The sequence below is a fragment of the Nomascus leucogenys genome, chromosome 8 (genome assembly GCF_006542625.1).
Source record: "Nomascus leucogenys isolate Asia chromosome 8, Asia_NLE_v1, whole genome shotgun sequence".
NCBI lineage: Eukaryota > Metazoa > Chordata > Mammalia > Primates > Hylobatidae > Nomascus > Nomascus leucogenys.
This window is the reverse complement of record NC_044388.1, coordinates 38381444-38523699: the sequence shown is the minus strand read 5'-3', so window position 1 is coordinate 38523699 and position 142256 is coordinate 38381444. Positions and strand designations below refer to the sequence as shown.

Genomic DNA, 142256 nt, shown 5'->3' with positions numbered 1-142256 from the left:
TAGACAGGGGCCCCATGCTAAAGAATCTGGAGTTTCTCTACAGTCAGCAGGGAGCCATCAAACTACTTTAAGCAGCTGGAACAAAAGCAAGTTTGCTTTTTTTAAATTTTTCTTTTTTTTTTTTTAAATTGAGAGAGTCTCATTCTGTCACCCAGGCTGGAGTGCAGTAGTTCAATCTGGCTCACTACAACCTCTGCCTCCCCAGTTCAAACCATTCTCCTGCCTCAGCCTCTTGAGTTGCTGGAATTACAGGAACCCTCACACCTGACCTCAGGTGGTCTGCCCTCCTCAGCCTCCCAAAGCGCTAAATTACAGGAGTGAACCACCGCGCCCAGGACAAATTTGCACTTAAAAGGTGACTACTAGGTCGGGTGCAGTGGCTCATGCCTGTAATCCCAGCATTTTGGGAGGCTGAGGCCAGCAGATTGCCTAAGGTCAGGAGTTCAAGACCAGCCTAACCAACATGGTGAAACTCTGTCTCTACTACAAATACAAAAAATATTAGCCAGGTGTGGTGGTGGGCACCTGTAGTCCCAGGTACTTGGGAGGCTGAGGCAGGAGAATCGCTTGAATGCACGAGGTTGCAGTGAGCCGAGATCACGCCACTGCTCTCCATCCTGGGTGACAGGTAAAAAACAAAACAAAACAACACAAAAAAAGACTAACTCTGGCTGGGTACAATGGCTCATACCTATAATCCCAGCACTTTGGGAGACTGAGGCAGAAGGATCACTTGAGGCCAGGAATTCAAGACCAACCTGGGCAGTATAGCAAGACTCCTGTCTTTACAAAAAATAATTTTTTTTTTTTTAGATGGAGTCTGGCTCTGTTGCCCAGGCTGGAGTGCAGTGACACGATCTTGGCACACTGTAACCTCCACCTCCCAAGTTCAAGCAATGCTCCTGCCTCAGCCTCCTGAGTAGCTGTACAAAAAATAATTTTAAAAAATTAGCTTGGCCAGGTGGTGCACACCTGTAGTCCCAGCTACTCGGGAGGCCAAGGCAGGATGATCACTTGAGCCCAGGAGCTTGAGGCTGCAGTGAGCTATGATTGTACCACTGCACTCCAGGCTGGGCAACAGAGCAAGACCCTGCCTCAAAAAATTTAGTTAAAAATAAAAGGTCACTACTCAGTAATGTAGAAAATATATTTACAGTAAATTCGTTTATTTATTTATTTTTGAGATAGGGTCTCACTCTGTCACCCAGGCTGGTGTGCAGTGGTACCATCATGACTCACTGCCACCTCGACTTCCAGGTTCAGCAATCCTCTCACCTCAGCCACCTGAGTAGCTGGAACCACAGGCGTGCGCCAACACGCCCGGCTAACTTTTGTATCTTTGGTAGACACAGGGTTTCACCATGTTTCCCAGGCTGGTCTCAAACTCCTGAGCTCATGTGATCCACCCACCTTGCCCTCCCAAAGTGCTGGATTACAAACACAAACCACCACACCTGGCCTAGAGTAAATTCAAAATACTGAGTAGGAAGCTGGGTGTGATGGCTTACACCTGTAATCCCAGCACTTTAGGAGGCCAAAGAGGGAGGTCTGCTTGGGCCCAGGAGTTCAAGACCAGCCTGGGCAGTATAGTGAGATCCCATCTCTACAAAAAATAAAAAATTTTAAAAATTTATAAACAAAGTGGAGGGCCTGGCATGGTGGCTCACGTCTGTAATCCCAGCACTGTGGGAGACCTAGGTGGGTGGATCACCTGAGGTCAGGAGTTTGAGACCAGCCTGGCAAACATGGCAAAACCTCATCTCTACTAAAAATACAAAATTTAGCTAGGGATGGCGTGCCTGTAATCACAGCTACTCAGGACGCTGAGGCAGGAGAATCGCTTGAAACCGGGAGGCGGAGGTTGCAGTGAGCTGAGATCGTTCCACTGCACTCCAGCCTTGGTGACAGAGCAAGACTCCATCTTAATAAACATAATAAAAATAAGGAAATCAGGAGGGACCACCCAAGGAGTGACAGTGATGGTGAAGGAGAGGGGTGGTTTGAAAGACTAGAAGGTAAGGAATTGAGACATTAGTAATTTGGTTCAATGCACTGGATCAGGTGGGGGTGAGGAAGGAACCAAGGGAGCCTGACTTTAGGTTTTAGAATAAGGCAACTGAAGGAAAGGGAGAAACATTCCTAATGAGATAGGGGAGCAAAATGAAATCAGTTTGGGTTTGGAGCAGATTGAGTTGGAGTCTGTCAGGCCTCCGAGCCCAAGCTAAGCCATCATATCCCCTGTGACCTGCACGTATACATCCAGATGGCCTACAGTAACTTAAGAATCACAAAAGAAGTGAAATTTAAATGGCCTGTTCCTGCCTTAACTGATGACATTCCACCACAAAAGAAATGAAAATGGCCGGTCCTTGCCTTAACTGATGACATTACCTTGCGAAATTCCTTCTCCTGGCTCATCCTAGCTCAGAAAGCTCTCCCACTGAGCACCTTGTGACCCCCACCCCTGCCCGCCAGAGAACAACCCCCTTTGACTGTAATTTTCCTTTACCTACCCAAATCCTATAAAACGGCCCCACCCCTATCTCCCTTCCCTGACTCTCTTTTTGGACTCAGCCCTCCTGCACCCGGGTGAAATAAACAGCCCTGTTGCTCACACAAAGCCTGTTTGGTGGTCTCTTCACATGGACGCAAGTGAGAGTCCTTGTAGGATAAATGCTAACATGGAAGCCCCTCTGGTTTAGTCTCACTAGGCAGATTCATTTGAGTTAACAGAAAACTAAATTATAGACTTCACGTGAAAAATTATAAGATTGTGCTGTGTTTTGTTTTGCTTTCTTTTCGTATTATTTTTTATTTTGCTTTGTTTTATTTTTATTTTTATTGTCTCCTACTTCAGTTGCTTTATTGAATCTTCTTTTGTAGACAAATAAGAATTTTATAATTGTTTGGATTTAAATGGTTATTTTCAAATTGCTTAAGGGTATTAGAAAATAACTTCTTTCCTTGCAGTTTTTAAAATGTCCCTTTCTAATTGGTTACATGATAATACATTCACACAACAAAATAATATGCAACTGTTTAAAACAGTTTGTATTAAAAAATATTTAGTAAATGGAGCAATAGTCATGAAATACTCCTTAGCAGAAAAAAAGGCAAATTACAAAATAGTTATATACACTATGATTCTAATTTTCATAAAAATATCTGTGCATCTGTGTATGCACAGGGACAAATGGAAATAAAACAGCAAAATATAATTATGTCTATCTCTAAGTGTTGGGATTTGGGGTGATTTTTAAAAATTGTCTTATTGTGTTTTTATGCATTTGCTAAATTCGAAACAATGAATATTTAATATACTAGAGTTTAAAAATTAACATGGTTTCCAAATGTTTTGTCTTATAAATTTATTCTATACTTCCAGTGTCAAACCTTAAAACTGAAAATAAATTCACCAAGTCAGCAGAAGTTATCTTTGCCTTGTGGGAATAAGAGTAATACATATTCTTTATTTCTTTTGTTCATTGTTTCCATAATAGAAAGGTTAATAATTAGAAACGCTTTTAGAAGGAAACGTTTTCAGATCTCATGGAAGATGCAAAAATAAAAAAGGAAATAGGAGGAAATATGTATTTCCTTCCTCTGTCCCATAAAAGTTCACTTTCAGGAAAGGGCCTGATGTTAGTCATTTGCACCTCTATGTGAATTTGACACCTCTTCCCCAGAGGTATTTACCTTCCTGTTACGCTCTCTAATTAGGAGGAAATCTGAGTTCTATAAAGTTCAGATGTCCTGTGGTTTAGCCCACCTACTTCCTCACCAGACTTTCAGAAATAACAGTTTAGTCCTCAAAGGAGATTCCTTCTTCATGATCCATCCATCCATCCTTCTCCTAGCAGGGACTAATAGCTCCGACTGTACGGTTTCCTCTTTTGGTGATCACATTTCCCTCATATTTGGGATCTCTAGTGTTGTGTGTGAGATTTCCTGGCTAGTAAACTGTTTGCTATACAGAGCCACTTAATAAGAAAAACCAGAGCAGCCTCCAGTGGCTGAGATGTGAATTCCTCCTCTCTTTTTCTTTCCCCCAGCCCTTTTTTTCTTCCTGTTTTCTTTCTTTTTTTTTTTTTTTTTTTTTTTTTGAGACAGAGTCTCGCTCTGTTACCCAGGCCGGCGTGCAATGGCGCAATCTCGGCTCACCGCAATCTCTGCCTCCCAGGTTCAAGCAATTCTCCTGCCTCAGCCTCCTGAGTGGCTGGGATTATAGGCATGCGTCACCACGTGCAGCTAATTTTTTTTTTTTAATTAAAAAGTACACTTTAATGTCGAAAATGCAAACTTGGGGAGGGCAGAAAGATCACACACAAGGCTGTCACTTCACACTTGGAGGGTTGCACAGCGGCAGGGCAGAGGCGCTCCTCACTTCCCAGAAGGGGTGGTGGCCGACGCCCAGCTAATTTTTGTATTTTTAGTAAAGATGGGGTTTCACCATGTTGGCCTGGCTGGTCTCGTACTCCTGACCTCAGGTGATCTGCCTGCCTCGGCCTCCCAAAGTGCTGGGATTATGGGCCTTTCTTATTTTTTTGAAGCATAGACAGAGTTTAGCTCTTGTTGCCCACGCTCTGGAGTTCAATGGCACAGTCTCGGCTCACTGCAATCTCTGCCTCCCAGGTTCAAGCGATTTTCCTGCCTTAGCCTCCCAAATAGCTGGGATTATAGGCGCCTGCCACCACACCCAGCTAATTTTCATATTTTTTGGTAGAGACAGGGTTTCACCATGTTGGCCAGGCTGGTCTAGAACTCCTGACCCCAGGTGATCCGCCCGCCTTGGCCTCCCAAAGTGCTGGGATTACAGGCATGAGCCACCGCTCCCGGCCTTCCCTACTTTCTTTCTTCCTGTTCATTTACCCCTCCAACAGGTCCCAGGTTTTCTAAGTCAACCCAATTTCAAAGATCCTGTCCCATTATCTTCTTCCATACACTCATGCCTTTGTCAGATAATCAGTTCAGATTCTTAGTTCAAAAAATGTGGTCACCATAGATGACCTCTTCAAATTATTCCTAATACTTGCCTCACTTCCTTTATGTCAACTTAAATGAAAGGAGACTCAAGACATGATACACACCACACACAAAAAATAAAGGAGTGCATGAACAAATAAAGTTTTCATGAGGACAAGGTTAGTATATGCTTACACACAGTGGGGTAATCAAAATAGTCATTTGTTGAGTGCTTATTATGAACCAGGTACTGTGGTAATGCCAGAGGTGTTTGAACCAAAGCAACTCCATCTTGAATAGGAGCTGGGTAAAAATAAGGCTAAGACCTACTGGGCTGTGTTCCCAGGATGTTAAGGCATTCTTAGTCACAGGATGAGATAGGAGGTCAGCACAAAATACAGGTCACAAAGACCTTGCTGATAAAACAGTTTGTAGTAAAGAAGCTGGCAAAAACCCACCAAAACCAAGATGATGACAAGAGTGACCTCTGGTAGTCCTCACTGCTCATATGCTAATTATAGTACATTAGCATGCTAAAAGACACTCCCACCAGCACCATGACAGTTTACAGATGCCATGGCAACGTCAGGAAGTTAGATGTTTAGACCATATAGACTTTATATGGTCTAAAAGAGGGAGAAACCCTCAGTTCCGGGTATTGCCCACGCCTTTCCCGGAAAACTCATGAATTATCCACCCCCTGTTTAGCATATAATCAAGAAATAACTGTAAGTATTCTTAGCCCACCAGTCCAAGCTGCTGCTCTGCCTATGGAGTAGCCATTCTTTCGTTCCTTTACTTTCTTAATAAACTTGCTTTCATTTACTCTACGGACTTGCCCCGAATTCTTTCTTGTGCGAGATCCAAGAACCCTCTCTTGGGGTCTGGATCCGGACCCCTTTCTGGTAACAATGAAAGATTTACATATTTTATTTAATTTAATCATCACAAGAAGTCATATCACAGTCTAAATGAACAAATTGAGATTTAGAGACACGCAGGCAGAGAGCCAGGATTTACACTCAGGTATCTGACTCCAAAGCACATGCTCTTAATAAATATGCTTTACTGCCGTTGAGGGGTAATTTTGGAGGAGCCTGGGACAGGCTTACTGAACCCCACCACTCACCTTCAAAATATGTCCTTAAATTAGCTAAACCACTTCAATTTGGTTTGTTTGTTTTTTGAGACAGGGTCTCGCTCTGTCATACAGCTGGAGCGCAGTGGTGCAATCTCGGCTCACTGCAACCTCCCCCTCCAAAGTTCAAGTGATTCTCCTACTTCAGCCTCCCAAGTAGCTGGGATTATAGGTGTATGCCACCACGCCTGGCTAATTTTTGTATTTGTAGTACAGACAGGGTTTCACCATTTTGGCAAGGCTGGTCTTGAACTCCTGACTTCAGGTGATCCGTCCACCTAGGCTTCCCAAAGTGCTGGGACTACAGGCATGTGCCACCACACCCAGCCATAACCCCTCAATTTGCATAGCACTTTAGGATGTGTTTGCATGCCTGCATGTGCGTGTGTGTGATCCGTAGTCTCATAACAGCCCCGAGACATCAACAGGGCCTGGTGGAATATTAATTCTCCATTTATAGGAGAGGAATTAAGGCCCAGTGAGATTAAGTGATTTGTCACAGGCAGTGAAAAAGGCCTGGAACCAATGCTCAAACACTGTGTTACTTTCTCGACTTATGCTTTCCTGTGCTCTGAAATTCCCTTTCCAGCAACAAAACCTTTCATTCCATTATTAAAAAGAAGTTCCAGATGCCAGCTGAACTTTAAGGAAATGATTCATTGTGGATAGCTGAGACTTCTAGATAGCTAAGGACGTGCTTCTCCACCATCCATTTCCACTCCTTCCTTTATCCCTTTTTCTCACCTCTGTCTGCTTCTGTTGCTGTGAAACCATTTGGAATCATCTATTTATATGGATGCCTTCTACGGTGAGCCACGGTGCCCACCTTTATCCACATGGCTATTCTAGCTACTGGAGCTGGGTGTGGTGGCTCACACCTTTAAACCCAACACTTTGGGAGGCCAAGGCACAAAGATCGCTTAAGCTCAGGAGTTCTGGGCCAGCCTAGGAAACAGAGCGAGACCCTGACTCTCAAAAAAAAAAAAAAAAAAAAAAATTAGCTGGACATCGTAGATGATGGTGCATGCCTGTAGTCTCAGCTACTCGGGAGGCTGGGGCAGGAGGACTGCTTGAGCCCAGGAATTTGAGGCTGCAGGGAGCTACTGCACCACTGCACTCCAACCTGGGTGACAGAGGTAGACCCCATCTCTAAAAAAAAATTTAAATAAATAAAATTAAACATATAAATAAAAAAGAAAAGAAAATATTCTAGCCACTGGGACAAGTTCCCTAGCAGAACACACTCCATAAGCAGTAGCAACTCAGACTGGGGACAGGGAGGTGGAAAGTGGGGAACAGTGGGTCTATGTTTCTCATGGGTACATGGGAGGCATTGCAGTTTCATTATCTCCTTCAACAGTTTATCCAGCACAACATATTACACAGTTTCTTGCCTTCTTAGAAATAAAAGAGCTGAATTTACCCTTTGGGTGACAACAGAAAAATATCATAATAAACAAATAACAGCTAATATTTATTTTGTGCTTACCATATGCCAGACACTGTTCTAATTGCTTTACATATATAAATTCATTAATCAGCATTAACTCATTCATTCCATTATTTTGCAAAGCTGTAAAACAGCAATGCTCCAGGAGGTACTGAAGGATTTCTAATTATTTCTACCTTTTTTTAGTTCTTAGATCTCTCCCTTTTCCTGCAACTTCCATTTCTAATAGACTGCTAAATACCACCTCTCCAGATTTCTGATTTGCTTCCTTTAATCTCCTACAGTTTTTTTTTTTTTTTTTTTTCTTGAGACAGGGTCTTGCTTTGTCGGCTAGGTTGAAGTGCAGTGGCACAATCATGGCTCACTGCAACCTAACCAATCCTCCAACCTCAGCTTACCGAAGAGCTGAAACTACAGGCACACACCACGACTGCTATTTTTTTTTTTTTTTTTTTTGTAGAGGCAGGGTCTCCCTAAATTGCCTGGGCTGGTATCAAATTCCTGGCCTCAAGGTATCCTCCAGCCTCCACCTTCCAATGTGCTGGGATTACAGGCATGAGCCATTGCACCTAGCCCTAATCTCCTATAGACTCAGAAGGATAAACCAATAGCGTTGGAATTATATCCAGAAAAACGTAACTATGTTCATGTGTGTGTGTGTGCACGCGTGTGTGTGTTTTGAGATGCAGTCTCACTCTGTTGCCCAGGCTGGAGTGCGGTGGCACGATCTCAGCTCACTGCAACTTCTGCCTCTCAGGTTCAAGTGATTTTCCTCCCTCAGCCTCCTGAGTAGTGGGATTACAGGCTCCGCCACCATGCCCAGCTAATTTTTGTATTTTTAGTAGAGATGGGGTTTCACCATGTTGGCCAGGCTGGTCTCAAACTCCTGGCCTCAAGTGATCCACCCACCTCAGCCTCCCAAAGTGCTGGGATTACAGGCGTGAGCCACCGTGCCCAGCCAGAAAAAGGTAACTATGTTCTGATAAGAACATATAAATAAAATATATTAGTAATAATACATGTGTGGTACCCAAATAGAAATATACAATATATACAATATACTCAATGTATCTATTTCATTTATTTTGGGCACCAGAGTCCTTTTTTTTTTTTTTTTAAGATAGGGTCTCCCTCTGTCACCTGGCTGGAGTACAGTGGCACAATCACAGCTCACTGCAGCCTCGACCTCCCAGGCTCAAGCAATCCTGTCACCTCAGCCTCCTGAGTAGCTAGGACCACAGGCATGCACCACAATGCCCAGCTAATTTTTATTTTTGTAGAGATGGGGGTCTCACTTTGTTGCCCAGGCTGGCCTCAAACTTCTGAGCTCAAGTGATCCTCCTGCCTCTGCCTCCCAAAGTGCTAGGATTACAGGCATGAGTCACCACACCCAACCTAGAGTCTTTATTTATTTATTCATTTATTTATTTTTTGAGACAGTTTCACTGTTGTCACCCAGGCTGGAGTGTGATGGCACGATCTCGGATCACTGCAACCTCCCCCTCCTGGGTTCAAGCAATTCTCCTGCCTCAGCCTCCCCAATAAATGGGATTACAGGCACCCGCCACCACGCCCAGCTAATTTTTTGTATTTTTAGTTGAGATGGTATTTCACTATGATGGCCAGGCTGGTCTCAAACTCCTGGTCTCAGGTGATCACCCACCTCAGCCTCCCAAAGTGCTGGGATTACAGGCGTGAGCCACCGAACCCAGCAGAGTCTTTATTTTTAATGTTTTATGATGAAATAATTTCAAATTTGCAGAAAAATTGCAAAAATAGTACAAGGAACTTCCATATATGTTTCACCAACCTTTCACTATCTCTAGCTAGAAGTATCCCAATGAGTTCATGAGATACAATTTCTCAAGATCCCTGGTAAAGAATGTGGCCATTATAAAGATTTTTAATCTGCTGTACATTTAATCCCAAACTTTTCCTCTCCCATGAATAATTAAAATTTAGCTAATTTAACTTTCGTGACCCATTTTAAATGTGGAATCACACATATGGAAAAGCCCTAATGATATCACTGAGACCATCAACCAGATGTATGATAGAAGTGAAACTACTACAGATTGAGGAAAATCAATCATGGCTTGAAGCTATACCATTTATCTATTAATTAAAAATATAGGCCAGGCATGGTGACTCACTCCTGTAATCCCAGCACTTTGGGAGGCCAAGGCAGGCGGATCACTTGAGGTCAGGAGTTCAAGACCAGCCTGGCCAACATGGTGAAACTCCATCTCTACTAAAAATACAAAATCAGCTGGGTGTGGTGGTGCACGCCTGTAATCCCAGCCACTCCAGAGGCTAAGCAGGAGAATTGCTTTAACCGGGGTGGTGGAGGTTACAGTGAGCTGAGACCATGCCATGACATTGCACTCCAGCCTGGGTGACAAGAGCAAAACTCTGTCTCAAATATATATATATGTATATGTATATATATATATATATATACATATACATATATATACACATATATATACATATATATATATAGAGAGAGAGAGAGAGAGAGAGCTAGGAACATTTTGTAACAGACACAACACTGCTTGAAGTCTTTTTTTTTGTCTACTGTTACACTTTAATAAGGAAGTATATCTGACCTCATCAAAGATAAAGGCCACTATCATAAACTTTTTTTTTTTTTTTGAGACGGAGTCTCTCTCTGTCACTAGGCTGGAGTGCAGTGTCTCAATCTCGACTCACTGCACCCTCTGCCTCCCGGGTTCAAGCAATTCTCCTGCCTTGGCCTCCCGAGTAGCTGGGACTACAGGTGTGCACCACCATGGCCAGTTAATTTTTTTATTTTTAGTAGAGACAGGGTTTCACCATGTTGGCCAGGATGGTCTCGATCTCCTGACCTTGTGATCCGCCCACCTCAGCCTCCCAAAGTGCTGGGATTACAGGCGTGAGCCACTGCCTGTAGCTTACGCATTGTACTTTGCATGTAGTAGACTTTTAGTAGCTGAGTAGCTGGGACTACAGGCAGGCACCACCATCTACCATGCCCAGCTAATTGTTTTTCTTTTTTTGAGAGCCAGGGTCTCGCTCTATTTCCCAGGCTAGCCCAGAATTCCTGGGCTTAAAAAATTTTTAAACTTTTTTAAAATTCTTAATTCAATCTCTAAATTTCCCTCAAATATTTTCTTCTGTAGCCAAATTACAAATTATTTAAGCTCTTTTTCAGTGATCAGGAATTTTCCTAATCATTGCAATTTGCATTATGAATAAAGAAGACTGGAGTGGGTAAGCCATAAAACATCACTAAAAGTCTACTACATGCAAAATACAATGCCTAAGCTAATGCCATATTACATAACAGGCTCTAATAAATGGGGATTTGAGACCCAAGCTCAAGGCCAGCCCCTGTGGCTCCAGGACACAAGCCTGCTCCTGCAGACCCAGCCTCCAGACCCACCTCAGCACAGCCCTGTGGCCTCAGACTCCAGGCTGACCCTTGCAGACCCAGCCTCCTGGCCAGCCCCAGCAAACCCAGGCACCAGGCCAGCACCTGCAAACGTAGGCTCTACACTAGACCCTGCAGACCCAGGCTTTAGGCTGGCCTCCATGGACCCAAGACCTAGGTGTGCCCCCACAGGCTCAGACTCCAGAAACATTCTTATGGACTTGGACACCAAGCCTATCCCAGTGCCAGGTCAGCCGTTACAGACTAAGGCTCAAGGCCCACTTTGGTGCCAAGTCAGCTTCTGTGGACTCAGGCTTCAGGTCAGCACCCATGGATCCAGGATCCAGGCCTGTCCCTGCAGATCTAGGCTTCAGGCCCAACCTCGGAGAATCAGTTGACACAGCAGACCCAGGCTCCAGGCCCAACCCCACAGACCCAAGCATGATGCCCAGGCCCTGTGGACCCAGATACCAGGCCAGTCTGCCTTAGGCCTCCAGCAGTAAGCCTGCCATGATGGCCCACCAAGAAACACCAGACAGGCTGACTGGCAAAGGGCTTTACCTAACAAAGTCAGCCTGTAAAGATCAAAATGAGTGGGTGGGCGCGGTGGCTCACACCTGTAATTCCAGCACTTTGGGAGGCCAAGGCAGGTGGATCACTTGAGGCCAGAAGTTTGAGGCCAGCCTGGCCAAATGGCAAAACTCAATCTCTACTAGAAATACAAAAATTAGTCAGGCATGGTGGCATATGCCTGTAATTCCAGCCACCTGGGAGACTGAGGCATGAGAATTGCTTGAACCCGGGAGGTGGAGGTTGCCGTGAGCCAAGATCACACCACTATACTCTAGCATGGGCAACAGAGCGAGAATCTGTCTCAAAAAAATGAAAAGATCAGAATAGGTGCATGTTTCTTCAAATGTGCAGACACCAACACATGGCCATAGAAACTCAAATAATCAGGGAAACGTGACACCACCAAAGTTTCAAACTAAAGCACCAGTAATGAGAAATGGAAATCCACAAATGACCTGACAAATAATTCAGTTTTGACACAACTCAGTTTACAGAAAACACAAGAGTAGAGAAAAAATGTAAATGACACTATGATGGAACAAACAAGACAAGTATATGGGACATCCTTTAAGACAACTGTCCACTTATATCTAATAAGTCAATGTAATGGAAGAGGAACATGGTAGAGAGGTTATATTCTAAATTCAAAAGGGCCGGGCACAGTGGCTCATGCCTGTAATCCCTGCACTTTGGGAGATCAAGGCAGGCAGATCACCTGAGGGCAGAAGTTTGAGACCAGCCTGGCCGACATGGTGAAACCTCATCTCTACTAAAAATACAAAAAATTAGCTGGTCGTGGTGGCACATGCCTGTAATTCCAGCTACTTAGGAGGCTGAGACAGGAGAATCACTTGAACCAGAAGGCAGAGGTTGCAGTGAGCTGAGATCATGCCACTGCACTCCAGCCTAGGCGACAGAGCGAGACTCTGTCTCAAAAAAAAAAAAAAAAAAAAAAGAAAGGACTGCATATTAAAAAGATTAAGGAATTATTATCAATTTCCTTAGGGGTCATAATGGCATAGTGGTTATATATGAGAATGTTTTTTTTAGGAGATACTTAATAGGATATTTGGGATGAAAATATTTTGGGCTGGGCGCTATGACATGTGCCTGTAGTCCCAGCTACTCAGGAGACTGAGGCAAGAGGAGTGCTTAAAACCAGGAGTTTGAGTTTGCAGTGAACTATATGGTTGCACCACTGCACTCCATCCTGGGGGACAGAGTGAGATCCTGTCTCAAAAAAAAAAAAAAACAGTTCGAATTAGTGATCATGACATTTAAAAAAGAATTAATGTGGCCAGGCGTGGTGGCTCATTTTATAATCCTGTGTGCTCAGAAAGTTGAGGCAGGAGGATCACTTGAGCCCAGGAGTTTAAGGCCAGCCTGGGCATCTCACAAGACCCCATCTTTAAAAAAAAAAAAAAAGAAAAGAAAAGAAAAGAAAGAAAGCATTTTTGCATCTGCAAGTTAGTTTCAAAAATAAATGTGTATTTGTGTGCATGTGTCTCTTATAACAGAAGAAAATTAGAAATAAATCACACATATTTACATAAATACATGTAAATCACATAAATATATGTGATTTATATACATATAAATATATGTGTATATATACAGTCACCAACTTACAATGGTTCAACGTAGGATTTTTCAATTTTACAATGGTGTGAAAGCAATACACATTCAGTAGAAACTGTATTTTGAGTACCTATACAACCATTCTGTTTTTCACTTTCTTTTTTGTTTTTGTTTTTGAGATGGAGTCTCACTCTGGTGCCCAGGCTGGAGTGCAGTGGAGGTGGGCGGATCACCTACGGTCAGGAGTTTGAGACCATCCTGGCCAACATGGCGAAACCCCGTCTCTACTAAAAATACAAAAATTAGCTTACATGGTGGTGCCTGCCTGTAATCCCAACTACTCGGGAGGCTGAGGCAAGAGAATTGCTTGAACTTGGAAGGCAAAGGTTGCAGTGAGCTGAGATCACACCACTGTACTCCACCTCAAAAAAAAGAAAGGAAGGAAGGAAGGAAGGAAGGAAGGAAGGAAGGAAGGAAGGAAGGAAATTCAAATTCCAAAATAGCTTCCTAAAGTGATTTCTTGGCCAGCCAAGAGAAAAAAATGAAAACTTAAAATGATCTTTCTCCTTAAATCACAACTCCAGCTTTGCGCAGTGGCAGTATCGTAGCCAATGAGTTCTATCCGATGCGCGATTATTGCTAATTGAAAACTTTTCCCAATACCCTGCCGTGACGACTTGCAATATAGTCGGCATTGGCAATTTTTGACAGTCTCTACGGTTTTTTTTTTATGTAATTTAAAAAAAAAAAATCACAACTCCAAACTGAAGAGTCTTTATACTACTCTTCCTTATCCTGCATCTTATGTTATTTAAACCTCCCTCTGCCCCTATCTTCTTCTCTTATCTGTTCCCCTCTTTTTCCTAGCTAGCCAGCAACCCTCAAAACTCAATTGCCTCTTAAAATTAAACTTTTCTTTGAACACAAAAAAGTTCTTAAGGTTGATTTTAAGCTCTTATCTTGCTTTTAGTTGAGAGTCATTGTCAAAATCTTTAGAAAGTCTAGACAGGATAGAGAGAAATTGCAAAGAGGAAAGAAAAATATTTGATATGGTCTTTCCAACCAGGGGAATTCTAATCTGTCTTTCTAGTGATAGAGGTATTCATTTTACTGGGACTATTATTAAAGAGCTTTACAGAGCCCTGACACATTCAGATATTTCACTGTCCATATCACTCCCAATATTCAGGAAAGATAGAAAGAAATAAAGAAATTCTAAAACTCAAATTACCAAAATTCTTCAAGACTCTCAAACTTCCATGGTCTAAGGTATTGCCGTTGGCTTTAATGATAATGAGATCAACTGTTTCTGGGGCTTAGCAACTCTACCCATGAGTTAGTAACAGGCTGGCTCGGGAGTCTAGAAAGTTTATCTCTAAATGTACACATCACCCTGTTCCAAGAAGACATGGTCAACTGTTTTAAGGGGCTAGTACAATACACCCATTTTTATCATCAATAGGTAGGAGAAGCTGTTCTTCAACATTTTCCTAAACAACTCTTGCATGACTTAAAATCTGGAGACCTGGGCTGGGAGACCTGGGCTGGGCATGGTGGCTCATGCCCGTAATCCCAGCACTTTGCTGAGGCAGGAGGATCACCTGAGGTCAGGAGTTTGAGACCAGCCTGGCCAACATGGAGAAACCCCATCTTTACTAAAAATTCAAAATTAGCCAGGCATGGTGGCAGGTGTCTGTAATCCCAGCTACTCGGGAGACTGGGGCAGAAGAATTGCTTGAACCCAGGAGGGAAGTGGAGGTTGCAGTGAGCCGAGATCGTGCCACTGCATTCCAGCCTGAGTGACAGAGCTAGACTCCATCTCAAAAAAAAAAAAAAAAAAAAAAAAATCTGGAGACCTGGTTTTTTGGAACAGACTTCAGAGAAAAACAGCCCTTGAACCATGGTGGAAATGACCCTATCAGGTGCTGTTAACAACTAGCACAGCAGCAAAACTCTAAGGTGTTGATCCTCCAGTTCGTGCCTGAGGCACCCCCAAGATGACTACATCCTAAATCCAGAAATCTGTGAATTTGTTACTTTTTGTGAAAAAGGGGACTATGAAGTTATAATTAAGCTTAATTATATTAAGGTTAATTACCTTGAGATAGAAAGATGATTTTGGATTTTCCAGGTGGAACCAATGTATTTACAAGCATCCTTATAAGAAGGAAACAGGAGTTTCACAAATAAAGAAAAAGCAATGCAATGAGAGAAGCAGAAAAAGAGAAGGATTTGAAAATACCAATGGCTGGCTTTAAAATGAAGGAATGGATCATGAGCCAAGGAATACAGGTGGCCTCCAGAAGCCAGAAAAGGCAAGCAAGCCGATTGCCTCCTAAGAACTCCAGAAGGAAGGCATTCCATGGACTGATTTTAGATTTCTGACCTCCAGAAATGTAATAAAATAAACGTGTGTTATTTTAAGCCATAAGCCCATGAGAATTTGTTACAGCAGCAACAGAGAACTAAGAAGGCTGTCTCTCAACTGAAGAAACATAAACTATCCCTGAGTTATTGGAAGATTGTCGTTATCAGAGACCTTAACCTGAGCATTTTTAGGAACCTACAGAAACATACAGTCTTTGGGAAGAGATAATGTTTACCCAACAAGACGACTGTGGGGGATATAGACATTCCCACCTGAGGTCCATGCACTAAGACCACAGATTGCAACTCTTTAATCTACGTTCTTTTGTTTTTTGTTTTCCTACCTCTCTTCTTTTCTCTGTTGCTGATTTGAGGCTATTTTCACCTATTTATTCATTAGACCCCTATTCTTTTTTTTTTTTTTTTTGAGATGGAGTCTCGCTCTGTGGCCCAGGATGGAGTGCAGTGGTGTAATCTTGGCTCACTGCAACCTCTGCCTCCCAGGTTCAACTGATTCTCCCACCTCAGCCTCCCGAGTAGCTGGGATTACAGGCACCCGCCATCGTGCCTGGCTAATTTTTGTAGAGACAGAGTTTCACCATGTTAGCCAAGCTGGCCTTGAACTGCTGACCTCAGGTGATCCACCCACCTCGGCCTCCCAAGGTACTGGGATTACCAGCATGAGCCACCATGCCCAGCCAGACTCCTATTCTTAATATTGTTTTGTTTTGTTTTGAGACAGACTCGCTCTGTCACGCACACTGGAGTGCAGTGATGTGATCTTGGCTCACCACAAACTCCGTCTCCCAGGTTCAAGCCAGGATACTGAGAAACACCCTACAATTCATAGGAGAGCCCCTTCACTCAGCATCAACTCCAAGTGAAGTTCTGCCATAGAGTTCTGACACTAATTACCCAGAGTTAATGAAGACATCACAGATTAGATTCAAAGTCCTCCACAAGACTGCTCTCACTTCAGACACAAGCTGTCAGTCTCTGGGGTCCCCAGGCCTCCTACACTTCTGATTGTCTATAAATGTAGGGGCTTTCCTGACCTCCTCAAATTCAGGAATTCACTAGAATGAGTCATAGAACTCAGGAAAGTGGTATACTTACAATTACTATTATTGTAAAGAATACACATAGGGCAAGACCCAGGAAGGAGTGACGACCTACCATGCCGTCCCCCCATAGCATAGAGTGCATTTCCCTCCTAGTGCATCCGTGTGTCCACCAATCAGGAAGCTTCTCTGAGCTTCAGTGTCCAGAGTTTTTACTGGGGTTTCATTATGTAGGCATGATAGATTAAATCATTGGTGAAATGATCAAGCTCAGTCTCCAACCCCTCTCTCCTTTCCAGAGATTGTGTAACTGAAAGTCCCAATGCTGTGCCTATGTGTTTGGTCTTTCCAGTGACCAGATTGCATCCTGAAGCTTTCTTGGGTCCCACCCTGAGTTGCTCTATTATCATAACAAAGATACACTTATCATTCTGAAATTTCAAGAATATCTCCTCTCAGAACCAGGGATAAAGGCCAGTCAAAGTTTTTATTATGGAACATCCACAACAAGAAATGACCAGGCCTAAAATGTCAATAATGCCAAGTTTGAGAAACTCTGCTTTAAAACTATCTAATGACCCTGATACTACAGATTTCTTTGTCTGGTGCCAAACTATTCTTGGTGAGCAGTGTCAGAATGTTACAACCATTAGATAATCTTGTAGGGTTATTTTGGCCAAAAATAGATTATTAAGTGGCCTCCAATGACTATATTGAATTTGTGGCACAAAGACCTAGTAACCATTTTCTTTAAGCTGGACAGAAACATATTACCTTGATCAACCAATGCCTGCTTTCAGGAGAGACGCTAATGTCACCTAGGATCCATTTTGGCTTGATTTCTTCTCTAGAAAAAGACAGATCATTAGATTATTTAATTCAAGTAGAAGAGAGACTAAGCATTGACTTTAATTAATTTATTTATTTATGTATTTTGAGATGGAGTCTTGCTCTGTTGCCCAGGAAGGGGTGCAGTGGCGCAATCTCAGTTCACTCCAACCTCCGCCTCCCAGGTTCAAGCAATTCTCCTGCCTCAGCCTCTTGAGTAGCTGGGATTATAGGCATGCGCCACCATGTCTGGCTAATTTTTGTATTTTTAGTAGAGACGAGGTTTCAAAATAGCCTCAAATAAGGACAGACGTGTTGGTCAGTCTGTCCTCAAACTCCTGACCTCGTGATCTGCCTGCCTTGGCCTCCCAAAGTGCTGGGATTACAGGCATGAGCCACTGCGCCCGTCCACATTGACTTTATTTTTTAACCTAAATCATACCCACCTAAGGAGAATTCTGGATTGTTTTCCTTCTTCTCCAAACCTCTTCACTTCATGCATCACAATAGTCCTGAAAAGTAAGATGAATCCTAGAGTGTGACAGGGAAGTTAGACAATGCCATCAAGGCTATGGGAGTACTCACCTGAGAAGTTCATGAAATTGGTGGTCAGGCATGGTGGCTCACACCTGTAAACCCAGCACTTTGGGAGACCAAGGTTGGTAGATCATCTGAGATCAGGAGTTCAAGACCAGCCTGGCCAACATGGTGAAACCCCAACTCTACTAAAAATACAAAAATTAGCTGGGCATGGTGGCTCATGCCTGTAATCCCAGCTACTCAAAAGGCAAAGGCAGAATAATCGCTTGAACCTGGAAGGTGGAGGTTGCAGTGAGCCGATCCTGGGTGACGCAGTGAGCCAATCCTGGGTGACACAGTGAGACTCTGCCTCAAGAAAAAAAAAAAGAGAGAAATTGAACAGGCAGGGGTACAAAATGAAGATGACTCAGATTTAATATTGACCTCTCATAAGAAATAGTTATTCTTTTAGGGGAAGAATGTTGTACTTACTGCCCTACAGACCTCTGGAATCTTTCCTGTAATAGTCAATATTTTCAGAAAAATTAGGTAATTTGGCTAATAACACCAAATTTGATTTTGTGGAATCCTCAGACTAGGGATGTGATCTGTGGTCTTGATTTACTTTGGGCACACTTGGCTCCTGGTTGAGAAGTAGAAGACAAACTCTGAACATGATCCTTTGTTTAGTACATTCGTCTGTGTTGCTGTGTTCATATGGTGATCTCCAGAGTCTTAAATGCTGAGATGCAATAGCTGTCCCAACTAATAATTCAACAAATAATCATCCAAAAAAACAGCAGGAAAACCTTATGCTAATGGAGGTTGAAACATGTACCTTTGGAATCTTGGAGATTGAACCAGCCATTCCCAGAAACTTGATACATAATTGTGATGCCTCAAATCAGCAAGGACCTGGATTGATCACATCCCAAATACTAATGGTCTATCCTTCAGCTCAGAATGAAAGATGGTAAAAAGGAGAAAAATAAAAAACAAAACTATCTACCCCTACATAGTTTGCTGTCTGCTTTAACAGGACTTTACCATTCCATTGTCTTCATTTGCATAACTTTGCTACCCCAAGACACTTGTCCAAGGAGGTGAAAGTTGCAAATAACTTTCTCGTTCACTGTAAAAACTTATCAAAAGATCCAGCAGTTCCAAAAAGCATCAGTATACAGTTTATATACTAAGAATCTTTGAGCTCCTCTTCTCAAAATTCTTACCTTGCTGTTTCTACAAATTCTAAACTATTGTATGATGAAAATTACTCAATTCTAATGAAGTCCATGCATTGAAAGACCCATCTTAAACCAAACTTCAAAATATCAACAAATCAGATCTTGCAATTCCTTCTGAGAGCTGCTGTCTGCAAAGTTAGCATTCTCACTTACTGTGATAAACAATAAACTCAGCTTTGTGATATTAAAAGGTTATCCTGATGATACTTGGGAAGCCAGCATTCTACAAGGGCAATGAGAAAATTCTACAGCCAACATAAAGGGAAGGCAGATTACAACAAAGAAATGGTAAGAACCCCAGAAGAAAAGACTTCTCATTGGCAAAAATTAATGCTGGGAGACAACGGGGTAACATCTTTGATGTGCTGAAAAACAAAATTGGGAGCCTAAATTTCTAAACTCCAGCAAAATGTCATTCACAAGTCAGAAAAAATTTAAAATTTATAGATATTCAAGCACTTAAGAATTTACTAACAATAGTCCTTTACAAAAAGAACTACTAAATAAGAAAATAAACCTACAAGGAATGAACAGTATAAAGATATATATATAAATGCCAAAGAATTGTTTAAAAATGCTGGTAAATCTAAATAAATACTGAGTGGGAAAAAAGTTAGAATAGCCATCATTTTTTGAATGTTTTCAAAAACCAGCTGGCTCTCCCAGTTGAAGATAGCATATTAAAAGCAAGCATTTAATTCTGTTTCTTCCTGAAACCTCATAAAAATGACAGTAGATTTTATATAGACAGATATAAGTATCTATATATACATATATTTATCCATACATATTTATACATATATAAATGTATGTGCATATATATATATTCCACAAGAATGAAAATAACAGAAAATCTTTTAATAGCAACAAAATGTTGGAGGCTGAAAAGCAAAAAGAAAGTCAGTTGGGGAATATTGACAATCAATGTGATTTACACCACAGAAATATCCAAAAGGCTCAGGAACTGGCGACACTGTTACCTCTGGAAGCACATATAAGAATGTGTAGCCCAGACTTATCTGCAAATCTGTTTAAATTAAACCCCCAGATCTCTAATCACTGCCCAGTCAGGCAACTGTTCCTGCCCTACACCAGTATAAGATTGTAGGTTCATTCTCTGAAAAAGTAAAACAAAGGATCTCTTGATTAGGGGGATACTAGGCATATTTGAGCATAATGTTATTCTAAAGCAGGATACTGCAAAAGATAAATAAATAAAAACTTAAAAATAAAAGCCAGAGAAGGCCCAGGAAACAGGACGTTCAGAGGCAAAAAGAATTCCCAGCATGAGAGTAAAAGATTCTAATCTCCAGGGTGACCAAGCTTTATACTAGTGTAGACGGCAACCAGTCCAGATGAGGGTAATTCAGAAGGCTCCAGAAAGGACTTAATGAAAAAAATGATATTAAGAAAACAACTATATTTACCAAGAAAACATATAAGCAATTGGGAAAGAATATGGGGGCTGAATTACTGAGACATTCATTGAAAATTAAGCAAACAAACAAAAAATAATTATTTACTGATGGGAAGACAGAAGATTATGCAGGAGAAGAAATCATGGCATATGACATGATTCAACTGTGAATAACAATTGTATAGTTTTTAATATTCTAAACACTGAATATTTGTATAACAAAATTATGATATAGTTATATAAGAAAAAACAGATGGCTAAGCATGGTGGCTTATGCCTGTAATCCCAGTGCTTTGGGAGGCCGGGACAGGAGGATAGCTTGAGGCCACCAGCCCAGGCAACAAAGTAAGACCATGCCTCTATAAAATCTAAAAAAAAAAAAGAAAGAAAGATATATATAGCTGGTCACCTGTAGTACTAGCTACTTGTGGGGGCTGAGGCAAGAGGATTGCTTGAGCCTAGGAGGTCAAGGCTGCAGTGAGCCAAGATTGTGCCACTGCACTCCAGCCTGGATGACAAAGCAAGACCTTGTCTCCAAAAAGAGAAAGAGAGAGAGAGAATGGAGGAAGGAAGGAAGGAAGGAAGGAAGGAAGGAAGGAAGGAAGAAGGAAAGGGAAGGAAGGGAAGGAAGACAGGAGGGAGAAGGGAGGGAGGGAGGAAGAAGGAAGGAAGGAAAGAAGGGAAGGAAGGAAGGAAGGAAGGAAGGAGGGAGGAAGGAGGGAGGGAGGGAGGGAGGGAGGGAGGGAGGAAGGAAGGAAGGAAGGGAAGAAGGAAGGAAAGAAGGAAGGGAGAAAGAGAAAGAAAGAAAGAAAAAGAAAGAAAGAAAGAAAAAAGAAAGAAAAAAAAAAAAAAAAAAAAAAAAAAGGAAAGAGAAAGAAGAAAGAAAGAAAGAAAGAAAGAAAGAAAGAAAGAAAGAAAGAAAGAAAGAAAGAAAGAAAGAGGTGCAGAGAACAATATCCCAAAGTATGGTGCTTTGGCATGCTGAGCAGTTTTGAATTAAAGGAAATTAGAAGGCCTCAGAAGCTGCCTCAGAACAAAGGACTTCCTAACCCTCTCTTATTGCCCCCCAACCCACCCTCCAGCACAGGGAGAGTCTCTCAGAAATTTTCTTATCAGAATAAGATGATATTTTCCAAAAAAAATGCAATTGTCTTAAGACCCCCTCCCTAAGAATCTCATCAAATAACCAGGAAAGATTAACCAGAAGAGAAGAGACAAGAGAAGAAACGAGAATAAAAGTCATCACCACTCTCAGACAGACGTCTCATCTATTCTTCTGAGGGCAGCCCTGAGAGATTACCTATGAGACTTTACCTGCATAATATGACAACCTTTGATCACAGTGCAGTTCCACCCCTCACCTTTCCATAACTTACCAGTCCTGTTCAGTTTACTCACCTAATCATTTTAAAACTATTGTCTGCTTTTTGGGCCCATTCATTTCCCCCGAAAATTATTTCCAACTCTTCACAATTGCTCACATTTCCCCCACCTCCCTCTCCCCTATGAAGAGGGTATGTAAGCTTCAACCATCTGGGGCTGGGTGAGATGGCTCATGCCTGTAATCCCAGCACTTTGGGAGGCCGAGGCAGGCAGATCACCTGAGGTCAGAAGTTTGAGACGAGCCTGGCCAACACGATGAAACCCCATCTCTACTAAAAATGCAAAAATTAGCCAGATGTGGTGGCACCTGCCTGTAGTCCCAGCTACTTGGGAGGCTAAGGCAGGAGAATCGCTTGAACCTGGGAGGCGGAGGTGGCAGTGAGCTGGGATCACACCACTACACTACAGCCTGGGCGACAGAGTGAGACTCTATCTCAAAAAATAAAAAAATAAATAATAAAAATAAAGACTTACATAGAAGGGAGATAAAGATAGAAATTTGCATCCCAAAACAGGAATTATATATTCTTTTCAAGCATATATGGAACATTTACTAAAATTGGCCACATAAGAAGCCACTAAAAAAGTCTCAACCAATTTCATGAAACTGACATTTTAAAATTAATTCATGGCCGGGCACAATGGCTCACATCTGTAATCCCAGCACTTTGGGAGGCCAAGGCAGGTGGATCACAAGGTCAGGAGATCGAGACCATCCTGGCTAACACGGTGAAACCCCTTCTCTACTAAAAATACAAAAAATTAGCCGGGCGTGGTGGCAGGTGCCTGTAGTCCCAACTACTCGGGAGACTGAGGCAGGAGAATGGCATGAACCCGGGAGGCGGAGCTTGCAGTGAGCCAAGATCGTGCCACCGCACTCCAGCCTGGGTGACAGAGCAAGACTCCATCTCAAAAAAAAAAAAGAAAAAAAAATTAATTCGTACTGATTGCAGAGAATTTGGGAAATATAGACAATTTAAAGGACAAGATTAGAAATGGTCTGAGCTAGGGCGTGGTGGCTCACACCTGTAATTCCAGCACTTTGGAAGGCCAAGATGGGCAGATCCCTTGAGCTCAGAAGTTCGAGGCCAGCCTGGGCAACATGGCGAGATCCCCATCTCTACAAAAAAATATAAAACTTAGCTGGGCATGGTGGCACGTGCCTGTAATCCCAGCTACTTGCGGGGCTGAGGCAGGAAGATTGCTTGAGCCTGGGAGGTTGAGGCTGCAGTGAGCCAAGATTATGCCACTGCATTCCAACCTGAGTGACAAAGTAAGACCCTGTCTCAAAAAAAAAAAAAATATCTGAAATCTAGCCAGGCATGGTGGCTCCCACCTATAATCCCAGCAATTTGGGAGGCCAAGGTAGGAAGGTCACTTGAAGCCAGGAGTTCAAGACCAGCCTGGGCAACATAGACCCCCATCTATACAAAAAATCATAATAATAATAACTGGGTGTGGTGGTGCCTCCCTGTAATCCCAGCTATTTGAGAGGCTGAGGCAAGAGGATCCTTTGAGCCCAGGAGATTGAGGCTTCAGTGAGCCATGATTGCACCACTGCACTCCAGCCTGGGTGACAGAGCAAGTCCCTATCTGAAAACAAACAAAATTATCTGAAATCCTATTCGGGCTACAGTTTATCTCTTTTCAGTCTTTCTCAAGATGTGTATTTAGGAATTTTTTTCTATCTCCTTGTTGTTGCTCTTGTTGCAATACTGAGATTTACTCTATATTCTTTTTGTATCCTGTTTTGCAAATAGTAATTCTACTTTATTACCACTAGAGGAGCACTAGCCTCCCTTACAAAGTTATGCTAATGGAAAGAATTTCTGCTCTTGCAACAGTGTGTGGTCCTTAGAAGAAAGCTCATATTTCATATTAACAGTGTTAAGATGGTTTCACCCCCAGGTAAGTCGGCAGGAAAATGGAGCGGAATGCATTGGTGGAAAGGTGAAGGACAGAAGTGGAGTTGAAGCAAAACCAGATTCTCACTCTACACAAAAGACCAGCGTGCCTGTCTCCCCAGTTCAAAGCCAGCAAGAGCCCCACTAATACCACCACCCGCTTGGCGCCTGCAAGAACTGACCCAAAGCACACGCAAGGATGTGGAGGAAAGCAGGAGTTAAACGGGCAACAAAAAAAAGCTGAAGAAGGTTTGGGATGGGGAAGATGCAGATTTAGAAAAATACCATTATGAAAATGGGCACCCTTGAAGAACATTCTGTGCCCCTTGTCCCCTCACCTTATTTATTCCATCGCCAAATGCAGTCACCGCTGTCGGTCCTCTGCTATCTGAAGCGTTAGGTGAAAGTGCTGTTTCACCCAGCAGCAGACTTCAGGGTGGGCCAGCCCAGGAGGGATGGGCACGGCGGTATCTGGTGTGTGGTTGGGAGGAAGCGCTATCCTCTACTTAGGAGGAAGGATTACATAGCAGCAGGGAGCTTCTCCAGAGATTGAAGAGGCTGCTGGTCCCAACCTCTGTACGCATCGCACCTCGCAGATCCTGCCACGGGGAGCCACATCCCCGAAGGGACAAAGCCAGGAGAGTCGCTTGAGAATGATTCATGCCATTTCTGTTAAATGCCTGGCACACAGCAGGACGTGATACATTTTAACAACTACTCTTCTATTTTCTTTAAGTCTACTACAGTGGTTTGAGGCACAGGCTTTGGTTTACAGTAGTTCTAGGTTGAAATCCGTGCTCAAATTCCACTGATTAGCTCTCTGGCCTCAGAGTGGATTTACCACTAGCACTCTAAACCTGTTTCCTCAACTGTAAAATTGAATTAATTAAATCTATTTATGGGATTGAATTCACTAATGTATATAAAGCCCAGCCCACAATTAAATGGTAGCAGTTAGAATTGACCTTTAACATATGCCATATTTTGATGGTCATTCTTCGTTTTTTTTTTTTCCCACATTCTATTTTTGAACAACTCCCTGTCTGTATATTTATTTAATCATTTCTTTCAAAACTATTTTGAAATCTATTTTTATCTTTTTTTTTTTTTGAGTCACCCAGGCTGGAGTACAGTGGCACAATCATGACTCACAGCAGCCTCAAACTCCTGGGCTCCAGCGATCTTCCCATCTCACCCTCCTGAGTAGCCAGGACTACAGGTGCGTGCCACCATGGCCAGCTAATTCTTTATTTTTTGTAGAGTCATGGTCTCACTATGTTCCCTAGGCTGGTCTCCAACTCCTGGCTTCATGAAATCCTCCCACCTCGGTCCGCCAAAGTGTTGGGATTACAGGCACACAAGCTGCAGTGCCTGGCCCTATCTTTATCTTTCCATAGCCTTATTTTTCCATCTCTAATCTGTTCATCCCAGCATAGTGTATCCATTCGTACTTCTAGTACGGGCAATATGAATTTAAATAAGTGTATAAATAAATGAAACAAATATAGCTCATAGGTCCTTTCATGGAAGTGTATATGAGAGCACAAAGAAGGAAACGGACAAATAAGAGTGGATCCAGGCTGGGCACAGTGGCTAACGCCTATAATCCCAGCACTTTGGGAGGCCGAGGCAGGCAGATCACTTGAGTTCAGGAGTTTAAGACCAGCTTGGCCAAGATGGTGAAACCCTGTCTCTACTCAAAATACAAAATTTAGCCAGGCATGGTGGCACACTCTTGTATCCCAGCTACTTGGGAGGCTGATGCAGGAGAATTGCTTGAACCCGAGAGGTGGAGGTTGCAGTGAGCTGAGACTGAGCCACTGCACTCCAGCCTGGGTGACAGAGCAAGACTTCGTCTCAAAAAAAAAAAAAAAAAAAAAAAAAAAATAGTGGATCCAGGCCTGGCACGGTGGCTCACACCTATAATCCCAGCACTTTGGGAGGCTGAGGCAAGTAGATCATGAGGTCAGGAGCCCGAGACCAACCTGGCCAACTTGGTGAAACCCCGTCTCTACTAAAAATACAAAAAATTAGCTGGGTGTGGTGGTGCATGCCTATAATTCCAGCTACTCAGGAGGGTGAGGCAGGAGAATTGCTTGAACCCAGGAGGCAGAGGTTGCAGTGAGCAGAGATCATGCCTCTGCACTCCAGCCTGGACAACAGAGCAAGACTTGGTCTCAAAAAAATAAAAAGAGTGAATCCAAAAAGGCTTTACAGAGGAAACGATTCTCCAGCCTAGTCTTGAAACACTGAAGTTTCAAATAAGGTAGCCCTGGGTTTGAACCTGTGTCCTGCCACACACTAGATGTGGATGAGTTAACTAATCTGACCAAATGTCAGTCTCTCTCAGGTATTCAATCAGAATGATGACACCAATTTAATACATGGGTGAGATAAAATGAGCTGATTGGCAGGGTATGGTGGCTCTGGTCTATAATCCCAGCACTTTGGGAGGCTGAGGTGGGCAAACCACCTGAGGTCAGGAGCTTGAGACCAGCCTGGCCAACATGGTGAAACCTAATCTCTACAAAAATACAAAAATTAGCCAGGTGTGGTGGCAGGCACTTGTTATCCCAGCTACTCAGGAGGCGACACACAAGAATTGCTTGAACTGGGGAGGCAGCGGTTGCAGTGAGCCAAGATCACACCACTGCACTCCAGCTTAGGAGACAGAGCAAGACTCTGTCTAAAAAAAAAAAGGGAAAAAAAATTGCCAGGCGTTGTGGCATGCACCTGTATAGTCCCAGCTACTTAGGAGGCTGAGGCAAGAGGATCATTTAAAAGAGGATCGTTTAAGCCCAGGAAGTTGAGGCTGCAGTGAGCTATGATTACACCACTGCACTCCAGCCTGAGATCCTGCCTCCAAAAAAAAAAAAAAATCAAGTGGGCTATAGATCGACTCATGAAAATGGTCCTCACAGATATGTCAGTCCCCAGGCAATTTCTATAATTACCCATAAACAGCTGTACACATTGTCTGTGGTGTACTTTAAACCATATTTTCCCAGCATTTTGAAAAAAGTGCAATGCAGGGTTGAAACAGAAGTCTCGTCAAAGATTGAGATCAGCTTTACCTACAACTTCCTCTCAACCTACCAATCTTGAAGACTTTTCACTTAAAATGACATTGATCTTCACTTGAGGTCGGGAGTTCGAAACCAGCCTGGCCAACATGGAGAAACCCTGTGTCTACTAAAAAATACAAAATTAGCCAGGCGTGGTGGCGCATGCCTGTAATCCCAGCTACTCGAGAGGCTGAGGCAGGAGAATCGCTTGAACCCAGGAGGCAGAGGTTGCGGTGAGCTGACATTGCACCATTGCACTCCAGCCTGGGCAAAAAGAGCAAAACTCTGTCTCAAACAAACAAACAAACAAACAAAAATGACATTGATCTTGTAAGTGCTCTTTCACAATTCGTTTTGTGATAATGTTTTAACTAGGTTTTCCTGGGTGCGCAAATTAAAATCTCAAATTTCTCAGGTCAGTTCCTTGGGGTTTTTTGTTTGTTTGATTATTTGTTTGTTTTCACTTTTGTTTGTTTGTGTGTTGCGATGGAGTCTTGCTCTGTCGCTCAGGCTGGAGTGCAGTGGCATGATCTCAGCTCATTACAACCTCCACCTCCCATGTTCAAGCGATTCTCCCACCTCAGCTTCCCAAGTAGCTGGGACTACAGGCGCCTGCCACCAAGCCTGGCTAATTTTTGTTTTTTTAGTAGAGACGGGGTTTCACCATGTTGGCCAGGCTGGTCTCGAACTCCTGACCTCAGGTGATCCGCCCACCCTAGCCTCCCAAAGTGCTGGGATTACAGGCGTGAGCCACCATGCCCTGCCTCTTTGTTTTAAATGACAAGGATTTCATTTCTTATTTAAACTGCTGTACCACAAGGGACAAGGAAAAGTGAAAAGAATTTTGTTTCTCTAAGGAAAAAAAAGGCTAGGAGGTACCTTAAACTTGGATGGCAGCCTGTCATGGAACCTGGGGATTGTCACATTGGCCAGTACTTTCTCTAACCCAGAGATCAAAACCTGATCTGCCACCACTGCTGGGAATGGAGTCAGTCCTGGTTTCAGCTATAGCTGACAGCATCAGCTTCAATCTGAGCCAATCTACTTTCTGCCTTTCTTCTAGTAGACAGCCAGAGTTCAAGCCAGCCTAGTTCTCAACAGCATCATCTGCTAACATTTATCATCTCCCCCACTTCCCTCTCACACAATAAGGTAGGCACTGGGGAAGGTAGCACAGTCCCTGCCTTCAAAGTGCTTACAATCTTGGTGCTTACAATAAAAATGCAGATCAAGTGAATATGTCACTAGAAGGCAGCACATGAGAAATTAATATGAAGATGGCCAGGCACAGTGGCTCATGCCTGTAATCTCAGCACTTTGAGAGAAGGTGGGTGGATCACTTGAGGTCAGGATTTCAAGACCAGCCTGGTGAACATGGTGAAACCCCGTCTGTACTAAAAAACAAACAAACAAAGAAAAAATATATACAAAAAATTAGCCGGGCATGGAGGCGGGCACCTATAATCCCAGCTACTTGGGAAGCTGAGGCAGGAGAATGGCTTGAACCTGGGAAGTGGGTTGCAATGAGCCAAGATTGCGCCACTGCACTCTAGCCTGGGCGACAGAGTGGGACTGCATCTCAAAAAAGAAAGAAATTAATATGAAGATGAATGTTTTGAGAGTCTGGGGAAAGTGAAGTTCACTATGAGCTGAGCTGGTGGAAATGGCTTCCTGAATGAAGGAAATCCATGGTGCCTTCTCCATTTTGTGGGAGGCACTGGTTTAGAGAGTGGTTAAGGACATAAACTGCAAAGCCAGGCTGCCATTAGTTTGAACAAGCTCAGCTCTGCCAGTAACAAGCTGTGTGACCAGGGCAGAGTACCTAGCCTCTCTGTGCCTAGGTCGCCTCCTCCCTAAAATTAGAACAATAGTAATCATGTCTCCCTCATAGACTTGTGGGGAGGATAAAATGCCTTAAGCTAAATGAAGCACATGGCATATAATGAAGGCTAATGGGGGCTACGGACTGTTGTTCTTTATGACACGGTTTCTTCAGACCGAGGCATGTACAAGCCAGTGCACAGAATCGTGTCTATGTAATTAGTTAATTCTGTCTGGGAGGAGTGTGTGTGTTTAAGGCAGTGCCTGGGATGACTTATAATGTAATCTTTAGGCAAAACGCTTTGTAATTGGTGCAGCTCTGAGAACACACGCATGCATTCCAGGCGGTGCTGCTGGGGCTCGGCGGGGCCGTGTCTGGTCTACAAGGCGCGCGGGCTCGTGGGGGGTTGCTGGGGAGCCCACGCTGCCTGGCGACTCGGGCTACCGAATGTGAGACCGAGTCCCTGTATGTCACCAGCGCACACGCTGATTTGAACCCTGCTTCGACGTGTGTGTCATGGCTTAAAAATAGCTGCTAATCTGTCAACCTGTCTTGGGCAGAAACAGCGGCGGCGACAGCAGCAAGAGCGTCATGGCCGTGGCGCTGTCTGCGCCGGCGATCCGCCTTTCGGACTGAGGCCCAGCGCAGCGCTTGCAAAGAGGTAGAGGGGCTGCGGCGGGCCTTCGCCTTCCCAGCTGGCTCTCCAGGCTGGGGAGAGGCGCCCAGCTAGGGGCGACGGGGGAGGGAGGGGACCGGGAAGCGGGCACCCGAGCCCAGCGAGCCAGCCGCTCTCTCCGGGGCGCCCTCCCTCCGCGCGCGGGGCCGGGCGCGGAGGACTGGGGCGACAGCCATGGACCTGTTACAAAGGCGACCGCAGGCGGAGGGAGGGAGCGGCGGGCCACGGCCCCTGGAGCCGACGGATGGGATTGGAGAATGCCCAGGGCTGTATCCCGGGACAGAAAGGGGCTTCTGCACCCCCCGGGAAAAACAGCCCCACGGAGATCCTTCTTAGAAATGGGCTCCTTCACGCGTCCCCCATCCCATTCATCATCTAGTAGACAGCAGACTCTCTAAGAGGAAAGGTTGTATTGTAATAAAGTAATGGGGTCTTTAGGCCTGGGTGCAAAGGTAGAAGAAGATGATGATGATAGTGATGGTGGTGATGGTGGTAGTGATGATGGTGATGGTGGTGATGGTAATGGCTGTAGTGCTATATTTCTGTGCTCCTTCTGGACCTAGCCATTGAAAACTCTCTCTCTCTCCCTAAACACCCTAAGATCCAATCTTCCCTCACCAATCCTGGTCCTAAAACCCCTGCTTCTAATGCCTTGTAAGTGCTTGGTTTCTCTTGGCACTGGGGCAAGGGAGAGCTGGGCCCTGGCTAGGGGTGTGAGATGGGGACAGAGCATGGGCAGGGACAAAGATAGCCTCTCACTGCTGGTCATAGAGTTGAAGTCCCCCTGGCGGAAGGCCAGGAAGGGAGTGGAAGGGGATTCTGCAGGCTCCAGGACCTCCTGCTTTCAAACAGGCAGGACCACAGGTGTGAGAGGATGGGGAGGGAGGGGGGAGGGGCCTTGCCATTGTTGCCTCCCTGCTTGAAGGTCCCAGGGCAAGCCTCAAACGCTGGTCCTTCCCAGCTCTGCAGCTCAACAGGTAATCTGAGACACACCTGCTAAGCCCCTCATTATTGACCTCACGTGTTTTGTAGGGTCACTTGACTCCAACAGCCATACGGTTGGTAATTCTAAGCCTCTGAGCCCCTGGACCTGGCAGGATCCCTCATTTTTCCCTTTCCTTCCTGCTTTCTAGGCCCCCACCACCCACCTCTGTCCCCCCTCCCCTCAAGACACACACAGACAAAACACTCCAACCCTGCATCAATTCCCCCACCATCCACCTCTGTCACCCTCCCCTCAAGACACACACAGACAAAACACTCCAACCCTGCTTCGATTCAGAAATTCTCACATTAGAGCTGAGATCTGATCAGTAATTTCCTAATGCTGATCCAAGGAGGGTGGTTTGCCTGTTGTGCACATAGATTGGTGCCTTCTTCCATAAGCTTGTGCATTCAGCAAGTATTTATTTTTCCCAAACTTACTCTTCCTCTTTATTGCTATTCTCCACTCACCCCATCCCCCGCCCCCACCACATCCTTCCCATAGCAGGTTTATCTCTGAGGCAGTGGCAGGTCATGAAGGGGTTAAAGTCTAACTCTGGCACAGAGATGGCAGGCCTGACATGTGTCATGGCCTCAGCTGCTGTTGTCTCCCTGCTAATTCTCTCTGCATGGGTCTAAAGGTACCCCCAACCCCATCCCAGCTCCCTAGGCTCTCTGCCTATAGCCCCAGGCAGATGAGACCCAGATTCCAGCTGGCAAGATCCCCAGCAGTGGGGACAGCCACCCAAGTGCCAAGTGTGTGTGTGTGTGTGTGTGTGTGTGTGTGTGTGTGTGTCTGTATGCGTGCTGGCAGTGGGGGTGGGGTGATGGAACTGAAACCTAGCAGCTGGGCAGCTCCCTCTCCCCGTAAACAAGGACATGTGACTCTCCCACCTCGTTGCGTGGCAGAGCCAAAGAGCTGAGCAAAAGGAGCTGCTGCAGCTTGAAGGAAAAGCCACCCCTGAAGGCTCCCGCCAGAGCCAGCTTACCTTCTCTCCCTCGAGAATCTTCTCCCGAAGGACCAGCCCAGGGAAGGGAAGCAGCTGCTCTGGACTCACTCAAGTGTGTCTCACACCCCTTCCTCTTCCAGCAGCAGCTACCTGGCAACTGAACCCATCATTGCCGCAGCCACTCCTGCAGCTGCCACGGTTTCTGCCACCTCTAAGATGTGCCCTGGTAACTGGCTTTGGGCTTCTATGACTTTTATGGCCCGCTTCTCCCGGAGTAGCTCAAGGTCTCCTGTTCGAACTCGAGGGACCCTGGAGGAGATGCCAACCGTTCAACATCCTTTCCTCAATGTCTTCGAGTTGGAGCGGCTCCTCTACACGGGCAAGACGGCCTGTAACCATGCCGACGAGGTCTGGCCAGGCCTCTATCTCGGAGACCAGTATGTATCAGGCAGACTGGGCCCACGGCAGAGTGTGTGTGTGTTTGTGTGTGTAAGAAAGGAGAAGGGTGGCAGACAGGCATGGAGTGGTGTCATTGGTTCCTGGTTGAAGATTGAGGAGATAGGGCACATGGGCCGAGAGTAGAGGCTGCAGGTTTGGGAAAGTTTGGCCAGGATTATTGAAATGCCCAACTCCGGCCAGTCAGTGTCTCTTGCCTGTAATCCCAGCACTTTGAGAGGCCAAGGCAGGAGTATCTAGAGTATCGGAGTTCTAGACCAGCCTGAGCAACAAAGCCAGACCCCATCTCTACTTATTATTTTAAAATAAAATAAATAAAATAAAAATACCCAACTCTGGACAGAAAGACTCTGTTCCAGTAATAATATCATTCATGTATCACATATTTATTGTTATGTGCCAGTGCTACATACCAGGCACAATAGATGACTTCTCTGACCTTCCATCTATTGTGCAATGTCTCTGAGAAAAGGCAGTCACTGGAAGCCAGGAGCAGTAGGTAGGAAGCTGCAGTGGTTTCTCTTGAGACCAAGCAAAGCGGTAGTGCCTACAGAGATTCTGCAATTTGAAGGCTATGGAGAGAAAAACATCAAAGGAAGAGCCATCCCCACTTCTCTTCCTCAAAGTTATACAAGGATTTTTTTTTTGCTTCTTTGGTTGGTTTTGGTTTTGGTTTCGGTTTCTTTTTTTTTTTTTTTTTTTTGCAGACAGAGTGTCACTCTGTCGCCCAGGCTGGAGTGCAGTTGGCTCACTGCAACCTCCGCCTTGCGGGTTCAAGCGATTCTCCTGCCTCAGCCTCCAGAGAAGCTGGGACTACAGGCACACACTGCCTTGCCCAGCTAATTATTTTTTTGTATTTTAGTAGAGACGGGGTTTCACCATGTTGCCCAGGCTGGTCTTCAGCTCCTGAGCTCAGGCAATCCATCTGTCTCAGCCTCTCAATGTGCTAGGATTACAGGTGTGAGCCACCGTGCCCAGCATTGTTTTTGTTTTTGAGACAGGGTCTCACTCTGTTGCCCAGGCTGGAGTACAGTGGCCCAATCTCAGCTCACGGCAAACTCCGCCTCCCACATTCAAGCGATTCTCCTGCCTCTGCCTCCCAAGTAGCTGGGCTTACAGGCGCCCATCACCACGCCCAGCTGATTTTTGTATTTTTAGTAGAGACGGGGTTTAGCCATGTTAGCCAGGCCGATTTTGAACTCCTGGCCTTAAGCGATCCACCCGTTTCGGCCTCCCAAAGTGCTGGGATTATAAGCATGAGCCACTGTGCCTGGCCTACAAGGATTTTTTTCACACACATTATCTCTCTTAATCTTCACAACAGCCCTGTGAGATAGGTATCACTCTCCCTGGGTTACAGATGAGGAGACCAAAGCTCAGAAAAGTTGTGACTGGCCAAGGTCACATGTGTTGTAAGTAGCAGAGCCCAGACTTGGAGACTCAAGTTCAGTGCTCTTTCTGCATAAGGAGTTTGCACTGGACAGAGCGTTTGCCCTGAGATATGACTGTGGTGCCCAGGGGTGTCTGCCACCAAGCTGAGGGGTCTGGGCCAGATGAATACCTGAAGGTGACATCATAAAACAGGGTAAATGTGGCCGGGCATGGTGGCTCACATCTGTAATCCCAGCACTTCGGGATACTGAGGCAGATGGATCACGAGGTCGGGAGTTCAAGACCAGCCTGGCCAAGATAGTGAAACCCCGTCTCTACTAAAAATACAAATATTAGCCTGGTGTGGTGGTGGGCGCCTGTAATCCCAGCTACTCAGGAGGTTGAGGCAGAGAATTGCTTGAACCCAAGAGGCAGAGGTGGCAGTGAGCCGAGATCGTGCCACTGCACTCTAGCACTCCAGCCTAGGCAACAGAGCAAGACACCATCTCAAAAAAAAAAAAAAAAAAAACACGGCAAATGTGAGCCATGGAATATCTGGCAAAAACACAAGAGGGTTCTGGGTGTCAACAAGAGTAGAGACATAGGGGAGTTAGGTGTGGAAGTGGATGTCAGAACCATACTATCTCAGGGTGGGCAGGACCGATGAAATGAGCAGAACACTCTGCCTGACACTCATTTCCCCTCTGCAGCATCCATGGCTGCATGGCCATCTCCTCTTTCTGCCTGAATACCCCAGGGACAGGAAAACCACTCTCTCTTGAGGTTCTCCACCCTTTCCTCAGCTAGACTCCACCATTAGAATGTACTTCCTTATATGAAATTGAAATCAGCTGGCCAGGCACAGTGGCTCACGCCTAAATCCCAGCACTTTGGGATACCTAGGTAGGTGGAACACGAAGTCAGGAGTTCGAGACCAGCCTGGCCAACACGATGAAATCCTGTCTCTACTAAAAATACAAAAATTAGCCGGGCATGGTGGTGGGCACCTGTAATCCCAGCTACTCAAGAGGCTGAGACAGGAGATTCGCTTGAACCTGGGAGGCAGAGGTTGCAGTGAGCTGAGATCGCACCATTGCACTTCAGCCTGGGAGACATAGCAAGACTCTGTCCCCCCTCCCAAAAAGAAAAATGAAATCTGCTTTCCTGGGGCTTTAATTCTTTGATCCTCATTCTACCCTTGAGAACCCTACAGATCCAACACAATCCTAATTCCAGAAAACACACTTTCAGTTTTATTATGGCTAGTTTCACCCCATCCCCTTAGTCTTCTCTTCTCCAGGCAAAACATCCCCTATACCTTCAACCACAGCTCACAGAACAAGACTCCAAGTCATTGCCCATCTTGGTTCCTCCCTTCTGGGTCACTAGTAAGTAAAGTAGTGTCCTTAGGCCAATAGTAGGATCCAGGAGGCCAGGCACGGTGGCTCACACCTGTCATCCCAGCACTTTGGAAGGCTGAGGTGGGAGAATAACTTGAGGTCAGGAGTTCAAGACCAGCCTGGCCAACATGATAAAGCCCCATCTCTACTAAAGATACAAAAATTATCCGGGTATAGTGGCATGTGCCTGTAATCCCAGCTACCCGGGAGGCTGAGACAGGAGAATCGTTTGAACCCAGGAGATGGAGGTGGCAGTGAGCACTCTAGCCTAGGAAACAGAGCGAGACTCCCTCTCAAAAAAAAATCAACAATGGGATTCAGGAAGTTAACAGGGTGTAGACAAGGGAGTCTTCCCCAACAACCTGGCTTTCCCACCCTTCCTCTAACCTCTACTCAATGCAGGGACATGGCTAACAACCGCCGGGAGCTTCGCCGCCTGGGCATCACGCACGTCCTCAATGCCTCACACAGCCGGTGGCGAGGCACACCCGAGGCCTATGAGGGGCTGGGCATCCGCTACCTGGGTGTTGAGGCCCATGACTCGCCAGCCTTTGACATGAGCATCCACTTCCAGACGGCCGCCGACTTCATCCACCGGGCACTGAGCCAGCCAGGAGGTAGGAGGGGAATGCTGGGAGCAGGAAAGAACAGGGTACCTGGAATCTGGGGAAGTCCAAGGGTCTGAGAGTGGAGTGAGATTTTAGTGACATGAAAAAATGCTCAGGATCTTGTCAAGAAAGAAAAAAATACTATCTCAACCATTTTTTTAAAGCAATACAGAAAAAGACAAGAAGGAAATTATCAAAAATGTTAAGAGTGGCAAGTTACACCTGGGTGGCAAGATTATATGTGATCAACTTTTTCTTTTTCGTTTTTTTGAGATGGAGTCTTTCTCTGTCACCCAGGCTGGAGTGCAGTGACGTGATCTCGGCTCACTGCAACCTCCATCTCCCAGGTTCAAGTGATTCTCCTGCCTCAGCCTCCCAAGTAGCTGAGATTACAGGTGCCTGCCACCACATCCAGCTAATTTTTGTGTTTTTAATAGAGACATGGTTTCACCATGTTGGCCAGGCTGGTCTCGAACTCCTGACCTCAGGTGATCCACCTGCCTCGGCATCCCAAAATGCTGGGATTACAGGCATGAGCCACTGCACCCAGCCAGCAGGAGGATTTCTTGAGCCCAGGAATTAGAGGTTGTAGTGAGCTATATTTGTGCCACTGCACTCAGCCTGAGAGGCAGAGAAAGACCCTGTCTCTCAATACATATATATATTCAATGGTTGAGAATAACAAGCTAGAATGGTGGATAGATTGAGGAAGGGGCCAGTAACGACAGTGTTTTCAATTGATTCATTCACGCTACTCTATGCAAAGCTGGCTCTTACATCAGTGGTGAGTCTCCACCTTTGACCCCTTTCAGGTTTATGGACACTGAGCCACTGCATGTCCCCATCCTCTCATTCTGTCCAGGCCTCTCCCCTTTTGCCAGGGATCTGCATTCCTAACATCCACTCATCTGCACCCATTCCTGTCTTCATGCACCTGTACTTACCTGTCTTCCTCTTCCCTGTCCATGTCACCCCTTTTTTTTTTTTTTTTTTGAGATGGGGTTTCGCTTTTGTTGCCTGGGCTGGAGTGCAATGACACGATCTTGGCTCACTGCAGCCTCTGCCTCCTGGGTTCAAGTGATTCTGCTGCCTCAGCCTCCTGAGTAGCTGAGATTACAGGCATGGGCCACCACGCCCAGCTGATTTTTGTATTTTTAGTAGAGATGGGGTTTTACCATGTTGGCCAGGCTGGTCTCGAACTCCTGACCTCAGGCGATCTTCCCCCTTCAGCCTCCCAAAGTGCTGGAATTACCGGCATGAGCCACCATGCCCGGCCTCATGTCACCCTTTCCCCAGCCTCCTCCAAGCTGCCACAAGCAGTCTCAAAGCTCTCTCTCTCTGTGTCTCTCCTCTCAGGGAAGATCCTGGTGCATTGTGCCGTGGGCGTGAGCCGATCCGCCACCCTAGTACTGGCCTACCTCATGCTGTACCACCACCTTACCCTTGTGGAGGCCATCAAGAAAGTCAAAGACCACCGAGGCATCATCCCCAACCGGGGCTTCCTGAGGCAGCTCCTGGCCCTGGACCGCAGGCTGCGGCAGGGTCTGGAAGCATGAGGGGAGGGGGAGAGAGGTCAGGCCAGGCCCGTGGGTGGGTCCCTGGCTTCCGGCTGGAGATAGGAGGCCCAGGTGGCAGGTAGCAGGAGGCCCAGGTCACCCATCCTCCCCTGGGGTCAGGAGAGGCCGAGCCCCAGGCCACTGTCACTCTTTGTGGGAGGGGACGGGGAGTGAGGTTGGGCAGTGTGGTGGATGGGCACCCAGGAAGGGTTGACCAGGGAAAGAGGCAGCTAGGCTGTAGATGGAAGATGGTCCTGGGATTCGAACACCGCTGGGATCTGGCCAGGGTGCTCCCTGGGATTCACAGTCCCTTCCCCTCTTTGTGCCCAAGTGTTCCCCTCTCTCCCTCACCAAAACAAAAGGGCCATCTCTGCCCTGCACTTGTGCAGAAAGTCAGGGATACGGCAAGCATGAATGCAATGGTGTAGAGTTGTGTGAAACCCCTAGCATAGAGACAGACAGCGAAGAGATGGTGTGAAAAGCTTGCAGAACCAGAGAGAGAACCCCACAGACTTTCCACTCCAAGCGCAGGAGGAGGTAGCTAGCGTGTGAGGGCTGGCACTAGGCCCACGGCTGCTGCTTGGGGCCAAAAACATACAGAGGTGCATGGCTGGCAGTCTTGAAATTGTCACTCGCTTACTGGATCCAAGTGTCTCGAGGATAAATAAAGATCATGAAAAAGAAGAGAATTTCTTGAAGTCATTGAGAGTTTGAAAGAGTTCTAGGCCTCTCTCCTGGGAACCCCAGCCTTGCTGGAGAAAAGGACACTCCTGACTCCCTCGTATCCTCCACCAGCCTTCAAACCTCCACCAGTTCTTCTGGTGCCCTTTCTCCCAAGTCCAATTTCATGCTCCTACAGCGATATATTGGGCTGTTATTTCCAGCCAGTCCACAAAGGGGCAGCAGAGGACCAGAAAATTCAGGTTTGCAACAAGCTCTGCTGTTGTTCAGAGGGCACACCCTGTACCTTCCCAGCTTTGAAGAGGTCTCTAGACCGGGCGCAGGGGCTCACGCCTGTAATCCTAACACTTTGGAAGGCCGAGGAGGGTGGATCACCTGAGATCAGGAGTTCAAGACCAGCCTGGCCAACATGGCGAAACCCCATCTCTACTACAACTGCAAAAATTAACCAGGCATGGTGGCGCACGCCTGTAATCCCAGCTACTTGGGAGGCTGAGGAAGGAAAATCGCTTGAACCTGGGAGGTGGAGGTTGCAGTGAGCCGAGATCGCACCACTACAATTCAGCCTGCGCGATGGGAGCAAGACTCCATCTCAAAAAAAAAAAAGAGGTCTGTATTCACACACCTGGATGTTAAGAAATATAATACCACCAGGTGCGGTGGTTCATGCCTATAATCCTAGCAGTTTGGGAAACCAACGCAGGCCAATTGTTTCAGCCCAAGAGTTTGAGATCAGCCTGGGAAACATGGCGAGACCCCATCTCTATAAAAAAATTAAAAATTAGCCAGGCGGGGTGGAGCATGCCTGTAGTCCCAGCTACTTGGGAGGCTGATGTGGGAGGATCGCTTGAGCCCAGGAGGCTGAGACTACAGTGAGCTGTGACAGTATAAAAGCACTGCAGCCTGGGCAACAGACCAAGGCCATGTCTCAAAAAGAAAAGAGGCTGGGTGCGGTGGCTCATGCGTGTAACCCCAGCACTTTTGGAGGCTGAGGTGGGCGGATCATTTGAGATCAGAAGTTCGAGACCAGCATGGCCAACATAGTGAAACCCTGTCTCTACTAAAAATACAAAAATTAGCTGGGCATGATGGTGCACACCTGTAATCCCAGCTACTAGGGAGGCTGAGGCAGGAAAATCGCTTGAACCCAGGAGGTGGAGATTGTAGTGAGCAGAGATCACGCCACTGCACTCCAGTCTGGGTGACAAAGCTAGATCCCATCTCAAAAAAAAAAAAAAAGGAAAAGAAAAAAAGAAAAGAAAATACAGGGGGACCAAAAAAAAAAAAATCACTTAATATAGCTGTGTGTCCGGTCCCAAAGTATAGAACTCAGAACCTTAAAGTTGGTAGGTGCCTTCATAGATTATCCATTTCCACTCTCCTCAATCATGGTGTTGCTCTGTTGCCAAAGCTGGGTTGGGGTGATCTTGGCTCTCTGCAACCTCCGCCTCCTAGGTTCAAGCGATTCTCCTGCCTCGGCCTCCTGAGTACCTGGGATTACAGGCGCCACCATGCTTGGCTAATTTTTGTATTTTTAGTAGAGACGGGGTACCACCATGTTGGCTGGCTGGTCTCAAACTCCTGACCTTAGGTGATCTGCCCACCTCGGCCTCCCAAAGTGCTGGGATTACAGGTGTGAGCCACTGCACCTGGCCACTTATTCAGTATTTTTGACAACAGTCATCAAGCATTTGCTCGAACATCTTTGAGAACAGGAAACCACTACATAATTTCCACACCATCCCACCAGCTCTAAATTTTAGAAAGCTCTGCCTTGCATGCACATAATGCAATTGTGTTACAGTGGTGCTGAGAGGAGGTTGAAAGATCTGACCAGCTAGGATTCCTGGGCTGACTGTAGCACGCACCAATTAGGGGAGGTGGGTGAGTCACTTTACTTCTTCCCCCTCTGTTTACTGGCAATTGTACAGCAGACTTCCACGGGATTGTTGTGATCATTTAATTAGATAAGAGGCTGGGTACGCGGTGGCTCATGCCTGTAATCCCAGCACTTTGGGAGACTGAGGTGGGCAGATCACTAGAAGTCAGGAGTTCAAGACCAGCCTGGACAACATGGTGAAACTCTGTCTCTACTGAAAAAATACAAAAATTAGCTGGGCATGGCAGCAAACACGTGTAATCCCAGCTACTCGAGAGGCTGAGGCAGGAGAATTGCTTGAACCTGGGAGGTGGAGGTTGCAGTGAGCTGAGATGGCACCACTGCACTCTAGCCTGGGTGATAGAGTGAGACTCCATCTCAAAAATATATATATATAAAATAAAGTAGATAAGAGACATAAAGCCCAAACACATCAGTATTTAATAAGTGTTCTTTCGTTAGTTCAACCATTGTGGAAGACAGTGTGGCGATTCCTCAAGGATCTAGAACTAGAAATACCATTTGACCCAGCCATCCCACTACTGGGCATATACCCAAAGGATTGTAAATCATGCTGCCATAAAGACACATGCACAGGCCGGGCGTGGTGGCTCATGCCTGTAATCCCAGCACTTTGGGAGGCTGAGGCGTGTGGATCACGAGGTCAGGAGATCAAGACCATGGTGAAACCCCGTCTCTACTAAAAATACAAAAAAAATTAGCTGGCATGGTGGCAGGCGCCTGTAGTCCCAGCTACTCGGGAAGCTGAGGCAGGAGAATGGCATGAACCCGGGAGGCGGAGCTTGCAGTGAGCCGAGATTGCACCACTGCACTCCAGCCTGGGTGACAGAGCGAGACTCCTTCTCAAAAAAAAAAAGACACACGCACACATATGTTTATTGCGGCACTATTCACAATAGCAAAGACTTGGAACCAACCCAAATGTCCATCAATGATGCACTGGATTAAGAAAATGTGGCACATATACACCATGGAATACTATGCAGCCATAAAAAAGGATGAGTTCATGTCCTTTGTAGGGACATGGATGAAGCTGGAAACCATCACTCTGAGCAAACTATTGCAAGGACAGAAAACCAAACACCTCATGTTCTCACTCATAGGTGGGAATCGAACAATGAGAACACTTGGACACAGTGGGGAACGTCACACACCGGGGACTGTTGTGGGGTGGGGGGAGGGGGGATGGATAGCATTAGGAGATATACCTAATGTAAATAAAGAGTTAATGGGTGCAGCACACCAACATGGCACATGGATACATATGTAACAAACCTGCACGTTGTGCACATGTACCCGAGAATTTAAAATATAATAAAAAAAAGAGTGTGCATTGAAAAAAAAAAGTGTTCTTACTCTTCTTCCTTCCCTGTGACAGCCCTTCCTGTGGTTTGAAGCCAGCTGTCAGGGTTCTCCTATGTCCTCCTACTTTTAGCCTAACAGCCATGATTGTTTTCAATTGCCTGCATTTGTCATATTTTAAGTTGCTAACATTGGCATTCTTTTCCAACTATGGCAACTGAAATTCCAGATCTCACAGAATGTGTAGTTTTCAATGCTCCAGGCTAGACCTATAAGATAGGAGGCCAGCAAGATCTATTTACTGGCTGTGATCTCAAAATGTGGTCACTGTTAAGGGACACATTTATCTAAGGGAGAGAGTGAGGCCTTCATTAGCAATGTTGACTCTCGGCCGGGCACGGTGGCTCACGCCTGTAATCCCAGCACTTTGGGAGGCCTAGGTGGGTGGATCACTGGAGGTCAGGAATTTGAGACCAGCCTGGCCAACATGGCAAAACCCCATCTCTACTGAAAAAATACATATATATGTATTAGCTTGGCATGGTGGTGCGTACCTGCATTCCCAACTACTCTGGAGGCTGAGGCAGGAGAATCACTTGAATCAGAGAGGTGGAGGTTGCAGTTAGCTGAGATCACACCACTGCACTCCAGCCTGGACAACAGAGTAAAACTCTGTCTCAAAAAAAAAAAAAAAAAAAGAAAGAGAGAGAGATGAAAGAAAGAAAGAAAGAAAGAAAGAAAGAAGAATGAAAGAAGCAAGAGAGAAAGAAGGAAAGAAAGAAAAGAAAGAAAGAAAAGAAAGAAAGAAGAAAGAGAAAGAGAAAGACGAAAGAAAGAAAGAAAGAAAGAAAGAAGAAAGAAAGAAGAAAGAGAAAGAGAAAGAAAGAAAGAAAGAAAGGAGGGAGGGAGGGAGGGAGGGAAGGGGAGGTGGGAGAGGAGGGGAATGTTGACTCTAATTAAATGCTTTGATTTGCTGTCAGACCATGGGCCAAAGGACTTAAGTATAACTAAAAAGAGCCCTCAAATCACTCAGGCTCTTAGAAGGACTGACTGTAATTATGATCTCCCCTCCTTTTTCCTATTGCTCTTTTTTTCTTTTCTTTTTTTTTTATTATTATACTTTAAGTTTTAGGGTACATGTGCACAATGTGCAGGTTTGTTACATATGTATACATGTGCCATATTGGTGTGCTGCACCCATTAACTCGTCATTTAGCATTAGGTATATCTCCTAATGCTATCCCTCCCCCCTCCCCCCACCCCACAACAGTCCCCGGAGTGTGATGTTCCCCTTCCTGTGTCCATGTGTTCATTGTTCATTCCCACCTATGAGTGAGAACATGCGGTGTTTGGTTTTTTGTCCTTGCGATAGTTTGCTGAGAATGATGGTTCCTATTGCTCTTTATTTTTTTAGAAATCGTCTTGCTGTCACCCAGGCTGCAGTGTAGTGGTGCCATCATAGCTCACTGCAGCCGTGAACTCCTGGGCTCAAGTGATCATCCCACCTAAGCCTCCCAAAATGCTAGAATTACAGGTGTGAGCCACCATGCCCTGCCAGTTCTCATTTAGAAAATATATACCTACTAATCTAACCTAACAGCCGTAACAATATCTATCCAGTCTGAATGGTTTTAGACTCTTTGCATGTTGAATAACTTCAGAATTTAATTCTAACTTCTAGTAGGGAAGTATTGCTACTAAAGTATATTTGAGGCCTGGTGCAGTGGCTCATGCCTGTAATCTCAGCATTTTAGGAGGCTGAAGCAGGCAGATCACCAGAGGTCAGGGGTTTGAGACCAGCCTGGCAACATGGGAAAACCCCATCTCTACTACAAATACAAAAATTAGCCGACGTGGTGGCACAAGTCTGTAATCCCAGCTACTCAGGAAGCTGAGTCACGAGAATTGCTTGAACCCAGGAGGTGGAGGTTCCAGTGAGCAGAGAACACGCCACTGCACTCTAGCCTGGGCAACAGAGTGAGACTCCGTCTCAAAAAAAAAAAAAAAAAAAGTATATTTGACCAAAGAACAGCTTCCAGATTATCCTCATAAAACAGTTTGTACATTTTTATTATTTAACAAAGACATATTATGGCTATGCCCAGGCATTCTTCTGTCTTTATAGATACCAACTCATTTAATCCTCATAAAAGCCCTATGAAGTAGGTATAATTGCAATTGCTTAGGAATGGGCAGATTAAGGTTGCCTAATTTGCCCAAAGACACACAAATAGTAAATAGAAGAGCTAGGATTTATACTTGGGTTCTCAGACTCCAGAATATATATATATATATACATATATATATATATAATCATCCTACTATGCTTTGCCTTCAACTCCACCATCTCAAGTTGTATGTGTGGTCTGTGTGTGTGTGTGTGTGTGTGTGTGTGTGTGTGTATTGTGGGAGGGAGAAGAGGACTTGCTACTGAGACTTCAGACTGGGAAGCCCCACTCTTACTAGCTCTGAGAGTTTACATCTGGAGATATCAAGCAACTGAAGATTTCCCTATCTTTTCTAGAGATTGCCACTCTTCTAGAGGGATCTATGTAGTTCAAGGGGGAGAACTGAGAGGCCACAGCCTGGGTGTCACATAGATAGAATCAGGCCTATCCTTCCAGCGGGGCCAAGGGTGACACCTGTCACAAATGAGTCTCACTCCCACCTCCAAAACCAAAATTAAAAATCCAGCCAGCCTCCCCCATCCTGCTCTTGGGCAGTTAATCATTTGATCCCAAACAATGGGCCAGAGCATTAGTAGGAATAAATGTGCTCCCGTATTTAGCCTGTGCTTCCAGCCCATGGAGCCTCAATGCTCCAAAATTGAGATCCAAGTCAATCTTGTCATCCTACCCCTTCTTCCCTTATCACCTCCAGTCACCAACTCTGCAATGTTCACTCAAATCCTTGAGCAGACCCCTGGAGCCTTTGCTTTCTCTGGGGAGGTGGGGGGATGTTTGCCCATTCCTTCACCCCTGTAACTAATCCCAGCTGGGAAATTCCACAGGGATGCAGCTAAGGGAAAACTACTGATTCTGAGCCCCAGTGTGGCAGATGGAGCTGGAAATACACAGGTGGGCAGCTCAGAATTATGCTGGCTATAGTGGGTTTAGCACTGCTGCACCAAAAGACCCCTGCTAGAAACGGATCCCTTAAAGAAAAGGAGGACTGAATAGAAGAAAAATGGTCCAGATTATAAGGAAAGATAAAGCCTGTTTATCATAAGTTTCCGTTCTTATTACTTTTTTTTGAGTGGGATGAAGAGGCAAGAGATTCAAAAGTTTATGAGAAAGCCCTGTTCACACTCAAATCCCCAGAACTTGTGAATATGTCCCCTTAGCTGACCAAAGGGACTTTGCCCTTGATTAAAATGGCAACCTTGAGATGAGGATATTACCTTGGAGTGTCTGAATGAGCCCAATCACAGGAATCCTTCAAAGTAGAGAACCAGCTGGGCGCAGTGGTTCACACCTGTAATCCTATCACTTTGGGAGGCCAAGGCACGAGGATAGCTTGAGGCCAGGAGTCTGAGACCAGCCAGGGCATCTCTACAAACAAGCAAACAAATAAACATTTTAAAAATTAGCCAGGCATGGTTTTAAAAATTAGCTAGGTTAAAACCATGCCTGGCTAATTTTTAAAATGTTTATTTGTTTGTAGAGAGGTGTCTAGTCTCTCAAGGCTGAGGTGGGAGGATCACTTGAGCCCAGGAATTCGACACTACTGTGATGGATCCTGCCACTGCACTCCAGCCTTGGCAACAGACCAAGACCCTGTCTCTATAAAAAAAAAAAATTAAAATTAAAAAGTGGTGAACCTGTTCTGTGGTGAGAGGTTTGTTGTGAGAAAGGCTGGACCCCCATTTGCTGGCTTTGATGAAGAAGAGGGACAGTGGCTCACACACATAATCCCAGCACCTAGGCTCAAACGATCTGTCTGCCTTGGCTTCCCAAAATGCTGGGATTACAGATGTGAGCCACCTAGGCTCACCTAGGCCCCATTTGCTGGCTTTGATGAAGAAGAGGGGCGGTGGCTCACACACGTAATCCCAGCATGCTGGGAGGCTGAGGCGGGTGGATGGCTTGAGCCCAGGAGTTCAAGACTAGCCTGGGCAACATGGCGATATCCTGTCTCTATGAATAACAATAATTAAAAAATGTTGTGCAATGGAATACTATTCAGCAATTAAAAATGAATTATTTAATAAAGAAGAAGAGGGACATAAACTAAGGAATGTGGGTGGCCTTTAGAAACTGGAAAAGGCAAGAAAGTGGATTCTTCCCTCAATCCTCCAGAAAGGAACACAGCTGAGGTCTAAACTCTAGCTTTTTTCCTCTCTTGCCCAAATTCCTTTCTTTTTTGTTTTGTTGAGATGGAGTCTTGCTCTGTCACCCAGGCTGGAGTGCAGTGGTGTGATCTGGGCTCACTGCAACCTCCACCTCCTGGATTCAAGTGATTCTCGTGCCTCAGCCACTCGAGTAGCTGGGACTACAGGCATGCGCCACTATGTGCCACCACATGCGGCTAATTTTTTGTATTTTTAGTAGAGATGGGGTTTCACTATGTTGGCTAGGCTGGTCACGAACTCCTGACCTCAAGGGGGATCCACCTGCCTCAACTTCCCAAAGTGCTGGGATTACAGGCGTGAGCCACCACGCCCAACCCCAAATTCCTTTCTGAGGGGCCCCAGGATTCACCTTCTACAAATCGTAAAATCTCATCAGGTGGGTTTTATTTAACCCTATATAACGTGGCTTACTTTCCAACCTGACTCTGGCACAACATCACATGAAAGGCAAAGAAGGAAACAGTCAGGTGCAGAGGCTTGCGTCTGTAATCCCAGCACTTTGGGAGGCCAAGGCAGGCAGATCGTTTGAGCCTAGGAGTTCGAGACCAGCCTGGGCAATCTAGGAAGACAAAAAATACAAAAATTAGCCAGGCATGATGGCACATACCTATAGTCCCAGCTAGTTGGGAGGCTGAGGTGGGAGGATTGCTTGAACCCAGGACGCAGAAGTTACAGTGAGCCAAGATTGTGCCACTGCACTCCAGCCTGGTCAACAGAGTGAGGTGATGTCTCAAAAGAATAATAATAATAATAATAATCTCTATTAACTAGACCTTTCCTCTTCCAGACCCTCCCAATCCTGAAGAGATTAGCTAGAGTGTAGCATCTTTTAAAGGTCTAAATAGGAAACATTTGCCATTTATTGTCTCTAAGGGCAGCCACCTATGAGACTTCATCTACATAATAACTCTCATCTCTGCACACCCTTACCTATACTCAGACACCACTTTCTATTGATTCCAGGTCTGTGGATAATAACTCTTTCAACCAATTGCCAATCAAAAAATCTTTGAATCCACCTGTGACCTGTAAGCCCTGCTTTGGGTTGTCCTGCCTTTCCAGACTGAACCAATGTGTACCTCACACATACTGATTGATGTCTTATGTCTGTATAAATCCAAGCTGTAACCCAATGACCTTGGAGGAAGGAGGAGCTTTGGAAACAAGTGGATAGAGGCCAAACCCTGTCCTTGGGAATCAGAGAGGGAGATGTGTTTATCAGTTCCCAGGCAGGCTTCTTTCTGAAGGTCTGCCCAGGAAAAGGCCGAATGCCCCCTCCTCCTGGGTAACTTTCCCTGGAGCAGTTTGTGTTCTGGAGAGATACCGAGATGAATTCAGGCCCCTCCTCTCTGGCCTCCGGAGTTTACTCACAAACTGAGTTGGGGCTGGGTAAATTCATATCCTCAGTCTATAACCTTGACGGAGCCTGAGCTCTTGATTCCAGTCCAAACCAATGGCAGCCTACAAGAGGACATGGCCAGAGGGTGAGTAAAAATATTAACCTGGGGAGAGAGGCAGAGTCCGCTCCAACAATCTGCAAGTCCAACACCAGGAGAGTGGTGCAGCGCAGAGGTCGGTGGGCGGACGCATACTGGCAACCCACAAAACTCCATCCCAGCCCCACCACACTTTGGCCCCTGGTCCCGGGAGGAAGGGGACCCTCGCTTGCATTAGGAGAAAGGAAAGGTATGTCCCTTCCTCATGAGGGGTGAAAGGAAGTGACGTGACTCTGGACAGCCAGAGCATTTTCCTCGGCCAATGCATGCCAAGTACAAAAAGCTCACAGCAGCCAAGCAAGACAAGGCTGTGATCCAACCCAGTTCAGGGCACACAGGTGAATGATCACAACCTCAAAAATACCAGAACTGGAAGGAATCCAGGAGAACTTCTAGTTTGGTGATTTTCGGACAGTGCTTGGCAGAGCCCTAGTATTTTAAATAACTTTCAAAGGGGCCACTGATGCGGAAGAGGGACAAAGAGAGAAACCCCACTGTGATTCAAACAAAGCAGCTCTATTTTTATTTTTTACTGTATTTTAAAAATTATTTTAGAGACAGGGTCTCACTTTGTCACTTCAGCTGGAATGGGAGTGCAGTGATATGATCAAAGCTCACTGTAGCCTTGACCTCCCTGGCTCAAGCAACCTTCTTGCCTCAGACTGCCAAGGAGCTGGGACTACAGGAGCTCACCACCAAACCCAGCTAATGCTTCTATTTTTGTAGAGATGGGATCTCACCAAGTTGCCCAATCTGGTCTCAGACTCTTGGCTCAAGCCATCCTTCTGCCTCAACCTCCCGAAGTGCTGGGATTACAGGCATGAGCCACCATGCCTGGATATTTTTATTTTTTATACATAGTTTGTGCATTTCATCTCAATTAAATATTTAAATAAGTTAATTAAATTAACTATATTACTGCACATGAGCCAGGTGTAGTGGCCCATGCTTGTGTCCCAGCTACTCAGGAGGCTGAGGCGGGAGGATTGCTTGAGCCCAAGAGTTCTAGGCTGCAGTGCGCTATGCCAATTAAATGTCTACACTGAATTTGGCATCAATATGGTGACCTCCCGGGAGTTGAGGGCTATCAGGTTGCCTAAAGAGGGATGAACTCACCCAGGTCAGAAACGGAGCACGTCAAAACTCCTGTGCTGATCAGTAGTGGGATCATGCCTGTGAATAGCCACTGCTTTCCCGCGTGGACAACATGTTGAGACCCCATCTCTTTTTTAAAAAATGACTGCATTAAAAGACTAAGCTACAGGTCATGCGTAGTGGCTCACACCTGTAATCCCAGCTCTTCGGGAGGCCGAGGCAGACAGATCACTTGAGGTCAGAAGCTCAAGACTAGCCTAGTCAACATGGTGAAACACCATCTCTACTTTAAAAAAAAGAAAAAAAAAATGGCCGGGCGCGGTGTCTCAGGCCTGTAATCCCAGCACTCTGGGAGGCCGAGGCAGGCGGATCACGAGGTCAGGAGATCGAGACCATCCTGGCTAATACAGTGAAACCCCGTCTCTACTAAAAAAAAAAAAAAAAAAAAAAAAAAATTAGCTGGGTGTGGTGGCAGGCGCCTGTAGTCCCAGCTACTTGGGAGGCCAAGGCAGGAGAACCGCGTGAACCCAGGAGGCAGAGCTTGCAGTGAGCCGAGATCACGCCACTGCACTCCAGAACTCCAGCCTGGGAGGCAGAGCCAGACTCCATCTCAAAAAAAAAAAAAAAAAATTAGCTGGGCATGGTGGTGGGCACCTGTAATCCCAGCTACTCTACTCGGGAGGCTGAGGCAGGAGAATCGCTTGAACCAGGGAGGCGGAGGCTTCAGTGAGCCAAGATCCTGCCACTGCACTCCATCCTGGACAACAGAGTGAGACTCCATCTCAAAAAAAAAAAAAAAGGTTAAGCTGGCCAGGCACGGTGGCTCACGCCTGTAATCCCAGCACTTTGGGAGGCCAAGCCGGGTGGATCGCCTGAGGTCAGGAGTTCAAGACCAGCTTGGCCAACATTGTCTCTACTACAAATACAAAAATTAGTCGGGCGTGGTAGTGGGTGCCTCTAATCCAAGCTACTAGGGAGGCTGTGGCAGGAGAATCGCTTGAACTTGGGAGACAGAGGTTGCAGTGAGCCAAGATGTCACCATTGCACTCCAGCCTGGGCAACAAGAGCAAAACTCCATCGAAAGAAAGAATGAAGAAAGAAAGAAAAAAGAAAGAAAGAAAGAAGAAAGAAAGAGGAAGAAAGAAAGAAAAAGAAAGAAGAGAGAAAGGAAAAGGTTAAGCTACAAAAAAAAAAAATCGAAAATCACCAATCTTATTCTTCACTTTATAAATGAGAAAACTGAGATACAGAGGCGAATAACTGGAAGTCACAGAGAAAGTAACCAAACCAGGACTCAAGTATGGAGAAATTTCTAGGCATCTACCAGATTCCATTCTCCCTTTCTTCCTTTTATTGAAACACCTACCCCAGGCTTTAACCAGACACATAACTATTGGGCTAGAGACCACAGTCCACAGCCTCCTTTGCAGTGACTAAGTTCTTAGCAATGTGAATTAAAATAATGCTCTGTTTCTTATAAGGAAAATGCTGTTTCTTCGCTCTCTGGTATCTTTCCTTTGGGTTGGGACATAAGATATCTAACTGTTGAGATAAGATAAGACCTTATGAACAAGGAACACGTCTCAGGACACACCCACATAGAAAAAGAACGTGGATCTCCCAAAGGCTTTGTGAATCAGAACCACCTCCTTGCCCTGCACTTTCTACTTTCTTTGGAATATTTATGAGACAGAAATAAACTGGATTGTTGGAGCACTCTGGTATTTTTATGTCTTTTTGTTACAGTAGCTATATCATTTATGAATTGCTAAGTAACAAATTACTCCGCAACTCAGTAGCTTGAAACAACAAACATGGGAGGCCCAGGCAGGAGGATCACTTGAGGCCAGAAGTTCAATGCCAGCCTGGGCAACATAACAAGAACCCATCTGTTCAAAAAAAAAAAAAATTAAAAATTAGCTGGGCATAGTGGCTTGCAGCTGCAGTCCTAGCTACTCAGGAGGCTGAGGCAGAATGTTTGCTCAAGCCCAGGAGTTTAAAGTTGCAGTGAGCTATGATCACACTAGTATACTCCAGCCTGGGCAACAAAGTGAGATCTTGTCTTAACAATAAAAATTGGCTGAGCACAGTGGCTCACACCTGTAATCCCAGCACTTTGGGAGGCCAAGGCAGGCAAATCACCTGAGGTCAGGAGTTCGAGACCAGCCTGGCCAGCATGGTGAAATCCTGTCCCTAATAAAAATACAAAAATTAGCCGAGCGAGGTGGCGGGTGCCTGTAATGCCAGCTACTTGGGAGGCTGAGGCAGGAGAATCGCTTGAGCCTGGGAGGTGGAGGTTGTAGTGAGCCCAGATCGTGCCACTGCATTCCAGCCCGGGCAGCAGATCAAGACCCCATATCAAAAATTAACAAATAAATAAAAATTAGTGCCTCACATCTGTAATTCCAGCACTCTGGGAGGCCGAGACTGGTTGATCATGTGAGGCCAGGAGTTCAAGACCAGCCTGGCCAACATGGTGAAACCCTGTCTTTACTAAAAATACAAAAATTAGCCTGGCGTGGTGGTGAATGCCTGCAGTCCCAGCTACCTAAGAGGCTGAGACATGAGAATCGTTTGAACCCAGGAGGTGGAAGTTTCAGTGAGCTGAGACTGAAGCACTGCACTCCAGCCTGGGCAACAGAGTAAGACTCTGTCTCAAAAATATAAATTACACAATTAATTAAAATTAAAATTAAAAAAATTTAAAAACATTTCTTGTCTCATAGTTTCTGTGGGTTAGGAACTCAGGTGCAGCTTAGCTGCCTCAGGATCCCTTCTGAGGCTGCAGCCAGAGTATTGGTGGGGACCACAGCCATCCAGAACTGCTAGCTCAGGACTAGAATATTCACTCCCACGTTCAACCACTCTGGCTGTCATCAGAGACCTCAGCTCCTCATCACGTGGCTTCTCCACAGGTGAGTGTCTTTGTGAGGCAGTTCTTGCCTTCCCCCAGAGCAAATGACCAGAAATAAGGAGTGGCCCAGAAGGAAATTGCAGTGCATTTTTATAACCCCAGTCCCAAGTCAAGCACTGTCACCTCCCTTTCATTCTATTTGCTAGAAGAGTCACCAAGTTCTTTGTAATCCCATCACCTTGGGAGGCCAAGGTGGGAGGCCAGGAGTTCAAGACCAGCTGGGCAACATAGCAAGACCCTATCTCTACAAAAAAACAAAAGAAAATAAACAGCCAGGCATGGTGGTACACACCTGTAGTCCTAGCTACTCGGGAGCCTGAGGTGGGAGGATTGCTTGAACCCAGAAGTCGGAGGAAGTGGTGAGCTAGAATTGAGCCACTGCACTCCAGCCTGGGTGACAGAGCAAGACACTGTTTCAAGAAAAATAAAAATAAAAATAAAAACAAAAAATACGGCTGGTCGCCGTGGCTCATGCCTGTAATCCTAGCACTTTGGGAGGCTGAGGTAGGCAGATCACCTGAGGTCGGGAGTCCGAGATCAACCTGACCAAAATGGAGAAACCCCATGTCTACTAAAAACACAAAATTAGAGGTTGCAGTGAGCCGAGATCGTGCCATTGCACTCCAGCCTGGGCAACAAGAGCGAAACTCCATCTCAAAAAAAAAAAAAAAAAAAATTAAAAATTAAAATAAATTTCTTTTTTAAAAAAGTCACCAAATCCTGCCCAAGCTCAAGGGGGTGAGAACTAGGCTCCACCTTTTAAAGGGAGGAGTATCAAAGAATGTGTGGACATATTTTCAAACTACCATAGTGGCTCAGCCTGTATCCTATCATTATTATTTTTAACTCATCAACTTTTTAATTTTTCTTTTTTTGAGAAGTTCTGGCTCTATCCCCCAGGCTGCAGTACAGAGGTGCCATCTCGGCTCACTGCAACCTCCACCTCCCAGGCTCAAGCGATCCTCTCATTTTAGCCTCCAGTGTAGCTGGGGCTACAGGCGCATACCACCACAGCCAGCTAATTTGTGTGTGTGTGTGTGTGTGTGTGTGTGTGTGTGTGTGTGTGTGTCTTCTTTTGTAGAGATGGGATTTTGCTATGTTGCCCAGTCTGGTTTCAAACTCGTGAGCTCAGCTGGGTGCAGTGGCTCACACCTGTAATTTCACCACTTTGGAAGGCCAAGACGGGCGGATCACCTGAGATCAGGAGTTCAAGACCAGCCTGGCCAACATGGTGAACCCCTGTCTCTACTAAAAAAAAAAAAATACAAAAATTAGGTGGGCATGATGGCGGGTGCCTTTAATCTCAGCTACTCGGAATGCTGAGGGAGGAGAATCGCTTGAACCTGGAAGGTGGAGGTTGCAGTGAGCCGAGATATAGACTCCAGTCTAGACAACAAGAGCAAGACTCCATCTCAAAAAAAAAAAACCACTCATGAGCTCAAGCAATCCACCCGCCGCAGCACTGGGATTATAAGGATGAGCCATGGTGCCCAGCCTAATCCATAACTTTTACAGAATTTTTTTATCCTGCATCCTAATTAATACGCTAAATCTACCAACTCCTATCCCAGTGCATATTCTGAGCCATAATGCTTCATGATGTAGTTCAAGGACAATAATAACTAACATCACTGGGGGCTTTTTATGTGCCAGGCACATGCCAAGCATTTTCAAACATTTTGTCCCTCATAAGAACCTCTGTGGTAGATTCTACAACAAGCCTTAATTTTTTTTTTCTTTTTTTTTTTGAGTTTCATTGTTGTTGCCCAGGCTGGAGTGCAACGGCACAATCTCAGCTCACTGCAACCCCTGCCTCCTGGACTCAAGTAATTCTCCTGCCTCAGCCTCCTGAGTAGCTGGGATTACAGGCATGCACCACCATGCCTGGCAATTTTTTTATTTTAGGTAGAGACGGGGTTGCGCCATGTTGACCAGGCTGGTCTCAAACTCCTGACCTCAGGTGGTCCACCCGCCTCAACTTCCCAAAGTGCTGGGCTTACAGGCATGAGCCACCGCGCCCTGCCTACATGCCTTAATTTTATAGGTGAGGAAACAGGTTTAGCAGAGTTCATACCAGGCCAGGCTCCCACGCCTTACTCCTTTTTTTTTTTTTTTTTTTGAGACGGAATCTCACTCTGCTGCCCAGGCTAGAGTGCGGTGGCACGATCTCACCTAGCTACAACCTCCACCTCCCAAGCTCAAGCAATTATTGTGCCTCAGCCTCCCAGTTAGCTGGGATTACAGGCACCTGCCACCATGCCTGGCTAATTTTTGTATTTTTAGTAGAGACAGGGTTTTTTCACCACATTGGCCAGGCTGGTCTCAAACTCCCGGTGGGTGATCCACCCACGTTGGCCTCTCAAAGTGTTGGAATTACAAGCATGAGCCACTGTGCCTGGTCCCAAGCTTTACTCTTTTTTTTTTTTTTTTTAGATTTTTAATAAAATTATTATTATACTTTAAGTTCTGGGGTACATGTGCAGAATGTGCAGGTTTGTTACACAGGCATACATGTGCCATGGTGGTTTGCTACACCCATCAACCCATCATCTATATTCGGTATTTCTCCTCTTGCTATCCCTCCCCCAAGCCTTACTCTTAATCACTGCACTAGTGCTGGGGAAAATGTGTGCTTTATGGAGAGAGACTGAGATTGGTTGGAATTCTGGCACCAACACTTAAGAATTATCTGATTTTGGGCAGGGCATCATGGCTCACACTTGTGATCCCAGCACTTTGGAAGGCCATGGTTAGTGGATCAACTGAGGTCAGGAGTTCAAGACCAGCCTGGCCAACAGGGTGAAACCCCATCTCTACTAAAAATACAAAAATTAGCCGGGCGTAGTGGAGGGCACCTGTAGTCTCAGCTACTTGGGAGGCTGAGGCAGGATTATTGCTTGAACCCAGGAGGTGTAGGTTGCAGTGAGCCAAGATCGTGGCACCTTACTCCAGCCTGGGTGACAGAGCGAGACCCTGTCTCAAAAAAAAAAAAAAAAAAAAAGAATTATGTGATTTTTCTTTCTTTTATTTGCTCATCTTTCTTAGGCAAGAATTATGTGATTTTTGGTGAAACCTAATCTTCTTGGGCTTTGATTTTACCTTATAGAAAAATAGAAAAAAAGATAATCCCTTAACGGTTATGATTAGGAATAAATAAAACTATCCAAAGACCTGAGCACAGGGCTTGGCACAGATAGGGGTGGTCAGTAAAAGGTGGTCTTCTCCCCTCCTTCACTTTTTTCTCAAGTCTCCACTTTCATTCATACATGAGATGGTTCAGCTGTGGCCAGACTGTTGGCTTCGTTCCAGAAAGCAAAACGTAGCAGGACTATGCGGAATTCCTGGGAAACCAGGTATGCCTGAACTCCATAGCCTTTGTTTCCTCCCAGCCTCAGCTGACACTTAGGAAAAGCACCAGAGCATTCCCTAAAGAAATGCTTTAATTAATAAAAGCCCCTGGCACCATCCCAGAACTGCCCCAGCTTCTGGAGAGAGAAAGTGTTTTCCTCCTTAGTCACACCAATGCCTTTTTCTCTGATTGCACTTTCCACATGGTTTTCAAGCTGACAGGAAGGGTGGGAAATTGCTGCTTTGTTTTCCTGGAGAACCACAGACTAGGACCTGGGGGCATTGCTGGGTAGATTATGAACACCTTTGGCCAAGAGTTGCATCAATCCCCTAAAAAAATCTAGGTAATGGCCAGGCACGGTGGCTCACGCCTATAATCCCAGCACTTTGGGAAGCCAAGGTGGGTGGATCACCTGAGGTCGGGAGTTCGAGACCAGCCTAACCAAAATACGAAAAATCCAAAATTAGCCAGGCATGGTGGCGCATGCCTGTAATCCCAGCTACTCAGGAGGCTGAGGCAGGCGAATCACTTGAACCCGGTAGGTGGAGGTTGCGGTGAGCCGAGACTGTGCCATTGCACTCCAGCCTGGGCAACAAGAGTGAAACTCTGTCTCAAAAAAAAAAAAAAAAAAATCCTGTGACTGAGACTTCTAGCGTATCTGGACAGAGGAAGGCTAGATCTTCTAAGAATAAAAATTGTAGCCGGGGAGACAGAGCAAGATCTTGTCTCAAAAAAAAAAAGGAAGAAAAAGTGAAGGCTTCATTTGCCCCATATACAATGCACGACTCTCAACACCTTCAAAGAATTACATGCTCCTCCCATGAAAACGCTTCTTTTTTTTTTGATACAGAGTTTTGCTGTGTCGCCCAGGCTGGAGTGCAGTGGCGTGATCTCGGCTCACTGCAAGCTCCGCCTCCCGGGTTCACGCCATTCTCCTGCCTCAGCCTCCTGAGTAGCCGGGACTACAGGTGCCCGCCACCACACCCAGCTAATTTTTTGTATTTTTAGTAGAGACAGTGTTTCACTGTGTTAGCCAGGATGGTCTCGATCTCCTGACCTCGTGATCCGCCTGCCTCGGCCTCCCAAAGTGCTGGGATTACAGGCGTGAGCCACCGCGCCCGGCCTGAAAACGCTTCTTATACAAAATTTAAAAGTTTGGGAAAATATTGTGACAATTTGTCTAATTCTGAAATATGACATGTTTACTTGGGGTTATCTTTTTTTTGGTGGGGGGCGGGGAACTGGGTCTCACCTTGTCACCCAGGCTAGAGTACAGTGACAAAATCTCAGCTCACTGCAACCTCTGCCTCCCAGGCTCAAGCCATCCTCCTGCCTCAGCTTCCTGAATAGCTGGGACTACAAGTGCACGCCACCATGCCCAGCTAATTTTTGTACTTTTTGTAGAGATGGGGTTTTGCTATGTTACCCAGGCTGGTCTTGAACCCCTGAGCTCAAGCAATCTGCCTACCTTGGCCTCCCAAAATGCTGGGATTACAGGCATGAGCCATGGCGCCCAGCCATTTATCATTTTTTATAACCATCCATGGTTAGCATTCTCTGCTACATTATCAGGTCACACTTGGAGGCCCATGGAAGAGGGTGTCTTACTAAAGATGAAAGGAGGTGATTCAGGCCTTTTCCCCCATGCACCTCCACAGAATTGACTGCTTCTCTCCAGAGTGTTTCTCTAATGTTCACAAGGCCTTAAAATGAGGGGGCTCACGGACTGTCTAAGAGGAAGTTGGAGTTGGGCAGTGGGAATAAAAAGAATCCCTTGATTCTTTAGAAGCTTTTCTAGGCCAGGCACGGTGGCTCCTACCTGTAATGCCAGCACTTTGGGAGGCCAAGGCTGAGGGATTGCCCGAGTTCAGGAGTTCAAGACCAGCCTGGGCAACATGGCGAAACCCCAGAAAATTAGCCAGGCACGGTAGTATGTGCCTGTAGTCCCAGCTAGTTGGGAGGCTGAGGTGGGAGGATCGCTTGAGCCTGGGAGGTGGAAGTTGCAGTGAGCCGAGATGTCACCACTGCACCACTGGGTGACAGAGCAAGACCCTGTATAAAAAAATTAATTAATTTAAAAAAGTTTTTCCAGAAGTTTAGTATTATTTTTTTCTCTTTCCATGAAATATTTTAAAACATATGTATTTCTTTTCTTTTTTCTTTTTTCTTTTTTTTTGTCTTGCGCTGTTGCTTAGGCTAGTGTGTAGTGGCTCAATCATAGCTCACTGCAGCCTTGAACACCTCAGCCTCTGGAGTAGCTGGGACTACAGGCATGTGCCGCCATGCCCAGCTGATTTTTATTTTTTGTAGAGATGGGGTCTTGCTATGTTGTCCAGGCTGGTCTCCAACTCCTGGCTCAAGCTCCTTCACCTCAGCCTCTCAAAGTGCTGAGGTGTGAGCTACCACACCCATCCTAGAAACATATTTCTACTTCATATTTATCAAGTAGCTTTGAATATATGGCCCGTCATCTTCTTTACTGTTTCAATAAACCAGACTAGTCTTCCTGACTCATGTGGAGCTGAGTCACCTGGTGGTGAGGGTAGAGGAGTGAGAGATCTAAATTTGGTTGACCTGATGTGAGAAATCAGCTTATCTTCCATAGAACCCTTCAGTCCAGGAAAATGCTGGGACTGAACCAATCATTTCAAAGATGCCCAGAACCAAAGCCCTTCTACCAACATATAACTCCCAATGTCAGCCATCAGTTGAGGTCCTGTGGCCACACTGGCCAGGAGGGACGAGGGGAGGAGAGTGTGAAGGGATGCACTAGTTTTTCAAAATTGGAGTCCTTAAGTGCCTCAGGAGATCTTATTGAATGCTTAAAGTATCAGGCTTAAAATATAAATTGTTGCACCTGTAATCCTAGCTACTCAGGAGGCTGAGGCAGGAGAATCACTTGAACCCGGGAGGCGGAGGCTGCAAGTGAGCTGAGATCAAGCCACTGCACTCCAGCCTGGGCGACACAGAGCAAGACTCCATTTCAAAAAAAGAAGAATTTCCATCGTTCCTACGTTTAAGTGTGTTTTCCTTCCAAGAACCTCTAGTCCAAAGGGGAGTGGGATGGGAGGTGTTCCTCACTTCCCGTCAATTTTCCCTTCAAAGGCTCTCCTTCTTTCACAGTCTGGTGCTGGAGGCAGTTAGCAGGACAGCCTTAATAAAATTAGGATCACCCATCACACCTCTCCCCTGAGCCAATGAATAGAAAGAACTATTGGATAAGTTACCATTATGCACACTTTTTTTTTAAAGACTTTATTTTTCAGTGTAGTTTTAGGTTCACAGCAAAACTGAGAAGAAGGTGCAGAGTTCTGATACACTCCCAGCCCCACACATGTATAGATAGCGTCCCCCATTAATCCCAGCACTTGGGAGGCTGAAGCAGGCAGATAGCCTGAGCTCATGAGTTTGCGACCAGCCTGGGCAATGTGGCGAAACCCAGTCTCTACAAAAAATACGAAAAAAAAAAAATTAGCCGGGCATAGTGGTGAGTGCCTGTAGTGCCAGCTACTCGGGAGGCTGAGGTGGGAGGATGGCTTGAACCCAGGAGGTGGAGGTTGTAGTGAGCCAAGATCACGCAACAGCATTCCAACCTGGGCAACAGAACCAGACCTTGTCTCTAAATAAATAAAACAACAAAAAAGAATATACACAGCCTATGTTCAAGGAAGAGTAACAACAAAAAGCTTCATGGCTGATGAGTAGTGTGTGGTGAAGGGGAGTATTTGAGTATGAGGAAGATTGAAACAAATAAGGCTAGACTGAAACACTTTATTTTAATAGTTTTTTCTTTTTTCTTTTTGAAACAGAGCAGTCTCATTCTGTCGCCCAGGCTGGAGTGCAGTGGCACAATCACAGCTCACTGCAGCTGCATCTTCGACTTCTCGAACTCCTCGACTTCTCCCACCTCAGCCACCAGAGTAGCTGGGGACTGCAGGTGCGCACCACCAGGCCCAGCTAATTTTTGTATTTTTATACACGTGGCTTCACCATGTTGCCCAGGATGGTTTCAAACTCTTAAGCTCCAGCAATCCACCCACCTCAGCCTCCCAAAGTTTTGAGATTATAGGAGTGAGTCTAGACTGAAACACTTTGAATGCCACACTCTAGTTTACAGAACTTTATTCTGTAAACACTGGAGACCAACAAATGTTATTAAGCAAAGAAATGTTCAGATTTACATTTTACAAAGATAATTGTGACCAGAAGGGATGGACTTGAGAGTGAAATCAGAGCACTGTTTCTTTCAATAGCTGCATGAGAATTTGAGGGGTGGGGAAGACAAGGCACATTAAAATGAAAATTTCTGGGTCCACCCTTTACTGAATCAGAATCTCTGGGCTCAAGGCCTGGGAATCTGCATGTTACGTCTGAAACGTAGGAGTGATTCTTGTAGGCTCTGAAGTCTGAGCTATAGACTAGAATCAGAACGGCCAGTTAGGAAGCTTTTGCAATCATCCAATTAAGAAATGAAATGTCCTGGGTGCCATGGCTCATGCCTATAATCCGAGCAATCTGGGAGGCTCAGGCAGGAGGATCACTTGAGTCCAGGAGTTCGAGACCAGCCTGAGCAACATAGTGAGACCACTCATCTATACAAAACAATTAAAAAGTAGCTGGGCTTGGTGGCAGGCACCTGTGGTCCCAGTTTCTTGGGAGGCTAAGGTGACAGGACTGCTTGGGCCCAGAAGTTGGAGGCTGCAGTGAACTATGATTGCACTGCTGCACTCCAGCTGAGCGACAGAGCAAGGGTCTAACTCAAAAAAGAAAAAGAGGGCTGCGCGCGGTGGCTCACGCCTATAATCCCAGCACTTTGGGAGGCTGAAGCAGGAGGATCACTTGAGGCCAGGAGTTCGAGAACAGCCTGTCCAGCATGGCGAAACCCCGTCGCTACTTAAAAAAACAAAAATTATCTGGGCATGGTGGTGAGCGCCTGTAATCCCAGCTACTCTGGAGGCTGAGGCAGGAGAATCACCTGAACCCGAGAGGCGGAGGTTGCAGTGATCTGAGATCGCGCCGCTGCACTCCAGCCTGGGCGATAGAGGGAGACTCTGTCTCCAAATACATAAGTAAATAAATAACAGATCTGTAGGCCGAAAACGATGTGGCAGTAATTGTTCCTTTGCCTTGGTGTCCCTGAGCAAAAGGCGGGCCCCCACCCCGGGGCATCGCAAGTCGCCGCTCCCTTCTCTGCAGACCGGAGTTTCCCCAGCCCTGGGAAGACAAAGTGTGAGGCGCCCACAGTGCGAAGATCTTCCCGGCTTCCAGGGAAGGGAGGCCGGGCCTGCAAATAATAGCCGGGGGCAGGAGAAAGGCTCCGATTGGTCGGAGGGAGGGTGACGAGCAAGGGGCGGAGTTTTCCTGGGGGCTGGTGGGGGAAGTAAAAGGGAGGGGGTGTGCACCGCCGGGTGTCAGTTTCGGAACCCTAGCCAGCTCACCTCCGTGCCGCTGAACCCGATCCGAGCCTCCGGCAAAGGTTTTTCCCTCCTCCCCCCGGCCGAGGGCTTCTGCCGCCCGGGCACCCCCGCCCCGCGGCGCCCCACATTCCCCCAGCCCGGGGCCCTTGGCGCGTGCGCTCCGTGCGGCTCTGCTCCGCGGGACTGTTTGTTTCCTCCTCGTCCCTCTTTGTTGGGCTGAACACCGGCCTCGCCAAAGCCCCCGACTCCGGAGGGAGATCGGCTTCTCCAGCAGGGCGGCTGCAGCGCGCTGCCCCGACCCCGCCTGCGGCCCCTCACGCCGCCAGTGCTCCCACCCCGCCTTCCTGGCACCCCGCCTGCGTCCGTTCGCCCGAGGAAGCCAACCGCGACTTCATTGATGCACCCATTCCAGTGGTGTAACGGTGAGTCCCCGGGGCGAGGGCCGAGCCTACGTGGGGCTGGTGGGAGCCGCGGCGCTGGGAGCAAGGTCGGACAGCAGCACGCTGGTCCTCCCTCGGGAACCAAGTTTCTCCTGAAATGGGACAGTCGAGAAGGCGTCCTGGCGCCCCACTCTGCTCTGCACAGCGCGGAATTTGAAACTATCCAGGTTTCACTCCAGAGCCTGGAAGGGGCCTTCGGACGGGCGGCGGGCCGGGGGCGTGGGAGCCGAGGGGTTCCCGGCCTTTGTGTGGCGGCCCCGCTCTTCTACCCCCTTCCCCTGCCTTTGTGCGCTCAAACTCTGTTCTTTGTTGTGGTTGTTGGAGGAGAATTAAATCCGCACTCGGGCTGGGATCTCCTAGAGGGAGCTCAAGTTCCCGGCCTGAAACTTTGCAGGCTATTGTAAATATGTATACCGTGCAGCGTGCGGGACGGGGCGCGGGAGTGGCTTCCTCTGGCTTTGTTGGTTTCCCACGGGCTGCTGGCGTGGCTTGGTGCCTGTGGAAGACTGGATTAAAGAGTCGCTTTCGGCCAGGCGCGGTTGCTCACGCCTTTAATTCCAGCACTTTGCGAGGCCGAGGCGGGCGGATCACCTGAGGTCGGGAGTTCGAGACCAGCCTAACCAACATGGAGAAACTCCGTCTCTACTAAAAATACAAAATTAGCCGGGCGTGGTGGCACATGCCTGTAATCCCAGCTACTTGGGAGGCTGAGGCCGGAGAATCGCTTGAACCCAGGAGGCGGAGGTTGCAGTGAACCGAGATCGTGCCATTACACTCCAGCCTGGGCAACAAGAGCAAAACTCCATCTAAAAAAAAAGAGCCGTTTTTCTGAGTTGATAAACCCTTGCAGAGAGCTCCGCGCCCGGCTGTCCCTGGGGTGCGAGGTTGGCCTGGCGGGAGTCGTGCTTTCTGGCCCCGAGGCCAGATTTGGGGTGTCTGCTCCTGAGCCCAAGTGAAGGCCACACCTCCAGACGCGTCAACCCCTCGCCCCCATTTCACCCCAGGCCTGGGTGATGCTTCTAAGTTAGTTCATTTCACCTGAGGCTTTTTGGAGGTTCAGGTGATACTGGGTTAGGCTGGAGTCTGATTCCTCAGCAAGCTACCTGAAAGGTGTTTCTGAGCGGGACACTTCAAAACCTTGGATACTAATCGCCCCCCACCCCACCCCCTCCAGTCCTCCTGGGGTCCTAGTCTTGACCGCATTGTCCCGATGCTTGGAGAGTTTCTGGGAGAGAGAGATGGGAAGCAGTTGGCCTTATCTCTCAGTATGGCAAGCGAACTAGTTACAGGGGGAAAAAAATCATTCTTGAGAGTAGACTCCTGCCAGATCTTGGATTAATTATGTCAAGAGGCTTTGTTTTAAGGCAGGGTTTGGGTAGCATGTAACCCCCCCGTCCCCCCACCCCGCTTTCCTCCTTTTGCTGGTCGGATCTCATTTCCTGAAAATGAACCAAGCCGTGTGTGATAGGCGGTTTTGTGGGAGAGGGGGCAGAGGATGAGGGTTGAGGAAGGCCCTTGCACCCTAGCATCTGGGAAAGATTCCCGTTGGCTGGGAAAGAGAAGCAGTTCCCAGATCCCCTGGTCTTTCTTGGCCAGCCCTTGTCTGACGTCATTCCTGCTCCCAGCCTGCCAGATGAGATGAGACATTCTGATGTCAGTGCTTTCATAGGTTGGCCGAGACAATGGAACAGAGACTTAGGGAGAAATGAGGCAGCTGTCAGTAACACTGCCCTGTCTGGGCAGCCCCCTTTCATATCAGATTTTAGCCTTGCTGCTTTATTTTTTTTATTTTTTATTTTTTATTTTTTTGAGACTGAGTTTCGCTCTTGTTGTCCAGGCTGGAGTGCAATGGTGCGATCTTGGCTCACCACAACCTCCGCCTCCCGGGTTCAAGTGGTTCTCCTGCCTCAGCTTCCCAAGTACCTGGGATTACAGGCATGTGCCACCACGGCCAGCTAATTTTGTATTTTTAGTGGAGAGGGGGTTTCTCCAGGTTGTTCAGACTGGTCTTGAACTTTTGACCTCAGGTGATCTGCCCACCTTAGCCTCCCAAAGTGCTGGGATTACAGGCGTGAGCCACCACGCCCAGCCTACTTTAATTTTTTGTTTTTGAGAGAGGGTCTCACTCCGACAACCATGCTGGAGTGCAGTGGCACGATCAGGGCTCACTGCAGCCTCCAACTCCCAGGCTCAAGGGATCCTCCTGCCTCAGCCTTCCAGCATAGCTGGAACCATAGGTGTGTGCAACCATACCTGGCTACTGGCTAATTTTTAATTAATTAATTAATCTACTTTTTAGGGATAGGGTTTCACTACATTGCCTGTGCTGGTCTTGAACTCCTGGGCTCAAGCAGTCCTCCCACCATGGACTCTCAAAATGCTGGAATTACATGCAGGAGCCACCTTGTCTGGCCCTCTTTGCACTTCTTAGAAAAGTGACTGAGAGATCCTGTCCTTTGACTCCAGTGAAGAAGCAACCCCTCCCCCCCCTTCAGAAACTACCTGGAACCCCTTTCCTGGGGCTGGTATTCTCTGTCCTTACATAGTTTTAAAGAAAAACTTACTACAGTGTCAGCTTTTGACCAGTGGACTATTTTGCCATTTCTTTAATAGTAACACAAGCAAATGAACCATCTCCTCTTGACTATGCTCTTCCCACCGACCTCTTTATCACGTGAAATACTAAGCTCACTGATTCAATCAGTGGGAGATAAAGGGGAAGCCTTTATCAGGCAGGATAAGATGGTGGGGATAAACTGATCAGAGGACTTGCGGGGACCATCGTGCTTGTGGAGTGCACAGATATCCTCTGTAATAGCTCTGACCAGGTTCTGCAAGTTCCCAGAACTGGAAACCAAAGGAGGTTTCAGCTCATAAAAGGTGCCTGGAAGAACTAAGGAAACGGATGGTTAGACCCTCTTGTAACATCAAATACTGCTGAGGACGGAGGTGAGAAAACAACTGGGAGCACCAGGTCTTGTTGGAAGGGAAGTCCTGAGCCCCTTTTCCAGCATAGACTGAAGTTTGTCAGTCTAGCCAGTCTGCCATGATGTCCTCAAGGAAAATTGTTCTTCTTTGACCCACAGAAAGTAAATATTTGGGTGGGGAGTGGTGGTGAAAAACACTTTCTCTCTAACCCCTACTAGAGCCTAGACACCAGGAACTTCCTGTTGGGCACAGCAAAGTTTAGTAACTAATTATTTCTTTCATTTCAACTTAATCAAAAAGTCTTTCACAACAAGAACTTTTACTTTCTGTTTTCCCACAATGTGTAGGTCAGTGCATAAAGCAAGCCCTCAATAATACTTGCTGGTTGACTGGTGATCCATTAGTGGAGGGCAGTTTCTGGGCAATTTTCCCAAACATCAGTCCTGCTGCTTTGAAGTGGGAGGTTTTGCCAAGGGGACCAGGTTATTTTAAGAAAATGGGGAATTACTTATCTATTAACTAGTTATTGAGAACAAGCCAAACTCTAGGCTAGGCCGGACACTGGAGAATATACAAAAGTCCAAGTTGGAGTGAGCAAACCTAGGAGGGTTCAGGCTTTTTTTTTTTTTTTTTTTCTTTTTTTCTTGAGACGGAGTCTCGCTCTGTCGCCCAGGCTGGGGCACAGTGGCGCAATCTCAGCTCACTGCAGCCTCTGCCTCCTGGGTTCAACCAATTCTCCTGCCTCGGCCTCCCGAGTAGCTGGGACTACAGGTGTGCACCACCATGCCCAGATTTTTTATTTTGTTTTGTTTAGAGACTGGAGTCTCTCTCTGTTGCCCAGGCTAGAGTGCAGTGGTGCGATCTCGGCTCACTGCAACCTCCGCTTCCCAGGTTGAAGCAATTCTCCTGCCTCAGCCTCCCGAGTAGCTGGGATTATGGGTGCCAGACACCACACCCAGCTAATTTTTGTATTTTCGTAGAGATGGGGTTTCACCATGTTAGCCACGTTGGTTTTGAACTCCCGAACTCAGGTGATCTGCCACCTCAGCCTCCCAAAGTGTTGGGATTACAGGCGTGAGCCACTGCGCCTGGCCTGAGTCTCACTTTCTATGGTGAAAATCTTTGTGTCTTTTCCTATGTGGTAAGATCATCTAATCTTTTTTTTTTTTTTTTTTTTTTGAGACAAGGTCTTACTCTGTGGCCCATGCTAAGTGCAGTGGTGCAATCATGGCTCACTGTAGCCTCGATCTCTCAGACTCAAGTGATTCTCCGATCTCAGCCTCCTGAGTAGCTGGGATTATAGGCACTTACCACCACACCCAACTAATTTATCATTATTATTATTTGTAGAGGTGGAGTCCTACTATGTTGCCTAGGTTAGTCTTGAACTTCTGGCCTCAAGCGGTCCTCCTGCCTCAGCCTCCCAAAGTGCTGGAGTTACAGGTGTGAGCCACCACACCCGGCCTGTGCTTTCTTTTAATAGTACTTATCATATAATCAATGATTAATGCACATTTGAGTTAAAGTAACTTAATGCTAGGAACGATGTAAGACAGTTAACTGAGTAAGCAGGGGCCAGAACAAATGATGGAGGTCATGAGTGCTGTAGAATTCAAGGAAGAGAGGTTATTGGACTATCACAGGCTTGATGGGCCTCAGAGAGAGCGTTTCAGGCAGGGAAAGCTGTGTAAACAAAGACAGGGAAGCAGACAAGGACAAGATTGTACAAGAAATAGTGAAAAAGACTGGCCCACATGGGGTAGTATTGGAGAACTTTTAAGTAGGAAGTTGTGAAGGGACAGGGTGAATGTTTTAGGAGGACTTGAAGCCAGTCATGAGTTTGTAAAATACAAGATCAAAACGACTAGGAAGGGGCGGGACACAGTGGCTCATACACTGCAATCCCAGCACTTTCTTGGGAGGCCAAGACAGGTGGATCACTTGAGGTCAGGTGTTCAAGACCAGCCTGTCCAACATGGTGAAACCCAGTCTCTACTAGAAATACAAAAACTAGCTGGGCGTGGTGGTGCACACCTATAGTCCTAGCTACTCAGGAAGCTGAAGTAGAAGGATTGCTTGAACCCAGAAGGCGGAGGTTGCAGTGAGCCAAGATAGTGCCACTGAACTCTAGCCTGGGTGACACAGTGTAAGACTGTCTAAAAAAAAAATAAAAAAAATAAAAAAAGGCAACTAGGAGGATGTGTCAGGCATGTGGGGTAAATGAGAGAAGGAACTAGAAACAGGGATGACATCAACTAGGAAACAGTAGGAGGTGATGAGTGTTTACAATAGGGCTGTGGCAGTAGAATTGGGCACAGTCTGAAAGAGGTTTGAATGGAGGCTCGTTATATAGTCATCAGTAAGGGATGAAGAGGACTGATGTCCAAGTTGACTTCCAGTCTTTCAAGCCACCTTCTGCTGAGTTGTGGTAGCACTGGTCATTAGCATATAGAATTCTGTGGCATGTGAATGCATCCTGGCTCCTAACCAAGATGTCAGGAAAGTGCCTAGAACCCAAGGCCTGGGTACAGAGAACCCTTTGGAGCTGGGCTTTCCTAGCTATTTGACTGTGGGCGAGTTACTAAATGATTGAGTCTTTTTCCCATTGGTGGGGGAAGTAACCTTTACTGTGGCAGTACAAAGATTAAATTTATAGCATGAGAATGTGCTTAGGATGTAGCAGGTGGACAGCAAATTCCAGCTCTCCCTTTCATCAAGGACTCCCCTCTTTCGCCTTCCCTTCTGCCATCCTCAGCCATTTGACCTTTTTTTTTTTTTTTTAGATGGAGTCTTGCTCTGTCTCCAAAGCTGGAGTACAGTGGCACCATGTCAGCTCACTTGCAACCTCCGCCTCCCAGGTTCAAGTGATTCTCCTGCCTCAACCTCCCGAGTAGCTGAGATTACAGATGTGTGCAACCATGCCCAGCTAATTTTTTGTTTGTTTGTTTGTTTGTTTTTTTGAGACGGAGTCTCGCTCTGTCACCCAGGCTGGAGTGCAGTGGCGCGATCTCGGCTCACTGCAAGCTCCGCCTCCCGGGTTCACGCCATTCTCCTGCCTCAGCCTCTCCGAGTAGCTGGGACTACAGGCGCCCGCCACCACGCCCGGCTAATTTTTTGTATTTTTAGTAGAGACGGGGTTTCACCGTGGTCTCGATCTCCTGACCTCATGATCCACCCGCCTCGGCCTCCCAAAATGCTGGGATTACAAGCGTGAGCCACCGCGCCTGGCCGCCAGCTAATTTTTTAATAGAGATGGAGTTTCACCATGTTGGCCAGGCTGCTCTCGAACTCCTGACCTCAAGCCATCCACCTGCCTCGGGCTCCCGAAGTACTGGGATTACAGGCGTGAGACACCATGCCTGGTCAAGCCATTTGACTTTCTACTAGGCTGCTCTTTCCAGCTACAGCTTGGCTATCACAATTCTAGGTGTCTCTGAGAGACATGACCCCTCCCCCCCGCCCCGAAAAAAAGAACCTGCCGGGTGCAGTGGCTCATGCCTATAGTCCCAGCACTTTGTGGGACTGAGGCAGGAGGATCTCCTTGAGGCCAGGAGTTGGAGGCTACAGTGAGGCATGTTTACACCACTGCACTCCAGCCTGCAGAGACAGAGTGAGACCTTGTCTCCAAAAACAAACAAGCAAAGTTCCTTTTCCAGCAGATCTCTGTTTCTTTGCTTAGAACCTGGTCACATACCCACCTGAACACCAAATACTGGCAAGGGGGGGAAGGGAGAGGTGACTATCATGATGAGTAGGCCAGTCAGTATTTATCGCTGAGCCCCGTGAGAAGGGATGCATCTAGTGGCTGGCCAGTGCTTTTCAAACTGAATGTGCAGGGGAGTCACCTGAGGAGCTTGTTAAAACGTAGGTCCTGGCTAGGTGCCGTGGCTCATGCCTGTAATCCCAGCACCATGGGAGGCCAAAGTGGGTGGATCGCCTGAGGTCAAGAGTTGGAGACCAGCCTGGGCAACATGGTGAAACCCCACCTCTACTAAAAATTCAAAAATTAGCCGGGTGTGGTGGCGTGCGCCTATAATCCTAGCTACTCGGGAGGCTGAGGCAGGAGAATCGCTTGAACCTGGGAGGTGGGGGTTGCAGTGAGCCAAGATCACCCCACTGCCCTCCAGCCTGGGTGACAGAGCAAGACTCTGTTTCAAAAAAAAAACAACAAAAAAAAACAGCATAGGTCCTGATTCAGTTAGGCCGGGATGGACCCGAGAGTATACGTTTCTAAAAAGCTCCCAGAAGATGCTGCTGCCATTGGGACCACACATTGAGGCTTTGAGGAGAAACAGGGAAGTTGACCACAGTAAGGGAAGTTGCAACCTCCTCCCCACCCCCATCACCACTTTCTGGAATGCTGGCCCAGGACTTGGAGTGAACGATTTCTATTCTAGTCCTGGCACAGCTTGTCTTCTGGAGCAGGTGGCTTAATAATGACAAATGACCTTTGCAATTGTCCTTTGCAATTTACAAAGCATATTTTCTTACGCGCTCATTTTCAGTCCTCTCTCTATTTTGCTTGTTTTCATATAACAAAGTGAAGCTTAGAGGTAATTTCTTAAAGGTCATATGGCCAGCTAGAGATGGGGGAGTTGGAACCTAAATAATATTTTCTCAGCTAAGGCAATATGGGCTCCTACTTAATGGAATTAAGTTCTCCAGTTTCTGCCTATTGCCTAAATTCTTTTTTTAATTTTTAAAAATAGAGATTGGGTCTCATGCTGTCACCCAGGCTGGTGTGCAGTGGTGTAATCACCGCTCATTGCAGCCTTGTACTCTTGGGCTCAAGTGGTCCTCCCACCTCAGCTTCCTGAGTAGCTGGGACTACATGGTACTACATGCGCTACCATGCCCAGCTAATTTTTCTATTTTTTTTTTTAGAGATGGGGTCTTGTATGTTGGCCAGGCTGGTCTTGAACTCTTGGCCTCGAGATCACCTGCCTCAGCCTCCCCAAAGTACTGGGATTACAGGCGTGAGCCACCACACCCAGCTTGCCTGAATTTATTATCCCTTAGATGGGGATATTGTTTTAAGTATTTTGGATAGTATTCAATTTTGTAGATCAGATTTACTCAAGATTACATAGCTAGTAAGTGTTAGAACTAGGATATAAAACTGGAGCCACTGAATCTGAGGCTTAGGTGCCCAGAGCCTGCCAGTTATTTCTATCCTGCTGACACAGTGCTATCAGCCCAGCAGTAAATTTCCAACCCTAATGATTTTTTTTTCTCTCCCTTTGCAGGGTGTTTCTGTGGCCTGGGACTGGTTAGCACCAACAAGTCCTGCTCGATGCCACCCATCAGTTTCCAAGACCTTCCGCTCAACATCTATATGGTCATCTTCGGCACAGGCATCTTTGTCTTCATGCTCAGCCTTATCTTCTGCTGCTATTTTATCAGGTGCGTGGATCCCTGGCTGACAGGTGGGAGTCCAGCAGGAGGGAGGAGACCAGGGCTGTGGGGTAAGCTGAGCGAGGGTCCCACAGCAGAGTCACCAGTCTTATACTGGAGCCACCACTTTGAGGACATGGCTGAGCCTGCCCTTCTCTAGGCCCCTGAGGGTCTGGTGTTTCTATTTACATTAGCCTATCAAGTTGTTCCTGAGCATATAAGGTCACCACGGGTTGGGCTGCATCCCACCTCCTTGCCAGTTATTCGAAGGTTGCCTAGAATTACTGTGTGACTGAGTAATAAAGTTAGTGGTCCCTTCCTTGTCTGTCTGTCTCTGTTCCTACTCATGCCCTTTGGGTGGTCGGAAACAGGTGGGCATCAGTTATGCCAGCGTCATGTTCCTTTGCCCTCCTGGGACCTGTTGTCAGCCCTCCAGATACTAATATTAGGAAGCAAGCCGGTGTCTGGAGAGCTACTTGGTTTTTGTTTTGTTTTTTTGAGATGCTCAGGCTGGAGTGCAGTAGTGCAATCTCAGCTTACTGCAACCTCCACCTCCCGGGTTCAAGCAATTCTCCTGCCTCAGCCTCCCAAGTAGCTGGGATTATAGGCCCATGCCACCATGCCTGGCTAGTTTTTGTATTTTTAGTAGAGATGGGGTTTCACCATGTTGACCAGGATGGTCTCGAACTCCTGAGCTCAAGTGATCTACCTACCTCAGCCTCCCAAAGTGCTAAGATTACAGGCATGAGCCACCACACCTGGCCAGAGATACTTGTTTATTCTGCCTTATAAGCTCTTATTTTTGAGAGTGGAAAAAACCAAAACCAAAACAAACCTAAAAAACTGTCATTTATTCTTAATTGCTTGGAGATCCAAGAGAAGACCTGGAGTGTGGCAGGGCTCGCCACACTCCAGGAACGCTTTCTCTATCTCTTGCTGAAGGACATGGGAACTGGTGGCTGTTTTTTTTTTTTCACTTTTTCTTTCTTTTTTTTTAGATGGTGTCTCACTTCATCACCCAGGCTGGAGTGCAGTGGCACAGCCTTGGCTCACTGCAACCCCTGCCTCCTAGGTTAAAGCGATTCTCCTGCCTCAGCCTCCCTAGTAGCTGGAATTATGGGTGCATGCCTAGCTAATTTTTATTTTTGTATTTTTAGTAGAGACGGGGTTTTGCCACATTGGCCAGGCAGGTCTCGAACTCCTGACCTCAAGTCAACCACCCGCCTCGGCCTCCCAAAGTGCTGGGATTACAGGCATGAGCCCTTGTGCTCGGCCTCTGGTGGCTGTTTTCTATAAAAAATTTTGAGCATGACTGGTATTTAGAATGGGAATCAAAGTAGTAGTGTTTCTGACTGGGGTTTACTGTTGGCATTGACAATTCCTCATTGTATGGGACTGTTCTGTACATTGGAGAATATTGAACATCCCTGGCCAGTAGGGCATGCTAGTAATCTTTAGGGCCATTGTGGCCATTAGCTGTCTCCCCCGCCACCCACACATTACCAAATGCTTGGGTAGACATCAGCTGGGGTCTGGGCTGGTAACTGATCAAATAATTTAAGAAGATTAAATTAAGATTAAGGAAAAGGCTTTGCTGGCTTTATTCCTAAGATGCCCTTCTGGGTTTGAGTGCTTTGCTGGAAGGCAGCTACAAGAGAGGCAGGTACTAGTCCATCTTCCCTAAGGCTGGAAGAGCTCCCTCTAAGAATGGGAAGTGCCCTCAGGCACATCTCTCCACCACTCCCAGCTGCTACCTTGGACCTGTTCTTTCTCAGAACTTTTCACACAGGTCCCTGAAACTAGAATTTTCCACATAAAAATCTATGCAGAGGAGGTATTGGTTTATCTTCCCTCTTGTACAATTGAGTCTGAAGATTGCATCTAACCATTAAGTGGAGGTGAGGGTAGATTTCTGGTATCTCTCCTCTCTTCCTGTCTCCTCCCCTTTCCTGAAGTCTGGTTTTTTCCTCAAATTCTTCCTGACCACCAACCTGCCCACTCCCGCACACCCGTGTTAAGCAATTCACACTTAAATCCTGGAGACAGGGATGAAGATATACCAAATACCAAAGATTTCTTTATGATGAGGCTGAGAGGGGTTTGTAAAACCAACTCTCCTTGGTCCCTTTCCTCCCTGCTCCCCCTGCCCACCACACACACACAGAGGCATACACATGCCAAGCGGCAAAGAGCTTCAAGAGACCATCTAGGCCAGGCACCATGGCCCTTGCCTGTAATTGTAGCACTTTGGGAGGTCAAGGCAGGAGAGTCGCTTGAGTCTAGGAGTTTGAAACCGGCCTGGGGAACAAAACTCCATCTCTACAAAAATGACCTAGAGAAAACTACTCTAGGCTAGGAAGTGTGTGACCAGGGTTCATTTCCTAAATCAACCAATAATAGGTGTGATCTTAGGTTTTCTTTCTTTTTTTTTTTTTTTTTTGAGACAGGGTCTTGCTCTGTTGCCCAGGCTGGAGTGCAGTTGTAAGATCTCGGCCCACTGCAACCTCCACCTCCTGGGCCCAAGCCATCCTCCCAACTCAGTCTCCCAAGTACAGGCGTGTGCCATCATGCCCGACTAATTTTTAAAATTTTTTGTGGATAATTTTTATATTTTTTGTAGCGATGAGGTTTCACCATGTCACCCAAGGTGGTCTCAAACTCCTGAGTTCAAGCCATCTGCCTGCCTCAGCCTCCCAAAGTGCTGGGATTACAGGCGTGAGCCACCGTGCCCGGCCTTTAGCCACTCTTTACCAAGGGCTTTCCATAGGCCAGGCGTTGTGGTCAGCATTTGAAACAACATTTAGCTCACTTAATCCTCAGTATAGGTATTAGCCCATTTTATAAATGAGGAACTTCATGCTCAGACAGTTCAGGATCTGCCAAGGTGTTACATAGAGGAAGATACAGAGGTGGACAAGTCTGGTAGCAATGAGCTAGGGTCTTGCCGAGTCCTTCCAAGTGTTTGCCTTTTGAGTCATATTCCTTGAAGTAGAGGAGCCGCTATAGGCTCCACGACCACCCCCTTGCAGGTCAGGATCAGTTCTTGCAGAAGGACAGGCTGGAGAGCTATGGATTGCTGATTTCTTTTTCTTTGGCTGTAGTCAAAGAACAGAATAGGGCTGGGCGTGGTGGCTCACGCCTGTAATCCCAGCACTTTGGGAGGCTGAGGCAGGTGGATCACCTGAGGTCAGGAGTTCGAGACTGGCCTGACCAATATGGTGAAACCCTGTCTCTACTAAAAATACAAAAATTAGCTGGGTGCCGTGGCAGGCACCTGTAATCCCAGCTACTTGGGAGGCTGAGGCAGGAGAATCACTTGAACCCAGGAGGTGGAGGTTGCAGTGAGCTAAGATCATGCCATTGCACTCCAGCCTGGCAACAAGAGTGAAACTCCGTCTCAAAAAAAAAAAAAAAAAACAAAAAAAAAACACAAAAACACAGAAAACAGAACGGTAACCACATGATGCTAAAAGCTGACCCCACTGTGGTGCTACTGAGCACCACCTGTTCCTTCGGTAATCTGCTCTTTCGTCACCCTGCCCTGGTCTGTAGCCTGCCTGAAGCCTGCTGACCCTGGAGTTTCACAGTCTCAGAGGCCCACTGGTACGTGGTAGCCTGTGAATGTCTATATATAGAAAGACACACAGGCGCAGAAGCCACCACTTCCTCTCCTTGCTTCTCGGTTTCCTCCTCAGCCAAAATAGGCCCCACTGCTCCCGACCTGGTGAGCTCAGCGGCCAAGGCCAGCCCCTCGCTCATTCTTCCCCCTCTCTCAGAGCTGACCTCTGCCCTACACAGGAATGGAGGGGCCGGGGAAGTACAAATAGGCAGGAAGGGAAACATTATTTTCAGGACCTGGCCTCATTGTTTGTTCTAAAAGGGAAAAGAGGAAAGGAAGAGCCCACTGGCAGCAGCTAGAAATGGTCTCATTGAAATCGGGGTATTTTTAGTTGCTGCGTTCACCCAACAGCTGAGAAGGCCACCTGTCCAGACTGGTTGGTACTAGGTCCCCAGCTGGGATTGCCCAGGGTTTTTGCTTTTTGCTCTGTTTTCCTTGCAAGCTTTTCGGCCACATTTCATCATGATCTCATCCTTTCTGAGCTGAAATCTATATGCAGGATGAGGGGGCAGCTCTGAAGCCCTTTCCTGTTCTGAGTTTTGGAGGATCCCTGGGCAAAACTACTAAAGGATCCAGCCAGACAAGAGGCATGATGGGTGGGGAAGTGGTACTCTAGGTGCCTGGGGTACAGAAAACAGAAAAAGACAGCATCTACTACGTAAGTATAGCCACATTGCAGGTGAGACATTGGTGCCTCAAAGATGCATAGCAGTCACTCCTTCCCCAGACAGTTAAAAACACAGGCTTTTCACCACTTCCTTATTTACTCTGCACGTACCTCATAACAGAGCAACAGTGTCTTTCTCCCTCAAGTCTGCTGTGAGCTCCCTGTCCATGGGAACACTTCCTTCCCACCTCTGCTGAACCCAGTGTCAGTCAAGCAACAGTAGCCACCTAAGCGTTGGGCATGTCCTGCCCTGCTCATTTGGAAATTGGGACAGAGACACGTGTATATACAAAGACCTTTTCTGGACCAAGGAGCCCTCTGCAAAGTGAAGGATGGGACAGTGGGAGCCTTGGTTAGGCCTTTAGCCCAGCCCTGCCTTAAGCAGAAAGGATATTGTGGGAAGAGGGGGAGGGGAGGGCACGGTGGATGTGCTGCCCCAGCGCCCAAGCCCGTGGCGTGAGTCCACTTGGACTGAAGCTCTCAAGAGGCTCCGGGAACATGAACCTCGCCAGGTCACCTGACTTCCCATCAGGAACAATGGAGGAGGCTGGCAGCCTGATCTTATCTGCCATGCACTGTGCTGCGGGCCTGGCTCTGCCCCCGTCTTCTGCCTCTTCCATTACCCAGGGAGCAGCTTCAGCTTGTCACCCCACCCCCTTCCACTGGGGCTGTTTGTGATTGGAGCCTCCCTTTTATTGACTTGGGTCAGTCATCCATCTATCCACTCATTTGTTTATTTATTTTAATTACTTATTTAAAAAAAACTTTTTGACAGAGTCTCACTCAGTTGTCCAGCCTGGAGTGCAGTGGGGGCAATCCTAGCTCATTGTAACCTCTGAACTCTTGGGCTCAAGTGACCCTTCTGCCTCAGACCCCCCAAGTAGCCAGGACTACAGACATGCACCATCATACCTGGCTAATTTTCTTTTGTTTATTTATTTTCAAAGAGACAAGTTCTCACTGTGTCACCCAGGCTGGTCTCAAACTCCTGGCCTCAAGCAATCTACCTGACTTGGCATTATTCTTTATTTCTGTTTTCAACCATTTAAGAATAAAAACCACTCTTAGCCTGCGGACCCTGCAAAAACAAGTAGTGAGCTGGATTTGGTCCTCAGACTGAAGTTTCCTGCTTCTCCTGGCTTGCTGGGTTTCTATGTTTCCTTCCAAATAACCCAGGACTGTGTTAAGGAGTGATCACCAGGAAAAGTTCCATAAAGTTCCCCCACAGCACACATACAGGAGACATTCTTTTTTTTTTTTTTTTTTTTGAAACAGGGTCTTGCTCTGTCACCCAGGCTGGAGTGCAGTGGTGCGATCCTCTGCTAACTGCAACCTTCGCCTCCTGGTTTCAAGCGATTCTTATGCCTCAGCCTTCTGAGTAGCTGGGATCACAGGTGCACGCCACCATGCCATGTGAATTGCCCTGTAAATTTTTGTACATTTTGTAGAGATGGGGTTTTGCCATGTTGCCCAGGCTGGTCTCAAACTCCTGAGCTCAAGCAATCTGCCCACCTCGGCCTCCCAAAATGCTGGGATAACAGGCACGAGCCATCCCACCCAACCCACATACAGGAGGCATTCTAAAGCTACCTGCAGAGTTTAGCATGTAAGATCCTCCACCCCTTCCTTGAAAATAATATGGCACAAAATCCAGTGTATAATTATGGTCTCGGCCATTTGCACAGCAAGCCGTTCAGAGTTGTAAACTTAATAAAAGGTAGGGTGTGTCCCAGGACCAAATCGTATTCTCAGGACTATGATGTATTCCACCTGATTAGGGGAACAGACCACATTGTATGGTAAAGAGCTTGGACTCTGTCATCACATCAACTTTGATTCAAATCCAGACTCTTGCTACCAATTAGCTCTGTGGTGTTTAGGCAAATAAATTCACTTCTTTGAGCTTCATTTTTCTTTTTCTTTTTTAATTTTTTTTGAGACAGAGTTTCGCTCTTGTTGCCCAGGCTGGAGTGCAATGGCGCAATCTCAGCTCACTGCAACCGCCGTCTCCCGGGTTCAAGCGATTCTCCTACCTCAGTCTCCTGAGTAGCTGGGATTACAGGCATGCGCCATCACACCAGCTCATTTTGTATTTTTAGTAGAGACAGGGTTTCACCATGTTGGCCAGGCTGGTCTTGAACTCAAGTGACCACCTGCCTCGGCCTCCCAAAGTGCTGGGATTACAGGCATGAGCCACCACACCCAGCCAGGCTTTATTTTTCTTATCTATAAAAGCGAAGGTATCTCACTCTTAGAGTTTGGAATCATTAGAACATACATGAATGTGTTAAGTATTCCAGCGACACATAGCAAGTGCTTCATAACCATTATATTATGCTATTGCCATTAGTAATGGCATGCCATGTTTTGGCCATTAAGAGTCAGCCCGTATGCAGGCCACCAGCTTAAAATGAAAAGAAGAAAACAAAGGAGGCATCGTCTGTGTTGTGTTATCTGGCACAGTGAAGGGAAGAGTGTGCTTTGGTTCCAGAATACTTATGTTCTCCGGGTGGAAAATTCCCTAGGGTCAACAGAGACTTATTCTGCTATCCTGGCTTAATGGAAATAACCCTTTTATGCATATCTATCTAACTTCTGCACACTCAGTAAACACAGTGTTGATTTCTATATCGTTTGGGTGACTGAAGGAATTTGCTGACCAGAAAAATGCAGGGTGAATGAATGAGCTATTTGGGGATGCTGTGCTGGAGGGTCCCCCAATCTGTGTATGAGACCTGGTGGTGAATTTTGAGGCTGTCAAACCTGAGTAAGAGTCTTAGTCCTTCATCAACCCTTGTTGGCCCACATAGGTCCAAAGTATGCCCCGTGGTGTGTATGGGACAAGCACCCCTCCCTTCCCTCGGAAGAATGCCCAAGCAGCCAGCCAGCCTCTCCTACTTTGAGTCATTCTGTTTAACCTGCTTTCTCCAATTTTTCTCTCTTTCCCCCAGCAAACTCCGGAACCAGGCACAGAGTGAGCGATACGGATATAAGGAGGTAAAGTGCTGTGTGTTTCCCAGAAGCTTCCTTCTCTGCCTGACCTGTTATGAAGAGGCAAGGAGGGCAGGCTCAGACTCTCCTGGGCAGGAATCCCCCTGGCCTCACCTCTGGGCCTCCCTGAGGCTAAACCCTTCAGTGTCTGAAGTCTGGCTTGCCCCAGGCAGTCTAGGGGACTCCCTTCATTGGTTGATACTACCTGGCTGGCCCCAGTGGTTGGTTGTTCTTTGGTCTTCATGCCTCCTCTTTCTTTTCAGGTGGTGCTTAAAGGTGATGCCAAGAAGTTACAATTATATGGGGTAAGTGTGCCAGGAGAGTGTGCAGGAGGGCCCCAGCAGGTGAGGCAGACAGCACCTTGCTCCAGTTCTCTGCCTGGATGCTTTTCAGAAAACTGCTTAGTCCATGCCTTCGTATCTCCTTTGGCCAAATAATAGAGACACATCTCAGCAAGTAATTAATATGTGGAATTGATTACATCTGGAACAGCCTCAGGCAGACGACATGAAGGGATCACAGAAGGGTTTAGATAAGTAGTGCCCCACAGCCCCAGGAATCCCACAATACATAATTTTTACCAGGAGGATGGTTGTACCCTTTCATGCCATAGACAGAATTCAGCTAACTTTCCCTATGTTCAGCCCCTACGTCCTGGTCATTACCATAGAAAATGAGGTCCTTTTACTTTTGTGTATACCCCATCTTAACAGACTAGATCTGACTAGTGTATTCATTCCCATGGCTCTGCCATTTCTCTCCCACCCCACTCCCACCCATACACCAATTCCTTGAGTCCCCTCAACTCCGACCTGAGGAATTAGTCATATCCTGTTCCTTTCCTACCTATGCCTCTAAGGTCACCTAACCCATTTCCCAAGGCTCCTGTACATGACCACAGACACTCCTACTCAGAGCATGTTTGTGGTTCTCTGGGAGCAGGAAGAATCACAGTTCACTAAACATGAGATTGCCTAGACATGGCCTCATTTTGTCTATTACACCTCAGCAAGTGCAGATGTTTCCCAAGCCTTTCTCTCGAAGAATAATTCAACTGAGATCAAGGGAGTTAATATGTGGGAAGTCTGGATTTAAAGAATGTAACTGGGCCAGGTGTGGTGGCTCACGCCTGTAAGCCCAGCACTTTGGGAGGCCGAGGTGCGTGGCTCACCTGAGGTCAGGAGTTTGAGACCAGCCTGACCAACATGGTGAAACCCCATCTATACAAAAAATACAAAATTAGCTGGATGTAGTGGCACATGCCTGTAATCCCAGCTTCTTGGGAGGCTGAGGCAGGAGAATTGCTTGAATCTGGGAGGTGGAGGTTGCAGTGAGCCGAGATTGCACCATTGCACTCCAGCCTGGGCAACAAGAGTGAAACTCTGTCTCAAAAAAAAAATAATAATAATAACTGATCACATATACCATGCCCTCATCCTTACTTCTAGCTGGTATTAAGTGCCACATCACCAAATGTATATTGGACAAGAAAGGATTGAAAACCATTCTTTTAGGACAGTACTTTCCAGTGCAGTGGAAACTTCTGTAATAATAGGAATGTTCTATATCTGCGCCATTCAATATGGAAACCATTAGCACCATGTGTTTGTTGAGCACTTAAAATGTGGTGAGTGTAACTGAGGGACCGAATTTATAATTTCGTCTAATTTTGTTTAATTTAAATTTAAACAGCCACATATGGTTAATGACTGCCATGCCATCAATACAGTTTTGTAAAGGATGGCTAAAAAGTTTCTCTGCCTGGTAGAACAGACTAGGCTAGAGCTTAGTTTTCTTGTCTGGGGATGAATAAGTGATATGCTTCCCCAGTTCCTCACACACCTGCTCTTTTCTCTCTGCAGCAGACCTGTGCAGTCTGTCTGGAAGACTTCAAGGGGAAGGATGAGTTAGGCGTGCTCCCGTGCCAACATGCCTTTCACCGCAAGTAAGTGGGAATGTGTCCAGGGTGCGTGTCGAAGGAGAAATAATCAGGGAGCATCTTCTGGAAACTTCCAGTCTCTGCCACTTTCTATTTGCCCCTTGTCAGTGAGGCCCCAGGTCCTACGTAAACACCGAGCAAAGCCCAGAGGGATTAGGTTGGGACAGGGATAGGGATATTCTTTTTTTTTTTTTTTGAGATGGAGTTTTGCTCTTGTTGCCTAGGCTGGAGTGCAATGGCACGATCTCAGCTCACTGCAATCTCTGCCTCCCAGGTTCAAGCAATTCTCCTGCCTCAGCCTCCCAAGTAGCTGGGATTACAGGTGTCCACCACCATGCCTGGCTAATTTTTTTATTTTTAGTATAGATGGGGTTTCACCATGTTGGCCAGGCTGGTCTCGAACTCCTGACCTCAGGTGATCCACCTGCCTCAGCCTCCCAAAGTGCTGGGATTACAGGTGTGAGCCACCACAGGATATTCTTGTTTTGAGAGACAACTGGAACAGTGTGGTCTGTCTTGTTAGAGATTACCATTCTTCATTTGTTCCCAGGTGTCTGGTGAAATGGCTGGAAGTTCGCTGTGTCTGTCCCATGTGTAACAAGCCCATTGCTGGTCCCTCAGAGGCCACGCAGAACATTGGGATTCTATTGGATGAGCTGGTGTGAGTGCTGCGGCTACACTGAGACCTGGAGAAGACCTCTTGCCTCATGGATGCCTGATCCCTCTGCACAGCTCCAACCAACAGGACTGTAGGGTGATGATGATCACTTTCCTGTGATGAGAAGGGTGGTCTAGGGCTGGGCTTCCACCCTCAGTGTGAGACCAGTGCCAGATGTGCCCCCACTTCCTGCCTCCTGAAGCCGCCTTCCCTGCTACTCCATGCTGGTGGTCTCACCCATCAAGACCACTGTCTCCTGGTACTGGACTATCTACCTGCCTTGTCCCTGTTCTGGGGGAAGGTGTCCACCCCGATCAAGAACATGGAGAAAGTCCTCTTTCAAGGCTCCCCTTAGGAGGATGAGCTGCCCTGACCCAGAAGGGATGAGATGGGCTCTTACCTCTCTACAACCTTCCCTCCCCTTCCCACTCCTTCTGGAGAAAGGTTAGAAGGGAAGGAAGGAAAGATCAAGGAACCAAGCGCCTCCACGGGAGGCGAGGGAGGCTCTGTATGAAACAGAAGAGCAGGGACATAAAGGAAAATGTCAGTGTTTACATGGGACCTATGGAAACAAAGGCTGGCCGGCGCCGGCTGACTCCAGGGTAAGAGAGGGCCCTTCCCCTGCCAGGACCCACGGTGCTATCCATCCATTCGATCTCTTCCTCAGTTAATCTCGGAGCTTCCTATTCTATGTTGAGGTTTGCGGGCCGCTCTAGAGGAGGGCTAGTTCTATACTTAAATTGATTCCTAGGGGCCTTTTTTTTTTTTTTTTTTTTGATCAAAAGGGGTGTGGGGATGGGGGTGTCTATGGTTAAGCAACAGATACCTCCTTCCCTTTGTAAATAGTATTTTTATACTTCATCCTCACCTCTCAGGCTTTAGATACGAAATCCCCAGAATGGAAGGGGGTGGGGATTTTCTGTTCCTCCCTGGAGTGGGTGAGGGTGGGAGAAAGTTACATATTTAAAGAAAAATAAATTTAATAACAAGTTTCTCTAACCTACTTTTGCTTGTGGTTGTGGCTGCCTGGCCCTTTTCTGCCAATAGAGGGAAAAAAGTTCTTCAACTGCCTCTTCTCACTTTCCCATACCCAAATCAAACACACACACACACACACACACACACACACACACACACACGTTCCTGATCCTTTTTAAATTTCTTCACTTTTATCTTTTTGAGGCAGGGTCTCACTCTGTCATCAAGGCTGGAGCATAGTGGCATGATCACGGATCACTGCAACCTCCCCGGCTCAAGTGATTCTCCCACCTAACCTCTCAAAAAGCTGGGCCCACAGGCGTGTGCCACAATGCCTGGCTAATTTTCTAAAATTTTTTGTAGAGAGTAGATCTCCTGATATTGCCCAGGCTGATCTTTAACTCCTTGGCTCAAGCAATCCTCCCACCTCAGCCACCACAGTGCTAGGATTACAGATGTGAGCCACTGCACTCAGCCTAAAAGTTCCTAATCCTTAGGAACAAAAATCGATCTTAGGTTATTACCTGAACAATATATGTTAGGATTAACACCAAGGTACATCAAGACCTTGCTAAACCAGGCTCCGTCTGATTTCCAGCATATTTTTAAAGGAAGTTGATATTTTCAATCACAGCATTCCATCGACTAAGACTTTAAACTAAGAATTCTACTTGTAATTCAAGCAATTGTCAGTGCCCTTAACACAACTAGACACAACTAGTCACAACTAAAAAGGTCGACCTTTTAGTTATACCATAAAGATTGCTACCATAGAGGCTTTGATCTCTTTTTTTGTTTGTTTTGTGGTGACAGCGTCTCTGGAGTGCAGTGGTGCAATCCCGGTTCACTGCAACCTCCACCACCTGGCTTCAAGTGATTCTCCTGCCTTCACCTCACGAGTAGCTGGGACTACAGGCATGCGCCACCACACCCAGCTAATTTTTTGTGTATTTAGTAGAGACAGGGTTTTACCATGTTGGCCAGGCTGGTCTTGAACTTCTGGCATCAAGTGATCCACCTGCCTCAGCCTCCCAAAGTGCTGGGATTACAGGCGTGAGCCACCGTGCCCACCCCCTTATTTTTTTATTTTTATTTTTATTTTTATTGAGACAAGGTTTCACTCTGTCACCCAGTGTCACTGGATTGCAGTGGCACAATCATAGTTCACGGTGGCCTCAAACTCCTGGGCTCAAGCAATCTTCCCACCTCAGCCTCCAAGCAGCTAGGACCACAGGCACACACCACCATGCCCAGCTGGGTTTTTTATTTTTTGTAAAGATGGGGTCTCACTGTGTTGCCCAGGCTGGCCTCAAACTGCTGGGCTCAAGTGATCTGCCCACCTCAGCCTCCCAAAGTGTTAGGATTACAGGGGTGAGCCACTGTGCCCAGACCTCTTATTTTTTCTTAGCTAGTAGCTACAATTGCTGACAATTTCTGCCACCTCTAGCAATGTTGCATGGTGATGCTTTATGGTCCTATGTGCACTCAGACCTTGCATCCATGCCCTCCAGCTTTGTTCTGTCCATGTCCCAAGGAAGCACTGAGTCAGTAGGGGGCATGCAAAGTGCGTTAAGAGTGTTGGGAATGGCCTGTAATACCAGCACTTGGGGAGGCCGAGGCAGGCAGATCACTTGAGATCAGGAGTTTGAGACCAGCCTAGCCAACATGGCAAAACCATGTCTCTACTAAAAATAGGAAAATTAGCTGGGCATGGTGGTGCGCCCCTGTAACCCCAGCTCCTTGGGAGGCTGAGGCACGAGAATTGCTTGAACCTGAGAGGCAGAGGTTGCACTGAGCCAAGATTGCACCACTGCACTCCAGCCTCAGCCACAGTGAGACTCTCAAAAAAAAGTAAAAATGTTGGGAATGATTTTCGTGACCATAATAAGCATGGAGCAGCTGGGCCTATATTGCCCCTGTGTGTTGACACAGAGTGTTTGCTGAGTAAGTATACTGTTCTGGTGTCATAGTTAAGCAGGATATGCCCATGCACCCAGAGGTGCCAGGCCCCACAGGTAGGTGCGATGCCTTCTCACCCCTGTGGTTGGGCCATGGAGGCTGTCAGCACAGTGTGTGCTCATGCTGGGCAGCCCCAAGGTGCAGCTGGGGCACCTGGCAGTCCTGGTGCAGTTGTTGATACCTGTCTTGATGGAATTCTTTGCTCAAGGGTACACCTGTTCTTATCACCTATTTTTCCCTCACAGAGAGGTAACCCCTGCTCTTCCTTGAAGCCACCAGCTCCAGCTTGCTGCTGCCAACCCTATGGGGCCTGATCCTGTCTTTGTTGGGGGGTACTGCATCATCTCCCAGCACCCCCCAGCTTGGTTTAATGTGGGAAATAAAATGCGTTTCCTAAGCAAAACACAGAGCCTTGCCTCCAGCTCCTGCTGCAGCCTCATGATAGATGCATTGCTGGGGTCAGATAGGGAAAGCATGATCAGTAGGCTGGCTTCAACTTTCCTGCCTCAACCATCTCCCCTTCCTCTTAAGGAAAATTTATCGGTGTTGAATTCATCAGATTAGCATCATTCTGATTTAATTTTATTTTTCTTTTTTTTGAGACAGTCTTACTATGTCACGCAGGGTGGAGTGTAGTGGTGCGATCTTGGCTCACTGCAACCCCCACCTCCCAGGTTCAAGTGATTCTCCTGCCTCAGCCTTCTGAGTAGCTAGGATTCCATGCCTGGCTAATTTTTGCATTTTTAGTAGACACGGGGTTTCACCATGTTGGCCAGGCAGGTCTCTAACTCCTGAACCTCAGGCGATCTGACCACCTCAGCCTCCCAAAGTGCTGGGATTACAGTCATAAGCCACCATGCCCAGCCAATTTTGATTAAAATATTAGCACAAATTGTCTGTGTTCACAAATTTGAAAAGCAATGTCCTGAAGTCAAGAGGACAGGGGAAAAACTTCCTTGTATTATTTCTAGTGCTTCCATACAGTTAGGTAGAATGCCATGATGGAGCACCAAGAAGGGAAAGCTGGATATTGTTTAGCTGATCAGATACGATTTGGCAGCAGCTGAAAACAAGTTAAATAATCATGAATCAACTTGTAGTCATTAGTGTGGTCTTGTGACTCAGTTCAGTGTTTCTAAAGAACCTACTACCTGGGCCAGGTGCTGAGATAGGATAGCTCCTGTCTCATAAAACAGTGTAAGCAGTGTATTTTAGGTGAGGCGGCTTGTATGGCAGAGAGACCCTTAGCACCACTGCTGTGAAAACTGCAAGAGTACCTGCTGGGATATGATATCTGAGTCTCGAGAGCAGTGTGGGCAAACTCACACAGGATTAACAGCTTGTTGGGTACCAGAGAGTGCAAACTGTAGAGAATAAAGTTGAGGTGGGCAAAGGCTGGAGAAGAGAAGTCTTGGGTGGGGCCAGACACCTGGGACTTGATAGAGTGAGAATTCTGAAGTTTCTTTAGGTTGGGCTTTTTAAAAATTTGGGCACCATTGGGCCGGGCACAGTGGCTCAGGCCTGTAATCCCAGCACTTTAGGACGCCGAGGTGAGTGGATCATGAGGTCAGGGGTTCGAGACCAGTCTAGCCAACATGGCAAAACCCTGTCTCTACTTAAAATACAAAAAATTAGTTAGGCGTGGTGGCGGGCGCCTGTAATCCCAGTTACTCAGGAGACTGAGGCAGGAGAATCGCTTGAGTCTGGGAGGCAGTGATTCAAATTCATACCATTGAATCGTTTGCAGTGATTCAACTTCACACCATTGCACTCTAGCCTGGGAGACAGAGTGAGGCTCTGTCTCAAAAAGAAAAAAAAAATTGGGGCACCATTTGGGAGCTAAGCACATAATTTTCCTCTCTGTTCATGAGATAACCATGGGCAGCTACAGTATATTTAGTTCTATGCTCATTACTGAAGGATAATTTGTACCGTGAATGTGTTTCAGTGCGTAAAAAACTGGGCCGAGCGCGGTGGCTCACGCCCGTAATCCCAGCACTTTGGGAGGCCAAGGCAGGTAGATCACTTGAGGTCAGAAGTTTGAGACCAGCCTGCCAACATGAAACCCCATTTCTACTAAAAATAAAAAATGAGCCAGACATGGTGGCGGGTGCATGTAATCCCAGCTACTGGGGAGGCTGATGCAGGAGAATCGCTTGAACCCGGGAAGCAGAGGTTCCAGTGAGCCAAGATTGCACCACTGCATGCAGTCTTAAAAAAATAAATAAATGAAAATAAAAAGGTAAAAAACTGAAGGAAGCTGGGTGATAATCATAGGTACCAGAATTCCAACTTCAATGATCTTATCTGTGGCAAACAAACACCAATCAGTCAAAGATGATAAGCATTTACCCACCAAGTTGTTTCACAAAATGCATTTCCTGCTTCCCCCTGCCCTGCCCCCGCTGCCATATATATCCCTCTGAGTTTCGGATTAGGAAAGAATGTTGAGAAAAGCAACGGCTTACTTGTGACTATACAGATAATGAGCATCAGAGTCAAGGCAAAAACCCAGGTTGTATGGATCTAAGTTCAATATTGGCTTTGCTGCCCCATGTAGCTTCAGAAGCAGATTGCTCTCTGCAAAGATAAGAAAGCGCAGGTGCTATTAATGCCTGGACTGATGCAATCCAGGAAGACAAAAACCCCAGAAAATTGTCAAGTGATTTGTGTGCTTGTCATTATCTAGGGCCATAGGGTGTGAGTTTTCTTTTTATACTATTTGTACGTGTTTTGGGGGTACATGTGATATCTTTGCCTGTACAGAATGTGTAATGATCAAGCCAGGGTATTCAGGGTATCCATCACCTCGAGTATTTACCACTTCAATGTAGGGAAACATTTCAAGCCCTCTCCTCTGGCTATTTTGAAATATACAATATATCGTTGCTAACTTGAATCATCCTACTCTCCTGTGGAATATTAGGACTTACTCCTTCTGTCTAACTACATGTTTGTCTCCATTAATCAACCTCTCTTTACACTCCCCACACATACCTTTCCCAGCCTCTGGTATCTATCATTCTACTCTCTACTTCTATGCGATGTTTTTTTTTTTTTTTTTTTTGAGATGGAGTCTCGCTTCATCACCCAGGGTGGAGTGCAGTGGTGTGATCTCGGTTCACTGCAAGCTCCGCCTCCTGGGTTCACGCCATTCTTCTGTCTCAGCCTCCCAAGTAGCTGAGACTACAGGCGTCTGCCACCACGCCCGGCTAATTTTTTGTATTTTTAGCAGAGATGGGGTTTCACCATGTTAGCCAGGATGGTCTCGATCTCCTGACCTCATGATCTGCCCGTCTTGGCCTCCCAAAGTGCTGGGATTACAGGCGTGAGCCACCGCACCCAGCCGTTTGTTGTTTTTTTAACTCCACAGTGGATTAGTTCTTTTAAAGAAATCTATGTTTGTTTGATTGTTTCTTTTTTTTTTTTTTGAGATGGAGTTTCGTTCTCGTTGCCCAGCTGGAGTGCAATGGCACGGTCTCGGCTCACTGCAAACTCCACCTCCTGGGTTCAAGCGATTCTCCTGCCCTAGCCTCCCAAGTAGCTGGGATTACAGGCACCCACAGCCATACCGAGCTAATAAGGAATCTATGTTGAAGCAGAATTTATGAAATGAGTAATTGCAGCATGGATGAGAATATGAAAACTCCTGACTGATAGACTGAAACAATGGGTCTCTTCAAGGACTGTGCCCTCCCATTCCTCGTTATTCCCTCCCATCAGTTTTTTGTTTTTGTTTAAAGACAGGACCTGGCTCTGTCACCCAGGCTGGAGTGCAGTGGCACGATCTCGGCTCACTGCAACCTCCGCCTCTCAGGTTCAAGCAGTTCTCCTGCCTCAGCCTCCCAAGTAGCTGAAATTACAGGCGCTCACTACCATGCCCAGCTAATTTTTGTATTTTCAGTAGAGACGGGGTTTCACCATGTTGGCCAGGCTGGTCTCCAACTCCTGACCTCAAGTGATCCACCTGCCTCAGCCTCCCAAAGTGCTGGGATTACAGGCGTGAGCCACCGTGCCCGGCCCCTCCCATCAGTTCTTTCTTCTGCCACCTATCCCTCAACAGGGCTTTTCCCATTCTCACCTGGGGTTCTTATGTTTCCCCAGTTTTGCATGTTTTCCCCACTAAGGTAGGACCCAACCTCTGCCTTCCATTCTACCACCCTCTTCCATCTTTGCGGGTGTCAGAGTAATATCCTGCATGCCCTTGACTCACTCAGAGGGTGTCTTCTGTTGAAGCCATATGCACAGGTTCAGGGGGACAGATGTGATCAAATTAGAGACAAGGACAGACTGACCAGTAATGCAGGCATGTGTGGCCTGTGCCATTCATGGAAAAAAAATCAAGCTGTTTATGACACCCCAGTCAGCACTGGATTCCTACTTATCTTATTTTTAAAATCATGCCCATTTAATTCCTTTCCTAATAAACTAGTCAGCCAGGGAAGCAAGGAGGACCTGACCAATGTCACTTTTGTGCATGGGCACAGCTTCCTATTCTGTTCCCATGTGAAAGTCTCAGTAAGAAACACGGTGGCTCATGCCTGTAATCCCAGCACTTTGGGAGGCCGAGGCAGGTGGATCACAAGGTCAGGAGTTCAAGACCAGCCTGGCCAACATGGTGAAGCCCCGTCTCTACTAAAAATACAAAAATTAGCTGGGCGTGGTGGTGGGTGTCTATAATCCCAGCTACTTGGGAGGCTGAGGCAAGAGAATCGTTGGAACCTGGGAGGCAGAGGTTGTAGTGAGCCAAGATCGCGCCACTGCACTCTAGCCTGGGAGACAGGGCTAGACTCCGTCTCAAAAATAAATAAATAAATAAAAGAAGAAAAGAAACCAGGGCATGTGCTCTGTAGAGGAGGGAGAGCGCCAGGAGGACTAGAAGATGTTTTTGATGGCTACTGAGCACTCTTCCCCATCTTCAGCACCTCTCTGGTGCTAAACATGAGCACTTCTTTCTTTTTCTTTACGTGGACAGGAAGTAGCATTTATTGGTGGGTATTAAGAGGGGGCAGAGGCCGGGTGCAGTGACACCTGTAATCCCAGCACTTTGGGAGGCCGACACGGGCGGATCACGAGGTCAGGAGCTGAAGACCAGCCTGGCCAACATGGTGAAACCCCGTCTCTACTAAAAATACAAAAAGTTAGCGAGGCATGGTGGCAGGCACCTGTAATCCCAGCTACTTGGGAGGCTGAGGCAGGAGAATCACTTGAACCTGGGAGGTGGGGGTTGCAGTGAACCAAGACCGCGCCATTGCATTCCAACCTGGACAACACAGGGAGGCTTTGTCTCAAAAAAAAAGGTGGGGGGTGGGGAGCAGCGCAGTGGAAGCCCTCACCAGTACCAGACCTGCCACTTGTCCAGAGGGCCATGATTGGGGATGTCCTTGACCCTGCAGCCATCTGGGATGAGCTGCTTCTCAGCCACCATGTCTTCACATTCATCCACATTGAACTTGGTAAAGCCCCACTTCTTGGAGATGTGGATCTTCTGGCGGCCAGGGAACTTGAACTTGGCCCTGCATGGTGCCTCAATCACATGCTCCTTGTCCTGCAGCTTGGTGCAGATGGACTTAACTTGGCCAATGTGAACCCTGGCCACAGTGCCCTGGGGCTTTCCAAAGGCACCTTGAATGCCTGTTTGGAGCCTACATCAGGGTAGTGCAAGGTCAGAGACATGAACGCACATTTGAAAGGCCTGTCTCCAAGGACCCTTAGAGCAACCCATACAAGAAACAGGCCATGTACACCACCAAGAAAGCTGCTGTTTGCAGCCATTGCACACTGGGATCAGAACTTCTTTCTTATCAATCTCGTCTCCTCTCCCATTCATTTTTTCTCCCTCCTCCTTTCTTTCCTCTTTTTTTTCCCCCTTTATCCCAGTCTAGTCTCTATCATGGCTGAGAATGCCAAGCCATTGCAAAACCCTTCTGATGGGCCACGATGATCATGAATAGTTCAAAGGATACACAGATTACTAAGAGTACACCCAAATGGTGGTTTAAGCCCCCACAGCAACCAGCTCTGAGTTTCTGAATGTTTACTTATATATGTCTATTATTTCTCAAGATGATGCTGATATCCTCAAAGACAGGAATAGAATCCATGGCGACTTTGATGCAATGTGAAGGTGGCCATCAAATACCAACACAAATGAAGAAAAAACTAGATTTGCTTAAGTGTGGGAGAAATTGATTTGGAAGCATAGTGGATGTCAAGTTGGTCATAAGGCAGAAAAAAATCAAAACGAATCCAAAATGCAATAGCACAATTATAACATGCCGGGAAGAAGTCCTTTCTGCCTTCAATATTGACCAAATTTCTATTGGATTCCTTTACTCTCATTTTACATAGCAGAAAAACAGAGAGGCTGTAAAAAGTGCCATGAGGGGCCAGGTACAGTGGTTTACACCTGTAATCCCAGCACTTTGGGAGGCTGAGACAGGAGGATCGCTTGAGCCCAGGAGTTTGAGACCAGTCTGGGCACTATAGTGAGACCCCAGCATATATATATATATGCTGCCATGAGGAAGAAATTGAAAGAGTATTTTTAAATCTGGAGGGACAAAGACCAAGAGACAAGCAAGTTGGTGGTCATCAGTATTATGTTGTAAGCATGAATCTCCATTGCAAACTCAGACATTCTAGAAATTACAGTTTTCCTCCCATTAAATTGATGCTGAGCTATCAACCTTCTGAGATCATGGGAAATCCATACCCTGTCTGCAATGCTGTCTTTCTTTCCATAAATATTCATGTACCTCACAGTCACACAGATCAACACTGCCCAGCCATCCTTCTGTACACACCATTTAACCACTAAGCTGCTGGTCTCCCGGGCACCTTTTCTGGCCCCTGCCCCTATCTGTCACCCTTCATGCCTAATGTGGAGTGCAGGAAGCTTACTGAAGTGTCAAAGGCCCAGACACTGGGTGAAAGTGCGAGACCCTGTCAGAAAAAAAAAAAAAATGCATTTCAAAGCAGATACCAGTAAGCTTCTTATAGTAACTTGTGGTGCTAGCTTCTCTCTTTGTGAATTAACTGAGGATGACTAGAAATCCGCCTTGAATATGAAGATGAGCAGAGAAGTTGCTGACAGATTTTTGAAGAGTAGCTCTGACTTCAGGGTGGTTTCAGGAATAACTCAGGTATGTGGCCGGGTGTGGTGGCTCCTGACTGTAATCCCAGCATTTTTGGAGGCCAAGGTGGGAGGATCACCTGAGCCCAGGAGTTTGAGACCAGCCTGAGCAACATAGTGAGACCCCCATGCCTGCACAAAATTTAAACAAAGGTGAGCTGGGTGTGGTGGGCCCATGGACCCAGCTACACAGGAGGCTGAGATGGGAGAACTGATTTAGCTCAGGAGGTTGAGCCTACAAGTGAGCTATGATCATACCACTGCACTCCAGCCTGGGCAAAAGAGTGAGACCCTGTCTCAAAAGAAAAAAAAAAAGGAATAACTCAGGTATGAAATCATTTCATATTTATGTATTTATTTATTTATTTGGCATGGTGGGGACGGAGTTTCACTTTTGTCACCCAGGCTGGAGTACAATGGCGCGATCTCAGCTCACTGCAACCTCCGCCTCTTGGATTCAAGCGATTCTCCTACCACAGCCTCCTGAATAGCTGGGATTACAGGCACCTGCCACCACACCCAGCTGATTTTTGTATTTTTTAGTAGAGACAGGGTTTCATCATGTTGGCCAGGCTGGTCTCGAACTCCTGACCTCAGGTGATCCACCCATCTTGGCCTCCCAAAGTGCTGGGATTATAGTCGTGAGCCACCACACACAGCCCATTTCATATTTAAAATGTGATGGCAGTGGCAAAGAGTTGACTGCCGCCTCACTTAGCTTTTTTTTTTTTTTTTTTTTTTTTTTGAGACACGACCTGATATGGTTTGGCTGCTCCCCCACCTAAAATCTCATCTTAAATTGTAACCCCTATAATCCCCATAATCCCCAAGTGTCAAGGGCAGGACCAAGTGGAGGTAATTGGATCATGGAGGTGGTTCCCCCGTGCTGTTCTCTTGATAGTGAGTCTCACGAGATCTGATGGTTGTTTAAGCTTCTGGCGTTTCCCATGCTTGCACTCACTCTGTCCGTCCTGCTGTCCTGTGAAGAAGGTGCCTGCTTCTCCTTTGCCTCTTGCCATGATTCTAAGTTTCCTGAGGCCTCCCCAGCAGTGCAGAACTGTGAGTCAATTAAACCTCTTTCCTTTATAAATAACACAGTCTCGGGTATTTCTTCAAAGCAGCATGAGAACAGAGTAACATAGGGTCTCACTCTGTCACGCAGGCTCTGGAGTGCAGTGGCACAGTCATGGCTCACTGCAGCCTCGACCTTCTGGGCTCTGGTGATCCTCACACCTCAGCCTCCCAAGTAGCTGGGACTACAGGTTTGTACACACCCAGCTAATTTTTTTTTATTTTTTATAGAGACAGGGTCTTGCCATGTCGCCCAGGCTGGGCTCAAGCAATTCACCTGCCTCGGCCTCCCAAAGTGCTGGGATTACTAGTGTGAGTCACCACACCTGGCCCTCATTTAACTTTTAACCTTGATAAATTGTATGTTGTACGTCGAGGCAAAACAGAAGAGAGGTTGGGGGGCAGAGGCAAGCATCAGGTGGGTAGAATACCCTCCCCTTATCACACATATGAACATTTCTTGCACAATTACCCAGTGAACATTCTCATTTTGGACTTTTTCCACAACCTAAATTTAGTAAGCTAGAATTATCTTTATTTCTCTTTTTTTTTGTTTTCCTAAGTCACTGTTTTAGGATAGAATTATCTTTTAAGCACCACTTTAAGCAACCTTTTTGAAAGGAAGAATGCTGACAAGGAGGAGATCTGTGTTTCCTTGTGGTTAGAATGCAATATCCTTAACTTAATCATTCTGCCAAGAAGCCACGTCTCTTTATATGCTGACAATAGAGCAACGACGGTAATCCAACACACTCATGACAGGTTTGTAAGATTAAAAATTTATACATTCAGATGGGAAAACATGAGAAACAGACTTGCTGCCAGACCATTAATTCCAGGCATCTCTGCGTTCTGTGTTCTGAAAGCTGTGCACATTGAATTGAATAATTGCCCGAAACATGCCAGGGGTTTTCATTATCTAAAGAAGTCTATGTCGAGCCTTTTTACAACTAAAACACTCTCTAAAATGAGACTTAAGGAGATTTTTACTTAATTTATAGACTTTAAAACACTAAGATCTGTATATAAATGAATTTTTATTTGAGTGAGATGTGCCTATAGAATAAAACAATTAGAAGTGATTTCTTTGGTTTTCTTCTTATTATTTTTTAGTAGAGATGGGGGTCTTGATTTTTTGCCCAGGCTGGTGTCAAACTCCTGGCCTCAAGTGATGCTCCTGCCTTGGACTTCTAGATTGCTGGGATTACAGGCATAAGCCCTTGCTCCTGGCCTGGAAGTAATTTATTTAAAGTCTTGTTTACAAAGAGAAATGCATGAAGCACGTACAGAGGAAGAAAGAGCAGTTCCAAATGAATGATTTTTGTTCCTAGTATTTGAGGAACAAAAGGTTCACTGGCAAGAGTCAGTGATGAAATGTGGCTGTGTTTTGGGAAAACATGGGATCTTTCCCTTCCACGCCTCATTATGAGATTTATCTGTAGTGTGGAATAAACAAAGCTAGCCCTGGAATTCAAAGAATGGGTTTTAAACCCAGCTCTGCCTCTAATTAGCTGGGAGACCTCAGCCTAGTTCCTTAATCTCTCTAAGCCTCCTTTTTCTCCTCTGCAAAATGGAGATATAGTAACTGCCTCAGAGTGTGATTAAGAAGAGTACATTAAAAAGTGTATATGAAAGACTTGAAGTCATGCTAATTATAAGCTATTTTTGTTTGTAAAGTCACAGGTGGCAGGGCGCAGTGGTTCACACCTGTAGTCTCAGCACCTTGGGAGGCTGAGACGGGTGGATCACAAGGTCAGGAGATCGAGACCATCCTGGCCAACATGGTGAAACCCCATCTCTACTGAAAATACAAAAACTAGCTGGGCATGGTGGCATGCACCTGTAGTCCCAGCTACTTAGGAGGCTGAGGCAGGAGAATCACCTGAATTTGGGAGGCAGAGGTTGCAGTGAGCCGAGATTGCGCCACTGCACTCCAGCCTGGGTGACAAAGCGAGACTCCATCTCAAAAAAAAATGAATCAATAAAATAAAATAAAAATAAATAAAGTCATAGGAAGCCATGCAACTGAACAAGGGGACTAAGTGAAAAGTCTGTAAGAAATAAGGACTTTGTGTGTATCCCTCCCCTACCATTATCCCAATTAATATAGCTGTCCCTTACTGAGCCTGTACGAAGTCACAAGCACTGCATTCCGGGTTTGCTTTCTTTCACTGGGCAGAGCTGATGCCCACTGAATATACAACTTGTAGAGAAGTCTGATGTGGATGATTGTACTTAGAGTCAAACTTCTCAGACTTACTAAACAGCCAACACATATTGAGTGCCTACTACATGCCAATCATTGTGCCAATGAGCAAGACCAAAATGGCTCCTACTCCCAAGATGTTTACAGTCTAATGGGGGAGATGAAGCCTAAACAAGCATACTCATATATTTAATACATGGACCAACCATTGTAAGGTATCCAGTGACCACCTTCGTAAAAGCAGAGGAGAGGGATGGACAAGGAAGGTCTTTCTGAGCAAGAGACATTTAAGCTCAGAGCACAAGAATGACAAGAGGTAGGGAAAGGCCAGACAGAAGAGTGTATGTAAGAAATTGAGGGCTGGGGGTGGTGGCTCACGCCTGTAATCCCAGCACTTTGGGAGGCCAGTGGGCGGATCACCTGAGGTCAGGAGTTCGAGACCAGCCTGGCCAGCATGGCAAAACCCCATCTCTATTAAAAATACAAAAAAAATTAGCCAGGCGTGGTGGCGGGCACCTGTAGTCCCAGCTACTTGGGAGGCTGAGGCAGGAGAATCACTTGAACCTGGGAGGCAGAGGTTGCAGTGAGCCAAGATCGCACCATTGCACTCCATTCTGGGCAACAAGAGCAAAACTTCATCTCACAAAAAAAAAAAAAGAAAAGAAAAGAAAAGAAATTAAGACAGAATAGAGCTTGGGCTGTTGGTGAACACATCCCATGTAATTAAGCTTAGTGAGAGATGGGGAAGGGAGGTACAAATGAGGTCAAAGAGACACAGGAGCAGATCAGGGAGGGCCTAGTAGCCATGTTAGGAAATTCTAACTTATGATAATAGGACTGAAGCAGAAAAGTGACATTATCCGGGTTAACTTTTTATTGGAAATAGAATTGTGTACAAGAATGGAAAAGAGGCCGGGCATGGTGGCTAATGCCTGTGATCCCAGCACTTTGGAAGGCTGAGGCAGAAGGATTGCTTGAGGCCAGAAGTTCAAGACCAGCCTGGGCAACATGGCGAAACCCCATCTCTACAAAAAATATATATATACATAATAATACAAAAAAATTAGCCAGGCATTGGGCCGTGTGCCTATAGTCCTAGCTACCCAGGAGGCTAAGGCAGGAGGATTGCGTGAGCCCAGGAGGTTAAGGCTGCAGTGAGCCATGGTTACGCCACTGCACTCTAGCTTGGACAACAGAGTTGTTACTGGTGGAAGGTATCCGAGTCACATGGCACCAAAATATGTTAGACAAGGCCAATTTGTAGGGGTCTGCAGCAACCTCAAATCTTGCTTCCTCAGAAGAAAGAATTCAACCGAGGGACCTAAGGCAGAAGGAGAAACCAAGGCAAGTTTTAGAGCAGGAGTGAAAGTTTATTGAAAAGCTTTAGAGCATGAATAAAAGGAAGGAAAGAACATACACTTGGACGAGGACCAAGTGTGTGACTTGAAAGACAAGTGTGCGGTTTGACCCTTTGACTTAGGGTTTTATAAGCTGGCATGCTTCTGGGTCTTGTTACTTCTCCCCTGATTCTTCCCTTGGGGTGGGCTGTCTGCAGGCACATTCCTGAACCCACTTCCCCAACCCTTGAGGTCTTCTCAAGAAGCCACTGATCACATTTCAGGTGTTTTCCATGTATTAGGACACTGCCTTTCCCTGACACTGGCTGTGACCAGTTATTATTTCAGAAAGACAGTTAACAACTGCCTGATCATCACCTGATGGTTGCCTGACATTCTTGATATTTGTGCGTGTTGGGTGGAGCCCTCTCCTGCCCTGCTCATGCCTGACCAGCTACCTACTGTAACAAAGTAAGACTTTGTTTCAGGAAAAAAAAAAAAAAAAAAAAAAAAAAAGAATGAGCTGGGCAGGGCGGGCACGTTATCTCATGCTTGTAATCCCAGCACTTTGGAAGGCCCGGGTAGGATGATCACCTCAGGTCAGGAGTTCGAAACCAGCCTAGCCAACATGGTGAAACCCCATGTCTACTAAAAATACAAAAATTAGCCAGGTGTGTGGTGTACACCTGTAATCCCAGCTACTTGGGAGGCTGACGCACAAGAAGTGCTTGAACCCAGGAGGCAGAGGTTGCAGTGAGTCGAGAGCATACCACTTCATTCCACTGAATTTGGCAATGAGGAGGCTATTGGGCGCCTGAGCAAAAGCAGTTTTGCTGGATTCATGGGGTGAAGGAAAAATTGAGTGTGTTGAACAGTGAATGTGCAGGATACACTGGCTCATGCCTGTAATCTCAGCACTTTAGGAGGCTGAGGCAGGAGGATCACTTGAGACCAGGAATTCAAGATCAGCCTGGGCAACACAGCAAGACCCCATCTCTACAAAGAAAAATAATAATATATGAGAAGAGACAAGCCATTCCTAGAAAATGGAAAAGAAACAAAAATGCATATAAACGTATATCAAGTCCCTCACATAGCCATTGTATAAGTCAGAATTTTCCAGATAGGTAGATAAGAGGGTATTTATTAAGGGAACTGGTTCACATGACTATGGAGGCTGAGAAGCCCCATGATATACCATCTGCAAGCTGGAGAACCAGGGAAGCTAGTGGCATAATTCAGTCTGAGTCCGAAGGCCTGAGAACCTGTGGGCCCCTGGTGTAAGTCCCAGAGTCTGAAGGCCTGAGAAGCTAGAGTTCATATGTCCAACGGCAGGAGAAAATGGGTGTCCCAGCTCCAGAAGACAGAGTGAATTAGACTTTCCTCTGTCTTGTTATTCTATCCAGGCCCTCAACAAATTAGATGATGCCTGCCCACATCAGGCAGCTCTTCCTTACTCAATCACTGATTCAAATGCCAATCTCTTCCAGAAACATCCTCACAGACATAACCAGAAATAATGCTTTACCGGCTATCTGGGTATTCCTTGACCCAGTTGAGTCGACATCTAAAATGAATATCACAGCTATATAGAAAAGAAGCCTATTTCAAGTGACTTGAAACATAGCATTTGATTGAAATTATTGTTATTTAAGACAGGGTCTCGCTCTGTCACTCAGGCTGGAGTGCAGTGGCCCAGTCATGGCTCAAGCAGCCTCAACCTCCTGGGCTCAAGTGATCCTCCTGCCTCAACCTCCCAAGTAGCTGGGACTATAGGCATGTGCCATCTTACTTGGCTAATTTTACTTTCTGTAGAGACGGTGGGGGTGGTCTAGCTATGTTGTTCAGGCTGGTCTAAAACACCTGGCCTCAAGCAATCTTCCTGCCTTGAACTTCCAAAGTGCTGGGATTACAGGAGTGAGCCACCATGCCCAGCTGATTGCAATTATTTACTCGGTATACCCTAAAGACAAAAACAAATAGCAAAGAAGTCTTAAATTATATTCAATAATCTTATGGTTCTTTCTTTCTCTCTTTCTTTCCTTCCTTCCTTCCTTCCTTCCTTCCTTCCTTCCTTCCTTCTTTCCTTCTCTCTTTCCTTCTCTCTTTCCTTCTCTCTCTCTCTTTCTCTCTCTCTTTCCTTCTCTCTCTTTCTTTCTCTCTCTCTTTCTTTCTTTCCTTCCTTTTTTCTTTCAGACGGAATCTCTTTCTGTCACCCAGGCTGGAGTGCAGTGGTGTGATCTTGGCTCACTGCAACCTCTGCCTCCTGGGTTCAACTGATTCTCCTGCCTCAGCCTCCCAAGTAGCTGGGACTACAGGCACATGCCATCATACCTGGCTAATTTTTGTATTTTTCGTACAGGTGGGGTTCCACCAATGTTTGCCAGGCTGGTCTCTTAACTCCTGACCTCAGGTAATCTGCCCACCTCAGCCTCCCAAAATACTGGGATTACAGACATGAGCCACCACGCCCAGGTAATCTTATGTTTAGTAATAACAATATTGCTATTTTAATACCTTTATGTGTATATTTTAGAATAAAGCAAATAAGTAATTACATTAATGTTATTATGAATCAAGATTTTTGGCCGGGCGCGGTGGCTCACGCCTGTAATCCCAGCACTTTGGGAGGCCAAAGTGGGCGGATCACAAGGTCAAGAGATGGAGACCATCCTGGCCAACATGGTGAAACCCCATCTCTACTAAAAATACAAAAAATATTAGCTGGGCATGGTGGCACGTGCCTGTAATCCCAGCTACTCGGGAGGCTGAGGCAAGAGAATAGCTTGAACCTGGGAGGCACAGTTTTCAGTGAGCCGAGATTGTGCCATTGCCCTCCAGCCTGGGCAGTAAAAGAGAGGAGAGATACAAGCCTCATTTTAAAGAAGTATAAGCCTGAAATCTTAAATCTGAATTGGAAATATTGATACAAATTTATGATTTTTTCCTGCTTTTAAAGAGCATATATTTCCTAGATGTGTCATCCACCGAGACCTAGAAAACTAAAATCAATGTGAATTCAAGAGCAATGTCATCTCACTCTTCAAATTGTAGCTCGTAAATAGCCTTTCCCCTTACTAGGAATTAGGGCTCCTTGAAGACATGGTTGCTTCAATCTTGCCATTCTAGAAAGGAAGGAAGCAATCCACTACTACTGGGTCATGTTAATAGGACACAGAAGCCAAAATGAAAAGACCCCCATTGGCAAAAGATGGGACGATTTGAGTATAACAAAAATAATTACAATGGAATAAAACTCATTACATGTATAAAATTCCTTAAGATCATATAAAACTAGTAAGAACAGGCTGGGTGTTAATGGCTCTTGCCTCCCAAATCCCAGCATTTTGGGAGGCTGAAGTGGGAGGATTGCTTGAGCCCAGGAGTTAGTAGACCAGTCTGGGCAACATAGTGAGATCTTGTCTCCACAAAAATAAAAATAAATAAAATAAAATAAAAACTAGCAAGAACAACAACCAAATATCAGGTATTCATTGAAGGTCGCTAAGGCACTAAATTCATTATTCTAAAAACTGGTTAATGAAAGGAAAAAATCAAGCATTTATCCTGCTTTTCCTGTGCAAATTGTATTCAGGGTGATCAGATAACTGGTTGCTGGGGGAAAGTTCTATTTAAAGCAGAGTTCCAGGTAAAGATGCAAAAGGAAGTAACAGAATTAGGAAATTGCCATTTTGTAACTCTAATGAAGTAATAAAATTAAGCAGTGATTATTCATGGCTCCTGTAGCCACCAGGGGAAAGATTGATGGAAACTTTTGTAACAGATCAATCTGTCTTATCATTAGTAAAAGTGGGACAATCAGACATCACATGCCTCCTGCGATACAGTAAGAAGTATACAGCCCCACCCCCAAGGCTGATCCTAAATTTCATTTTATCTCTAGATCCAACCACCCCTTTACAGGAAATGGGTTAGATAGAGGAACAAATTAAAAATAACATCAAGAGCACCTGTAATCCCAGCGCTTTGGGAGGCCAAGACAGGCGGATCACTTGTGGCCAGGCTGGCCAAGATAGTGAAACCCTGTCTCTACTAAAAATATAAAAAAGTAGTCAGGAGTGGTGGCACATGCCTGTAGTTCCAGTTACTCGGGAGGCTGAAGTGTGAAAATTGTTTGAACCCAGGAAGTGAAGATTGCAGTGAGCAGATATTGTGCCACTGTACTCCAGCCTGGGCAACAGAGTGAAACTCTACCTCAAAAAATAAATACCTGGGCACGGTGGCTCATGCCTGTAATCCCAGCACTTTGGGAGGCCGAGGCGGGAGAATCACCTGAGGTCAGGAGTTCGAGGCTAGCCTGGTCAATATGGTGAAACCCCATCTCTACTAAAAATACAAAAAATAGCCGGGCATGGTAGTGTGTGCCTGTAATCCCAGCTACTTGGGAGGCTGAGGCGGGAGAATTGCTTGAACCCAGGAGATGGAGGTTGCAGTAAGCCAAGATTGTGCCATTGCACTACAGCCTGGGCAACAAAAGCGAAATTCTGTCTAAAAAAAAAAATATATATATATATATATTTTTTAAGTATTTTTGATTAGGGTAGGTAATATATTATCTAAGAACATCTTACCCAAAGGATAAGATCACACTTTTTTACTTTAGTGCTCCAAAATGTTCAATTTCATTGTTGAAATGTTCTATATGCCATATTTCTCTCCAGCAATTGCTATTTCTCTGCTCAGCAAAATGTCTTAAAACAAAAACAGGCTGGGCTCAGCAGCTCATGCCTATAATCACAGTGCTCTGGGAGGCCAAAGGAGAAGGATTGTTTGAACCCAGGAGTTCAAGACCAACCTGGCAATTAGGGAGACCCCATCTCTACAAAGTAAAAAATATTCACTGTGCATGGTGCTGCACACCTGTAGTCCCAGCTACTTGGTAGGCTGAGGTGGGAGGATCACTGGAGACCCGGAGTTAAAGGCTGCAGGGAGCCATAGGCATGCCACTGCACTCCAGCCTGGGTGACAGAGTAAGACCCTCTAAAAAAACAAACCAAAAAACCACAACAAATCCACACCTGTTGTCCCCAATTATCTACTCCTCTTTTTAACATTTTTTATTTTTTGATCATGTTTCCTAAGTTTTAGTTTTCTTTTTTTTTTTTTTTTGGAAATTAGAGTTATCCTGGAATGTTTATTTTTTAAATTGTTTTAAAAACAGAGACAGGGTCTCACTACATTACCCAGGCTGGTCTTGAACTCCCAGGCTCAAGGGATTCTCCTGCCTTGGCCTCCCAAAGTGCTGGGATTACAGAGTGTTTCACCAATGTTGGCCTCGAACTCCTAACCTCATGATCCACCTGCCTGGCCTCCTAAAGTGCTAGGATTACAGGAGTGAGCCACCGTGCCCGGCTAAATACTTGTACAAATATTAAACTGAAAACGTGGAATGAAAAGGAAGCTAGCTGGGCGTGGTGGCTCACGCCTGCCAACCCAGCACTTTGGGAGGCCAAAGTGGGCAGCTCTGTTGAGGCCAGGAGTTGGAGACCAGCCTGGCCAACATGACGAAACCCCATCTCTACTAAAAATGCAAAAAATTAGCTGGGCATGGTGGTATGTGCCTGTTAATCCCAGCCTCTAGGGAGGCTGAGGCATGAGAATCGCTTGAACCCAGGAGGTGGAGGTTGCAGTGAGCCGAGATCATGCCACTGCACTCCAGCCTGGGCCACAGAGTGAGACTCTGTTTCCAAAAAAAAAAAAAACAAACAAACAAAAGAAAAGAAAGAAAAGGGAAAAGGAAGCTAAGCAATCTTATCATTGTTGTAGAAGAAGTAAGGGAACATTAGTAATGTGATGGGTTTGTATCACAGTCAAAGCAGACACGTGGAGTCAAGCGTTCAACATGGATATGACTTCTGTTACTTTGATGGCTATTTCATATTTACAAGATTTTTTTGTTTATATAGCTGTCTTTACATTGTTTGAAAATATTTTGGTTTCACTTGGTGCTTGTTCTACAAATTTAAAAACATAAAATAATCCCAACAATTTGGGAGGCCGAGGCAGGTGGATCATGAGGTCAAGAGATCGAGACCATCCTGGCCAACATGGTGAAACCTCGTCTCCACTAAAAATACAAAAATTAGCTGGGTGTGGTGGCGTGCACCTGTAATCCCAGCTACTCGGGAGGCTGAGGCAGAAGAATTGCTTGAACCTGGGAGGCAGAGGTTGCAGTGAGCCGAGATCACGCCACTGCCCTCGGGCCTGGTGACAGAGCGAGACTTTGTCTCAAAAAAAATAAAAAATAAAAAATAAAAAATAAATATATACATAAATAAAAATAAAATAAAATGTTTAGTATATTAGAATATTCTTTAAAATTTTTAGTATATCCCTGAGCCTAAACTAGCCTTCATAATCCACGTTAAAAATTTTGTAGGCTGAGCACAGTGGCTCACGCCTGTAATCTCAGCACTTTGGGAGGCTGAGGCAGGCAGCTCCCTTGAGCCCAGAAGTTTGAGACCAGTCTGGGCAACATAGTGAAACCCCACCTCTACAGAAAAATATATATATTAAATTTTTATTTTAAAAAATTTTGTAGCCTCATATGCAAAAGAATATAGTGGTTCCCTGATTCTTAGCAGGCATTCAAGGATGATAAATATTGTAATATTATTTTTCCATTTGGCCTATAATCAGAAAAATAGCTCTGCTGCAAGCAGTAATTATCTTACAGTGTGTTTCTTTATTTTTTTATTTTTTGAGACTGAGTCTCACTCTGCTGCCCAGGCTGGAGTGCAATGGCACAATCTCGGCTCACTGCAACCTCCACCTCCTGGATTCAAGTGATTCTCCTGCCTCAGCCTCCCAAGTAGCTGGGATTACAGGCGTGCACCACCATGCCTGGCTAATTTTTGTATTTTTAATAGAGATGGGGTTTCACCATGTTGGTCAGGCTGGTCTCGAACTCCTGACCTCATGATCGGTCCCCCTTGGCCTCCCAAAGTGCTGGGATTACAGGCATGAGGCACCGTGGCCAGCCCTTACAAAGTGTTTCAAACTCCTGTTATTAACCACGTTTAGACCACATGAACCTTGAAAGCTGTGGTTGGTATATTTGTCATGATTCAATTCCATTAGTTTGTTACTCTTAGAATGAAGGGGAGCAAATACTTCCTTTTTTACTTTCTCTCACTTTTGTTTATCCTTATGAAGAAATCTTCATCTAAAATTGTTGATCATATGGTCTTTGGAAAGCTAAGAGGTATTGCTTACCATTTAGTCATCAATTCCCAGGAATTTATTTCAGTCTTCCATTTCTTTTTAAAGGAAATACTTTAAAATGTAATCTCTTTAACATAATCACATTCATACATAATTTTACTTAACTACATAAATATAGTAACATATATGCTTTGTAAAGAAAAAAAAAGTGCTTTTTTTTCTTTCCTTTTGTTTTGCTGAGCCCCCCATCTTCCTCTCCTCCTTCCTTCCCCTATGTCAACACCATTTGCCCAAGGTCACCCATCCACACCGAGAACCTGGGAGGTATCCTCCCATATTTTCTCTTTACTCAGGTAATCTTATACCTACACGTACATATGAGTCTACACATACAGAGCATTCACTTGTTTTTTGCGGGGAGAGAGGGGACAGAGTCTGGCTCTGTTACCCAGGCTGGAGTGCAGTGGTGTGATCTCAGTTCACTGCAACCTCCGTCTCTCAGTCTCCAGTGATCCTCCTACCTCAGCCTCCCAGGTAGCTGGGATTATAGGTGCATGCCACCATGCCCAGTTAATTTTTTGTATTTTTGGTAAAGACAGTGTTTTGCCATTTTGGCCAGGCTGGTCTCAAACTCCTGACCTCAGGAGATCCACCCGCCTTGGCCTCCCAAAATGCTGGGATTAGAGGCGTGAGCCACTGCACCCGGCCGAGCAGTCACTTCTTAAATCATAGTTTTGTAAACAAGCACTCACGGTATCTTTCTTATTATTTATTATTTATTTATTTATTTATTTTGAGACAGAGTCTCACTCTGTTGCCCAGGCTGGAGTGCAGTGGCACAATATTAGCTCACTGCAACCTCTGCCTCCCAGGTTCAAGTGACTCTTGTGCCTCAGCCTCCCGAGCAGCTGGGATTACAGGTGTGTACCAACACACACGGCTAATTTTTGTGTTTTTAGTAGAGATGGGGTTTCACCATGTTGGCCAGGCTGGTCTTGAACTCCTGACCTCAAATGATCCACCCACCTCGGCCTCCCAAAATGCTGGAATTACAGGAGTGAGCCACCACACCTGGCCTGTTAAATCTTAAATTCACCATTTAACAATACCTTATGGAAACCTCTCCTTGACATCTGGCTTAGCTCCATGTCATTCTTAAAAAAAAAAAAAAAAATGGCTGGAGAATTCCCCAGTGTGGATGTGCCATTGATGAGCAAGCTTTCACTGTTTTCACGTTTCTGCATTATGAATAGTGATGTGATAAACCTACTTCTTTATCTTTATGGTCTTGAATCCATATCCTTATATATGGTTATTTGCATTTGCTAGTTACAGGAGAGTTGCCATTGAATTTATTCTTTTTAAGAGATGTTGCTTTCCAAAACCTTGAGGAAGAGAGTCAAGAAAAGAAAGTCAAACTTGAACAGAAATGCCTACTCCATGAATTTTTATTTTTATTTTTTTGAGACAGAGCCTCACTCTGTTGCCCAGGCTGGTGTGCAGTGGTGTGATCTTGGCTCACAGCAACCACCGCCTCCCAGGTTCAAGCAGTTCTCCTGCCTCAGCCTCCCAAGTAGCTGGGACTACAGGTGCCTGCCACCAAGCCCGGCTAATTTTTATATTTTTAGTAGTGACAGGGTTTCACCATGTTGGCCAAGCTGGTCTTGAACTCCTGACCTCAAGCAATCCGCCTGTCTCGGTCTCCCAAAGTGCTGGGATTATAGGTGTGAGCCACCCCGCCTAGCCCCTACTCCATGAGTTTAAATTGTGAGGATTGAGTGAGGACATAGCTACAGTGTAAAGACCAACCTGGCTGATAATATTTTTTGTTCTCTAAAGACTGTGGGCTCCTTTAGGTCACCAGCTGGGTCTCTGATGAGTGCCATTTACATGGTACACAGTGAGAGTGATGTTCCAGGATTGTGTAACTGAAAGGTTTAGAAAGAAAGGGTGGAGCCATGAAAAGCACAGGCTTTGGAGTCAACAATCTGAAGTTTAAGTTGCAGCTCTACTACTTTCTGCTGTGAGATCTTGGGCAAGTTACTCAACTTCTCAGAGCTTCAGTTTCCTCCTCTGCAAGATGGAGATAATAATGCCAGTCTGAGAGAGTTGCCTTGAGGAGGAAGTGCATGTAAGCCCCTCAGCAGAGTGCCTGGTGCTCATTAAATATGATGGGTTCTTTATCAGATGTCTTCCTTATAGTTCTATCCAGCTATGTATCATTGTTTCCCCTCGTCAGATGAAAACCTGTCGAATGCAGGAACTGTATGTAATTCATCTTTGCATCTTTACATATCCAGTCCCTAACTTGGTTTTTCCTCCTACCAACTAAATCCAGGTCTTTTGCTCTGCTAAATAAGCATTGATTGAAATAAGAGCAATAACAATTTTTTTGTTTTTGTTTTGTTTTGTTTTGAAACAGCAACCTGCTCTGTCACCCAGGCTGGAGTGCAGTGGTATTATTACAGCTCATTGCAGCCTTGACCTCCTTGGCTCAAGCGATCCTCCCGCCACAGCCTCCCAAGTAGCTGGGACCACAGGCATGTGCCACTAACACCCAGCTAATTTTTTTATTCTTAGTAGGGATGAGGTCTCACTATGTTGCCCAGGCTGGTCTCAAACTCCTGAGCTCAAGTGATCCTCCCACCTCAGCTTCCTAAAGTGCTGGGCTTAAGGCATGAGCCACTGTAATTAGCCCAGCTAATAACAACAATTTTTATTATGGGCAATTTCAGAGTTACACTAAAGAAGTGAGATTAACATAGAGGACATCTGTGATCCATCACCCAGCTTCTACAGTTGTCAAGATGTTGATAATCTTTTTCATCTAGCTTTTGACCACTCCTTCACCACCATCCCCTGTCATGGAGAATTTTATTTTTTAAGTTTTAAAACTTTTTATTTGCTTATTTTAAAAATTGAACCAGGTGCGGTGGCTCATGCCTGTAATCCCAGCACTTTGAGAGGCCAAGGCAGGCGGATTACCTGAGGTCAGGAGTTCAAGACTAGCTTGGCCAACATGGTGAAACCCCCATCTCTACTAAAAATACAAAACAAAACAAAAAAATTAGCTGGGCATGGTGGCAGTCACCTGTAATCCCAGCTACTCGGGAGGCTGAGGCAGGAGAATTGCTTGAACCTGGGAGGCGGGGTTGCAGTGAGCTGAGATTGCACCATTGCACTCCAGCCTGGGCAACAAGAGAGAAACTCTATCTCAAAAAAAAAAAATTATGCATTCCCATAATTAAAATTATTTGAACAATAACCAAAAAAAATGGCACTCTGATTAAACTGCATTTTACAGCCTGCAGGATGCTTTGGGCCAGCTTAGTTTTATTCTAGATTTCACTGCCATCCTACCACACTTCTTCCTTCACCAACATGCAAGTTCTTTCCTTCCCTGCCAGCCAGACAAGCAGATAAGAGAGGCTGGCACAGCCATCATCATCAGCAGTTCTTTGATGTGAAAGGGGCAGCACAGTCATTTAAACTTGATTTAACCTCTTTGCATCCTTCAAAGTTAAACAGCTAAAAGAAGTAAAATAGAAAGCAATGCTTTGTGGAATGAACAGTGCATATTGGCGATGCACGCCTCATTACGAAGCCTGCTTGCTTCTCCTGTTCGATCCATTACTTGGAAGGCAGTGGATTTTTCTCTTGCATTTCTGTCTTCTTCAGTTTTGACTTATTGAATTTCTCGATCTCATCCATATTGGACTTGTCAGACATAGTCACAGAGGAAGCTGAGCAATGCCCACTAGCAAGTGGAATCTGGTCTGCTTAGTGTCTACTGCCCAGTGTTGGGAATTTTAAAGCAAATCCCAGACATTGCATCATTTCAACAATTAATACTTATGTGTGTTTCTAATAATACTTCACAAAGTGTGGTCTGGATTCCTGGGACTTACCAAGGCCCTGTCAGGCAGCCTGCTAAGTCAAAACTATTTTTATAACAATATTAATATTTTGTTTATCTTTTTGTTCTCATTATCTCGTGTACAGCAGAATTTTCCAACAGATTGAATGCAGCCACAGATCTGAAAATCCAGCTGTCTCCTATTAAACTAGATATGACAGAGTTTACAAATTTATTTTATACAGATTTACAAATCTATTGACAAAAGTGTAAAACAATGTCATTCATCATGATGCTGTTTGAAAAATATACTTATTTTCGTAAAAATAAGTCCTTAACATGTAATATGTTTATTATTACTATGTTTTTTAAATTTTAATTTTTTTTTTCTTGAGATGGAATCTTGCTCTGTCACCTAGGCTAGAGTGCAGTAGCACAATCTCGGCTCACTGCAACCTTCGCCTCCTAGGTTAAAGCAATTCTCTTGTCTCAGCCTCCCAAGAAACTGGGACTACAGGTGCTTGCCACCACGCCCAGCTAATTTTTAGTAGAGATGAGGTTTCGCTATGTTGGCCACGCTGATCTTAAACTCCTGACCTCAGGTGATCCACCCACCACGGCCTCTCAAAGTGCTGGGATTACAGGCATGAGCCAACACACCAGAGCTGTTTTTAAAAATCAAATGAGTATTTTAAAAATTTTTTCAGTTTTAATTTCTAATGTTAGAAAATAATCCATTTATCTGAATATTTATGCATCAAACATAAAGGAAAGCTCTTTGGGGTCCTTAATACTTCTTATATATATATATATATATATTTTTTTTTTTTTTTTTTTTTTTTTTTTTTTTTTTTGAGACGAAGTTTTGCTCTTCTTGCCCAGGCTGGAGTGCAATGGCTTGATCTTGGCTCACTGTAACCTCTGCCTCCCAGGTTCAAGTGATTCTCTTGCCTCAGCCTCCCGAATACCTGGGATTACAGGCATGAATCACCACACCCAGCTAATTTTGTATTTTTTTAGTAGAGATGGGGTTTCACCATGTTGGTCAGGCTGGTCTCGAACTCCCAACCTCAGGTGATCCGCCCACCTCAGCCTCCCAAAAAAGTGCTGGGATTACAGGCATGAGCCACCGCACCCGGCCAATACTTCTAAAATATTTTTGAGATTTAATTCGTAAACCACTAGATTCACAATTTTATTTATTTATTTTTATTTTTATTATTTTTATTTTTATTTATTTATTTTTTTGAGATGGAGTCTCGCTCTTTCGCCCAGGCCAGACTGCAGTGGCGCTCTCTCGGCTCACTGCAAGCTCCGCCTCCTGGGTTCATGCCATTCTCCTGCCTCAGCCTCCCGAGTAGTATTTATTTTTAATTATTTTAGAGTTGGGGTCTCACTCTGTCTCCCAGGCTGGAGTACAATGGTGCAATCATGGCTCACTGCAGCCTCAAACTCCTGGGTTCAAGCAATCCTCCTGCCTCAGCCTCCTGAGTTGCTGGGATTATAGGCAAGCACTGCCATGACCAGCAGCTTCACTATTTTAAAATGTACACCTCAGAAACAAAAAACAAGAAACACAAAAAAATAAATAAAATATACACCTCATGGTTGGGCATGCTGGCTCACACCTATAATCCCAGCACTTTGGGAGGCCAAGGTGGGCAGATCACTTGAGGCTCTGAGTTTGAAACCAGCCTGGCCAATATGACAAAACCTTATCTCTACTAAAAAATACAAAAATTAGCCGGGTGTGGTGGCACACGCCTGTAATCCCAGCTGCTCAGGACACTGAAGCAGGAGAATTGCTTGAACTCAACAGAGGTTGCAGTGAGCCAAGATTGCACCACTGCACTCCAGCCTAGGCGACAGAGTGAGGCTCTGCCTCAAAAAAACAAAAAATAAAGTGTACACTTCAGTAGGTTTTGGTATATTTGTAAGGTTGGGCAGCCACTGCCACTAGCTAACTCCAAAACCTTTTTATCACCCCAAAAGAAAACCCTATATCCATTTCAGTCCCTTCTTTTTTTTTTCTGAGATGGAGTCTCACTCTGCCTCCCAGGCTGGAATGCAGTGGTGCGATCTCGGCTCACTGCAACCTCTGCCTCCCGGGTTCAAGCGATTCTCCTGCCTCAGCCTCCCGAGTAGATGGGACTACAGGCGCCTGCCACCATGCCCAGCTAATTTTTGTATTTTTAGTACAGACAGGGTTTTACCATATTAGCCAGCCTGGTCTCGAACTCCTGACCTTGTGATCCTCCTGCCTCGGCCTCCAAAAGTGCTGGGATTACAGGCATGAGCCACCACACCAGCCTATTAGTCACTTCTAAATGTCCCCTCCCATTATGTCCTGGCAACCACTAATGTAGTTTTTGACTCTACAGATTTACCTATTCTGGGCATTTCAGATAAATGGAATCATACAATATGCAGCCTTTTGTTTCTGGCTTCTTTCACTTAGCATAATGTCTTTAAGGTCCATCCCATGTTGTAGTATGTATCAGAACTTCATTCCTTTTTATAGCTAAATAATATTCCATTGTATGTACATACCACATTTTGTTTACCCAATCATCAGTTGACTTTTGGGTTGTTTCCACTGGATATTACAAATAATGCAGCTACGAACATTTGTAGCCAAGTTTTTGTATGAATACATGTTTTTAGTTCTCTTGGCAATATATCTAGGAATAGAATTGCTGGGTCCTATGGCTAACTCTATGTTTAACTTTCTAAGAAACTGTCAAACTGTTTTACATAGCAGCTGCACCATTTTACATTTTAATCAGCAACGTATGAGCATTCCAATTTATCTTCCAATTTCTCTACATCCTTGCCAAAACTTATTTTCAGTGTTTTTCATTCTAGCCATCCTAATGAGTATGACTCAATAATTTTTAAGCGTGTAAAGGATCCTGAGACTAAAACCTTTCAGAACTGCTTTTCTAATAGCTTTCAAAAAAAACATAAATGTGCTAACATTATCAATTTTAAAAATTAACAATGATTCCACAACATTGTGTAATACTAGGATAATCATGTTTGCCTGGGACAAATCCAGTTTATACCTTTGTCCCAGCACAACTGTTAATACAGCCTCCTTGAACTCTCAACGTATTCTGCTTACATGACAAATTATATGAACACCCTAAGAACTAATCTATATTCACGTTTTCCTGATTGTCTTAAATATGTCTTTTTACAGTTTGGGTGGGTTTACTTTTTATTTTTTTGTGGAGACAGGGTCTCACTTGTTGCCCAGCCTGGTCTACAAGAGCTCAAGCATGAGCCACTGCACCTGGCCTATAATTTATTTACTGAAAATAAGATCTGGGCCGGGCGCAGTGGTTCGCACCTATAATCCTAGCACTTTGGAAGGCCAAGGCGTGCGGACCACCTGAGGTCAGGAGTTTGAGACCAGCCTGGCCAACATGGCAAAAACCCATCTCTACTAAAAATACAAAAATTAGCCAGGTGGGGTGGCACATGCCTATAATCCCAGCTACTTGGGAGGCTGAGGCAGGAGAATTGCTTGAACCCAGGAGGTGGAGGTTGCAGTGAGCCGAGATCACGCCACCGCATTCCAGCCTGGGCAACAGAGCAAGACTCTGTTTCCAAAAAAAAAAAAGGCTGGGCACGGTGGCTCACACCTGTAATCCCAACACTTTGGGAGGCCAAGGTGGGTGGATCACCTGAGGCTGGGAGTTCGAGACCAGCCTGACCAACATGGAAAAACTCTGTCTCTACTAAAAATGCAAAATTAGCCAGGCGTGGTGGCGCATGACTGTAATGCCAGCTACTCGGGAGGCTGAGGCAGGAGAATCACTTGAACCAGGGAGGTGGAGGTTGCAGTGGGCTGAGATCACGCTGTTGCACTCCAGCCTGGGCAACAAGAACGAAACTCTATCTAAAAAAAAAAAAAAAAAAAAAAAAAAAAAAAAAAAAAAAAAAAAAAAAAAAAAAAAAAGAAAAGAAAGAAAGAAAATAAGATCTGGTAGGGCACGGTGGCTCATGCCTGTAATCTCAGCACTTTGGGAGGTTGACACGGCAAGAAAGCTAGACCTTGCCTTTGAAAAAAAACAAAGAAAGAAGAGGGAAGGAAGGAAGGAAGAAAGAAAGAAAGAAAGGAAAAAAATATGCAACATTGTTAGTTGATGATATCTTAGAACTTTTAATCTGTATCAGTTCTCATCCTTGGCTTGACTGATTATATCATCTTGGTGTCTTTAAAAAATTAATTAATTAATTTATTTATTTATTTTTCCTTGAATATATCAATGGAATTTCTTGGTGTCTTTTGTTTCTTTGCCCTCCATGTTTCTTGTCATTTGGTAGTAGACCTAAAAATTTGATTAGATTTAGGGTCCATTTTTGGGCAAGAATATTTCATAGGTGGTGTACTTTCTACCTTATTCCATTAAGAGGTGCCTGGCTGCCTTGCTTTTAGTGATGGTCGATAAATCAGTAGTTCAGTTCTAAAGTTCCCCTTCAACCTTCACCTCATAATTGTAATCACAATGGATGATAGTTGCCTTGTCTCAATGTTTCATTAGGAGGTGTGAATAGTGACTTTCTAATTCTACCATTTTGTTGCATTTACAACCCTTACAAATGATTTGGGTACCCTCAAATAGACAGAAGAATAAATGCTTGATTTTTTTCCTTTATATATCAATTCGCAAAATAAACATTTGTTTTCTTAAGTGATCCAAAGGTGAATGATTGGTGATTTTTTTTTTAGTATCATTATGAACTCATGGATTTGTATATATTTGTTTTAATTCATTACAGTCATCACTCCTTTACAAGACCAGTGCTGTAATCCCTGAGCTATAGGGCCTTGGGTTTTTTGTTTTTTTTTTTCACATCACCTCAGCAGCATTTAATAGCTACCTTGCTTTCAGGCATAACAAAATGCCACAGGCCCACCTTGTGCAATTCCTGCCCTAGTTCTGAAATCAATCATTTCCTAAAGCCTCACTGGTTCCTTTTAGTGGGAAATGGCATTTAAACTACGAATTTGGACATCCAGGGTGCTCACAGCCAGTAGACTGTCATTCTTCTTGGCCTTTCAGTGGGCACAACCGGGATATATATACATATGTGTGTGTGTGTGTGTGTGTGTGTGTATGTATATGTGTATATATGTATATATAAATTCATACCAACATTGCCAATTCTAATTTCAGATTACAGATTTGTTTAATCAAATATGTGACTCAATCAGATTACAGAATTTATAGCTAACTTAATTGATTTGATACTAGTATCTCTTTTATCTTTAACTGAAAATCTGGGTTTCTAACAATATTGTTACTTGTTATTTTATATACATATATAAGTTATACAAAATACATGTAATAACACCTAAACAGGCCAGGCGCGGTGGGTCGAGCACTTTGGGAGGCCGAGGCAGGTGGATCGCCTGAGGTAAGGAGTTCGAGACCAGCCTGGCCAACGTGGTGAAACCCCATCTCTAGTAAAAATACAAAATTAGCTGGGCAAGGTGGCAGATGCCTGTAATCCCAGCTCCTCGGGAGGCTGAGGCAGGAGAATCGCTTGAGCCCAGGAGGCAGAGGTTGCACTGAGCTGAGATCGCACCACTGCACTCCAGCTTGGGCAAAAGAGGGAGACTCTGTCTCAAAAAACAAACAAACCAAAAACACACCTGAAAAACAATATTAGTATTACCATTAGTATACCATTATTAAATGCAGTTTTTTTCTGTTTTTAGGCTTTGTCACACTAAGGATATAGAGTCAAATTAACGAGTTTTACAGTTAATTTGTGTGGTTATGCCAGTGACTCAATGTACACTTTATTTCTTTTCTTTTAGGAAATGCTTTGTTATTTTCTTTTAAAAAATAGTTATGTAGGCCCTTGAGTCGCTTGCTTTGGCCCACTCTTGCCCTGAGGAGTATACTTTCATTTTCAATACATCTCTGCTTTTGTTGTTTCAAAAAAAAAAAAAAAATTGTGTGTCCGGGCGCAGTGGCTCACGCCTGTAATTCCAGCACTTTGGGAGGCCAAGGCAGGCAGATCACGTGAGGTTATGAGCTGCAGACCAGCCTGGCCAACATGGTAAAACCCCATCTCTACTAAAAATACAAAAATCAGCCGGATGTGGCGGCAGGCGCCTGTAATCCCAGCTACTTGGGAGCTGAGGCAGGAAAATCACTTGAACCCGGGGTGGCAGAGGCTGCAGTGAGCCGAGATCACACAATTGCACTCCAGCCTGGGCTGGAGTGAGGCTCTGTCTAAAAAAAATAAAAAAGTAAAACATTTACATGAATCCAAAGTTGAAGCTATTAAACAGTGTATACAGAGAAATCTAGCTTCCATTCTTATTTCCTTCACTCCGTTCTTTTCTTACATGTAACCATTTTTATTAGTTTATAATTTATACTCTATTGCTTCTTTAACATGTAAGCAAATGCACACATCATTATTTCTATTTTCCCATCTTTCTTACAAGAAAGGCAGCATTTCAACACGTGTGAAAAGGAGGAAAAATAAAAATAAAGGCAACACATACATGGTCTCTGTCCTGCTTTTTTCTCTTAACAATACATCCTAGATTTCCAAGGCAGTTCACAGAGATGGTTCTCTTTCCTCTGTACAGCAGCATAAAACTGCATTGTGTGGATGTACATAGCTTACTCAGCCAGTCCTCTGTGGATGGACATGTGGGCTCAACAAACATTTATTGCATGACCAAACTGTGCCAGGCACTGGGAATAAAGACGTGGTCTCTGGCTTCAGGAAACTCAGAAGTGCAGATGGGGAGATCTCCACAATACAAGTGCTTTCCTTATAAGAAGTAATAGCTTGGGTCCACTTAGCACAAGGGGCACATGGATCAGGGAAGAGACGCTTGCACACAGGAGGGACACAATAACTGTATTTATTGGCATCTTGCTTCCACTTGGGCCTGCAAACAGGAGAGGCCCCTTGGGAGGAGATGGTTACCAGTGGTTGAAATTGCTTAGAAAATCATGAGTGCCACCAATTGGTCAGAGAAGGGAAAGCTGAATGAAAGAGGCCGACAGGGAGGGTCCTAACCACAAAATTACCCTGGAAAGAGGAAATGTAACAACACAGGAGCTGTGGTTTAACATGAGCCAACACCTATGTAGAACTTTCTGCTGACCAGATATTGTTCTAAGCAGTTTACATAAAATTCCTTTCTCACAACACTCCTAAGTGGTATGAATTATTACTACCTGCATTTTTCCGATAAAGAAATTAAGGTGGCTGGGCAAGGTGGCTCACGCCTGTAATCGCAGCACTTTGGGAAGCCAAGGCAGGTGGATAACTTGAGGTCAGGACTTTGAGACCAACCTGGCCAACATGGTGAAACTCCGTGTCTAGTAAAAATACAAAATTAGCTGGGTGTGGTGGGTGCCTGTAGTCCCAGTTAATCGGGAGGCTGAGGCATGAGAATCGCTTGAACCTGGGAGGCAGAGGTTGCTATAAGCCAAGATCGCACCACTGCACTCCAGCCTGGGCGACAGAGGGAGACAACAAAGAAAAGAAAGAAAAAGAAAGAAGGAAGGAAGGAAGGATAAAAGAAAAAGAAAAAAAAATTAAGGCACCAGTGAGGTGGGTGGTTCACACCTGTAATCTCAGAGCTTTAGGAGGCCAAGGAGGGAGGATCGCCTGAGGCCAGGAGCTCGAGATCAGCCTGGGTAATACAGTGAGACCCCATTTCTACAAAAAAATTAGAAAATATTAGCAGGGTGTGGTAGGGCGCACCTGTGGTCCCAGTTACTGGGAGACTGAGGCGGGAGGATCGCTTGAACCCAGGACTCTGAGGCTGCAGTGAGATATGATGACGCCACTGCACTTCTGCCTGGGTAACAGAGCAAGACCCTGTCTCTAAAAAAATATTTTTTAATTAAATAAAAAATAAAAAGAAATGAAGGCACGGAGAGGTTACCGAACTTTTGCCCAAGGTCAGACAGCAAAATGGAAAGAAGGACAGGCGAGTAGGCAGCAAGACACCACAGATGGGACAGTTGCAAGTAGTGCACCAAGAAGCTGGTGCCCTCCCCAAGGTGGGACGAAAGTACTGTATGTCCCTCTGCCCCATAACCGCCTACTCGCGAGGACAAAGGACACCTGACACGTCACCCCTCCCTCGCCCCTGCGCACACACACGCCCCTCACCCTACCCCAGGTCAGAAGACCCCGAAGGGCTTTCTCTGGACTCCTGGGACCCTGGAGGCGCGGCTGACGCCTTACAGGCTGAATGAGAGTACCTCTCCGAGCAGCGGGCGAGACGTCTCTCTCGCGCCACCCCTCCCAGGGTCGCAAGCTCCCGCCTGTGCAGTGGCACAAATGAAGTTTGCCTCCTCGGGCTTCTGCGAAACCGTGGAAGGTATGAGAGTCACAAGTTCCTAAATGTAAGCAGCCCTTCGGGAACTGAAGGCCAATCGGACGCAATTCCACCCTAAAGGAAAGCGCACGAAGAGGGAACAAGCAATGCCGACGCGGCGTGCGGGACCTAACACAGGGCGGTCGCACACTCGCGCCTTCTCAAAACCCAAGCAAACACGGCTGGTTCCTACACCCGCCGGGGCCCGAACCTGCAGCCTCCGGCTCCCTTGGCCCTTTCTGGGCGCCGCCTGCGGCCCATGCCCAAGACTGCGCTCTGCTGTCCCTGCGCACCCGGCGCCGACACTGGCGGGGCGGGCCCAAGCCGGATCCGCCAACCCGACGACCCACCTCCCTCGGGGCTGCCCCAGACGCCAGCTGGGGGCTTCTACCTTGACGCTAGAATTTGAATTTTCAAACGCTTGTGGCTACAGGTTTTAAAACGCTAGGTCCAGAAACCAGCTAAAGTATTGCATTGAACAGAAAAACCAAATAGTCACTAAGTGGGAGCTAAACATTAGGAACACGTGGACATAAAAGTGGCAACAACAGACACTGGTCTACTACAGGGGGCAATGAAAACGGGGTAAGCTGCACTCCAAATCCCAGCATCACACAATATATCCAGGTAACAAACCTGCGCAGATATCCCCCAAACCTAAAAAATTAAAGCCATTAAAAAGCACTGCACAGGCCAGGCGCGGTGGCTCACGCCTGTAATCCCAGCCCTTTGGGAGGCCGAGGCTGGCGGATCACGAGGTCAATAAATCGAGACCATCCTGGCCAATATTGGGAAACCCCGTCTCTACTCAAAATACAAAAATTAGCTGGGCGTGGTGGCGCGCGCCTATAGCCCCAGCTACTCGGGAGGCTGAGGTGGGAGAATCTCTCGAACCTAGGAAGTGGAGGTTGCAGTGAGCCGAGATCGCACCACTGCACTCCTGCCTGGCGACAGAGCGAGACTCCGACTCACAAAAGAACAAAAACAAAAACACATTACACAGTCGGACAACATCACAGTACCCGGGCGTGCAACGTACAGCCAAAAAAAGCGGTACCGAAAAACGAAACGGTGAAGCCAAGTAACTAACTCAGTCTATAAACAAAAGCATTAGATTGATCCTTGAAGTTCACGTCAGAAGGGTAATGTGCCCGCGTCGTAACAAGGTTTAAGGGTGGCACATCTCACACAATCGTATGAACACCCAATCATCACACTCATGAACTACAAAAGGATCGCCTTATTATTAACATTAAGAAGTGCCAAGTATGTGCCACCAATTTTACACATAGGGTGACTACCGTAATGCGATACATCCATTCTTCACGTATAAAATCCTGGATATTTTCAAAGCCCCACTGAGATTCTGTGATTATTCTTTTGTTTCTGCCTTAGCAAAGGAAAACAGAAACACAATTAGCGAGCGGATTATTATATATGCAAATTTATTCTCCATAGTTCCAACGCTCCGTCATTTTCCCGAGCCTGGATCTTTATTGCTTTACGACCATACGTCGTGAAATAAGAAAGTGTTGCGGCAGTACTGGCGGAAGCTAGCCTTGTGTTTTGCGGCAGCAATATGAGCTAGGTCCGGATCCTGCTAGACACCGGCGGGCGCGAGCCGTTGCAGGTATCTGGAGGTGGTTACGTTGGTGACATGACTCAGAAGTTTATTTCTTTAAACTTTTAAGTTTTTTTTCTTTTTAGTCTTCAGAAAGGCAACAGTAGTCTTTTAAAGTCACTGTTACAAGTGTAAGACTCTTTTACTCCCTGAGAGTCCCCTTTCCCTTTCTTGCGTCCCTTCCTTTCTTTCTTTCTTTTTTTTTTTTTTTTTTTTTTTTTTTTTCTGAGACGGAGTCTCACTCTGGCGCCCAGGCTGGAGTGCAGTGGCGCGATCTCGGCTCACTGCAAGCTCCGCCTCCCGGGTTCACCCTTTCTCTTTATTCTTATCCCGGTCAGACTCGCCCCCTCCTCCAAGACATTATTCCGTTTTATTTGATTTGATTTTAGTTCTCTTTGGGTGATCGCTCCTTCCCTTTTCAGCGGATCCCTCCCCGCCTCCATCGTCGTCCTGTGGGAGAGACCAGCCTTCTGGTGCTGCGGTCAGGAATGGAGCTTGACAGCGCTCTGGAAGCCCCATCGCAGGAAGACTCTTCTTTGTCCGAGTTGTCTCACTCCGCCCTTGGACAGGCCTTCTCCAAGATTTTACACTGTCTTGCCCGCCCGGAGGCACGACGAGGCAACGTAAAAGATGTAACTCTTAAAGACCTCGGTGATCTAATAGAAGCCACCGAATTTGATAGGTTATTTGAGGGGAATGGTGCTCGGCTTCGCGGAATGCCAGAGACACTGGGGCAGGTGGCAAAAGCCCTGGAGAAGTATGCAGCCCCCCCCAAGGAGGAGGAAGGTGGAGGTGATGGGCACTCCGAAGCGGCCGAGAAAGCAGCCCAAGTTGGGTTACTGTTTCTTAAGCTGTTAGGGAAAGTTGAGACTGCTAAGAATTCCCTGGTCGGCCCTGCATGGCAGACGGGCCTGCATCGCTTGGCAGGACCCGTTTATATTTTTGCCATCACACACAGCTTGGAGCAACCATGGACCACTCCGAGATCTCGGGAAGTTGCTAGGGAGGTGCTCACCTTACTGCTTCAAGTTACTGAATGCGGTTCTGTGGCAGGATTCCTACATGGGGAAAATGAAGATGAGAAAGGGAGACTTTCGGTGATATTAGGGCTTCTCAAACCCGACTTGAATAAGTGAGTACTCCTGCCCTTTGCCACTGACTTGAGCCTCACAGTTTATTTTTATATTTTATTATTTATTTATTTTCGAGACAGAGTTTCACTCTTGTTGCCCAGGGTGGAGTGCAATGTTGCGATCTCAGCTCACTGCAACCTCTGCCTCCTGGGTTCAAGCGATTCTCCTGTCTCAGCCTCCGGGGTAGCTGGGATTACAGTTGCCCGTCACCACGCTTGGCTGATTTTTTGTATTTTTAGTAGAGACAGGTTTCACCATGTTGGCCAGGCTGGTCTTGAACTCTTGACCTCAAGTGATCCATCCGCCTTGGGCTCCCAAAATGTTGGGATTACAGGCGTGAGCCACTGCGCCTGCCCTAGCTTAATTTTTTATAGCGTTAGACCTCAAAGGAAGCTCAGTTTCTTCATCAGTAAAATAAGGGTGCTGCAACCACAGATCTCTTAAGGCCCAGAAACGTTGTGATTTGCTATAAGTGACATAACTGGATAGTGGCAAATTGGAGGTCATAACTGAGGTGTTCGGGCTCAGTTGTCCAGTGCTCTTGCCAGCCCTTAGGACGACTGCCTAGGAAAATTGGAAATTCTGTCCCACTTACTTGGAGTTAATAATTACAAAATGTGGCAGGGCGAGGTGGCTCACTTCTGTAATCCCAGCACTTTGGGAGGCCGAGGAGGGTGGATCACTTGAGGTCAGGAGTTCGAGACCAGCCTGGCCAACATTGTGAAACCCCATCTCTACTAAAAATAAAAAAATTAGCTGGGCATGGTGGTGGACGCCTGTAATCCAAACTACTCGGGAGGCTGAGGCAGGAGAATCGCTTGAAACCGGGAGGCAGAGATTGCAGTAAGCTGAGATTGGGCCACTGCACTTCAATCTGGGCAACAGAGCAAGACTCCGTCTCAAAAAAAAAAAAAAAATTACAAATTACTAGAATTTGGATGGGGGATTTGGAGAGGATTTAAACTAATGGTTTGAATTTAGACTTGGGGATCTTGAATCTCATTACTACTTGTTAGAGAAGGATGACTATCAGCTAAGAAAGCCATGTTTAGGATAAAAAGTGAAAAGCACCTTTAGATTACTATTAGCTAAAGTTCTTTCAATGAGTTTCCACTTGCTACTTTGTTAGCACTGGAGTAATGAGAGAAAAAGTATCTGTAACTGTCGTTTTACCAGGAACATGGAGTTAAAAGGCTTGATTTTGAGTTTCATGCTTCTATTTGTTTCTCAGAGTAGGACCAGATTAGACAGTTCTCTGAATCTGTTTGTTTCTAATATAAAGATAATATACTTGGCCAAGTGTGGTGGCTGACACCTGTAATCCCAGTACTTTGGGAGGCCAAGGCTGTCAGATCACTTGAGGCCAGGAATTCGGGACCAGGCTGGGCAACATGGTGAAACCCCGTCTCTACTACAAATATAAAAATTTTCTGGGTATGATGGTGCAAGTGTGTTGTGTAATCCCATCTACTCGGGAGGCTGAGGCAGGAGAATCGCTTGAGCCTGGGAGGGGGAGGTTGCAGTGAACGTAGATGGTGCCACTGCACTCCAGCCTGGGCAATAGAGTGAGACTCTATTTCAAACTAAATATAATGTACCTATTACACAGTAATTATTTTGAGAATTAGTTAAGTCATGTGTACACTCACTTTATTAGCTATTAACAGGTGTTCAAGTATTGATTCATTTGTTTCCTTAGTGTAATACTACTAATACATTTCCTTTACTCCTCCCTCCCTTCTCAGCATACCTTCACCATCCATCACCGTAAGTCCTTTATGTAGCTGTGGTTATAATTGGCTCCTTCTCATTGGATAGGCTTTAGACCCAAAGCCCTGGGTGATTATTTGGTATAAGTTATGGAAGTTATTTTAATCCAGATCTTAGAATGTATGATATAGAATCAAGAGTTATCTTATGTGCGTTGTATTTTTTTTTTTCAAAGACATGAAAATACTGTTTAGCTTGAAGTAGTTTATTTTTTTGCTACTTATCACCATGTCACTTAATGTAATTCTGTGTATTCACTTAGGGAATCCTGGAAGAATAACCCTGCCATCAAACATGTTTTCTCATGGACTCTGCAACAGGTCACTCGGCCCTGGCTGAGCCAGCATCTGGAAAGGGTACTTCCCGCATCATTGCTCATTTCAGATGATTATCAGACTGAGAACAAAATCCTGGGTGTACACTGTCTGCATCACATTGTGCTTAATGTGGTAAGCAACCTCTGCCTTGTCATCTGTGTTGACAGGACAGATTGAGTCATTCCTGGCTGTTCTTCATTTCTAGTAATGCTAAGTCATTCAACTTTACTTATTTGTATTTTTTCCTCATATTTTTCCTCTATCAACCTGGTAGAAGTTGTATCCTATAGGTAATGTAATAACTAAAATGATAATTATAGAAGAAACAGGAAGGCATGGATCATTATCAAACCGAATAACCAGATCTTGAGAACTGGTTAACAGTTGATTTTCTTTCTTTCTTTTTTTTTTTTTTTTTTTGAGACGGAATCTCACTCTATCACCCAGGCTGAAGTGCAGTGGTGTGATCTCGGCTCACTGCAACCTCCACCTCTTAGGCTTAAGCAATTCTCCACCTCAGCCTCCTGAGTAGCTGGGATTACAGGCGTGTGCCATCATGCCCAACTAATTTTTGTATTTTTAGTAGAGATGGGGTTTCACCATCTTGGCCAGGCTGGTCTTCAACTCCTGACCTTGTGATCCACCACTGCACTTGGCCTACTTCCTTCCTTTCTTTCTTTCTTTCTTTTTTTTTTTTTTTTTTTTGAGACATTATCACTCTGTCGCCCAGGCTGGAGTGCGATCTTGGCTCACTGCAGCCGCAGCCTCCTGGGTTCAAGTGATTCTCTTGCCTCAGCCTCCTTAGTAGCTGGGGCTCCCTAGTAGCGGCCACCACACCCAGGTAATTTCTGTATTTTTAGTGGAGATGGGGTTTCACCATATTGGCCAGGTGCGTCTTGAACTCCTGACCTTAGTTAATCTGCGTGTCTTGGTCTCCCAAAGTGCTGGGATTACAGAGATCAGCCACCACGCCCGGCCTACAGTTGACTTTCAAAGAGGAAAACAAAACAAACAAAATCAGAACCTGAAAGGGACTATACCCAAATGTGGAAGCTATTACTCAAGGAAAATTTTTTTAAAAAAACTTTGTAGTATGGACCTTTTAAAATATACACAGAAGTAGAGAGAGTGGTATAATTAATCTCCATGTACCTACAGAGGAGAGCCAGAGGTCACCTCCAACCCTGCCCCCCTGCCTTTTTTTTTTTTTTTTTTTGAGGCAGATTCTTGCTCTGTCGCTTAGGCTGGAGTGCAGTGGTGTGATCTCAGCTCACTGCAACCTCTGCCTTCCGGGTTCAAATGATTCTGGTGCGTCAGCCTCTAGAGTAGCTGGGATTACAGGAATGCACCACCATGCCCAGCTACATTTTTTAAAAAAATTTTTGGTAGAGGTAGGGTCTCACCATGTTGGCCAGGCTGGTCTTGAACTCCTGGCCTCAAGCGATCCACCAACCTCGGCCTCCTAAAGTGCTGGGATTGATTATAGGCGTGAGCCCGGCCTCAGCCCCCCTTTTATCTCTTAGTGAGCTCTTTTCCTGGATCTAGAAACCAAATTGACAACAGGCAGATTAACAAGAGGAAACTATACACATTTTATTAGTTTTACGTGTAACATAGGGATCTTCACAAGAGAGAGAATTCTGAAGAAGTGGCCAAAGCAATATGCTTTTATACTTTTTAGACAAAGAATTATAAGTTTTTCATTTTTTTTTTTTTTTTTTTTTACTACCCCTAGCCAGATTTTCTTTGTCCTGTCATTTTTTCTGACAGGACAAAGAAAATCTGGCTAGGGGCAGTACATTTTCCTTTTTTTTTTTTTTTTGAGACAGGGTCTTGCTCTGTTACCCAGGCTAGAGTGCAGTAGCACAATCATAGCTCACTGTGGCCTCAACCCCCTGGGCTCAAGTGATCCTCCCACCTCAGCCTCCCAAGTAGCTGGGACTACAGGCACACACCACCAGGCCAACTAATTTTTTAATGGTTTTTTTTGGTAGAGACAGGGTCTTGCTCTATTGCCCAGGCTGGTCTCGAACTTGGCCTTAAGTGAGCCTCTCACCTTGGCCTTCCAAAGTGCTGGGATTACAGGTGTGAGTCACTGTGCTTGGCTCTAGGGTGGTCACTAGGAGATATATGGTTGTGGGTGGTGGGGGGATGGATAGGTGGAAGATAAAGGTTACTTTGTTTAGTTTATGTAGGTCCATTGCAGCCTTCAATTCCAAGTCTCTGTAAGGACTGTTTTCTTACCCTGGTATGGAAAGCATACCCCACCCAGAGGAATCTTTTATCACTTGCTGCATGCAGAAAGAGACAAGTCAGCTCGCCCTTTCTGAATCTACAGTTTCTGCAATATTTTCAACTTGAAACAATCATGATACCAATCTGGCATATTTTGGGATGGCATGTTCTTCATGCTTCATACCCATAATCCAATTTCAAAGATAGTCAACATTTGCCAATCTTGGGAAACTGTTCTTTTAATTTTATGATTTGTCTGGTTGCAGCCAGCTGCTGATTTGCTCCAGTATAACAGAGCCCAGGTCCTATACCATGCCATTTCCAACCACCTGTACACGCCAGAGCACCACCTCATTCAGGTAATAGTATGATTTCTTCATAACTCTGTCTGGATTCTCTGAATCTGAGTAGAAGGTTGCATTGTGTGAGTAGTAATAATTGAGAGACATTTTCCTGACTTGGAAAGTGAGGATGATAACTAAAAGCTGTTGCCAAGTTAAAAATATCTCAGCACCAAGCAGGCTTCCACATTCCTGAGTCTCCACAGATAAGACAGTATTTTTTCTTCATCTGAGTCAATTGTATATTACTTTGGGCTGGGCGTGGTGGCTCACACCTGTAATCCCGGCACTTTGGAAGGCTGAGGGAGGCAGATCACCTGAGGTCAGGAGTTCAAGACCAGCCTGGCCAACATGCCAAAACCCCTTCTCTACTAAAAATACAAAAAAAATTAGCTGGGCATGATGTTGTGCATCTGTAGTCCCTACTACTCAGGGGGCTGAGGCACAAGAATCATTTGAACCCAGGTGGCGGAGGTTGCTGTGAGCTGAGGTCATGTCACTGCACTCCAGCCTGGGTGACAGAGCAAGACTCCATCTCAATTAAAAAAGAAAAAAGCCTGGCACGGTGGCTCATGCCTATAATCCCAGCACTTTGGGAGGCTGAGGTGGGTGGATCACGAGGGCAGGAGATCAAGACCATCCTAGCTAATATGGTGAAACCCCGCCTCTACTAAAAATATGAAAAATTAGCCAGGCATGGTGGCACGCGCCTGTAGTCCCAGCTACTCGGGAGGCTGAGTCAGGAGAATCTCTTGAACCCGGGAGGTGGAGGTTGCAGCGAGCCAACATCGTGCCACAGCACTCCAGGCTGGGTGACAGAGCGAGACTCCGTCTCAAAAAAAAAAAAGAAAGAACAAAAAGTACATTACTTTGGGGGCAGCTTTAGGGGGCAGCTTTGTGTCTGAAAAGGTCTATTTTTATTAGTTTAAGTGTTCTGTTTTGCCTTATATCAGCACACACACTTGAAATTTCCTGCATGTTAGATATCGGAGTGTCATTTATTATTTCATCCAACAGACATGGTTCCAAGAGTAAATGAATCGCATAGGGATTTTTGGCTTTAAGATAAGCTTTGGAAAAGACATTTATGTAAATACAAATATGTACTTAGATGTCTACATATATATACAGTACAGAATGATAACTGCATTAGAAGAGGTTTGTATAAAGTGCAGTGGGTGGCCAGGCACGAGGGCTCACGCTTGTAATCCCAGCATTTTGGGAGGCCGAGGCGGGCAGCCCACCTGAGGTCGGGAGTTCAAGACCAACCTGACCAACATGGAGAAACCTCGTTCTACTAAAAATGCAAAATTGCCAGGCGCAGTCGCTCACATCTGTAATCCCAGCACTTTGAGAGGCTGAGGTGGGCGGATCACAAGGTCGGGAGATCGAGACCATCCTGGCTAAAACGGTGAAACCCCATCTCTACTAAAAATGCAAAAAATTAGCCGGGCATGGTGGCACATGCCTGTAGTCACAGCTACTCGGGAGGCTGAGGAAGGAGAATCGCTTGAACCCGGGAGGCGGAGGTTGCAGTGAGCCAATATCGCGCCACTGCACTCCAGCCTGGTGAGAAAGCGAGACTCCATCTAAAAAACAAATGCAAAATTAGCCAGGCATGGTGGCACATGCCTCTAATCCCAGCTACTCAGGAGGCTGAGGCAGGAAAATTGCTTGAACCCAGGAGGCAGAGGTTGCAGTGAGCCGAGATCGTGCCATTGCACTCCAGCCTGGGCAGCAAGAGCAAAACTACATCTCAAAAAAAAAAGAAAAAAAAAAGGTGCAGTGGGTATCAAGCAATAGGTAACTGACTAACCAGGTTTGGGTTGACTTTAGGAGGTTTTGGGAAGGAGGTAATACTTAGCTTTATGAAGGATGAATAAGTAAGTTTCTTAGGAGGGAGAAAGAAACTCCAAAGACAGAAGAAACAAGTTATATAAAATTAGAGGTGGAAGCAACCTTGTTTCTTTTTTATGCCTTACTTCCCTCCTTTCCCCCTCCCCACCCTGCTGCCTTTATTTTTATTTTTATTTTATTTAATTTATTTTTTTGAGGTGGAGTCTTGCTCTGTCATGCAGGCAGGAGTACAGTGGCGCGATCTTGGCGCATTGCAACCTTTGCCTCCCAGGTTCAAGCGATCCTTCTGCCTCAGCCTCCCTAGTAGCTGGGATTACAGGCAGTGCCACCATGCCCAGCTAATTTTTGTATTTTTAGCAGAGATGGGGTTTTGCCATGTTGCCCAGCCTGGTCTCAAACTCCTGACCTCAAGTGATCCGCCTGCCTTGGCTTCCCAAGATGCTAGGATTACAGGCATGGGCCACTGCATACAGCCTCTTTTTCTTTTTAAACAGTATTTTAAATACTGGGTATTGAGAATCCAGATTGTAGCAGCCAGAAAGGCTGGGGTTCTTAAGGTGGTAGAGAAAATAAATTTTAAAAAACCAAAACACCAAGAGAAAAACTGAAGGTCCCAAGAAAGTTAAAAGGAAGTAGCTGAACCAAGCTTGTCCAACCCACGGCCTGCATGTATCCCAAGATGGCTTTGCGTGCAGCCCAACACAAATTTGTAAACTTTCTTAAAATGTTGTAAGATTTTTTTTGCATTTTTTTTTTTTTTAAAGCTCATCAGCTATCATTAGTGTTAGTGTATTTTATATGTAGCCCAAGACAATTCTTCTTGCAATGTGGCCCAGGGAAGCCAAAAGATTGGATACCCCTGGCCTAGACACTGCAACTTCAGCAAGTAGGGTGGTCAAATTTGACCCAAATCTGGAACATCTTAGATTCTGCTTAAGAGCAGTTTTATTAAAAGTATGTGTAAATATTTGCCGAGTGCAGTGGCTCATACCTGTAATCTAAGCACTTTAGGAAGCCAAGGAGGGTGGATCACTTGAGGCCAGGATGGTGAAACTCTGTCTCTACTAAAAAATAGAAAAGTTAGCCAGACGTGGTGGTGCACACCTGTAGTCTCAACTAGTTAGGTGGCTGAGGCACGAGAATCGCTTGAGCCTGAGAAGCGGAGGTTGCAGTGAGCTGAGATTGCACCACTGTCCTTCAGCCTAGGCGACAGAGTGAGACTCTGTCTCACAAAAAAAAAAAAAAAAAAAAAAATGTGTAAATATCATGTGTCACTAAGTCACTTAGACTTAGTGACGTAGTAACAATAGACTTAGATTCCTAAAATCTGGGTTAAAGTCCCAGCTCTGCCATTTTTCCCATTTTATAAATTAGCAAAGAATGGTCCTGAGGAGAATGTATTGATTTGAGACTGTCAGATGGAGATTAAGAATGTAAAAAAGTTTGAAAATATAAAGTAATGTGCACTTCATATAGATTACTAGTATCTTAGAATTCTCTGTTATGGACCCTAAGGACGTTAGATTAATGAAGTTCTAGAGAAGTCAGTGAGTATTGTAAATGCAAATGGATAAACTATGCAGCATCCTTCCATTCCTTCCTCCTAGGCTGTGCTCCTGTGTCTGCTGGATTTATTCCCCATCCTAGAGAAAACCCTGCACTGGAAAGGAGATGGAGCTCGACCCACCACCCATTGTGATGAGGTCCTGCAGCTGATCCTGACCCACATGGAGCCAGAGCACCGCCTTCTTTTACGCAGGACCTATGCAAGAAACCTGCCAGCTTTCGTGAAGAGGTGAGTCCCTGGGTTTTTATTTATTATTATTTTATAGAGACAGGATCTTGCTATGTTGCTTGAGCTGGTCTCAAGCTCCTGGCCTCAAGCAGTCCTCCCACCTCAGCCTCCCAAAGTACTGGAATTATAGGCATGAGCCACTGCACTGGCGTCATATTTTCTCTTTCATCTTTAGGTTGGGGATCCTAACTGTCCGGCACTTAAAGAGGCTGGAGAGAGTCATCATTGGTTATCTGGAGGTTTACGATGGACCTGAGGAGGAAGCTAGATTGAAGATATTGGAAACCCTAAAACTTCTCATGCAACATACTTGGCCCAGGTAATAGCAGCCTTAAGGCGCAAAACTCAGCTGATTTTCCCTTGAGAACTTGCTTGGATGTATTTAATACATTCAGTACAAAGTATTAAATGTATACTAAGTATTTGAATACCTCCCATTTTCACATACCAACAGGATTTTAAACTGAGAAAATGGCATTAGAAAGATAAAATATACTGTAGTTACTTGAGGTGCTCATAGTTGACCCTTTTACCAGGTATCAGTTCCAGATTGACACTGTTAAATCACTTCTCTTTGAAACTCTAGTGTATCTTTTTTTTTTTTTTTTTTTTTCGAGATGGAGTCTCACACTGTTGCCCACGCTGGAGTCCAGTGGCGCAATCTCTGCCCACTGCAACCTCTGCCTCCCGGGTTCAAGTGATTCTCCTGCCTCAGTCTCCCAAGTAGTTGGGATTACAGGCGCCCACCGCCAGGCCCGGCTAATTTTTTGTATTTTTTAGTAGAGATGGGGTTTCACTACGTTGGCCAGGCTGGTCTTGAACTCCTGACCTTGTAATCCACCTGCCTTGGCCTCCCAAAGTGCTGGGATTACAGGCGTGAGCCACCATATCCAGCCTTTTTCTTCCTTTTTTTTTCTGAGATGCAGTCTCGCTCTGTCACCCAGGCTGGAGTGCAGTGGCACGATCTCAGCTCACTGCAACCTCTGCCCCTCCTGGATTCAAGCAATTCTCCTGCCTCAGCCTCCTGAATAGCTGGGATTACAGGTGACCTCCACTATGCCTGGCTAATTTTTTTTTAATTTTTAGTAGAGATAGTGTTTCACCATATTGGCCAGGCTGGTTTCGAACTCCTGATCTCGTGATCGGCCCGCCTTGGCCTCCTAAAGTGCTGGGATTATAGGCATGGGCCACTGTGCCTGGCTATATATCTTAAGAATGGTTTAGATTGGTGTTTTGCAGAATCCCCATCTAGGTACTCTTTGATGCCCCACAGGAAAAAAAAAATTCTGTGGTCAAATAGGTTGGGAAACCACACAGGTTGTACCTCTCTCTAGATTTAGAATGTGTATTAGAAGATTAAAGGTCATTTAGAAGTGTTGCAATGAAGACGTTTGCTTAACTTTGTTAATCCTAATGTTCTTTAAATCTAACTGAGAGTAGAGTACTTCATAGCACATCATTTAACATCTGCAGAGCAGTGATCAGAATACCAATCTAGAGGCCGGGTGCGGTGGCTCACGCCTGTAATCCCAGCACTTTGGGAGGGCAAGGCTGGTGGATCACCTGAGGTCAGCAGTTCAAGACCGGCCTGGCCAATATGGTGAAACTCTGTCTTTACTGAAAATACAAAAATTAGCTGGGCATGGTGGCGTGCACCTGTAGTCCCAGTACTCAGGAGGCTGAAGCAGTAGAATCACTTGGACCCAGGAGGCAGAGGTTGCAGTGAGCTGCGATGGAACCACTGCACTCCAGACTGGGTGATGGAGCGAGACTCTGTCTCAAAATATAAAAAAAAAATTAAAAATTTAAAAAAAGAATAAAAAATACTAACGTAGGATATACTTGCTTGGAAATAATTCCAACTCTGGTTTGAGGTAGGTGTCAGGAACTGGAACCCAAACTTGAGTCAGCAGAAGCATCTCTTGCATAGCTGAAAGTTGAATTCAGCCAGAGAATCTAGTGCCCCAACAACATGTAGTATCTATTCTGGACCATATTCTCTCACTTCCTTATAAATGTTCAAAGAATCCAGAGTAACATTCCCCATGACAACCTTTCCCTTAGGCATATTGGTAACTAGGTTGCATTTGTTTACTATTTTTCTCCCTACTGAATTATAATCTCCAGGATAACGGAAAACCACATCTGTTATATTCTCCCAAAGTATGCTCAGTACCTGGTATTAGGTATACAAATATTCGAAGAATGAATGGATTGGAAGAGAATGAATCAATGGATGAATAAAATCGAATCAGATTGTCGGGTCTTTAAAGAGCAGAGACCAAGATTCCAAGAAGGGAGAGTGAATAAATGTAGGGAGGTAGAAAAGGAATATGTGTGTATGTGTGTGAGGGGGTGGAGCATGGGAAATGGAAAATAGAGCCGATTATAAGTTGAATAACAGAGGGCTGAGAGGCACCCAAACCATAGGAAAATGAGGAGTATTTAGATAGAGATGAAAACTTTTTTCTCCCAGTCACGCATCTGTCCATAAATATGATTTATTGTACATTTCACATTGTGTTTTCACATTATAAGTTAAATTATTTTCCACCTTTCATTAAGGTTTTTTTAGGGCTTTTTGTTTATTGTGGTAAAAATACATACAAATTTTCCATTTTAAAGTGTACAGTTCAGTGGCATTAAGTACAGTCACAATATTGTGCAGTCACTAGCATCATCCATTTCTAGAGCTTTACCAAGGTGATTAAAACTTTTAGAAAGGTTAATAGTTACAAGTAAGTAGGCTGGACTTCACTGATGAGCTAGGATCTGAAATTAAATGACAGAAAAATTCAACTTGATACTAAGTCCCAGAAGCCAAGCTCATTTCCCTCACTCTATCTTTAACTTCCAGGCCTAAGATGGCATTAAAGTTAAGATTGGGAGCTCTCTCCAAGCATAGTTCAGTTAATAGAGTTGAAAAATAAAAGTATAGGCCCTTGGTTAGGGGAGATCCTGGTTTCCACTTCTCAGCCCATGAAGGAGCTGTTGCTTACAGTAGAACCAAGCTTCTGGAAGGAAGGAAGAGAGCAGCATGGCAGAGGGTGTGTGTGTGTGTGTATAGGGAATATGCTAAGGAAGAGAGCAGCGTGGCAGAGGGTGTGTGTGTGTGTGTGTGTGTGTGTGTATAGGCAGTATGCTAACAGGAGACTTGAGGGTAAGAAATCTAGAGGCTGTCTTTGGTTCTGTTTTTAGGTCTTTTTTATTTAACTTTGACCTAAGTTCCTTAATTTATGAAATGATAGCTTTCCACTTGACAGTCTTTGAAGTCTCTTCCAATTTTAATATCCAGATTTGGAGTATGAACATAGCTTTTCTTCCTGATTCCAGAGTTTCCTGCAGACTTGTGGTCTTACTGAAAGCTCTCTTGAAACTGATTTGTGATGTAGCAAGGGATCCAAACCTTACACCTGAGTCTGTTAAGAGTGCCCTGCTACAGGAGGCCACAGACTGCCTGATTCTCCTGGACCGCTGTTCTCAAGGAAGGGTAAAGGTAAGGCAGACTGAAACTTGGTTTCAGTTGGGCCTCATTATCCTTACATAATTCCTATGATTGATTATAGTTTACTATGTATGTGCCTGACCAAGTCTGGAAATGAACATGGAGGGTTTTAGGTCTCCATATGAGCCCTCTAGCCTCAAAAGAGCTTCATCTTTTTTCTTATTCATCTTTTAAAGCTATTCAGAACCATTTAGAACTAAAGGCAGGAGGATCAGCACGTCACTGGGGCTAAGGACGAGACAGAATGGGCAAAAGCATTATGATCAAAAGTTTGTAAAATTTAAGTTCTGTTCTAGTCTTCTGAATTAAAAAAAAAAAAAAAAGTAAAAATAATGGGCTATAAGCTCCCAGGAATAATAACATAAATAGAGCATTTCAGATGTTTCCAGTTTTTTAGGGACAACCATCTTTTAGGTAGATGTTTTTCCCTATTCTTAATTTATCTACATGGAAATTCTTCCTTTGGTTTCATATTCCACAAAAGTTCTCAAAGCCACAGCATATAATAGCTGTGTACTTCTATGTATTTAATAAACTATTGCCTCATTTCTTACCCCTTTTAGAAATCTTTAGTTGAAGACTGAAGGTAGCATGAAAAGAAATTCATGCCATAACTCACTGGACAATCTACCCAGCAGGAAAAAAAAATTCATATCCTAAAAATATGTTGAGATAGTATGAATTGTTATTTTACCAGTTTGTTCAAATTATTTCATCTTAGCTCTTTAATCTTGGGCAGTTTTCAAGCCCCAGATCCAACTTAATTTGCCTTGGCTGGAATTCTGCTGTTTCATGAGCCAGCAGGAGATTTGCAAGTACATTAACACAGTTTTTAAAGTAACACCTTCAATACATGAGAGCTAAATAAATTTAAAAATAATAATAAAAAACCAACTAATACCTATTCTGTTTAGTGACCTGTCCCTGAGTGTCATCCATTCTTTCCTCCTTTGAGTATGATACCAAGGAAGAAGAATCAGGCAAAAGGGGAAAAAAGTAATTAAAAAAAAAAAAATCAAAGCCTGTTTGGTTTCATGTTTCAGGGTCTCCTGGCCAAAATTCCCCAAAGTTGTGAAGACAGAAAAGTGGTGAACTGTATCAGAAAAGTGCAGCAGGTTTCTGAAGGCGCTCCCTACGATGGAACTTAAGACTTGTATTCACTTTCCCAAGAGGAAAGGATTTTCTTCCCATCCCAATTTGTATGAATGGAGTTATTTAAGAAAAAAAGATATTTTTACATGAAACTTTGTAAGTGAAAGCTGCTTCTTCCTTCTTTCTTTCCTTTTACCTCCATAAGAGTAGGGAAAGTAGAACAAGAAAAAAATGAACTCCTTCCATTTCTAAATAAAGTTTGGGAGAAAAAAGGACACCAAGGAATGTAGCATTTAAAATTCAGAAATATTTACATCCGTCATCTCATCCCAGATTCAAGAACTCATCTGTTAAGTTTCTCGGGCACAAGCTGTTACTTCAACACATATGCTATAAAAACACTCTTGTTCACAACTTAGCTTTCTTCACTCACTCCAGATTTCTTGCCCCACTGATGTGGCATAAATAATAAAAACACAAATATTGTGTTCAATACAACACAAAAGAGCAAAAACTGGAGGTGTGTATGTGTTTAAGATAAAAAAAAAAAACAGTTCTGCATGTTCAGTCCTGGGTATAAATGCTGAAGGGAAATCACGTGGTTTTGGCCTTGGCCACGGGCTCTGTCTCCTGCTCATATTCTATTTCCACATAGGCTCGTTTTCTCTGCAGTGGTCCTCTCAAGGGCGTTTTGCCTTTGTGTTTCGCACTAAGGGCCTTTTCTTCCTCCTCCTCACTGGAGGATTTACCATCCTGATCTTCATCACTGCTGGCATCCAGTTTATCCATATCCTAATACGGGGAGAGAAAAGATAAAGGAAGAGGGAAAACACTAGATTTCTCCAAACTCCCTTCATTGTCCCCTCAATTTAGAACAGACTAACTAGGGCATTGATTTGTCTATGTCTGTGTTCAGAAATCGTCTCTTTTTTTTTTTTTTTTGAGACAGGGTCTTGCTCTGTTGCCCAAGCAGGAGTGCAGTGGCATAGTCATGGCTCACTGCAGCCTCAAACTGCTGTAGTCAAGCAGTCCTCCCACCTCAGCTTCCTGAGTAGCTGGGACTACAGGCAACCACCACCACATCCAGCTGAATTTTAATTTTTTTTTTTTTTTTTTTTTTTTGAGATGGAGTCTTGCTCTGTTGCCCAGGCTGGAGTATAGTGGTATGATCTCAGCTCACCGCAACCTCCATCTCCTAGGTTCAAGCGATTCTTCTGCCTCAGCCTCCCAAGTAGCAGGGATTACAGGCATGTGCCACCATACCTAGCTAATTTTTGTATTTTTAGTAGACATAGGGTTTTGCTATGTTGGCCAGGCTGGTCTCGAACTCCTGACCTCACGTGATCCGCCCACCTCGGCCTTCCAAAGTGCTAGGATTATAGGTGTGAGCCACCGCACCTGGCCATGATTTTAAAAAAATTTTAGGCCAGGCCCTGTGGCTCACGCCTGTAATCTTAGCACTTTGGGAGACTGAGGCAGGCGGATTACCTGAGGTCTGGAGTTCTAGACCAGCCTGGCCAACATGGTGAAACCCTGTGTCTACTAAAAATACAAAAATTAGCCGGGTGGAGTGGCACATGCCTGTAATTCCAGCTACTTGGGAGGCTGAAGGAGGAGAATTGCTTGAACCCGGGAGGCTGAGGTTGCAGTAAGCCCAGATCGTGCTATGGCACTCTAGCCTGAGCTACAGAGCGAAACTTCATCTAAAAAAAAAAAAAAATTTTTTTTTTATTAGAGATGAGGTCTCACTGTGTTACTCAGGCTGGTCTCGAACTCCTGAGCTCAAGCGATCCTCCCATTTTGGCCTCCCAAAGTACTGCGATTATAGGAGTGAACCACGGTGCCTGGCCACCTCCCTGTTTTTTTTTTCTTTTTTGCTGCAGGCCAAAGGACAATCTTTTTACCCATAAAGCTCACCTCAAAATCACTTATGTCACTCTCATCTACCTCATCATCTTCAACAAATTCTCTTTTCCCCACATCCTATAAATAAAACATAACTGTTAGGTTCAGAATACATAATGAAGATTCAGATTAGACATCTAAGTTAAGTACAAAATAACATAATGAGAACCACAGTCTTTTCGCTAGGCAACGAAAATTTAGTTCTTCCTAAGTTTAATGCTTCTGAATTTTAAAAATTTTAGGGCTACCAGATCATTCTAATTCTTGATTTAAATTATTAGCAATAAAACATCCTCATCATGGTTAAAAACTAGATACAGACAGGAAAGGCTTTATAATTTGTCACCTTGCAGGAACAATTTTAGAAGACCAATAAATTAAGACTAAAACTGTTAATGGTTTGTTGGTTAGCCTGAAGAACACAGCAACCAGTGCTAAACCAAAATTAATCACGTGAAAGAAAAAAGAAGACATATCATTTTTGGTTAGCGGACTAAAGATGATATTCTGTTTCTCAATTATATACAAATAGTATCTAGTAGGTTTGGCAAAACAAAGACAAGACTTACTTCCTCATCATCATCTTCATCATCTTTTTCCTCAGCATCTGAAGAGTCACTCTCTGCCTCCTGTTGTTCCAGGGCCTTGTCGAAGGCATGAATGGGGAAGTTGTAGATGTCGCCATACTGAAGAACATAAACACAGATTGGCTTTAACTACATTTGGATATTACACTTGAAGTTCCACAATCTATAAAACCCATGCATTGGGACAAATGTAATTTTGCTGACGAGGGGAAATAATAAGGAAAAAGCATACTTTAGTCATGTTGTGTGTATAAACAACACTAATTTTTAAAAAGAGAATAAAAACTTATTTCAAAGAGCCTTAAAAGACTAGGGTAATATGTAGGAGAAGCAAAACCCCATGGCTTTTATACAGAAATCTGGAATTGTTGTCTTGGGGAATGGAGTTGAGAATAATGGCAAAAAGGGAAAGGTCTCTTATAGTGAATGGAGTATCAAGGGTAACCAAAGCATTTTATGTGCTTGCATTAATTAAGGAAGCCAGGCCGATACGGATTTATTTTATTCCAGGGATAAAATTTGAGTGGATATCTTCATATCATGTTAAAAACCATTTCCCAGCCAGGCGCAGTGGCTCACGAGGTCAGGAGTTCAAAACCAGCCTGGCCAAGATGGTGAAACCCCGTCTCTACTAAAAATACAAAAATTAGCTGGGCGCAGTGGCGGTGCCTGTAATCCCAGCTACTCGGGAGACTGAGGCAGGAGAATTGCTTGAACTCGGGAGGCAGAGGTTGCAGTGAGCTGAGATTATGCCACTGCACTCTAACCTGGTCGACAAAGCAAGACTCCATCTCAAAAAAAAAAAAAAAAAAATTCCCAATATGTCTTAGCAACATGCTACCACTTAAAATTTCAGTACCCCAAAGCTAATGGCTTTCTCACCGTATCTTGTTTCAGTCTCTCCAGTAATTCCTTCTCAATGGCATTGTCCAGCTGAGCAGCTATTAATGCCTTTTCCTATAAGGGGGAAAGAGCAAATCTGTTTAATTCATCAGTGCTCATTATTCATCCTATAAAAATGGAAGAAACTACCAAGTTGTTTATAAGAAAGACAATGTAATTATTTCCCCTCCTTGCTATTACTGGCTTTTGCCTCTCCAACCAGATAGATTTTTTCTTCTTTCTCTTGTAAACTTTCTTGGGAACATTTCCATTTTGAAATTCCTATGGTTTTGTAAACAACATTCTAAATTCTAACACAGGCTTTGACAGATACAAAACATGTAAGTCTATATACATTTAAGTGTCTCAGAAATAATCTAGCAACTCTGGAGCCAGGCTTTGTAAAAGCTGAGAAAAGAGAACAGAAATCTTCATTTGTTTACATTTTCTAAAATCATGCGAGATTCCATGTGACAGAATAGGTAAAAAGCTCTTCCTCCCGTGATCGCTCATTGGAGATGACACATGACATCACCATGTACTACCACACAATAGCCCAGGATGGTGCATTAATTTGATAGTGAAAGTCATAGAGGGTTTTAAAGTGTTATACCTATAAGTTATGTTAGAATGATTACCTAAAACTGTGTAGGGGCACATGGAAAATTAGCTGGGCGTGGTGGCAGGCACCTGTAGTCCCAGCTACTCGGGAGGCTGAGGCAGGAGAAGGGCGTGAACCCAGGAGGCAGAGCTTGCAGTGAGCCGAGATCACGCCACTGCACTCCAGCCTGGGCGACAGAGCGAGACTCCATCTCAAAAAAAAAAAAAAAAAAATTTGGCTACAGCAACGTTCCACACTGTTCTCTAGAGTAGGGTGTTTACACTACAAGGGTATCCGCTGAAGTGTAGGAAGAAAATATTCAAAACTTCCACGTATCTCTTTTTCCTTAAAAAATTAAACGTCATTACTACTTTTCTTGTACACCAACATTGGTGCCTTGACTCTTGTCTATAAGGTAAATAGTTGTGTGTCAGATACGGTGAGCCAGATAGCTCAAGGGAGGAATACTGCACATAGGCCTTGCAAGTGGTAGTCTCACTCGTTTATTTAGATGACTATTTAACTGTTTATGTTTGCTTAGTTAAGTGGATTCATAGATGACACTGAATATTCTGCCAAAGATAGAGAGTAGTTATAAAAGTATGCTGGTTATCTAATGGGTTAGTACTTTTTTAAAAGTTGTAGAACCAGGCTGGCAAGGTGGCTCGCGCCTGTAATCCCAGCACTTTGAGAGGCCGAGGTGGGCAGATCACCCGAGGTCAGGAGATCAAGACCAGCCTGGCCAACGTCGTGAAACCCCGTCTCTACTAAAAACACAAAAAATTAGCCGGGCAGAGTGGCGTACGCCTGTAATCCCAGTTACTGAGGAGGCTGAGGCACAAGAATTGCTTGAACCCAGGAGGTGGAGGTTGCAGTGAGCCGAGATGGCGCCACTGCACTCCAGCCTGGGCGACACAGCGAGAGTTGTAGAACCTAAAGATGACCCATGCATTTTTCACAAAAAGAAAAATATTCCAAATTTGCCAATCTGTTTATGTAACCCAGTAGACGTTTTTAAAAATAAATACACTTAATCTGTCTCTTCCAAACAAAAGCAACATTTTAATAGTTTAAGGAAGACAATTGTTTTTTGAAAAAAAAAAAAAACAAAAAACTTGTTCTGTGAACGTTGTGAAAAGTGATTATATCTACATATGGCACTGCTGAAAACATGTCTCCTATAAAAATTGCAATCACACACTTTAAAAATGTGGAAACAATATTGTAATTCATTTAAAACTCTTCCAAATCTACATTTTTCAGAGGGTTACAAACTCAATTGGTAAAAATAGAAAAAATTAATTTCTTCTGAAAGGTTTGTAGGAACACCTGTTTGACAACTGGAGATGAAAACTCACTAACTGGACTTGAAAAAACGCCGCTCCATAACTAATGGAGCATAATGAAAAATTAAAGTACTTAAGACCACCTATCAACAATGCACTTCTCTACAATCCCTCAGTTATGACAGCCCTTCAAGACAAAATCATACTCAGCTAAAAAGCAGACTTTTGTTTCACTACATCACAATTAGTTATAATACACATTGTATTATTAGTGGAAGTGTATATGTATAATAACATTTATAGCCTGTAATGCCAGCACTTTGGGAGGCTGAGGTGGGTGAATCACCTCAGGTTAGGAGTTTGAGACCAGCCTGGCCAACGTGGTGAAACCCCATCTCTACTAAAAATACAAAAATTAGCCGGGCGTGGTGGTGCATGCCTGGAATCCCAGCTACTTGGGAGGCTGAGGCACAAGAATTGCTTGAATCCGGGAGGCAGAGGTTGCAGTAAGCCGAAATTCCACCACTGCATTCCAGCCTGAGAGACAGAGCGAACCTTTGTCTCAAAATAAAATATTTATAAATAACATTGGGGAGTACATGTTCAAAAATTTTATTGAGGTGAGCACAAGTTTGCAGACCAATGATACAGATTTTAGATACATAACTGTGATTAATGGGGAGAGAAGCATCAAAAGAAAAGCTATCCTTATCAAAATACCAATGACAAATATAAATATATAAAAAAAGAAAAATACCAATGACATTCTTCCCAGAAATAGAAAAAACAATCCTAAAATTGTTATGAAACCACAAAAGATCTAGGATAGCTAAAGCTATCCCAAACAAAACAACAGCAAAAAACAAAACAAAACAAAACAAAAACCTAGAGGAATCACATTACCTAACTTCAAATTATACTATGGACCTATAGCAACCACAACACTATAGTAATGGCATAAGAACAGACACAGAGACCAATGGAACAGAATAGAGAACCCAGAAACAAATCCACACACGTACAGTGAACTCATTTTCGAAAAACGTGCCAAGAACATACACTAGGGAAAAGACAGTCTCTTCAATAAATGGTGCTGGAAAAACTTGATCTCCATATGCAGAAGAATGAAACTAGGCCCCTATCTTGTGCTATATACAAAAATCAAACCAAAATGGATTAAAAAATCTAAGACCTCCAACTATAAAACTACAAGAAAACACTGAAAAAACTCCAGGTCATTGGTCTGGGCAAAATTTCTTAATATCCCACAAGCAAAGGTAACCAAAGCAAAAATGGACAAATGGGGTCACATAAAAAGCTTCTGCACAGCAAAGGAAACAAGAAAGTGAAGAGACAATCCACTGACTGGGCAAACTATCCACCTGACAAGGGATTAATAACCAGAATATAGGCCAGGCGAGGTGGCTCACGCCTGTAATCCCAGCACTTTGGGAGGCTGAGGCAGGTAGATCACCTGAGGTCAGGAGTTTGAGACCAGCCTGGCCAACATAGTGAAACCCCATCTCTACTAAAAATACAAAACGAACAGCCAGGCATGGTGGTGCACGCCTGGCATCCCAGCTACTTGGGAGGCTGAGGCACAAGACTCGCTTGAACCTGGGAGGCAGAGGTTGCGGTGAGCTGAGATTGCCCCATAGCACTCCAGCCTGGGTGACAGTGCGAGACTCCATCTCAAAAACAAAACAAAACAAAATCCAGACTATATAAGGAGCTCAAACAACTCTATAGGAAAAAAATTCTAATTATTGGATTAAAAAGTGAATAAAAGGGCCAGACATGGTGGCTCACACCTGTAATCCCAGCACTTTGGGAGGCTGAAGTGGGTGGATTGCTTGAGCCCAGAAGTTCAAGACCAGCATGGGCAACATAGTAAAGCCTCGTCTCTATAAAGTATATAAAAATTAGCCAGGCATGGTGGCATGCACCTGTAGTCCCAGCTACTTGGGAGGCTGAGGCATGAGAATCACTTGAACCCAGGAAGCAGAGGTTGCAGTGAGCCAAGATCACACCACTGCACTCCAGCCTGGACAACAGAGTGAGACCTTGTCTCACAAAAAAAAAAAAAAAAAAAAAAAAGGCAGGGGGCAGGGATTGGGGACGCAACAGATTTGAGTAGATGTTTTTCAAAAGAAGACATACAAATGGCAAACAGGCATATGAAAAGGTGTTCAGCATCATTGATCATCAGAGAAATGCAAATCAAAACAACGAAATATCTCACCCCAGTTAAAATGGCTTTTATCTTTTAAAAGACAGGCAATAACAAATGCTAGAGAGGATGTGGAGAAAGGGAACCCTTGTGCACTGGTGGTGGGAATGTAAATTGGTACAACCACTATGGAGAACAGTTTGGAACTTCCTCAAAAAACTAAAACTAGAGCTACCATACCATCTAGCAGTCCCACTTCTGGGTACAGACCCAAAAGTAAATTAGTATATCAAAGAGATACCCACACTCCATGTGTGTTACAGCTCTGTTCATGACAGCCAAAATTTGGAAGCAACCTAAGTGTCCATCAATAGATGAATGGATAAGGAAAATGTGGTACTTATACACGATAGAGTACTATCCAGCCATTAAAATGAATGAGATTCTGTCATTTGTAACAACATGGATGGAACCGGAGGTCATTATGTTAAGTGAAAGAAGCCAGGCACAGAAAGACAAATGTTGCACGTTCTCACTTATTTGTGGGATCAAAAAATCAAAACAATTGAACTCATGGATTTACAGAGTAGAAGGATGGTTACCAGAGGCTGGGAAGGGTAATGGGGGTGGGGATGATCAATGGGTACCCCCGCTAAAAAAAATAGGAAGAATGAAATAAGACCTAGTATTTGCTAGCAGCACAACAGGGTGACTATAGCCAATAATTTAATCGTACATTTTAAAATAACTAAGTATAATTGAACTGTTTGTAACACAAAGGATAAATGCTTGAGGGGATGGATACCCAATTTTCCATGATGTTATTACTGCATGCCTGTATTGTATTTCACTGCAGAAATTCCATTTGATAAGAATGCCCAAAATCTACTAAAGGTTTTATGTAGTATGTAAAATATGCAACATCAAAATCCTGAATTCTGAAATATTTGACCACAAGAAATTTAGAAAAAGGAGTTGTGGATTCTTTCTGTTCTCCATTACATATATCCCCAAAGCACACATACTTTAACCTGTGCTGAAAATCATAATCTTAAAATATGAAAAATCAAATGTCCTAGGCAACTAATAGTTATCTATTAGTGAACCATTATCCAAGGCCTGAAGAGTTTACATAAATGATGGTGACTGAATCTATAAGAGCCCCCCAGAAAGAAAATGTAGAAGGTATGAATATCACAACAATAAGTTACCTCTCTTCTTTTCTCCCTACGCTCCACCTTCTTACTCAAAGGAACAAGTTTCCTCCTAAGGGAAAGAAAATATATCAGAAAATCCACTGTCATGTGCTGTGTTCCTTTTTAAGGATGAGAATAAAAAACAATTGGAATTGGTGACTAAAATGGAAGCCTACTCATGTGCAGGGCAGGATGGCTGAGCTTCAGGCATTCACGGAGGCTAGCGATTCAAACAAGCCCTGGAGCCCAAGGTTGGTGCTGTAGGGCTCAGCTCAATACAGCAAGATACACTAAACGCTTCTAGAAATTTAATGCTATAAAAAGTCATATGTTTTTACATATATTTTAATCCAGCCATTTTTGTTCAGGCATTCTGGGATTCTCAGGGCATTCGCCATGCTAAAATTAAGACTTTAGTGAACTAAGAAAAAAGAATTTTCTGTCAAAGTCTGACATCATCTTTAGCATTCTCTGTAGATCACAATCAAAAAGCATTAGGGCCTAACACTCCTAGAGAAGGTATTCTGTTAATTCTGGGGATTTCGTATCACTTTTAAAAATTAGTTTTCAGTGAATCCAGAGTAAAGTTCTTACATTCCTGTATATTCACATGTCTTAGATCATTTTCAAATCTCTAAAGTTAAGATTCCCTCGGGGGTCATAGAGGAAATTTTCTGAAGGCTGGGCATGGTGGCTCATGCCTGTAATCCCAGCACTTTGGGAGACTAAGGAAGGCGGATCACTTGAAATCAGGAATTCTAGACCAGCCTGGCCAACATGGTGAAACCCCATCTCTACTAAAAATACAAAAAAAAAAATATATATATATATATATAGCCAGGCATGGTAGTCCATGCCTGTAATCCCAGCTACTCAGGAGGCTGAGGTGGGAGGATTGCTTCAACAGGGGAGGTGGAGGTTGCAGTGAGCTGAGATCACGCCACTGCAAACTCCAGCTTGGGTGACAGAGTGAGACTCCGTCTTAACAAAAAAGAAAATAAAATTTTCTGAAAGATTTTCAGACAAGGAGGGTGATAATCAAGTTGTATTCTACTGTTTTAAAAGTCCTGCCACATCAAAGGGCATACCTTTAGTCTAAGCTAAAGTTTCTTCTTAGTACATCATAACAGACTCCACGAAGTTGAATAGAAAGCCCCGAAGTTTCACAATTTCTCAACTTCAAAACAAGCTCCATAAAAAGATAGATTTAAAAATAATGAATGATCCAAATACTTACTGTCGCTTTAGTGTAAGTTTTCTAATTCGAATTAGGTATTGGGTGATCTTGGTGAATCTCTGCTTACATTTGTGTCGAATGAAACGGGGCCAGTAAATCAGATTTTCATCTATTTGCTCCAGTGCTTTCTCATAGTTTTTACTAAGCCGGACCTACCAAACAGGAAAAGGAAGTTTGAAGGGCAAGTGTAAATGATTCATTAGGTTTTCACTGTCAGTGACACCTATGGCCTAATGAGGATGGCCTCAAAAGTTAATGGTCATGGAATTGAGCATCATGGTCAAGCATGTGGCTTTGATGCTCTTGATCAGCGGTCACTGTAGTTTTGTTGTAAGGCTTACCCGTTCCCAGAGACGCCGAGGAAAAGCTGCTCGTTCTATAACCTTCATATACAAGTAGCACTGTCCTGAGGATAAAGTAAAATAGCTTTAGTGTTATTTACAGAAACTAAAGAACATCCCTGTAAAAGCTGTGGAGCAGTTCTTCTAGAAGCTAAAACTGGGGAGTTACCTTTCTCTTCTTTAATAGTGGCATACTGACTATTTGCCAGGGGACAGGATGACCGATTACACAGTCCAGTCAGGCTATACTCATTTCGGCAGAAGCTCTGAGTCTTGGTTCTAGAATGGGAAAAAAGAAACAAAGATTATAAAATGGGTTGCCAAAGAGGCAACTGAAGGAATCTTTGACCAAGTTGTAAATCGAGACTCACCTTATTTTGAAGGAACAAAATTGCTTGTTTCCTAGTGTATCCCAGATAACCTGCAAGACAAAGTAAAAGCCCATTTCAAATCCTCTGCCCCAAGAGATACTATATTAATTCAAGAAGGCAATGCCCAAAGACAGGAATGAAAGGAAGAAATGTTTTGTAAAATAGCCTGACTTGTTTACTTTTTAAAATACAAACAGCAAGGCCGGGCACGGTGGCTCACGCCTGTAATCCCAGCACTTTGGGAGGCTGAGTCGGGCGGATCACCTGAGGTCAGGAGTTTGAGACCAGCCTGATTAACATGGAGAAACCCTGTCTATACTAAAAATACAAAATTAGCTGGGCATGGTGGCACATGCCTGTAATCCCAGCTACTCGGGAGGCTGGGGCAGGAGAATCACTTGAACCCAGGAGATGGAGGTTGTGGTGAGCTGAGATTGCGCCATTGTGTTCCAGCCTGGAAAACAAGAGTGCAACTCCGTCTCAAAACAAACAAACAAAAAAACCCCCAGCAGATTCTTATAGAAAAGCTAAATACAGATGAGCAATAATCATAACTCCATTACCCAGAGATAAAATTTCATTACTATTTTGTAAATATTTTTCCAGATTTTTTTTGACACACTGTGAAATCACATTTTATATACTTCGTAACTTTCCTTTTTTCTTATGTTCATTATCCATTATTAAAGGCTTCATGGGCCCGGCGCGGTGGCTCACACCTGTAATCCCAGCACTTTGAGTGCCAAGGCAGGCGGATCACTTGAGGTCGGGAGTTTGAGGCCAGCCTGGCCAACATGGTGAAACCCCATCTCTACTAATACAGAAATCAGCCGGGTGTGGTGGCAGGTGCCTGTAATCCCAGCTACTTGGGAGGCTGAGGCAGGAGAATCACTTGAACCCAGGAGGCAGAAGTTGTGGTAAGCCGAGATCACGCCACTGTACTCCAGCCTGGGTGACAGAGTGAGAATCCATCCCCAATCCCACCCCCCCAAAAAAAGGCTTCATGGTATTAGATTTTTAGATATACATACCATAATTTTATCTCATTGAGGGCAAAGAAAACTACCTACTGCTATCCTCCTGTAACTAATGTGCTCTTTATTCATTCAGCATTATATACTTAATTTATGTAAGGCACTGACATCTCCAAGTCCTGACACACAGTAGCCACTTAAGTATTTGCTGAATGAAAGAAAGTATACTCTTTAAAGAGTTTTGTCTATCTAGTTAGGGGAAAGATAAACAAAGTATCACAAAACAGCAGGTCTGAAGGCCACATAGCATGCGTAAGAGTATGATAGCCTTTGAGTGCGCTGCCTTGAGGAACTGGGGTAAAAAAAGCTTTACCACCGTTAAAGGAAAAATATGAAGAGGGCAAAAGAATAAAACACACTTTAAGAATTTTATAGGTGTGTCTGGTGGGGGATGGTAGGAAACAGGTAAGAAGAATAAGGGAGTTCTTTTAGGCTTGTGGCTTTAAGTATCATCTCTAAATGGATGACTCCCAAATTGTTATTTCCTGGTCAGACTTCTTTCCTGAGCACCAGATTTGTATATGACATCTCCACTTCAATATCTAAAAGGCAATATTAACATATCCACAAGGAGTTCTCAATTCCACATCCCTCATAAGAACAGTCTTCCCTAGAGTTCCCCCACTTCAATAAATAAAATCACCATTGAACTATGTATTTATATCCCAAATCCTTTGATTTCTTCCTTTTCTTCTTCACTTAATCCATCACCAAAGTCTTGTCAATTATACTGACGTAACAGGTCTCAAATTCATCAATTTCATCTCCACCATTAAATTACTACCTTAGGCGAAGCCACTTTCGTTTTTTAAAAAAATTTATTTACTTTAGAGATAGGGTCTCTCTGTCACCCAGGCTGGAGTGCAGTGGCGCCATCATAGCTCACTGCAGCCTCGGACTTTTGGGCTCAAGTAGTCCTTCTGCCTCAGCCTTCGAAGTAAATGGGACCTCAGGCGAGCACCACCACGCCCGGCTAATTTTTTATTTTTTGTAGAGATGGAGCCTCACTTTTTTGCCTAGGCTGGAATCGAACTCCTGGCCTCAAGCGATCCTCCAGCCCTAGCCTCCCAAAGCATTGGGATTACAGGCGTGAGCCACTGTGTGTGGCTTGAAGCAACCTTTGTCATACCCTAGTCTCCTTGCTTTCATTTTTTCTCTCCAAAAGTCCTTCACACAGCAACTAGACAACTTTTCACAAACAGATCATTAAAAGGCCTAAAAACACTTCCTACAAGATTCTGCATGACCTCGCCCTGGCAAGCATATCTAATTTCATTACTTGTCTTACATTGTCACTTTGATGACCCTTATATTCATTCTCTCATATCTTCAACTCTTTGTACTTTACTGTTCCTACTGCCTGGATTGCTTTTTCCTCAGCTCCTCAGTGACTGGCTTATTCTTATCTTTTAGATCACAACTCAAACAACTTCTGTTCAGAGAAACCTTCCCTGAGTACCCCTATCTGAAGTGTCCCTCATCATCTCTGGTCTTTCTTTCATAGTATGATTATACAGTGTAATTGTTAATTTATTTGTTCACTTGTTTACTGTGTCTCCCCCACCAGTGTTCCAGGAGAGATGGGGCATTTTTTCTGGTTAATCAAATCTTCAATAATTACCACAATGCCTGGCACACTGTAAGCACACTGTTATTTCTCCAGCAAAAAACTCAATGAATGAGTCTAGGATACTTCCGAAATTATGACTTAGGCAGAAGTAGAGCAAATGTAAAGAAAAGCCTAACACAGGAAACGCAGATGGAAGAGTAACGCGCACATGGATCGAGAAGGACGCTTCAACTTGGAGTCAACTTCGCCAAATCCCCTGCCGCCCCCCACCCCAAGTCCGGAGCTGACAGCTGACAGCATGGCGCGACGTCCTGCATTGGTAGGCACGAAGGACGGGACACATCGACCCCATGGTCTGAGGTGACGGAGTCTTGTGCTCACAACCCGGCCGGGGCAGCGGGCAGGAAACCCCTGCTAGACACGCGTGAGAACCCATGTTGGAAAATCGGGGTTCCGGAAGCCTCGCATCCAGAGCGGCATGAGGCAACAGACCCGCTGCGTATGCGTTTTCTAAGTGTCCGAAAATGGGCAAAATTCCCTGCGCAAACCCCGGGTGTCAGAACAACCGGAGGAGACTCACATCATCCGACTGCATGGTGTCCAATGCTCAGCGTGCAACTTCCGGCAGGGTCGCGGGCGCAGACATGCTCCTTCCGGGAAACCATTTCCGGAACGCCCAGCCTCACCTATCTCGAGAAACGCTGAGACTCTCGGTGTTGCGAAGCGTCCCCTGGCAGCCTCGCCGCTGCGCGCGCGCCTCCGCGTCTCCACCACGCTGGCGTCTGCGCGCGCCCGCAATGCTGGGCTTGTTCACGGGCGCTGCCTGGAACTGGAAGCCCGGTTGGGACCCAGTGCGATCCGCGGGAAGCAGGACGCTCGCAGACTACCGAATCCTGGAGCGCGGGGACCGCGGGGGTCAGGCGTGCTTCCCTAGCGCCTTGTTTGTGACCGTTCTTGAGGATGGGACCCCTCCCTGTCAGGCCTCCCCTCTGCTGGGAGAAGGCTGGGGAAAGGTGCGGGCGGCGCGGCGGGGCTGGGTCCCCGCTCCTCCGAGTCCCCCCAACCGCAAGGCTCCGGCCCTGCCCCTCAGACCCTGCCTTAGCCACTCCCCACTCCCATGTTGGGTGCGTCGCCGGGTCCTGACTTTAGAAACTCAGAACTTGAATTCCGCCTGCTTTGAGAAACCACTGACCAGATGGAAGAACATTCCAATAATAATAAACACCTGTGTCTTCCTCATTGCCTCTTTGAGACAACAAGCAAAGTTGATAAGGGAGGGAAAATAAGAAAAGTGGATGTCTAATTACCCGCAAAAACAAATCTGGAAGGCTAACAGCTCTTTTCCGCCAGGGGAAAAAGAAAATCTTTACTAGTTTGTATCGTATTACAGAAGAAAGACTGTCGGCCGGGCCGGGCGCGGTGGCTCTCGCCTGTACCTCAGCAC

At 45.2% G+C, this 142256-nt stretch overlaps 5 protein-coding genes, 2 non-coding genes and 2 pseudogenes across 9 annotated transcripts; 4 read left to right on the top strand and 5 right to left on the bottom strand.

Annotated features, from left to right (window-relative positions):
- Positions 1–13695: 13695 nt before the first annotated feature.
- Positions 13696–13834, top strand: LOC115836558. Its single transcript, XR_004031609.1, has one exon. It is a non-coding gene; the product is annotated as a U4 spliceosomal RNA (small nuclear RNA).
- Positions 13835–28943: 15109 nt separating this feature from the next.
- DUSP26 (dual specificity phosphatase 26) lies at positions 28944–37408 on the top strand. Of its 2 annotated transcripts, none has more exons than XM_003269566.4 (4): positions 28944–29384; positions 31477–31770; positions 34963–35177; positions 36525–37408. In XM_003269566.4, exons 2-4 carry the CDS (start codon positions 31550–31552, stop codon positions 36722–36724), a joined length of 636 nt encoding a protein of 211 aa, XP_003269614.1. In that variant the 5' UTR covers positions 28944–29384; positions 31477–31549; the 3' UTR covers positions 36725–37408. The 2 variants fall into 2 exon arrangements, with proteins under 2 accessions (XP_003269614.1, XP_030672944.1); XM_030817084.1 differs by having other exon boundaries at positions 29013–29384; positions 31474–31770.
- A 21802-nt stretch (positions 37409–59210) lies between these two features.
- On the top strand, positions 59211–78868 carry RNF122 (ring finger protein 122). The gene is made up of 6 exons (XM_003269565.3): positions 59211–59651; positions 67844–68000; positions 75229–75274; positions 75532–75573; positions 77131–77213; positions 77758–78868. The coding sequence occupies exons 1-6, from the start codon at positions 59627–59629 to the stop codon at positions 77870–77872; spliced, it is 468 nt and encodes a 155-aa protein (XP_003269613.2). The 5' UTR covers positions 59211–59626; the 3' UTR covers positions 77873–78868.
- Positions 78869–86081: 7213 nt separating this feature from the next.
- LOC100598006 (60S ribosomal protein L10-like) lies at positions 86082–86632 on the bottom strand. The gene is made up of 2 exons (XM_003269659.2): positions 86553–86632; positions 86082–86447 (listed from the first exon to the last, which is right to left on the bottom strand). Exons 1-2 carry the CDS (start codon positions 86630–86632, stop codon positions 86135–86137), a joined length of 393 nt encoding a protein of 130 aa, XP_003269707.1. The 3' UTR covers positions 86082–86134.
- Positions 86496–86593, bottom strand: LOC115836497 (annotated as a pseudogene).
- A 16551-nt stretch (positions 86633–103183) lies between the features above and the next one.
- On the bottom strand, positions 103184–103933 carry LOC100597663 (annotated as a pseudogene).
- Positions 103934–113098: 9165 nt separating this feature from the next.
- Positions 113099–113202, bottom strand: LOC115836521. The gene has a single exon (XR_004031593.1). It is a non-coding gene; the product is annotated as a small nucleolar RNA U13 (small nucleolar RNA).
- Positions 113203–113545: 343 nt separating this feature from the next.
- TTI2 (TELO2 interacting protein 2) lies at positions 113546–127907 on the top strand. 2 transcript variants are annotated; one of them, XM_012508541.2, is made up of 7 exons: positions 113546–114719; positions 116753–116939; positions 119309–119401; positions 122848–123035; positions 123211–123354; positions 126369–126531; positions 127584–127907. In XM_012508541.2, exons 1-7 carry the CDS (start codon positions 114076–114078, stop codon positions 127686–127688), a joined length of 1524 nt encoding a protein of 507 aa, XP_012363995.1. In that variant the 5' UTR covers positions 113546–114075; the 3' UTR covers positions 127689–127907. The 2 variants fall into 2 exon arrangements, with proteins under 2 accessions (XP_012363995.1, XP_030672943.1); XM_030817083.1 differs by lacking the exon at positions 119309–119401.
- On the bottom strand, positions 125519–141474 carry MAK16 (MAK16 homolog). Its single transcript, XM_003269562.4, has 10 exons — positions 141393–141474; positions 138209–138258; positions 138007–138116; positions 137838–137902; positions 137497–137648; positions 136275–136329; positions 131007–131081; positions 130107–130223; positions 129550–129615; positions 125519–128424 (listed from the first exon to the last, which is right to left on the bottom strand). The coding sequence occupies exons 1-10, from the start codon at positions 141405–141407 to the stop codon at positions 128227–128229; spliced, it is 903 nt and encodes a 300-aa protein (XP_003269610.1). The 5' UTR covers positions 141408–141474; the 3' UTR covers positions 125519–128226.
- Between the last annotated feature and the right edge of the window lie 782 nt (positions 141475–142256).

Bases quoted from the DNA above. Each gene is read 5' to 3' on its own strand.
- DUSP26 (XM_003269566.4), top strand. From the start codon at position 31,550: ATGTGCCCTGGTAACTGGCTTTGGGCTTCTATGACTTTTATGGCCCGC. The intron at 31,771-34,962 runs GTATGTATCAGG...TACTCAATGCAG, and splicing joins GGCCTCTATCTCGGAGACCA to GGACATGGCTAACAACCGCC. The intron at 35,178-36,524 runs GTAGGAGGGGAA...CTCTCCTCTCAG, and splicing joins GGCACTGAGCCAGCCAGGAG to GGAAGATCCTGGTGCATTGT.
- RNF122 (XM_003269565.3), top strand. From the start codon at position 59,627: ATGCACCCATTCCAGTGGTGTAACG. The intron at 68,001-75,228 runs GTGCGTGGATCC...TCTTTCCCCCAG, and splicing joins TTCTGCTGCTATTTTATCAG to CAAACTCCGGAACCAGGCAC. The intron at 75,574-77,130 runs GTAAGTGTGCCA...TTCTCTCTGCAG, and splicing joins AGAAGTTACAATTATATGGG to CAGACCTGTGCAGTCTGTCT.
- LOC100598006 (XM_003269659.2), bottom strand. From the start codon at position 86,632: ATGAATGGGAGAGGAGACGAGATTGATAAGAAAGAAGTTCTGATCCCA. The intron at 86,448-86,552 runs GTGGTGTACATG...ACCCTGATGTAG, and splicing joins TGCAAACAGCAGCTTTCTTG to GCTCCAAACAGGCATTCAAG.
- TTI2 (XM_012508541.2), top strand. From the start codon at position 114,076: ATGGAGCTTGACAGCGCTCTGGAAGCCCCATCGCAGGAAGACTCTTCT. The intron at 116,940-119,308 runs GTAAGCAACCTC...GTCTGGTTGCAG, and splicing joins ATCACATTGTGCTTAATGTG to CCAGCTGCTGATTTGCTCCA. The intron at 123,355-126,368 runs GTAATAGCAGCC...TCCTGATTCCAG, and splicing joins ATGCAACATACTTGGCCCAG to AGTTTCCTGCAGACTTGTGG.
- MAK16 (XM_003269562.4), bottom strand. The intron at 131,082-136,274 runs GTAACTTATTGT...TCCCCCTTATAG, and splicing joins GTAGGGAGAAAAGAAGAGAG to GAAAAGGCATTAATAGCTGC. The intron at 129,616-130,106 runs GTAAGTCTTGTC...TTTTATTTATAG, and splicing joins ATGAAGATGATGATGAGGAA to GATGTGGGGAAAAGAGAATT.